General features: G+C 42.1%; 4 protein-coding genes and 1 non-coding gene across 8 annotated transcripts; 3 read left to right on the top strand and 2 right to left on the bottom strand.

The window, feature by feature from the left end:
* The first annotated feature begins 11763 nt into the window (after positions 1-11763).
* si:dkey-165a24.9 (probable G-protein coupled receptor 132) lies at positions 11764-15432 on the top strand. The gene is made up of 4 exons (XM_060924949.1): positions 11764-11848; positions 11966-12072; positions 12205-12787; positions 14207-15432. The coding sequence occupies exons 2-4, from the start codon at positions 12063-12065 to the stop codon at positions 14553-14555; spliced, it is 942 nt and encodes a 313-aa protein (XP_060780932.1). The 5' UTR covers positions 11764-11848; positions 11966-12062; the 3' UTR covers positions 14556-15432.
* Positions 15433-38254: 22822 nt separating this feature from the next.
* Positions 38255-38446, bottom strand: LOC132897626 (U2 spliceosomal RNA). Its single transcript, XR_009656351.1, has one exon. It is a non-coding gene; the product is annotated as a U2 spliceosomal RNA (small nuclear RNA).
* A 5565-nt stretch (positions 38447-44011) lies between these two features.
* On the top strand, positions 44012-73319 carry fxr2 (FMR1 autosomal homolog 2). 3 transcript variants are annotated; one of them, XM_060928157.1, is made up of 18 exons: positions 44013-44369; positions 44523-44717; positions 47418-47470; positions 49568-49661; positions 50058-50129; positions 58211-58359; positions 60244-60337; positions 60439-60555; positions 60902-61072; positions 61540-61618; positions 61952-62106; positions 62236-62322; positions 67200-67419; positions 69199-69378; positions 69594-69794; positions 69882-69980; positions 70200-70294; positions 71545-73319. In XM_060928157.1, exons 2-18 carry the CDS (start codon positions 44667-44669, stop codon positions 71653-71655), a joined length of 2028 nt encoding a protein of 675 aa, XP_060784140.1. In that variant the 5' UTR covers positions 44013-44369; positions 44523-44666; the 3' UTR covers positions 71656-73319. The 3 variants fall into 3 exon arrangements, with proteins under 3 accessions (XP_060784055.1, XP_060784140.1, XP_060784226.1); XM_060928243.1 differs by having other exon boundaries at positions 44014-44369; positions 61952-62061; XM_060928072.1 differs by having other exon boundaries at positions 44012-44369; positions 61952-62322.
* A 19751-nt stretch (positions 73320-93070) lies between these two features.
* Positions 93071-111335, top strand: ponzr6 (plac8 onzin related protein 6). 2 transcript variants are annotated; one of them, XM_060928452.1, is made up of 4 exons: positions 93071-93143; positions 108233-108355; positions 109665-109825; positions 109981-111335. In XM_060928452.1, the coding sequence occupies exons 2-4, from the start codon at positions 108247-108249 to the stop codon at positions 110266-110268; spliced, it is 558 nt and encodes a 185-aa protein (XP_060784435.1). In that variant the 5' UTR covers positions 93071-93143; positions 108233-108246; the 3' UTR covers positions 110269-111335. The 2 variants fall into 2 exon arrangements, with proteins under 2 accessions (XP_060784435.1, XP_060784360.1); XM_060928377.1 differs by lacking the exon at positions 93071-93143 and adding an exon at positions 99035-99144.
* A 19245-nt stretch (positions 111336-130580) lies between these two features.
* tifa (TRAF interacting protein with forkhead associated domain) lies at positions 130581-132289 on the bottom strand. Its single transcript, XM_060924956.1, has 2 exons — positions 132077-132289; positions 130581-131900 (listed from the first exon to the last, which is right to left on the bottom strand). Exon 2 carries the CDS (start codon positions 131858-131860, stop codon positions 131264-131266), a length of 597 nt encoding a protein of 198 aa, XP_060780939.1. The 5' UTR covers positions 131861-131900; positions 132077-132289; the 3' UTR covers positions 130581-131263.
* Between the last annotated feature and the right edge of the window lie 11890 nt (positions 132290-144179).

The raw sequence follows: 144179 nt of genomic DNA on the forward strand, positions 1-144179 counted from the left end.
CCAGATGTGTAAGCTGCTCATGCCACACGCACTAATGCAACCCCATACCATCAGAGATGCAGGCTTCTGAACTGAGCGCTGATAACAACTTGGGTTGTCCTTCTCCTCTTTAGTCCAAATGACACGGCATCCCTGATTTCCATAAAGAACTTCAAATTTTGATTCACCTGACCACAGAACAGTTTTCCACTTTGCCACAGTCCATTTTAAATGAGCCTTGGCCCAGAGAAGACGTCTGCGCTTCTGGATCATGTTTAGATACGGCTTCTTCTTTGAACTATAGCGTTTTAGCTGGCAACGGCGGATGGCACGGTGAATTGTGTTCACAGATAATGTTCTCTGGAAATATTCCTGAGCCCATTTTGTGATGTCCAATACAGAAGCATGCCTGTATGTGATGCAGTGCCATCTAAGGGCCCGAAGATCACGGGCACTCAGTATGGTTTTCCGGCCTTGACCCTGACGCACAGAGATTCTTCCAGGTTCTCTGAATCTTTTGATGATATTATGCACTGTAGATGATGATATGTTCAAACTCTTTGCAATTTTACACTGTCGAACTCCTTTCTGATATTGCTCCACTATTTGTCGGCACAGAATTAGGGGGATTGGTGATCCTCTTCCCATCTTTACTTCTGAGAGCCGCTGCCACTCCAAGATGCTCTTTTTATACCCAGTCATGTTAATGACCTATTGCCAATTGACCTAATGAGTTGCAATTTGGTCCTCCAGCTGTTCCTTTTTTGTACCTTTAACTTTTCCAGCCTCTTTTTGTCTCTGTCCCAACTTTTTTGAGATGTGTTGCTGTCATGAAATTTCAAATGAGCCAATATTTGGCATGAAATTTCAAAATGTCTCACTTTCGACATTTGATATGTTGTCTATGTTCTATTGTGAATACAATATCAGTTTTTGAGATTTGTAAATTATTGCATTTTGTTTTTATTTACAATTTGTTCTATGTCCCAACTTTTTTGGAATCGGGGTTGTAAAAGGGTCAAGACTTCATGGTGCCACAAGAAAGGAAATCCTCCCCATTTTGTACTTCTGCACTGTTTTAACTCAGGCATAGAAATTGACTGATTGATTGATTGATTGATTGATTGATTGATTGATTGATTGATTGATTGATTGATTGATTGATTTTAGCTGCTAAATTCTGACTGATTCAGAAAGAATCTCAAAGATATTTTAAATCATTAGTGAAAACAGAAGATGAGATTTCTCAGTGCAGTTGACTTGGCACATGGCCATTGCTTCATCAACACCATACTATATTCCCATGTACAACTCATTGTTCAGTGACAATATGAATTTCCTGCCCAGGATTGAGAATTTCCTTCGATATATGGTCAGCCTCCACCAGAAGCAATTCATTATCCTCCCCATTTATGATGAATTGCTCTAGAAACACTTTCCACCAGCATTTGATCATCTCACCATGTAGCGTTCAGTTACCCTTCATATCTACACTCTTAGAAGGAATGTGTAGAAAAATTGCACAAATTATGTGCAGCACTCTAGTTTACACATTTTGTGTCAATATGAAATAAACTTGTGTTGGAAGAATTCAGCTTTTTTTTACGCATAGTTAGGTGTAGTTTTAAAACTAACACACCCTGTGAATTTGTTCACAAACTGAGGGTCAGTTTTTTCATGCATGAGCTGCTTGATTTAGCTGAACAGCAGCCAGCCCATAGTCTGATAATGATTTCATTTTCATTTTATTGTATACTGTTGTACATAAAATATCATATTTTATGTTATAATGACTTCATTATGTGAAGCAGTAAAAAAATTCACAGCTCACTGGTCATTGAAAGCCTTTAAATATCCTCTGCGTTTCTCAGAGACGATGTAAACAACACTGATAACGCTAAGCATTTAGAAATTAGTCACTATTTACTTATTACTCGCAGTATAATACACCAGCTCTTTGCAGATAAGATTGAAGACCCCGTTTACAATCCCATGGAAATTGGTGGAATGATAGTAACTCAGGCGAGGGATTTCAGTGTTACATTAACACTCACTCTCTCTATCTTCAGCTTGAATAACATTAGCTTGCTACTTGTTTTTAACAACTATATTCGATGTGCTCTTGAAGCCGGTAAAGGCTGGTTTATGTTGTAGTTACAGTAGTCACGGGCGCCGCCAGGGGGGGAAAGGTTAGAACAATTTTAGGGGCCCAGCACTGCCATGGGGCCCTTTAAGGGGCTGATAATATGCTTTTAATGATTTTAATAAGACTTTTGAAATAACAACAATGCAATATTCCATCTGGTAAAATGAGCTAATTGAACAAGGTTGTCTATTTCTTGAGTTCTTCAACATATTGTCATTTAACCCTCCCCCTTTTGCGAAATGGTACGGTCCAGTTCTGGTAGAAGCGCGATGCGTTAAATCTGTGTGCTGATCAGTGCAACGCTACTTGCTGCTGTGTCGCGGTGCAGCAGCCAGCCAGCCAGCAGTGGAGTGCGTACAGTCTATGATCGCTAAATATGAAGAGTGGCTGTCAAAAACATAAAGAAAGGCAGCTGAAAGCTGAGAGGGACCGGAGAGGCAGGCAACTGGTCACTCAGTTTTTCCCAAAGAAAGGTAGCTAATCGCTCACATGTGTGTTCAAAATATTAGCGAATGGTAAATGAACAGTATGAACGTGGTTGGATTAGCCTATCAAGAGAACACTTTTACAGTTTGTACAGTGACATTTTTTCCATTTTAATAATGGAGGGGCATGGAGGGGCAACCAATAGTCTAACTCTGCTTACGCTCAAATTTCTGTCTAGACACACTTTGCTTTGAAAATATTCCCTTTTTGCAGAACAGTACACACAGCTTTCTACCTAACACATAACAATCCATGGGATTTCCATAGGTATTTTGATGCTGGGTAGAAAACTTTTTCTATGATTTATTAGCAGTCACATCACACATTTCACTACCAGTTGTCCTAGCACAAGAAGGCATGTGGCAAAATCTTGAATTTTCATTTGTGATTGTAAATGCACCAGAATTAGTCACTGACCAGTTTTCATCTTGTCCCTGGTAGGTTAATACCTAAAATGTAATAACAAAGTCACAAACTCAAGGTCCATGGGCTATCAGAAGTCAAATAATGACAATAGTGCAATTGTGACGAGGGTGGGCAAAGTTGGGGGGCCCAAAATTCTAATCTTTCATGGGGCCCAAAATTTCTGGCGGCACCCCTGACAGTAGTAGTTAATTGGTTTTGTTTGGCAAGTGTGTGTTTTGTGCATAGTGTCATGGGGTAATGCTAACTTCTAGTGACTGCGGACGGAGTGTGCGATAAGCGTTATGAGAGTTGTATAACGTCAAAACCGCCATTTTGATGGGAAGAGGATTCACCCCAGTGACAGCTAGAACAAAATACTTGAAGTAAGTTTACTTGAGGGCGGCACGGTGGTGTAGTGGTTAGCGCTGTCGCCTCACAGCAAGAAGGTCCTGGGTTCGAGCCCCGGGGCCGGCGAGGGCCTTTCTGTGTGGAGTTTGCATGTTGTCCGCGTGGGTTTCCTCCGGGTGCTCCGGTTTCCCCCACAGTCCAAAGACATGCAGGTTAGGTTAACTGGTGACTCTAAATTGACCGTAGGTGTGAATGGTTGTCTATGTGTCAGCCCTGTGATGACCTGGCGACTTGTCCAGGGTGTACCCCGCCTTTTGCCCGTAGTCAGCTGGGATAGGCTCCAGCTTGCCTGCGACCCTGTAGAAGGATAAAGCGGCTTGAGATAACGAAGTTTACTTGAAATCATTTCTTATGTACATGCAAAAATGACATCGTCTTCTGCTGTTATTTTTAATAATGGTTTAGTTTGGGTTCTAACAGAACTGTTAGACTGTGTATTTTACTCAATTTTAGCTTTAGATGTTTAGACAATTTGCTAACTTTAATGTCAAAATGGCACAGGCAGCTAATTTACATGGCAGAGAGGTGTTTTTTTTTTTTTTAAATATTGTTGCTCAGCTTGCAAGATGGAAATTTCACTTGTGAGATATTTTATGTAGTTGTGTGCCATTTTTATTGCCATTTAGTTTGTACTTGGTATTATTAAAGAGCCTGGCTAGAACTATAAGTTCTACTAATTATTCACCATCATGAGGCAGGAATATTTTTTTATGCCCCCAGACTGACTTTAGTTGGTGGGGGCATTATGATTTCAGACTATGTCTGTTCATCTGTCCGTCCGTCTGTCTGTCCGGAACAGTTACACAACTTTTTTACATTTAAAATTGACCTACATGCACCAAATTTAATTTTGTGGTCTGTCTGGGGATGACCTAGCGCGAGTTCGAAAGGCGCTGAGATTGACCTATATTTGACCTACTTTTAACTGGGTCAAAATATGAACTCACATAACTTTGTGGGTGTTAATATCAATGCTCAGCCGCCAAATGTAGGATGTAGACTTGCCTTAGCAAGACCTTACTCGAGTTCGAACAGCGGTGAGATTGGCCTATATTTAACCTACTTTTAACTAGGTCAAAGGGCAGGAAATATGAATTTGCATAACTTTTTGGGTGTTAATATCGATGCTCAGCCACCAAATGTGGTACGTAGGTTTGCCTTAGCAAGACCTTACTCGAGTTTGAATGGTGGCGAGATTGACCTATATTTGACCTACTTTTAATCAGGTCAAAGGTCGGGAAATATGAACTCACATAACTTTTTGGGTGTTAATATTGATGCTTAGCCACCAAATGTGATCTGTAGGCTTGCTTTAACAAGCCCTTACTCGACTTTGAACAGCGGCAAGATTGACCTATATTTGACTTACTTTTAACTGGGTAAAAGGTCAGAAAATATGAACTCATAACCTTTTGGGTGTTAATATCGATGCTCAGCCACCAAATGTGGTATGCAGGTTTGCCTTAGCAAGACCTTACTCGAGTTTGAATGGCGGCAAGATTGACCTGCATTTGACTTACTTTTAACTGGGTCAAAGGTCAGAAAATATGAACTCACATAACTTTTTGGGTGTTGATATCGATGCTCACCCACCAAATGCAGGTTTGCCAAGGGAACTCGCATAACTTTTGGGATGTTATTATCCATCCTCACCTACCAAAGGTAATTCAAGTTTCATGCAACTTTAAACTGGGTTGTAGGTTTGAAAATATGAACTTGCATAACTTTTTAGTGCATCATTCTGGATGTGACCTACAAATATTCAGGAAATTTTTCAAAAGCAACAATTAGATTCTCTATCAAACTGCTCAGCCGGGGGCATCTGTGCTCCTTTGGACACATATCTAGTTAGTGTGCTTGCTCAAGCACACAGCAGCCGAAGACTGCTGCTGTGTGCTTGCCATTGTTCTTCTTAAGTTTACTTATTCTGCCTTATTCTGACACATTTTTTGGATCCACTACTCCTCCTAGGGCGTTCGAGATAGAGACACCGTTCCAACTCTGAGATGTCTGGCCCGAAGTGGTGTAGTGTGCTTGTATACAGCTTTTGGATCAATGTGCCCGTTCTCTAGTTCTTGTTGTTTTTCTTTTGTTTTTTTCCCATTGAGAATGAATAGGGCTCATGAATTGAATCGTCCTACTCGGACACGCTCCATCGCAGATGCACCAAACCTCATGTGATACTTCAGGCCAACTCCCCCGACACATACATGCAATCGGTTCTGACCCGCACTCATATTTTTCCTTTCTTTTTGCTCATCCCTTTTTCCTCCATAGGCTTGCATTGATTTTTGGCCCCATTGAAATTGAATGGTGTTTCAGGAGAAAAACTTTCATTCTCCATCAATTTTTTTAACCAAGTGACCAAACTTCAAGAAACTTCACTTGATGCCTCAGGCCAACTCCCTGCACAGATCCATCCCCTCATCTGAGATCTGCACTCGTCTTTTCCTTAGTTTTCACACATCTCTTTTTACCTCTGTAGGCTTCCATTGATTTTTGGCCCCATTCAAATGAATGGAGTTTTGCTCAGTAACACTTCACCACACATCCACCAAACTTCATACGGCACCTCAGGCCAAATCACCCATCACACACAATATCGGTTCTGACCCACACTCGTCTTTGTCTTGCCTTTCATCCATTTTTTCTCCATTTTGCCGCTAATCAGTGGAAGGTTGACTGAGTCATTCCTCCCTTCCCCCATAGGTGATGATGCATTTGGCAAGGATCTGCTCATTTGAGACTTTGACAGCAAATCAACTTCAACTCAATGGCCACTTTATTAGGAATACTTACACACACACACACACGATAGCAATTAGCATATAAGCATTCACGTGTTACCATGCTAGCTGTTAGCATGTTACCCATTATGATATCATGCCTGGGCGGCACGGTGGTGTAGTGGTTAGCGCTGTCGCCTCACAGCAAGAAGGTCCGGGTTCGAGCCCCGGGGCCGGCGAGGGTCTTTCTGTGTGGAGTCTGCATGTTCTCCCCGTGTCCGCGTGGGTTTCCTCTGGGTGCTCCGGTTTCCCCCACAGTCCAAAGACATGCAGGTTAGGTTAACTGGTGACTCTAAATTGACCATAGGTGTGAATGTGAGTGTGAATGGTTGTCTGTGTCTATGTGTCAGCCCTGTGATGACCTGGCGACTTGTCCAGGGTGTACCCCGCCTTTCGCCCGTAGTCAGCTGGGATAGGTTCCAGCTTGCCTGCGACCCTGTAGAAGGATAAAGCGGCTAGAGATAATGAGATGAGATGAGATATCATGCCTGCTGTTAGCTTGCAAGTTGTTAGCATGTTCACCATTAGCATGTTATCATGAGAGCTGTTAACATGTTAGGATTAGCATGGTACTGTAGCATGCAGAGTTCGCATGTTTGCTGTTAGCGAGTTTGCCTGAGCATGTTAGCATGCTAACTGTTAGCATGTTAGCTGTTAGCATGTCACCCTTAGCATGTTAGCATGCTAAAAGTTAACATACTAGCTATTAGCATGTTAGCCTGTTAGCTGTTAGCATGACAGCTGTCAGCATATTAGCCTTAAAGTGTTAGAATTTTAACAAATAGCATGTTGATCATTAGCATGTTAGCATGCTAGCTGTTAGCATGTTATCTATTAGTATGTTATCTATTAGCATGTTAGCATTAACATGTTAACATGCTAGCTGTTAGCATGTTATCTATTAGCATGTTATCTATTAGCATGTTAGCATTAACATGTTAACATGCTAGCTGTTAGCATGTTAGTATGCTGTTAGCATGTTAGTTTGCTAACTGTTAGCATGCTAGTTGTTAGCATGTTGGCATTAGCATGTTGGTATTAGCATGTTGGCATGCTAGCTTTTAGCATGCTAGCATGATAGCTGTTCTGCTACAGCTCAGCAAGTACACTTTGCATTTTCTCTGCGGAAATGCAGTCTAGTTTCTTTTTGCTACCTATCTAACTTTGCTGTATAGCTAACTAAGATGTACTTCATATAGCTGTGGCTAGCTTAAGCCAATTACTTCCCATGATGGCAATCCTTTTAATACAAATAAATGGAAAAAATACAGTTCAGATACAAAATACAGTTCAAATACAGCTGGTGTATGAATGTGTAGCTGCAGCCTCATGTTACTTAACATTAAAAGTAGACGGTCTTTCGATTTCATAAAATTGGTGAAATTTAGTTCTCTCTGAAATTTGGTCATTGTGATATATGTTTATTTCTGTCATATCTTTAAAAAAAAAAACAGACCATTCCATGGCTGGGAAGGTATTTAATTTGAGAGGACTCCTGAGCAAATAATGTGCATGAAATCGCTTGCTTTGCGCAGTCAAGCAGACAGAGGAAGTCCATGTGCACATGCGCATGTTTACCTTCTTCTTCTTTTCCTTTTCTATTGCATTTTCCATCATGTGGCATGCAGTGTTGCATTACTGCCATCTACAGGTTTACCTCCGACTGTGCACTGACAGTTCCATCATTCCGTCGCTAAACGAACAGCTGATCACACCGAGGTGCTCGCTGACTGCCGATATTTATTAGTTTGGTCCTGCGTTTCCTTTCCTTCACAACATAATGTCTTTTCTTCTCACTTTCCGTTACTGTAGTCTGTCTTTCACATTTCATTCGCATCCTCTGTTTTCCTTCCCTGTTTCAAATTTGTATCCCACAAAGCCTTGCGCGAACGGGGAAAGCCCACCACGTCATACATGACGTAGTATCTTGTATTGCGTCATGGTGAAGCAAGAAATAATAGTGGAGTATTTAGGGTCGCGTGGCCCAAAATTCATTAATTGTTCGATTCAAAAAACTAATAAAATTGGAAGTCTGTGATTTGAATTCAGTAGTTTTCAGTCCACAAAACAAAAATAATTGGGTGTCGGGGAAAATTATTTTTATGACCTACACTTGAAAAATGTGAAAGGCAGTCTAACTTTAAATGTATAGGTTTTATGTTTGGGGGAGGAAAGGAAATGAGCTGCAATATCAGCAAATGCTTTGTGTAAAATATTGTTTAAAAAAAGGAAAAAAATTGGCTGCTGCATTACCTGTCTAAATGTTAACATTTTAATAATTTATTATTCAGCAAGTAGACCAATCTGAAGATGATCCTCAGCCAGTGATACCTGGGTCCTTGGATAATTGGATCTACATCAATCCAAAATGCAAAGTTTTGAAATAACTGAAATATAGAAGGTGTGGTTATGTGTCATGTCCATCTCTCATCTCTCTCATTATCTCTAGCTGCTTTATCCTGTTCTACAGGGTTGCAGGCAAGCTGGAGCCTATCCCAGCTGACTACGGGCGAAAGGCGGGGTACACCCTGGATAAGTCGCCAGGTCATCACAGGGCTGACACATAGACACAGACAACCATTCACACTCAGATTCACACCTACGGTCAATTTAGAGTCATCAGTTAACCTAACCTGCATGTCTTTGTGTCATGTTGCCTAATGAAATTGGAAAAAGAAATGTTTTGTCCTGTCAGACATTTCCTTTATTACTGCTGAAATTCTGTGGACTTCTGTTCTGTGAGTTTGTATGGTTATATTCTGCAGTTTGATTTGTGTGAATCTTATTGTGGGTTATTCTGTGGATTTTATTGTGAATACTTCATAATAATAAATGTGTTGAAATTATAAAGTCTCATCTCATCTCATTATCTCTAGCCGCTTTATCCTTCTACAGGGTCGCAGGCAAGCTGGAGCCTATCCCAGCTGACTACGGGCGAAAGGCGGGGCACACCCTGGACAAGTCGCCAGGTCATCACAGGGCTGACACATAGACACAGACAACCATTCACACTCACATTCACACCTACGGTCAATTTAGAGTCACCAGTTAACCTAACCTGCATGTCTTTGGACTGTGGGGGAAACCGGAGCACCCGGAGGAAACCCACGCGGACACGGGGAGAACATGCAAACTCCACACAGAAAGGCCCTCGCCGGCCCCGGGGCTCGAACCCAGGACCTTCTTGCTGTGAGGCGACAGCGCTAACCACTACACCACCGTGCCGCCCGAAATTATAAAGTGTATTATTGTTATTAACTAATTTTGTGCTAAATAACACTTTTCTGTGTAAGGTTTAAGGCATGTTTTTTTTTTTTTTAACACGATGTGTGTAACCAAGAGCAGCACATAATATGTTAATATTACATGTTTACACATCTGAGTGTTAACCTTCCTGACACACACTGTGTTAAAAATTTTTTACACAGTGAATGTGTCAAAATTAGCACAAAAGGCGTCGTCCCAAAACTCACCCACTGACGTGTAGGAAGTTAACAGAGTTTGTGTCAGTTTTAACACTTCCATTCTAAGAGTGTGGTAACATAATATTTAGACGTGTTGGCTATTCATGACAACTTTTTAAAATGGCATGAAGTTTAATTTCAGTTCTTTCTGTCAATTTTTCTTGGACTTTTTCAAGATCAGAACAGGAGATCGCTGATTTGGTTTATTGTGTATTTTGTGTGATTTTTGGTGATCCTACAGTGCCTTGCAAAAGTATTCATCCCCCTTGGTGTTTGTCCTGTTTTGTTGCATTACAAGCTGGTATTAAAATGGATTTTGGGGGGGTTGGCACCATTTGATTTACACAGCATGCCTACCACTTTAAAGGTGCACATTGTTTTTTTTTATTGTGACACAAACAATAATTCAGATGAAAAAAAACAGAAATCTGGAATGTGCATAAGTATCCCCCCCCCCACACACACACACACACAAGTCAATACTTTATAGAGCCACCTTTTGCAACAATTACAGCTGCAAGTCTCTTGGGGTATGTCTCCATTAGCTTAGCACATCTAGCCACTGGGATTTTTGCCCATTCCTCAAGGCAAAACCGCTCCAACTCCTTCAAGTAAGATGGGTTGCGTTGGTGTACAGTACGGGGGGGAATACTTATGCACACTCCAGATTTCTGCTTTTTCATCTCAATTATTGTTTGTGTCACAATAAAAAACAATGTGCACCTTTAAAGTGGTACACATGTTGTGTAAATCAAATGGTGCTAACCCCCAAAAAATCCATTTTAATTCCAGCTTGTAATGCAACAAAACAGGACAAACACCAAGGGGGATAAATACTTTTGCAAGGCACTGTATACAATACTGCTGGCTAAAGGCGGCTATAAGGTGGTCTCATTCCAGCCGCTTCCCCCTGCGAGCAGACGAAATTCCAAGTGGTTAGTGGTGCAAGCGGAATGCAAAAGTGGTCTAAGGAAGGACAACCAGTGAACTGGCAACAGGGTCATGGGTGTTGAAGGCTCACTGATTCACATGAAGCATGAAGGCTAGACCATATGGTCCAATCCCACAGAAGAGCTACTGTAACACAAACTGCTGAAAAAGTTAATGCTGGCTAAAACAGAAAGGTGTCAGCATTACCTTTTTCAGCAGTTTGTGCGACAGTAGCTCTTCTGTGGGATTGGACCATATGGGCTAGCGTTCATGCCCCTTGCAAATCAGTGAGCCTTCGATGCCCATGACCCTATTGCTGGTTCACCAGTTGTTCTTCCATGAACCACTTTTGATAGGTACTCACCAGAAACTGTGACACAAACTGTGTCATTTTGGAGATGCTCAAACCCAGTCATCCAGCCACCACAATTTGGCCCTTGTCAAAGTCGGTCAGATCCTTACACTTGCCCATTTTTCCTGCTTCCAACACATCAACTTCAGGAACTGACTGTTCTCTTGCTGCTTAATATATTCCACCTCTTGCCAAGTGCCACTGTAACAACATCCATCCATCCATTATCCATAACCGCTCATCCTGTGCAGGGTCGCGGGCAAGCTGGAGCCTATCCCAGCTGACTATGGGCGAGAGGTGGGGTACACCCTAGACAAGTCACCAGATCATCGCAGACGGTAACAACATAATCAATGGAATTCACTTCACCTGTCAGTGTTTTTAATTTTATGGCTGATCGGTGTAAGTACATATGACATCAGATACTTTACTTTTATTTGAGTCACCAACTGCTAACATGTAGATCATGTACCTGATTTAAACATTTTTTCTAGAATTTCTAATCAACAATATACTAATCACCAAGCCTGACATACTACACTGCAAGTTTTATCCAAAACTTCATGAACTTTCATATAAGAATGCCAGTGCAAAAGGGGACTGGGTGTCCTGGGGAAATGAAAGTAGAATGAGGGTGTTTCGCTTGTCTCTCAGCAGCCCTTCCGTCAGCATGAACAGTTTGGCCCAACTCCTATCCCTCACCGGTGTTTTTGTTCTGGAGGAGAAATGCCTCAGGATGTGGCTGCTCAAAGGCAGTAGAAGTGGCTTCCTGCTGGGGGAAATGATCAAAAAAAAAATCCGACAAGCCCCTCATGGAGGGATGAATTATGCAGTCTGACTCTCACAGGTCCTAGTACACTGAGCATGATCTCCCATCACAGGCAGATGTAAGGTAAGGAAAAGTCTTTGCTTTTCATAAAAAATGAATGTGTGTTGATTATTGAATGTAACGAGGGTTTTTTTTTTTGCATGTAACACCCTGTCATTGTTTTCCATGGATCAACACCAGCACTGCAACGACAGATGGAGCAGTTAGGGTTTGGCAGTGGGAACAACTAAATGTTCAAACTTTCAAATGTCTTTCACATGGGAAAGTCAAGGAAATCATGTTTATGAGTGAGTAATTTCTGTAATATGGCACTGATGCATAAGAACTAAAATGATATCATCCCCAGTTTTGATATTGGGCACTACCAGACACAGATCGCTCACATTCAAGGCCACCACTTGTCCTGATTCTCTCCACAGACCTGACAAATGGAAGCTGCCATATTCCACTGGAGACAGATCGGGTTGGACTAACATACATCTACAGCCTAGCTTTTTCTCTGGGTCTGCCAGCGAATCTGCTTTCACTGTGGGGACTTTACCAGCTGGGCCGCTCAAGCAGAGGTAGCCCTCAGCTGGTTTATATCCTCAACCTCTTGCTATCAGATTTTCTCCAGTTGATCACCTTGCCTCTGTGGATCCTCTACCTACAGAGAGCTCATCGCTGGCCCTACGGTTCCATCACCTGTCAGTTGGTGGGCTACGTCTTCTATGTAAACGTCTATGCAAGCATCATCTTTCTGTGTCTCATAGCACTGGACCGCTGTCTGGCCATTGTATACCCATTAAGTAGCCGTCGTGTGAGGAAGATGCGGCTGTCTGCATTCTCTGGTATAGTCGTCTGGACTCTTGTATTCCTGTTCTGTCTAACTGGTCTCTACCCATCTGTATTTGAGCCCCAGAAGGGCTTGTGTCTGGAGCAGTATCCTGTCACTCCAAAATATGCTTACTTTAAAATAGCCACAGTGGTACTGGGTTTCCTGATGCCATGTTCTATACTTGGGTAAGTGTGTGTGTGCGTGTGTTGAAGGTGTTGATTAATTCTCTATAACAGCTGTCAGTAGTACCCGCTGTAATTCAAATCACAGGTTAATATTAATGTACTTGCTCTAATATGTTATCATTTCTGTAGTAACAACTCCTTCACTTGTAGTGGACTTGTAGTTAAGCCTCACCTAATCTATGCCTCATGTTAAATGGATTTTCAAAAGTTTAAAAGTGTTGTTATGTAAAAAATGAACATGTATTGGCTCATCATTGATATGTTAACTCGGGATTTATCATTTATGGAAGGAGTCTCCTGGGTCAGTTCTATGTAACAGTCAGTAGGTTTTTTTATCTCAGAAAAGTCTCCAGGATTGATGACATTTGCACCTTCTCGTTATTTTATTTATTTATTTTTAATGGCCGGGTACATACCTGAAATGATATTCACATCATCAATTTTTCTTTGGCTAACCAGACACAAGGTACGCCAGCACACTTGCTGAAGCAGTTGGTGGTTAGGGGCCTTGCTCAAGGGCACTTCACTGAATCAAACCAGCAACCATTTGGTCCCAAAGCTGTTTCTTTAACCATTAGGCCATGGCTTCCCCATGCATTCTAGTATCACTTTAATATTGAAGTTTTTGTATTATTAACATCAAGGGAGCAAACAAAGAAGCTGGTGAAGCTTCTTTTATTAGAAGTGACAACAAGAACAAATTTGTCTCCTAAATAACTAAAACATTTAAAAAAGTATGGTGTGTTGGCAGGTATATATATATAAAATCTCATCATCTCTAGCCGCTTTATCCTGTTCTACAGGGTCGCAGGCAAGCTGGAGCCTATCCCAGCTGACTACGGGCGAAAGGCGGGGTACACCCTGGATAAGTCACCAGGTCATCACAGGGCTGACACGTAGACACAGACAACCATTCACACCTACGGTCAATTTAGAGTCACCAGTTAACCTAACCTGCATGTCTTTGGACTGTGGGGGAAACCAGAGCACCCGGAGGAAACCCACGCAGACACGGGGAGAACATGCAAACTCCGCACAGAAAGGCCCTCGCCGGCCACGGGGCTCGAACCCGGACCTTCTTGCTGTGAGGCGACAGCGCTAACCACTATGCCACCGTGCCACCCATATATATATATATATATATATATATATATATACACTTTTTTTAAATCCTGTGGTATAGGACATACTATTATTGGAAAATACTCAGTGTGCTAGTAATAGTAACTCTGCTTCACAAGAGGCCATGTCACGTCACTCTGTTGTTGATTGCTTTCCTGTAACAGCATGCCATATCACATTTTGTTCATTACAAGCATGTCTGCATCTTTAAAAGAACATAGATTTGCTTCAGTTATTTTGTATATACAGTACCTTGTCAATTGAAACATTCTCCACCTCTCCCTCTCTTTCCGACAGCTGCACTTCTGCCAGAATCGGGGTAACCCTCCGTAACTCTCCCTCCATCTCTGATCATGAGCGCAACAAAATTGTGGGCACCTTAACAGTCATCACCATCATCTTCATCGTGGTCTTCGGGCCCTATCACATGGTGGGAGGTTATAGATTCATATCGCTGCTTCTAACTGAAGATCAATGTACCTTGGAACGCTCTATCTACTTGTACTACAGGATCTGCTACGGACTCACCAGTCTTAATACACTGTTAAATCCCCTCTTCTATATTTTCCTTTGTCAGAACGCTCGTCTTGAGCTCCAGAGATCTCTGCCCTGCCTCCCGTGCCCACATAGGTCTGAGGGGCCATGAATTTTGACCCAGAAGATGTGTGGAGTCTGGAGGCAGACTGGTTTCTTTGTGTAAAAAAAACCAAAAACTTCAGGTTTTTTTTTTTTCCATGAAAAAAAAGATGCTTAAAAGGCTTATTGGGTATTTTTCATTGGTAACCTTTCAGTGCTCTGATTGTATCTGTTGCGTCATTGGATCTGCTGGTATGAGAGTCATGCAAATGATATGTATCATGCAGTTATATAGGTTTCTGTGCCAAGAATTCAGAAGTCAGAAGAAGAAGTCAGAATTCCGCAAAAAAATTTTCCTTGTTTCAGTTTCAGACAGTTCCGAAGAGCGATAGAAGGAAAATGTGCATGTATTTTGTTTACCATAGTGATTTTTTTCAGATTTCTATACATTTCTGCTTTTTAAACTGGACTACCTTTACTAAAGTGATATAAAATTAAAGCATTTTTTCATGATCTTTCTTAAAATCTGGTTACACTTGTGCTGTATTTGTATTGAACATTTGGTGCTGATTAACATTTCATTCATATTACTCATCATCAATTTGGGTCCAGCTTATTCTCATGTGCTAATCCACGAACATTATTCTGAGTTTGTGTATCACAAGACAAATTCAGATTTATCTTCCACTTACATAAGGATCAATCCCTTGAGCTGATTCCCAATATCAGTATTTCATTTACATAAGAATAAAAAAACACATGTAGCTATTAATTTTATCATTGCCCTCTGTCTAGTAATTATCTGTCATTCAAATGATGTTTATTACATGTTAAGGAGAATTGTTCAATACAATTCTGTCCTCATGCTTGAGCTTTTGACCTTTTCATGATTACTTTTCTAATCAGTTTGTTTCCACACAGATCTGTGGTTGGTAGAAGAGAGCAACTGGACTTGCTTGAAAAGTCTTGAAGACGTTTCGCCTCTCGTCCGAAAGGCATCATCAGTTCTGTCTGTCTAATAGGGAGTATCAAGTATTTATCCTCTCATGGATCATAATAGAATCCAAATCAGAATGCTGATGGCTGCATTGAAGGTGGCTGATAGATGTCATAGACACCCACCTCTGTTCAGTGATGGTCGTTCCAGGCTGACAAAATTGAACGATCCTCTCTGGCTAAGATGTCTGCCAGTTTTCTGGAAGTCCTCTCATACTCCCGCACTAGTCGAAGGGAACTCATCCCAAAGTGTGTAGAAACATATCTGTGAAGATACTCAGTCGTCCAGGTACATAGTAATCTGTGGTTGGTAGAAGAGAGCAACTGGACTTGCTTGAAAAGTCTTGAAGCAAGTCCAGTTGCTCTCTTCTACCAACCACAGATTACTATGTACCTGGACGACTGAGTATCTTCACAGATATGTTTCTACACACTTTGGGATGAGTTCCCTTTGACTAGTGCGGGAGTATGAGAGGACTTCCAGAAAACTGGCAGACATCTTAGCCAGAGAGGATCGTTCAATTTTGTCAGCCTGGAACGACCATCACTGAACAGAGGTGGGTGTCTATGACATCTATCAGCCACCTTCAATGCAGCCATCAGCATTCTGATTTGGATTCTATTATGATCCATGAGAGGATAAATACTTGATACTCCCTATTAGACAGACAGAACTGATGATGCCTTTCGGACGAGAGGCGAAACGTCTTCAAGACTTTTCAAGCAAGTCCAGTTGCTCTCTTCTACCAACCACAGATTACTATGTACCTGGACGACTGAGTATCTTCACAGATATGTTTCCACACAGATCAAGCTTCTTCACTTTTTTTTTTATTTGCATGCCGAGAGTCTTAAGTCATTGGGTTCACAAAAAAAAACCTTAAATGCTCTGCATAATTATATTCCGTCTGCTAATATGCTTCACAAAACAGGTTATGAGGTTATGAGATTTCCAGGCATGTTGAAACAGGAAAAAATATAAACAGGCTATGGGTTTTCCAGGCATGTTGGAGCAGGAAAAAATATTAACCTGTCAGACACGTGAGTCTACAAAGCTTGGACTGAAAACGTCAGAGAATATCCAAATGTGCGATCTGACAAAGACAAGGCGTGCCTTTTCCAAATCCAGAGTCTGTTTGCTTCAAGGAATGAAAATGCACTCTCGTTCCATTGCTGTGTGTCATCGTATCAAGATTATTCAAGGGGAGGAAGAATGGATAAAGGAATAATGGATTGCATGTTTTTTTTAAATGACAATAAAAGTACAAAATAATCTCTCTGGCAAGTTTTTTACACCTGTTTGTCTAAAGGCATAGACAGTATAGCATATTTGCATTGTTTTATTGGTTTGCATGACTTTTTAGAACAGCTGGATCCAGCTCTCACTAATAGGGTGCGCAAGGAAGATTTTTTCTTTTTTTTTTTTCTTTTTTTTTTGGGGGGGGGGGGGGGACATATGATATACAGGATGTTTCAAAAAATTTGATCTCCTTTCACAATCTAATAACTTTGCCAATTCTCATTCAACTGACCTCAGATTTTAACAGCATGTGTGGAAACAGGTCACAATTTTATGTTGAATGTTTTTTGTTTTTATCTTTTTAGGAATAGAAATGCCATTCACTGGAAAAGAAAAGGTGTTTTGTGTGTTAGAGTACGCTCAAACACAGTCAAACAAGACTGTGCAGTGTATGTTTATGAGAGAATTCTCTAAAAATACACCAACTACAATGCGGATTTGGACACGGCACAAAAAGTTCAAAGAGGAAGGCTGTCTGTGTGTCTGTGTACATTTGTGAAATCGTTCATGGAATCCACATACCTTTGAATTTCTCATTCAAGTTTTGAGGAAAAAATCTTATATTGCTCAACATTAAGCCTGTTCAGTTTCATTCACCTAGACTATAGAGTTTCTGGGATTTTACAACTCAAATAATCTCAATTTTTTTTTTTTTGAAACACCCTGTATATGACTTTTTTTCTCTCTCTCTTCCCCTTGGGTGGGTGGGTGGGTGGGCCAGCCTTATGATTGGGTGGGCCAGCCCCCCACCCCATAGAGTCGGGACCACGTTTTAGAATTGTTTTCTGTTCTACGAGAAACAAAATTAGAAGGGAATTGGGACAGCTTGAACATCTGCAGCCTATAGAAAGTCAAACGGGATGAAAAAAAATCGAATTTATCAATGCAAGTACATTTGGAATAGAAATGTATCCTTCTTTTTTGTTTGCTTTGTCCTTGGGTTTTGGGTTGTTGTTTTTTTGTGGGGGTTTTTGCATAAAAACACAAATCTGTCCTTCAGATGATTTTTTTCCTTTTACATGTACAACCATTCTGCACCAAAACACACACATTTGTTTCACTATCCCTGTGAGGACCTTCCATTAACATTATTATTATTGCAGTTAATTAATGCTGTGCCGACACCTCATCCTAACCTTAACCTCAGTCATGAAAAGGAAACTTTTTGGCTCATCTATCTATCTATCTATCTATCTATCTATCTATCTATCTATCTATCTATCTATCTATCTATCCATCTATCTATCACGGGCGATTGCTCTAAGACAACGAGGGAGGCTCAGCCTCCTCTAAAAATGACGAACATAGAAAGTCAAACGGGATGAAAAAAAATCTAATTTATCAATGCAAGTACATTTGGAATAGAAATGTATCCTTCTTTTTTGTTTGCTTTGTCCTTGGGTTTTGGGTTGTTGTTTTTTTGTGGGGGTTTTTGCATAAAAACACAAATCTGTCCTTCAGATGATTTTTTTCCTTTTAGATGTACAACCATTCTGCACTAAAACACACACATTTGTTTCACTATCCCTGTGAGGACCTTCCATTGACATAATTATTATTGCAGTTAATTAATGCTGTGCTGACACCTCATCCTAACCTTAACCTCAGTCATGAAAAGGAAACTTTTCGGCTCATCCATCCATCCATCCATCTATCTATCTATCTATCCATCCATCCATCCATCCATCCATCATGGGCGATTGCTCTAAGACAACGAGGGAGGCTCAGCCTCCTCTAAAAATGACGAACATTGAATCATAGAAATATATGTGCTCAACCCAACCACAGTGCGAAATCATTCCGTTATAACTTTCCCCAGTTCGCCTAATGTGTGCGTGAGTTTTTCCCCCTCGTGACAGCGCGATGCAGCCCAGCCTCAGTGGACTTTAATGGCATTTGGGAGCTATGCGCTTTCAATCTCAAAAGGCAAGACGGTTATTGGACAAATACTGAGAAAACACCCACCCACGGAGTCTCACGGACTCCCAGCCTCAGTGGACTTCAATGGCATTTGGGAGCTATGCGCTTTTCAATCTCAAAATGCAAGACGATTATTGGACAAATACTGCGAAAATGCCCGCCTACAGACTCCGAGCCTCACATGGGAGGGACATGGCAGTTTCCGTGAGGAGACTGGTGATTGGTGAAAGCGGCCGGATATTTTCTTTGATTGACAGCTCGTTTCAACTTTCGACAGGCAGCGGTGAATTTCAGTTCAGTCCCATCCAGATTCGCAAGTGCTGTGGTGTATTGTAAGAGATCAGCTTACATTTCGATTTCATTCATTACATACGGTTTCTACCAGCTTTTTTAGTTTGGATATATTTTCATTGTAAATAAAGTGTAAATATAGTGTTGTCAAGTTTGCTATCTTAGTTCCAGAAATTTCGTTTATTTGAGTGACTGAACTTGAACTTGAGGGGGCTAGTCAGCTAGCAAGAAAGCTGCGCACGGATGCCAAGCATTGCTGATTTAATTTTGGCAAAGCCATTTGCCAGTCTTCCTTTCGAGGAAAAAATTAAAATTAAAGAGCAGGGTAGACCAATGCCTCAAACTGACTTGGTGAAAAAGGTAGGGAATAATACTCGTTCCTTTCAGCTCTCCTGGTACGAGAAAGTGAATTGGCTAACAGCAAGTGACCCACATCAACAACAGTAAATAGGCTACTTTAGTAATATGTCATGGATGGACCAAAAATATAGAATCTATTTAAAATGTTTATGCTGAGTATATTATATTGGAATATATATTTTTCTGGATATGAATTAAACACAGCTACAATTTGGAAAACATTTTTAAACAAAAACACAGCCGAGAACATTTCACACTACAGACCTGGATTAAAAGTGAAGGGTTATCAAAATTGTCAATAAAACATTTCTCAGTCAAAATAAGTAAAATATAGGGAAAGTGTCATTGAATGCTGAGGTTCCTGACAAAGAGCTGCTTTCAATAATGATCACTTTTTAAACAACATGCCACAATTTTAAAATATAAAATGTTAAAATATACCCCCCCCCCCCCAAACACCACCATCATGTATATTGGACAGTAGGCTAATGGGCCAAAAGAACCTGTTATTTCACAGTTTGTGATGCTGCCAACAATCAGCCAGATCAGAGGCAAGAGTATGGGCAAAACTGATGTGTTTTTTCTTTTAAAATCTGGAAATATCGTAACCGACCAGCCTCCCCTGTTTGAAAGACTACCAGCCGCCACTGCTATCTATCTATCTATCTATCTATCTATCTATCTATCTATCTATCTATCTATCTATCTATCTATCGTTTAAAAAACACAACAGCAATTTCCTTATGGGGACCATCCAAATGTCCCCACAAGGTTGAAATTGTCAGATTTTACGATCCTTGTGGGGACATTTGGTCCCCAGTAGTATATAAAAACATGTGCATGTGCACACACACACACACACAGGAACTCTTAACCCAACATGACAAAGCAGCTTCTTCTCCTAGTGTTACAACTTAAGAGTAAAAGAGTTAACGTTCTTTACGTCTTCACCTGTTGCATACGTCACTTCATGGAACACCCCTTGATTTCACATAAACATGAAAGGACAACTCAGCCCACACACCACATCCAGGCTATAAATTCTCCAGATGGATGATAAAAGGAGCTCTGTTGCCCTCTGCTGGTTTTAACCAAGATCAAAACACAACTCTTGCAATAAAGAGAGAGGACTCTCAATAAACACTTTGTAGGCTTTGGTGTGTTGATTACAGCTGACATTTGTCTGTTCATCTTGTCCGCACCTGTTTTGACTTTGAGGAACATCAGTGACTGTAAAGCTCATTTTAAATAAGATTAACATCAGAAACCAGTCTCTAATTCAATAAAGCATGGATCAAATAACCTCAAACAGACCTCCCATGTCTGCTGCCTTCAGCTGTTCCCTTGGTCCATTTTTAGCAAATTTATAATACTACCTTAGAAAATCCCACTCGCCATTAATTAAATTGTATTGTCCATAGTTGCATACAATACATGTTAAAAGTGATTTAGTTTTTAATAGATAGGGTGATTTTACAATGACGTGAACATAGAACTAAAAAAAAAAAGCCTTTGTTATTAACAACGATTATCACAACACAATGTGGAGTGGCCTAAGAAAACCCTTCACATGATGAAGCATTTTGTTTCTTCTCATTTACACTAAGTTTATTATGTACTGCAATCTTTTAGCACTCATGATTTTCGATTAGGGCAGCACGGTGGTGTAGTGGTTAGCACTGTCGCCTCACAGCAAGAAGGTCCGGGTTCGAGCCTCGTGGCTGGCGAGGGCCTTTCTGTGTAGAGTTTGCATGTTCTCCCCGTGTCCCCGTGTCCGCGTGGGTTTCCTCCGGGTGCTCCAGTTTCCCCCACAGAACAAAGACATGCAGGTTAGGTTAACTGGTGACTCTAAATTGAGCGTAGGTGTGAATGTGAGTGTGAATGGTTGTCTGTGTCTATGTGTCAGCCCTGTGATGACCTGGCGACTTGTCCAGGGTGTACCCTGCCTTTCACCCGTAGTCAGCTGGGATAGGCTCCAGCTTGCCTGCGACCCTGTAGAACAGGATAAAGTGGCTAGAGATAATGGGATGAGATTTTCGATTAACTTGAGTGACCAGCTTATTGTGTATACCTAAGCAGATAATAAATGCACAAAGGAATGTAAATGAAAACAACATTTCATGATGTGAAGAGTTCTCTAAAATGACACAGAAATATAACAAAAACAAATATTAGTGCAGTGGTATTACCGTATCTGCTGACTCAGCCAGTAACCGCAGTTTTAGGTAAGAAATAAATTTCTGAAAATATTAAGTGGAAATGTAAAAATCCTGTTCATGAGAGAGATTCCTGTTTTTGATGTCATAATGTGTGGAAATTATGAATTAAACTTTATCACAGTATTAAACTTTATCAATTAAACTTTATCAGAGGATGGACATGAAAAATAAGCTTTGCATATGGCTTGCTACTATCCACACTTTCAGATATCCGCATTAGAGTTTGGAAATTATTCTATTCACATTCACTGGATATGAGCAATCGTGCGCTCTGATTGGCTACTCTGCTACTAGGATATCAGCTCATATACCATGAGTAGAGAAAAGCAAAATGGCGGAGCGTGTTGCTGAACCAACTGAGGGTGAAATAAAAACTCTACTCGACCCACCAGCCCAAAAAAGATTACAAAATATGGAATAAAAGTATTTGATGGGAAGAACTTTTTTTTTCAAGAATTATTATTACAGCATTTTTCACAAATTGCTACTGTCATTTCATTGGTTTGTTTATATTTTAAGTGGACAATATTTTGTCGGAGGTTTTGTATAAAGTTTTTATTTCTCGAGTTTGCAAAAAATAAAAGTAAAAATGCTCCGTTTCTCAAAATCCAGTGAATGTGGTTAGGATAAAACAGTTACTCCACTCAATCTTGTCATATATGGCTTATAGCCAGCTCGGCCATCAGCTCATGTACGACTCAATTTCATGGAATAACTGTTAATTATTTTTTTCGCGGTCTGGTTTCCATCAAATCCTGTGCTCTGATTGGCTGGCGAGCAGGTCCGTATCCTACGGTACCCCAGTTACGGACCTCTGGCAACTTGCTCATTCACAACAACAACAAACATAGTAGCAATTTTTGTCATCATTTATCTTTTTTATAAGATTTATTTATAAGATTTTTATCAAAAATCTTATACATTTTTGCCAGCATTTCTCAGCATAATAGCATTAATTTTACAGCATGGATAGTGATAGTGACAGTCTTCACAGTGAAAGCGAGTTTTACTACCCTGAGGAAGAAGAAATAAAAGAAAACATTTCAGGAGAAAGCTAAAAACCTCTAGCTTGCTAACGCCGAGCAAAAACATGGCTGAATCCTAAACAGTGGCAGCTGGTAGTCTTTCAAACAGGGGAGGCTGGTCGGTTACGATATTTCCAGATTTTAAAAGAAAAAAAACACATCAGTTTTGCCCATACTCTTGCCTCTGATCTGGCTGATTGTTGGCAGGGTCACAAACTGTGAAATAACAGGTTCTTTTGGCCCATTAGCCTACTGTCCAATATACATGATGGTGGTGTTGGGGGGGAGGGGTATATTTTAACATTTTATATTTTAAAATTGTGGCATGTTGTTTAAAAATTGACCTCGGCTGTGTTTTTGTTTAAAAATGTTTTCCAAATTGTAGCTGTGTTTAATTCATATCCAGAAAAACATATATTCCAATATAATATACTCAGCATAAACATTTTAAATAGATTCTATATTTTTGGTCCATGCATGACATATTACTAAAGTAGCCTATTTACTGTTGTTGATGTGGGTCACTTGCTGTTAGCCAATTCACTTTCTCGTACCAGGAGAGCTGAAAGGAATGAGTATTATTCCCTACCTTTTTCACCAAGTCAATTTGAGGCGTTGGTCTACCCTCCTCTTTAATTTTAATTTTTTCCTCGAAAGGAAGACTGGCAAATGGCTTCGCCAAAATTAAATCAGCAATGCTTGGCATCCGTGCGCAGCTTTCTTGCTAGCTGACTAGCCCCCTCAAGTTCAAGTTCAGTCATTCAAATAAACGAAATTTCTGGAACTAAGATAGCAAACTTGCAACACTATATTTACACTTTATTTACAATGAAAATATATACAAACTAAAAAAGCTGGTAGAAACCGTATGTAATGAATGAAATGTAAGCCGATCTCTTACAATACACCACAGCACTTGCGAATCCGCATGGGACTGAACTGATATTGCCAGATACTGCTGACGTTATCCAGCCCAAAATATGTTCAAAACCCGCCAAAATGCACTTAAAACCGCCCAATCTGGCAACACTGTACCGCTGCCTGTCTATAGTTGAAACGAGCTGTCAATCAAAGAAAATATCTGGCCGCTTTCACCAATCACCAGTCTCCTCGCGGAAACTGCCATGTCCCTCCCATGTGAGGCTCAGAGTCCGTGGGCAGACATTTTCGCAGTATTTGTCCAATAACCGTCTTGCATTTTGAGATTGAAAAGTGCATAGCTCCCAAATGCCGTTGACGTCCACTGAGGCTGGGAGTCCGTGAGACTCCGTGGGCGGGCATTTTCGCAGTATTTGTCCAATAATCGTCTTGCATTTTGAGATTGACAAGCACATAGCTCCCAATACACTGAGGCTGGGCTGCATCGCGCCGTCATGAGGGGGAAAAACTCACGCACACATTAGGCGAACTGGGGAAAGTAATAAGGGAATGATTTCGCACTGTAGTTGGGTTGAGCACATATATTTCTATGATTCTGGATCTGAAATAGCAATGTTATAAGGTCGGCTATAACATAAGCCTAGCGCAATTCATCCTACATGATGTTTGTCATTTTTAGAGGAGGCTGAGCCTCCCTCGTTGTCTTAGAGCAATTGCCCGTGATCCTGAATGACTCCTATTTGTATAAATAGGGGACTACATAGGTGGCAAAATGTAGTTTTTTTCCTGCCATGGAAGTGCACTTGTATACCAAGGAGGAAGCCATTTGCATTACAGCCGTGAATGAGGATTCAAAATGGCAGCTTGGCTAAGTTTTCCCTTTTGGGCGCTCTCATTTTCTGTTAGAATTTGGTAAAGAAAAAAATAAATATATTATTTACCAGCTTAAGGTCGGACCATATGGTGAAATACCGTGACCTTGGCCTTGAATACTGACCTCGGCCCAGAGGGCCTCGCTCAGTACTTTCAAGACCTTGGTCACGGTATTTCACAATATGGACCTCCCAGCTGGTAAATAACATATATGTATCCCACATGGATATGGTGGTCCCTCTATTAATCTGAACACAAAGTTTTAACATGATGCAAACATCTCATCTCATTATCTTGAGCCGCTTTATCCTGTTCTACCTGGGTCGCAGGCAAGCTGGAGCCTATCCCAGCTGACTATGGGCGAAAGGCGGGATACACCCTGGACAAGTCACCAGGTCATCACAGGGCTGACACATAGACACAGACAACCATTCACACTCACATTATGATGCAAACATGCTTTTGGGAAACTTTCCACTGACATATTGTGGCAATCCATGTGGTCAGTCATGGTGACCAGTATGGCACTAATGACAGGGCAAAGTGTAAAACTCAGCATCCTGAATAAAAGTAGCCTGTCTCTTATTTGGTTAAGTCATTGTGATTGGACTTGCAATCAGTGAGGAAACATTGTGATTGGATAAAATTTCTCAGATGAGTGCCCAAACATCTTCAGAAACTTGGTTAAATTCTAAGATATATTATTAAGGGATGTTCATCATGACCGAGATGGCTAAAATTCTCAATATACATGTCCATCCATCCATCCATCCATCCATTATCTGTAGCCGCTTATCCTGTTCTACAGGGTCGCAGGCAAGCTGGAGCCTATCCCAGCTGACTATGGGCGAGAGGCGGGGTACACCCTGGACAAGTCGCCAGGTTATCGCAGGGCTGACACAGAGACAAACAACCATTCACACTCACACCTACAGTCAATTTAGAGCCACCAATTAGCCTAGCCTGCATGTCTTTGGACTGGGGGAAACCGGAACACCCGGAGGAAACCCACGCAGACACGGGGAGAACATGCAAACTCCACACAGAAAGGCCCTCGTCGGCCGCTGGGCTCGAACCCAGGACCTTCTTGTTGTGAGGCGATAATGCTAACCACTGCACCACCATGCCACCCTCAATATACATGTGTACATATTTATTCAGGACATAGAATCAGCATATATTATCATACTAATGCTGGGAGGGAGGTCAACTATATTTGCCACCATAATCATATTTAAGAGCAAGTTTGTCAGTAAATTACACTGCAAGCCCACTATAATGAACTGTTACTACAAACTTTAGCATAAAATGAACTACAGTGCTGAGCGTAAATGAGTACACCCCCTTTGAAAAGTAACATTTTAAACAATATCTCAATGAACACAAACAATTTCCAAAATGTTGACAAGACAAAGTTTAATATAACATCTGTTTAACTTATAACATGAAAGTAAGGTTAATAATATAAACTTAGATTACACATTTTTTTTCAGTTTTACTCAAATTAGGGTGGTGCAAAAATGAGTACAACAAAAACTGCTACATCTAGTACTTTGTATGGCCTCCATGATTTTTAATGACAGCACCAAGTCTTCTAGGCATGGAATGAACAAGTTGGCGACATTTTGCAACATCAATCTTTTTCCATTCTTCAACAATGACCTCTTTTAGTGACTGGATACTGCAATACATCTGTGAATTCATGATGCCATCAGTGAAATGCAGCTCCCCGACACCAGCAGCACTCATGTAGCCCCACATAAGGACACTGCTACCACTATGTTTCACTGTAGGCACCATACATTTTTCTTTGTATTCTTCACCTTTGCGACGCCATACAGTTTTGAAGCCATCAGTTCCAAAAACATTTATCTTGGTCTCATCACTCCAGAGTATAGAGTCCCAGTAGGCTTTATCTTTATCAGCATGAGCCCTGGCAAACTCTAGGCGGGCTATTTTGTGCCTGGGCTTTAGGAGAGGCTTCTTTCATGGACAGCATCCATGCATGCCATTCCTCTGCAGTGTACGCTGTGTTGTGTCACAGGAAATAGTCACCCCAGTTTGGCTTTCTACTTCTTTAGATAACTGCAGTGAACTTGCATGCTGATTTTCTTCAACCCTTCTCATCAGAAGACGCTCCTGTCGAGGTGTTAACTTCCGTGGATGACCTGGACGTCTCTGTGAGATGGTTGCAGTTCCATCTTTCTTAAATTTTTGGACTAATTTTGCGACAGTATTCTGACTGATAAGTACAGCTTTGCTGATCTTCTTGTAGCCTTCACCTTTGTGGTGGAAAGAAATTATTTTCTTTGGGGAATTCTGAAGAGACAAGTTGAGCATCACTCTCCATCCAGCATCCAGTCACTAAAAGAGGTCGTTGTTGAAGAATGGAAAAAGATCGATGTTGCAAAATGTCGCCGACTTGTTCATTCCGTGCCTAGAAGACTTGGTGCTGTCATTAAAAATCATGGAGGCCATACAAAGTACTAGATGTAGTAGTTTTTGTTGTGGGGTGGACTCATTTTTGCACCATCCTAATTTGAGTAAAACTGAAAAAAATGTGTAATCTAAGTTATATTATTAACCTTACTTTCCCGTTATAAGTTAAACAGATGTTATATTAAACTTTGGTTTGTCAACATTTTGGAAATTGTTTGTGTTCATTGAGATATTGTTTAAAATGTTACTTTTCAAAGGGGGTGCACTCATTTACGCTGAGCACTGTAAGTTCGTGTCCCCCACCTTTAATGACAATGAGTCGGAGTCTTCAAAAAAAAAAATCACTGAGCCATATGTTCCTCTTCCCACCACAGACAAACAAGAAGTAATCAAGTCTGCAGTCCAGTTAACGCTACATGTTAACGCCTGTAGTACGCCCCTGATGTAGGTGGAATACTGAAGCACGGCAAGCAGGAGCTGATGTTCACACACACTTTATTTTCACTAATTTAGTTGCTTTTCAGCTTCACTCACTCACTCACTCACTCACTCACTCACTCACACACACACACACATTCTGGTCGGGAGAGCTCCCTTCTCTTTGCTCTCCCCCTCCTTTTCTATCCTCCACCGTCACTGCAACAAACACACACACAACATTAATCGACAACAGGTGCATTGACTTTGCCACTCATCTTCCCCGGCCCCGCCCTCCATTCACAAACTGATGCTTGGCCACGTCCCCACTGCTACATACCTCCACCGCCCGACTCAGGCCAGGGAGCCTTCTGGCCTGCAGCAGACTCCCCCCCCCCCCCCCGACGGGACAGAAAGTCCACCACCACCATCTGCACCCCCGGCCGATGGACCACCTCAAATTTAAACGGCTGGAGTGTGAGATACCAATTGGTGATCCTCGCATGCAGTGGAGCCACTGGAGGGGCACGTGGTCCAAACAGAGGGTGAAAGGGCGCCCCAGCAGGTAGTATCGGAGGGTGAGGGCCACCCACTTGATGGCCAGGCATTCCTTTTTGATGGTGCTGTACTTATTTTCACTCATCGAGAGCCTGCAACTGATGTACAGCATGGGATGTCCCTCGCCCTCCACCTTCTGGGACAAAATGGCCCCCAGCCCTCTGTTTGATGTATCCGTCTGCAAAATAAAGGGGAGAGAGAAGTCGGGGAGTATAAAAGTGCCCCCCCCACATAGTGCAGCTTTTACCTTTGTGAAAGCCTGTTGGCACTGCTCCATCCACTGGACCAGATCTGGTGCTCCCTTTTTAGTGAGATCAGTCAGTGGGCTGGTGACGTCCGAATAATTACGTATGAACTTACGATAGTAGCCAGCCAGCCCCAGGAACTGTTTCACCCCCTTTTTGGTCTTGGGCCTCAGGCAGGTGTATTGACTTTGACACTCACCTTTCCCAGCCCCGCCCTCCATTCACAAACCGATGCTTGGCCACGCCCCCACTGCCACAGTGCCATGAAACAAAGGCTTAACTAACCTCGCTTGGGTGTCAATCACTAACAATTATCAAGAATGGTGATCACTGACTTCAAAAAATACCTTAAAAGGACTTTATGAGATAAAAGCAGTTTTACTCGAGTCTTTACCTCATAAGCATTGTTGTCATGACTACTTGTAAACATAAGATCTCCGTCTGTCAGAAAATGCAGGTGATGGACAGATGTACTCACTGGAAGAGTTTTATTTAAAAACACACTGGCAAACAGATCCAAATCAGTGATCAAAAATCAGAGTTGAGAAACAGGTAATGGTCAAGCGAGGAACAGACAGGCTATCATAGGCAGAGACAAAAGGCAAAATACAAAACAGAGTCGGAAATAAGAATATCAACACAGAGCTACAAAAGGCTTAGTAACCTGAGACACAAGGTACAAAGAGTATACTTTGCAAAGTCTGTGTGTAGTGAGAGTCCTTATAAGTGCGTGCTGTGATTGTGCTCTCATTTGGAGCAAGTGCATGGTAATTAATCCAATCCTAATGGTGCTGTGCACGTGTTTGTGAGTTGGAGTTTGAGGCGTGCCGGTGTGCATGGCCGGACATGACCCCGTCAAAGACATACTTCATAACCTAGACCATCTAAGCATGGTGAGAAAGCAACAAATTTGTCTAAAGAATATGGTATCCTGAAAAATTGAATTTCAACTTTTAAAGCAAAAGAAAACTGGCGGAGAACCTCACCTGGTCCCTGGTATTCATCTGGCAGAGAACTTCACCTGGTCCCTCAACACCAGCTCCATCATCAAGAAAGCCCAGCAGCATCTCTATTTCCTACAGAGGCTGAGGAAAACCCATCTTCCATCACCCATCCTCACAATATTCTACAGAGGGACTATTGAGAGCATTCTGAGCAGTGGCATCACAGTCTGGTTTGGGAACTGCACCGTCTCGGATTGCAAGACCATACAACGGATAGTGAGGACAGCTGAGAAGATCATCGGCGTTTCTCTTCCCTCTATCATGGACATTTACACCACACGCTGCATCCGGAAAGCCACCAGCGTCGTGGTGGACCCCACACGCCCCTCACACAATTTCTTCCCCCTCCTGCCATCTGTAAAAAGGTACCAAAGCATTCAGGCCCTCACAGCCAGACTCGCAATTTCTTCCCTCATGCCATCAGACTCCTCAACTCTGAGGGAATGGACTGATTCTTATGGACTGTGAACATTCCACTCACACTGCAGTATTTGCACAGTGAACAATATTGCACTATTGCTTACAGTGGTTACAATTTCTCTCTCTCTCTCTCTCTCTCTCACACACACACACACACACACACACACAAGGTTTACATTTATTAATTCCATTTTCATACTCTATGTCAATTCCTCATGCCACCAGACTCTTCAACTCAGACTGATACACACAGACTGTTGAACACACACTCACACTGCAATCTTTGCACAGTGGACAATAATGCACAATTGCTTTACAATGTTTACAATGTCTCTCACACACAAAGTTTCCATTTATTTATTTCCTTTCATATACTACCTTAATATGCACACTCAGTTGCACCCTACGTTGCTTGTGTCTACACTTTGTTTGTGTCGTTTATTGTCCGTTTATTGTCTATTGTGTGTCATTACTGTCTGCAGTGTTGCACTGGTTGCACTCTTGCACTTTATGTTGTACTGTAGATTTGTAGTCCTGTGATGTTCAATGTAGTCTCATGGTCCTGGAGAAAGGTAGTTTCATTTTAACTGTGTACTGTCCCAACTGTATATGGTTTAAATGACAAATAAAAAGACCTTGACCTTGACTTATTTCCTTTAATGAAGAATGACTTAGTTCCTTTATTTTGTAAATATGTAAGTGAATTAAGAGTAAATATAAATTAAACACAATTGGTCTTGTTTTACAGAAGAGTGAGTGTTTGGTAGGGCTGCAACGATTCACCATGGTGCACGAAAAATCGAATTCATACCTGCCGTACCAATCATCGATTCATGAAGCTGTATTTTCAGTTCAATTCTGTAACATTTTTTATTTAAATTTTTACTGATTTGTAGACTCACTTTTACTGTGTAACCATTACACTTACATCGTGAAATCAATGCGAGAAAGCGATGGGCCAGAATAGAGCACAGCTTTGCTTCTAAATAAAACTTGCAATTTGATTGGTTTGGGTCCTTGCTCTTGTCCAAACAGAGTAGCCGACACTTTACATGACAACGCTGTTGCTGGGCACCAAAATGGCTGAAGCCAAGCTTAAAGATCCTTCATCTCATCTTAAATCAAAGTTTGTCTACATTTTGGGTTTCGAGAAGACACGAAGGACATTGCAACGTGCCACACATGTTACAGTGTGCTTGAAAGTTTGCAAACCCTTTAGAATTTTCTATATTTCTACATAAATATGACGTACAACATCATCAGATTTTCACACAAGTACTGAAAGTAGATAAAGAGAACCCAGTTAAACAAATGAGACAAAAATATTATACTTGGTCATTTATTTATTGAGGAAAATGATCCAACATTACATATCTGTGAGTGGCAAAAGTATGTGAACCTTTGCTTTCAGTATCTGATGTGACCCCCTTGTGCAGCAATAACTGCAACTAACGTTTCCGGTAACTGTTGATCAGTCCTGCACACCAGCTTGGAGGAATTTTAGCCCATTCCTCCGTACAGAACAGCTTCAACTCTGGGATGTTGGTGGGTTTCCTCACATGAACTGCTCACTTCAGGTCCTTCCACAACATTTCGATTGGATTAAGGTCAGGACTTTGACTTGGCCATTCCAAAACATTAACTTTATTCTTCTTTAACCATTCTTTGGTCGAACGACTTGTGTGCTTAGGGTCGTTGTCTTGCTGCATGACCCACCTTCTCAAGATTCAGTTCATGGACAGATGTCCTGACATTTTCCCTTAGAATTCACTGGTATAATTCAGAATTCATTGTTCCATCAATGATGGCAAGCTGTCCTGGCCCAGATGCAGCAAACCATGATACTACCACCACCATGTTTCACAGATGGGATAAGGTTCTTATGCTGGAATGCAGTGTTTTCCTTTCTCCAAACATAACACTTCTCATTTAAACCAAAAAGTTCTATTTTGGTCTCATCTGTCCTCAAAACATTTTTCCAATAGCCTTCTGGCTTGTCCACGTGATCCTTAGCAAACTGCAGACAAGCAGCAATGTTCTTTTTGGAGAGCAGTGGCTTTCTCCTTGCAACCGTGCCATACCATTGTTGTTCAGTGTTCTCCTGATGGTGGACTCATGAATATTAACATTAGCCAATGTGACAGAGGCCTTCAGTTGCTTAGAAGTTACTCTGGGGTCCTCTGTGACCTCGCCGACTATTACACGCCTTGCTCTTGGAGTGATCTTTGTTGGTCAACCACTCCTGGGGAGGGTAACAATGGTCTTGAATTTCCTCCATTTGTACACAATCTGTCTGACTGTGGATTGGTGGAGTCCAAACTGATGAGCATCAACAATGCTTTTTCCGAGGTCCTCAGAAATCGCCTTTGTTCGTGCCATGATACACTTCCACAAACATGTGTTGTGAAGATCAGACTTTGATAGATCTCTGTTCTTTAAATAAAACAGGGTGCCCACTCACACCTGATTGTCATCCCATTGATTGAGAACACCTGACTCTAATTTCACCTTCAAATTAACTGCTAATCCTAGAGGTTTACATACTTTTGCCACTCACAGATATGTAATCTCATCTCATTATCTCTAGCCGCTTTATCCTTCTACAGGGTCGCAGGCAAGCTGGAGCCTATCCCAGCTGACTACGGGCGAAAGGTGGGGTACACCCTGGACAAGTCGCCAGGTCATCACAGGGCTGACACATAGACACAGACAACCATTCACACTCACACCTACTCTCAATTTAGAGTCACCAGTTAACCTAACCTGCATGTCTTTGGACTGTGGGGGAAACCGGAGCACCCGGAGGAAACCCACGCGGACACGGGGAGAACATGCAAACTCCACACAGAAAGGCCCTCACCGGCCCTGGGGCTCGAACCCAGGACCTTCTTGCTGTGAGGCGACAGCGCTAACCACTACACCACCGTGCCGCCCGCACAGATATGTAATATTGGATCATTTTCCTCAATAAATAAATGACCAAGTAGAATGTTTTTGTCTCATTTGTTTAACTGGGATCTCTTTATCTACTTTTAGGACTGGTGTGAAAATCTGATGATGTTTTAGGTCATATTTATGCAGAAATATAGTAAATTCTAAAGGGTTCACAAACTTTCAAGCACTACTGTATGTTGATGTGAAGTTTAAGGGAGGGTCAACTACAAGCCTCGCAAATCACAACGTGGATGTACAACCCCAATTCCAAAAAAGTTGGGACACTGTGTAAAACATAAGTAATAACAGAATGTGAAGATTTGAAAGACATGGAAAACCTACATTTCATTGAAAATAGTATAAAGACAATATATCAAATGTTGAAACTGAGAAATGTTGTTGTTTCTTGAAAAAATATATGCTCATTTTGAATTTGAAGTCAGCAACATATTTCAAAAAAGTTGGGACGGAGCAACAAAAGACTGACAAAATTGTATAATGCTTAAAAAAAAACCTAATTTGGTTAACTGGCAACAGGTGAGTAACATGAATGGGTATAAAAAGTGCACCTCAGAGAGACTCAGTCTCTCAGAAGTAAAGATGGGGAGGGGTTCACTGCTCTGTGAAAGACTGCATGGGCAAACAGTGCAGCAATTTAAGAATAACGTTCCTCAATGTAAAATTGCAAAGAATTTGGGGATCACATTATCTGTGGTACATAATATCATTAAAAGGTTGAGAGAATCTGGAGAAATCTCTGTATGCAAGAAACAAGGCTGAAAACTGACATTGGATGACTGTGATCTTCAGGCCCTCAGGTGACACTGTATTAAAAGCAGACATGTCTGTAGTGGAAATCACTGTATGGGCTCAGGAACACTTCAGAAAACCATTGTCTGTGAAAACAGTTCATTACTGCATCCACAAATGCAAGTTAAAACCATATATACACAATGTCCAGAAACACTGCCACCTTCTCTGGGCCCAGGCTCTTTTATGATGGACTGAGGCGAAGTGGAAAGTTGTCCCAAGGTCTGACGAATCAAAATTAGAAATTATTTTTAGAAATCCTAGACATCATGTCCTCCAGGCTAAAGAGGAGAGGGACCATCTGGCTTGTTATCAGTGCACAGTTCCAAAGGCAGCATTTGTGATAGTATGAAGGTGCATTAGTGCACATGACATGGGTAGCTTGTACATCTGGGAAGGTTTCATTAATGCTGAATGATATATACATGTTTCAAAGCAATATGCTGCCATTCAGACAAATTCTTTTTCAGGGAAGGCCTTCCTTCTTTCAGCAAGACAATGCCAAACTGTTTTCTGCACACATTAAAACTGCATGGCTCCATAGTAAAAGAGCCCAGGTGCAAAACTGGCCTGCCTGCCTGCAGTCCAGATCTGTCTCCCATTTAAAACATTTGGCACAATATGAAGTGCAAAATACAACAAAGGAGACCCCAAACTTGAGCAACTGAAACTGTATATCAGGCAAGAATGGGACATTTGTCTTTCAAAACTACAGCAGTTGGTCTCCTCAGTTCCCAAATGTTGACAGAGTGTTGTTAAAAGTAGAGGTGATGCAACACAGTGGTAAACATGCCCCATTCCAATTTTTTTTTAAATGTGTTGCTGGTATTAAATTCAAAATGAGCATATATTTTTCAAAAAACAATAACATTTCTCAGTTCCAACATCTGATATGTTGTCTTTGTACTATTTTCAGTGAAATAAAGGATTTCCATGATTTGTAAATTATCACATTCTGTATTTATTTACAGCTTACACAGCATCCCAATTTTTTTTGGAATTGGGGTTGTAAATGAAGTCAGCCGAATTTAAAACTAAGTGTTACAAAAGTAGTAAAACCAGGTATGCGGGGACAGTTAAAACTGACTGATGTTGTCAACAGACCAAAACTGAATGAAACTAGAAATAAAGCTATTTCAAAGGTGGCTATCTCACCTATGATATGCGGCCATATTCTACTGTACAGAATGATGGGTTTAAAAACCTGATAAATGTCCTTGAGCCAAGATATCACATTCCTAGTCAGACATATTTCAGCAAAACTGTAATACAACCCCAATTCCAAAAAAGTTGGGACAAAGTACAAATTGTAAATAAAAATGGAATGCAATAATTTACAAATCTCAAAAACTGATATTGTATTCACAATAGAACATAGACAACATATCAAATGTCGAAAGTGAGACATTTTGAAATTTCATGCCAAATATTGGCTCATTTGAAATTTCATGACAGCAACACATCTCAAAAAAGTTGGGACAGGGGCAATAAGAGGCTGGAAAAGTTAAAGGTACAAAAAAGGAACAGCTGGAGGACCAAATTGCAACTCATTAGGTCAATTGGCAATAGGTCATTAATATGACTGGGTATAAAAAAGAGCATCTTGGAGTGGCAGCGGCTCTCAGAAGTAAAGATGGGAAGAGGATCACCAATCCCCCTAATTCTGCGCTGACAAATATCAGAAAGGAGCAATATCAGAAAGGAGTTTGACAGTGTAAAATTGCAAAGAGTTTGAACATATCATCATCTACAGTGCATAATATCATCAAAAGATTCAGAGAATCTGGAAGAATCTCTGCGCGTAAGGGTCAAGGCCAGAAAACCATACTGGGTGCCCGTAATCTTTGGGCCCTTAGACGGCACTGCATCACATACAGGCATGCTTCTGTATTGGAAATCACAAAATAGGCTCAGGAATGTTTCCAGAGAACATTATCTGTGAACACAATTCACCGTGCCATCCGCCGTTGCCAGCTAAAACTCGATAGTTCAAAGAAGAAGCCGTATCTAAACATGATCCAGAAGCACAGACGTCTTCTCTGGGCCAAGGCTCATTTAAAATGGACTGTGGCAAAGTGGAAAACTGTTCTGTGGTCAGACGAATCAAAATTTGAAGTTCTTTATGGAAATCAGGGACGCCGTGTCATTCGGACTAAAGAGGAGAAGGACAACTCAAGTTGTTATCAGTGCTCAGTTCAGAAGCCTGCATCTCTGATGGTATGGGGTTGCATTAGTGCGTGTGGCATGGGCAGCTTACACATCTGGAAAGACACCATCAATGCTGAAAGGTATATCCAGGTTCTAGAGCAACATATGCTCCCATCCAGATGACGTCTCTTTCAGGGAAGACCTTGCATTTTCCAACATGACAATGCCAAACCACATATTGCATCAATTACAGCATCATGGCTGCGTAGAAGAAGGGTCCGGGTACTGAACTGGCCAGCCTGCAGTCCAGATCTTTCACCCATAGAAAACATTTGGTGCATCATAAAACGGAAGATACGACAAAAAAGACCTAAGACAGTTGAGCAACTAGAATCCTACATTAGACAAGAATGGGTTAACATTCCTATCGCTAAACTTGAGCAACTTGTCCCCAGACGTTTACAGACTGTTGTAAAGAGAAAAGGGGATGTCTCACAGTGGTAAACATGGCCTTGTCCCAACTTTTTTGAGATGTGTTGTTGTCATGAAATTTAAAATCACCTAATTTTTCTCTTTAAATGATACATTTTCTCAGTTTAAACATTTGATATGTCATCTATGTTCTATTCTGAATAAAATATGGAATTTTGAAACTTCCACATCATTGCATTCCATTTTTATTTACAATTTGTACTTTGTCCCAACTTTTTTGGAATCGGGGTTGTACTAGATATCATGCAGACAGTGAAAGAAAGGGTGAAAAAGCAGGTAGAAATTGCTGACAGTATTTCCATGGCAATGGATTTGTGTACACCTTGAGCTGCTGAAAACTATGTGGCAGTGACAGCCCATTTTGTCAACAATGACTGGCAGGTAGAGAACTACACTCTATAAACAAGGAAGTTCAGCAAAGCACATACAGCCGAGAATTTGGTTAACTATTTTAAAGACACTGTAGATGACTGGAAACTTGTAAGAAATGGGATGGCCCTGCCATAGCAACCTACAATACCAGCAACATTGTCTGTGCAGTGAAGGAGACTGGTTTCGAGCCACACGTTGCCTGTTTCGCCCACACCTTAAACCTGGCCACACAACATGGCCTGAAGGTCAATCAAATGGACAGACTCTTGGGAAGAGTGAGATGTGTGATTACTTTTCTTCATAAGAGTATGTCAGCTACTAGTAGCCTTTCACTGATGCAGAAAAAAATAGATCTTCCAAATCACAAATTGGTCATTGATGTTTCTACCAGATGGAATTCAACATTTGACATGCTAGAGAGGTACGTTGAGCAACAGGCTGTAGTGTTTGCTGCTATAATCAAAGTGAAAAAGAATGTCAAGGATTTGGTGACATTCTTAGACGACGATGTGCATAACATTGAAGAAGTTCTGCAAATACTGAAGCTCCTGAAGACAGTGACCACCATGATGTGTAGCCAAAAACATCCAACTGTTTCTCTCATACATCCCTTGAAAGAGATGTTCCTCAAACATCTTGAGCCCCTGCCAAGCAACTGATCACAGAAGTGAAAAAGGCCATCAGCTCTGACCTAAAGCCAAGGCAAGTGATTATATATAAATAATAAAAAATGTAAATAGTTTAAGTAATTAGTAACTAAAAATATACATCTTTAAAATGAACGCAAAGCCATGTAAATTGTAAAATTCAAACTGCAAATGTAAGTAAAATAACAGAACTAATAAACATGACAAATGAGCAACAACAATTGTAAAAAATTTAATAAAGGATGAAAATTTCACACACTCACAATTATAATATAACATTAAAATTTATCAATAAAATGGCAATTTCTTCATTTCCTGTATCACAGCAAACTATCTTTAACTATAAATTTATATAATAAAGGTGAAAATTACATGAATTGAAAAGCAAAAATAGACAGTTTCAGATTGTTTGTTTGTTTGTTTGTTTGTTTGTTTGTTTGTTTGTTTACTTTCAGGTACACAAAGAAAAATATCCTGAACTTCCTTCTTCAATCTTCAGCACTAGACCCAAGGTTTAAGAGCCTTGCTTACCTGGATGGACCTTCCAGACATGAAGTATACCATTCCCTAACCCAGCAAACAGTGGAATACTATTCACAGTTTAAGAATCAGGTGATTACAAATTATCAATGTATAATATAAAATTACAGAAGGCAGTTATCATGATTGGGATGGCACGGTGGTGTAGTGATTAGCACTGTCGCCTCACAGCAAGAAGTTCCTGGGTTCGAGCCCAGAGGCCGGCGAGGGCCTTTCTGTGCGGAGTTTGCATGTTCTCCCCGTGTCAGCATGGGTTTCCTCCGGGTGTTCCGGTTTCCCCCACAGTCCAAAGACATGCAGGTTAGGCTAATTGGTGGCTCTAAATTGACCGTAGGTGTGAATGTGAATGGTTGTTTGTGTCTATGTGTCAGCCCTGTGATGATCTGGCAACTTGTCCAGGGTGTACCCTGCCTCTCGCCCATAGTCAGCTGGGATAGGCTCCAGCCTGTCCACAACCCTGCACAGGATAAACGGTTACAGAAAATGGATGAATAGGTTATCATGATCTAGAAATTTTAGGAAGTAGTATATTGTTTTAAACCTTTATTTGTCACATGCACACTTCAAGCACAGTGAAATTCATCCCCTGCATTTAACCCATCTGAAGCAGTGAACACACACGCACACACACCCAGAGCAGTGGGCAGCCACACTAGAGTGCCCGGGGAGCAGTCAGGGGTTAAGTAGCTTGCTCAAGGGCACTTCAGCCCAAGGCCGCCCCACGTTAACCTAACTGCATGTCTTTGGACTGTGGCGGAAACCGGAGCACCCGGAGGAAACCCGCGCAGACACGGGGAGAACATGCAAACTCCACACAGAAAGGCCCTCGCCGGCCGCTGGGTTCGAACCGAGAACCTTCTTGCTGTGAGGTGACTGTGCTAACCACTACACCACCGTGCCGCCCAGTACTGCAATACCAGGTTGATGCGTGGAGCAGAAGGAGCAAGCCCCCATATTCCAGCTCCCTGTTCTAAAAATCTGTTTAATATAACGTTCTCGTTTAGAGAACATATCAGATATTAAACTGATAAGAACAGATACTACACAGATAATTGTTATTGATACAAACAATTTAAAGATTTATATATTAATTTTCTAGTATCAAACAACTGTGTCTGTACTTTCACTCTGTGAATTACAAATTATTCCATTATGTTCCTCTGTGAAGACCGAGCCTGATCATGCTGAAGATGGACTGCCAACGCTACCACTGCCTAGTTTGCCCATTGATGCTCTTGTTGCCATGGATGATCAGGAATCACCTGCTAAGATAAAGAAAGAAGAAACAGCAGACTGTTCAAGGTCACAAAAGAAAAACAGTGCCCTGGCTGACCTTTTTGGTGATGTGTTTGTCACTAAGTGTGAGCCAGGTAAGAGCATAAGCCTACAAAGAATATGAAGTTCTGGATCTGGAGTCTGATCCTTTGATGTGGTGGAGAGCAAGGGAAGGCAAATACCCTATCCTCTCAAAGTATGCAAAGCACTGCCTTGGGGTTTCTGCACCTAGTGTTGCAAGTGAGTGAGTTTTCTCAACGGCTGGAGATGTTGTCAGTGCCCAAAGGGCATGTCTTAGGCATGTTGACATGTTAGTTTTCATATCCAAAAATATGATTTATTCCTAATGATTTGCTTGAACTGTTTTAAGTTGGAGTTTCGAGCCAAAGTTATGAAACAGTTTTACATGTTGTCGAGTTACTACTGTTACTTGTACTAGTTTACTGACACTGACAGTTCCGTTTGAACTTTTATGAATATGCAAAAATATTCCTAATGATTTACTTTACCTGTTATCAGTTATAGTTTTGAGCCAAAGTTGCAAAACAGTTTTACATGTTGCTGAATTACTAGTGTACTGATTGAACTGTTATAAATATGCATAAATATTAAATTACTCTCTTTGAAGAGGAAAGTGTTTGTGCGTGAGCATGACTGATACTCACTGCTCTGCGCTCAGGAATTTATCAATTCAAGGTGCCAAAATATCCTTATTTTAACTTATTTTATACGGTATATTTTGTTTTGTTTTAAGCATTTTACACTTACATATCCTGTTCCCTTGTCAGCATTTGGAAAGTTTTTTCTTGTTTCCAGACAAATTTCAATGGGATTTTGTTCATTAAAGTTTAAAATCTGAGGTTTGTTTGTCCTTTATATTTATTTGCAGAATTGAATCGAAATGAATTGAATCAAAGGGTCTGAATTGTGAATCGAATCAAATCAGTGTCTTAGTGAATCGTTGCAGCCCCAGTGTCTGGTGTGACAAGTGGGTCCATTTCAGTATTACGAACTTTTTGGTATCACAAATTATTTGGACGTCCCCAAAGGAGTTCGGTATAGTCGGGTTGCAGTGTACTTGCAAAGTTGCAGATATCTTGCTGATACACGATGACAGGGTCTCACAGCACAGGTTGATCACAGCATAAATGTATTTTATGAATATAATTCAACAGTACAAATATTGGAAAATATGTATTTTATTGGAGACATGGTTTTGGTATTATGTTACCTGTCTCACAGCTCCAAGGTCCCCGGTTTGATCCTGAGCTGGGGCTACTGTCACTATGGAGTAGTGTTCTCATGTGCATGTGGGCTTCCTGTGGGTTCTCCAGTTTCTTCCTGCGGTCCAAAAACATGCCAGTAGATTGCTATGATAAATTGTCCTTAAGAGTGAGTGACAGAATATGTGTGTGTGTCTCCTGTAATGAATTGGCATCCCATTCAGGGTGCATTCCCACCCAGTGTTTCTGGGACACACTCTGGATCCACAGTGACCCTGACCGGGATAAAGTAGTTACTGATGATTAATGAATGAATGAATCATATTTATTTACAAAAGCTATTTTGGTTTACTGTTTCTGACATTTTCAGTCACAGAAGACAAACTAGTTCATCTCATCTCATTATCTCTAGTCACTTTAACCTGTTCTACAGGGTCGCAGGCAAGCTGGAGCCTATCCCAGCTGACTACGGGCGAAAGGCGGGGTACACCCTGGACAAGTCGCCAGGTCATCACAGGGCTAACTAGACACAGACAACTATGCACACTCACACTTACGGTCAATTTAGAGTCATCAGTTAACCTAACCTGCATGTCTTTGGACTGTGGGGGAAACCGGAGCACCCGGAGAAAACCCACGCAGACACGGGGAGAACATGCAAACTCCGCACAGAAAGGCCCTCGCCGGCCATGGGGCTCGAACCCGGACCTTCTTGCTGTGAGGCGACAGCGCTAATCACTACACCACCGTGCCGCCCGACAAACTAGTTAAAATGCTAAAATGTAAAGATGAAAAAATATATGATTTTGTATCATATTGACAGCACTATTTCTAGGTGTATTAAAACTGCAGTTAGATATTATTTATACTTGGTAATGTACTGAGATTTCATAACAAACATATTTAGCTCAAGTGATCAGTCAGCTGATATTTTAGTTTATATATTTCGCACCGGGTGGTGTAGTGGTTAGCGCTGTCGCCTCACAGCAAGAAGGTCCAGGTTCGAGCCCCGCAGCCAGCGAGGGCCTTTCTGTGTGGAGTTTGTATGTTCTCCCCGTGTCCGCGTGGGTTTCCTCCGGGTGCTCCGGTTTCCTCCACAGTCCAAAGACATGCAGGTTAGGCTAATTGGTGGCTCTAAATTGACCATAGGTGTGAATATGAGTGTGAATGGTTGTCTGTGTCTATGTGTCAGCCCTGTGATGACCTGGCGACTTGTCCAGGGTGTACCCCGTCTTTCGGCCATAGTCAGCTGGGATAGGCTCCAGCTTGCCTGCGATCCTGTAGAACAGGACAAAGCGGCTAGAGATAATGAGATGAGATGAGATATTTCGCACCAGATCGGACGGGAAGCTCTTTAACCTCTCCAGACTAAGAGCCAAGTCCAAAGTCCAGCTGAAATGCCTTCGAGCCTTCCTCTTTGCTGACGATGCTGCTGTCACCACCCACTCAGCCGACGACCTTCAGTAACTCATGACCCGGGTCAGCCAGGCCAGCCAAGACTTCGGCTTTACAATCAGCCTGAAGAAGACAGGTCATGGCACAAGATGCAGAATTATCACCGCACATCTGCATCTCAAACCATGAACTGTACATTGTCCATGACTTCGTGTACCTAGGATCTACCATCTCTGACTCCCTCTCTCTCGACACTGAACTCAATAAGCGGATCGGCAAAGCCTCCACCACCATGGCCAGACTGACGAAGAGAGTGTGGACGAACAGTAAGCTGACAGAGCACACCAAGGTTCATGTCTACAGCACTTCTGTTGTGAGCACCCTCCTGTATGGCAGTGAGTCTTGGACCATACGAGCCCGACAGGAACACAAGCTCAACGTCTGCCACATACGCTGTCTTCGACGCATCCTAGACATCAAGTGGCAGGACAAAGTTCCCAACACCACCGTCCTGGAGAGAGCTGGAATTCCTAGTCTGCACAGCCTGCTGAAACAGAGACACATGCGCTGGCTCGGACATGTTGCGCATATGGGCGATGGCCGGATACCAAAAGACCTCCTGTACGGTGAACTGGCAAAGGGAAAACGGCCCATAGGCAGACCCCAGCTGTGATACAACGACATTTGCAAAAGAGACTTGAAGGCCTTGAACATCGACACAAACATCTGGGAAACCTTGGCTTCAAAGCGAACAACCTGGAGACAAGCAGTACACAAAGGACTCTCCAGCTTTGAAGAGACACTTGCCCAGCAGTCCGAAGCCAGGAGACAGAGACAGAAAGCCTCCAACCAGATTGACAGACCATCCTCAGTCTTCATCTGCCAACTGTACCAGAAGGGCTGCCATTCCCGCATCGGACTCATTAGTCACAGTCGACACTGTTCCCAATCCTGATTGACACAGAGTGCAGACCCATCGTCTCCCGAGACTGAAGGATAGCCATCCATTATCTGTAGCCACTTATCCTGTTCGACAGGGTCGCAGGCAAGCTGGAGCCTATCCCAGATGACTATGGGCGAGAGGCGGGGTACAGCCTGGACAAGTCGCCAGATCATCGCAAGGCCAACACATAGACACAAACAACCATTCGCACTCACACCTATGGTCAATTTAGAGCCACCAATTAACCTAACCTGCATGTCTTTGGACTGTGGGGGAAACCGGAGCACCCGGAGGAAATCCACGCAGATACGGAGAGAACATGCAAACTCCACACTGGGCTCGAACTCAGGACCTTCTTACTGTGAGGTGACAGTGCGAACCATTACACCACCGTGCCGCCCATATGAGTTGGGGGTTAGGTGTCTTGCTCAAGGGCACTTCAGGCATTCCTGTTGATCAACGGAATCAAATCAGCAACCTTTTGGTTCCAAAGCTGCTTCTTGAACCATTAGCCCATGGCTTCCCCTTTTATTTCAAATATATATATATATATATGGCGGCACGGTGGTGTAGTGGTTAGCACTGTCGCCTCACAGCAAGAAGGTCCGGGTTCGAGCCCCGTGGCCAGCGAGGACCTTTCTGTGCAGAGTTTGCATGTTCTCCCCGTGTCCGCGTGGGTTTCCTCCAGGTGCTCCGGTTTCCCCCACAGTCCAAAGACATGCAGGTTAGGTTAACTGGTGACTCTAAATTGAGCGTAGGTGTGAATGTGAGTGTGAATGGTTGTCTGTGTCTATGTGTCAGCCCTGTGATGACCTGGCGACTCGTCCAGGGTGTACCCCGCCTTTCACCCGTAGTCAGCTGGGATAGGCTCCAGCTTGCCTGCGACCCTGTAGAACAGGATAAAACGGCTAGAGATAATGAGATAGATAGATAGATAGATAGATAGATAGATAGATAGATAGATAGATAGATAGATAGATAGATAGATAGAGCGGCACGGTGGTATAGTGGTTAGCACTGTCACCTCACAGCAAGAAGGTCCTGGGTTCGAGCTCAGCGGCCGACGGGGCCTTTCTGTGTGGAGTTTGCATGTTCTCCCTGTGTCCGCGTGGGTTTCCTCCAGGTGCTCCGGTTTCCCCTACAGTCCAAAGACATGCAGGTTAGGCTAATTGGTGGCTCTAAATTGACCGTAGGTGTGAATGGTTGTCTGTGTTGGCCCTGTGATGACCTGGTGACTTGTCCAGAGTGTACCCCGCCTTTTGCCCATAGTCAGCTGGGATAGGCTCCAGCTTGCCTGCGACCCTGTAGGACAGGAAAAAAAAAAAAAAAATATATATATATATATATATATATATATATATATATATATATATATATATATAGAGAGAGAGAGAGAGAGAGAGAGAGAGAACTAGGACAGTAGGTGATAGATAGATAGATAGATAGATAGATAGATAGATAGATAGATAGATAGATAGATAGATAGATAGATAGATAGATAGATCGATCGTACTTTGAGAACCACAGCAGTGGGGTAAGTTCTTGTGTAAATACGACACGGACAAACGTGTACACAAATGGTTTTGTGAATCGGTATGGATCGTGAAAATAGTCGGCTAAATTTAGCACAGAGAAACTACAACCAATCACCAGTCCAGGCATTGGATTTGTGTGGACCAGCCTCTCATGTCTCCGCCAATGAGCAGTGCTGTACTTATTGAATGACAGGGCTTCTGTCCAATCGCCTGAGGCGAGTCGGGTTGTGGGCAGAGCTTGCGGTGGTAGGGGTGGGCATTTGGGGGTCATTCACAGTCGCGAATTTTCACTCGGACGGCGCGCGTGCACGGGGAGGACGGGCAACGGGGCTGAGAGGAGTTGCCGGGCGACAGGAGGATTTTTAAGCTAAACTCTACGACGCTTTAAGATTTACGCCATAACTCGCACTGTCGCCTAACATCAGCAGGAAGACTCACTTGCTCTGGTTCTTAACTAGTAGCCCGGCAACCGAAGGAGGAGGTGTTCGTGAGGGCTAATTAGCGACCATTAGCTGTTTGCTAACATCGCCGGAGAGATTAGCCGACAGCCTGCATCCTGACCCGAGCAGCTAGCTGCGTTAGCCGGACCGGTGCGGCTCCTCTGTGACTGTCCAGACCACACAAGTAAGAGCAAACTGATCCACCGACGGCTAGTTATCTCGTGCTAGCGTTACCGTTATTGAGTTAGCTCGAGTGTAGGGTTTATTATACGGGGTGTCTAGGGGGAGCTAACAGGCTAACCGCAGACATCTCTCTTTGCTAACTTACCCTACCCAGCCCCTCTCCCTCCACACCGAAACGCTGGAAATCCGCAAGCGGCCGGAGACGGGCGAAGGGCCGGTGAAGCTGGGGCTGTTAGCTGAACCACACAGTGGAGGAGGACCCGCGGAGAGGCACAGCGGCGGGGACGCAGCGGCCGCCATGGACGGGCTGCCGGTGGAGGTGCGCGGCTCTAACGGGGCCTTCTACAAGGTAACTCCATTCACTGATGCCGAGGTGAAACCTGGGACGAATCGCAACACCGTCGTTTAAACAGCTTGCCAGAAGATCTAGAACGAGCTCGGGGTTTATTTCTACCATCTCTCATGCCCATGACACGAGGCTTGCCATCACTTTTTATAACGGAGGCCTTGATCAACACTCAGCTCGGGCTCCCTGCTAGACCAGATCTCCTCCACACTGACTGGGAAAATGTGGAAATTCAGGAGTAGTAATAATAATGGACCTTGTGTTTAGACCTTCTGACCCAAAGCATCCTTCCAAATAAACATCTCACACATTTTTTGTTTTGGCATGCTATTTAGTGGCTGAGTGTAGAAAGTCTAGAGTCATGTATGTAGTAGGACAGACTTAGACGTCTGTCAAGACATCCTAAGATCTTTCTTTCTGTTCCGAGCCATCAGCTTCATGCTTTTAGAGGTTTGCGCAGCTTTATTTAACAGGGATATTAACAGCATTTTTCTACAGGCTGTCATGGGCACCTTTTGGAACGGCTCGCTCCAAACCGAGCAATATCATTGCAGTCCTACTGATCATATCATCTAATTACTTTTTAATGAGTGGACTGAGTTATTACCTATTGGTGCACGAATTCCTCAACACCACAAACCCTCCTGCCGGTTAAATGTTTTCACGCAGATCCAGTCTGATTAGTCGTGTCAACCAGACTAGGGTGCTTTTTTGTTTTGTTTTTTTTCTTCCTTCCTCCCCTTGCTGTTGTTGTTTTCTTAATTAAGCAGCTACTTGCCTCGGTTGTATAAACCCCAGTGATCTACCCATATGTTTCATAAGTCATCATCTCATTCATTGTTTTTGTTTCCAGTTCAGGGATTGTGAAAGCATAGTGTGTGTGTGTGTAATATTGCGGATCGTTGCTTTCCTCGCAGGTTTATTATTCGCAGTAGTAGTATTGGTGTTGCACACGTTCTATAATGAGGGGTGACATTAGTTGTCTGAAAGTTTGGTTCTGAGGGATAAGAGCAGGTGGAAAAGGAACAGGTGATCTCAGCCCTGACACTCAACACTCTCTCCCACCCCACGGCTGCTCGGCGCAGTCGCTGCCCATTGGTTTAGCAGAATCCAGATCTGCCCTGTCAGCATAACTTTACCTTAAATCAGAAGTTCGTTTAACACTACAACGGTCGCTGTGCGCAGTCACGTTTTCACTCATATATTTTTTTTTTTTTCTGCCACTCCATTTTATTCCTAAAATAATACTACTACTTGCTCGATCCTTTTAGTAATATTTGAATCACTTTCTTATTCTGGGCTCTGGTTTTTTTTTTTTTTTTTTGCTTTCCAGTTTCAAATTGCTTGCCAAAAATTTCCAAAAGTACTTATAGTTGTATTGTTTGCTGACATCTGTGAAGTCTTAAAGCAAAGAAATTAAATTTGCCCATCGTTCCCTCTATTCGAAAGTTTTTATTCAGGCTTTGCAGTACGAGGAGGACATTACTGGGTCAGTCAGATGTGTTGAGTTTGCCACAGCGTAGCTGAAGATTGAAATCAAGTGCACACTTGCTTGGGTCTCCTTCACTTTTGATATCAGAGTTACATAATGGCTACCTCTGTGGTTTCAAGATCTGCACGGAGATCTGATTACAGTTGAGTTCCTGATGCTGCTAAGACATTTGCCAAGGGTTTACTTACTGTGTTGAAAATGATAGCCTCCTGACTAGTTTGTGCTCCATCATATTAAAGTAGATGGCCAGTGCCTCAATGACCCTTCTAATGCAGACCGCAATGATGCTCTGAGAACAGTCAGGCCAAAAGGGGATTGGCTACGTTCTGACGTGGAAGAATGGCGAACGCAAGTGACACGTTGGACGTCGGAACTTCTCAGGGATGTGTCCTGACGTCCAATGGCTTCGTAACATACCGAGTTACACAACGTTTTCGTTTTGTCTTAGAAATTTCAGTGATGTATCTCCAAACTGATTTTGAATGCCAAGTAAGTTGGTGCCATATGGGGACATCCAACTGACTAGTCACAGTCGGTTCAGATCGAAGTACAGGAAGCTTTTGAGACTTGATGTCTGCACATAACTGCACTACATCATATCAGAACATGAAACCAGGGAACGGTTTCCAGGGAAGGTGTCTCTCCAAGCAGGTGGGATACCAGAGGTCTTGATTTACATTCTTTATCTCTCCCATTCCTTGCAGCCCCATATTAGGCAGCGCCATCATTCAGCGTACACTGTGGGTTAGAGGTGTGTCTTGATAAAACAGAGTTGTGGCATGATGAATGACGAACACGTTTTGAGAAGGGGGTCTTGCTCTCCATGACGGAGTGTGCTTTTTCGTAATGTGCATTTTGCTTTCCCTGCTGTGATGTGTGCCAGACCACCACTTCCCACAAACTTTTATCACGTACTCTGTGTGTGTTCATCCGTATATGAAACCTGGTCTGACTGTCAAGGGATCCTGAAAGGGCTCTTATGCCCCTCAAGACCAGAGATGTCAGGAATATATGAATATCGAGAGAGAGAATCTTGTGCATGCTTTCTTCTGCTTCATTGTAAACTGGCTGTGCCAACATCAAGAAACGCTTTATGGCAGGTTTTTTTTTTCCCCCCCATTACAAGGAATGCTTGTTTTTTATTGCAGCTTTACCAGAGTATAGTATCTGCTTGGAACTTATCATGCTCTGTTTCCTCTGTGTCTTTTCAGGCATTCATCAAAGATGTCCATGAAGACTCCCTCACGATAGTTTTTGAGAACAAGTAAGTTTATAACTTCTAATTGTCTAATAGGTTTGAGTGTAACACTTGTGGATGACCTCTGACCTCTACACCAATCTACACAGCAGGCTAAATTGACTATTGATGAAACAATGCTCTTTTTGCACCCACCTGAACTTAAACAACACATCGAGCATAACATTCGTGCGTCTGAAGTTTTGCCGGTCGTTAGTGCTGTCTGTTTCTCTTTAATCTAACTTTGCCTGTGTAAATCCCCTGTTTTTTTTTTTCTTTTTCCCCGTCTCTCTTTCTCTCAGCACCTGTGCTAGCCTGTCTCTCTGTGTCGCGCTCAATCTTCCATATCCCAAACCCCTGCCCCTGTATCTCTCTTTGTGTCTGCTCTTTAATTTATTTTCCCGCTCCTTCACTTCCGTTTGAGCTTTCATGGTGTTGATTTGAACCATTCTCAGTCAGCAAGTTGACCAGTATACTACCTGGGCCATATTTTATCCATATCGTACAGATCCAGCACAGCGAGGTTCGTTCTGTCTCTGTCTGCCCTGATGAGGGTGAGACAGAAATAACCCTTTGAGATATGTGAACTCGGGTGGGGGTTGATGACGTCCCTGCCATTCTTGGCCTGGCTACTTTTGCCTGCCGTCAACTACAAATGACTGCCATCAGTAACCGTTGACCTGTGCTCGTGCATAAATGCTTCTGTCTCTGCTAATTCTGTATTTTAATTTGTGCTCCATTCTGGCAAGTGGTTAAGGGTGAAATAAAAGCAGATATCGGCGTACCCCTCGTCTCATGTTTTTGCCGAGTTTAAGAATGACTCACCATACAGATTAAGATTTGTGTGTGAGTGAGAGATGGAGAGAACAAGAGAGGGAAGGGTGGTGCCTTGGTGGCAATCTTTCTCATACTGTCCCGTGTTTGCGCCAAACCAGTCTGATACAGACAGCAGGTTTGCGTGTAAGGAAATGCATGAAGTTTACTAGGATCATATGAAAATGGCTCGAGGATTTTCAATCACTTTTACAAAGCAGTTCACCTACAGTTGATCAGGAATTAAGTGCGATCTCGACCAGAGCCAAGAGACTGACATGACCGTTGACTGGAAACTCCATGTGCAATTACCAGAAAGTTATGCGCGTGAACCGAAGCCAATATATTCACAGGAAAATGAATGAATGTTTATGGCGTCTCGTACTGACACTTTTTAAAGTGGCAACACTTTAGCACGTTAATGTGACAATCGGAGGAAGAAAATCTCAGCTTAAAAAAAAAAAGAGAGAATTTCTGGAAGTTGTTCGCCACTTGTGATGAGATGGAAAATTCTTCATCACATTAATAATCTGGTATTGGATTGCACTGATAAACATGCTCAAGTATTAAAAACAATTGTATCAAATATCCTGTGATGTGGGATTTATTTAACAATTATTCACTGACGGTGAAGTGAACAGCAGCATCACGGATATTCACAGAGCCTGAGGCGGATAATTGTTTTAGTCCAAGTACACAGGTGATTTTGATTAAAAAAATTTTAACTCGTATTCAAAACAATCTTTTTTTTTTTTTAATTAATTTCAAACTTCAAAAGCAGCACGCAAATGTAATAATGGCACAGACTTGTCACTTATCTATGCTGAGTCACGCAAAATACTTTTTGTTTTGAAATCAATAAAATAAATCACAATTCCACCTTACCTTTGAATAGTTTTAGACCAAACTTCGTAGCATCTTTAGTGCTTTTCGGAACAGCATTTTCTTTCATGGCCTGTAATTCTTACGCCGTCGCTTAGTGACGAAGTGATTGGTCGCCGTTTTTCCGAGTTGACTATCGAGAAATAGTCAGAATTTCTTGAACACACGATTTCCTATAATCACCTCTGTATTTATACTAAAACGTTATATGAAATGTGAATGTGTGCAGCCTGCTAGGATACCTTTTTAAATGCTCCAGTGTGTCAGTCATGCTTGAACCCAAGGAGATTAATAAAGTGCTTGGCTTAAATTTTGTTCCCAGCTAAGAATTAAAGGCGGAGATGTGTTTCAGTTTAAGATATTAATGGATATGTATGCATATGATGGGGGTGTGTGTTTTTTTTTTTTTTTTTTTCTCTTTAATAATAGCTGGCAACCAGAGAGACAGCTGCCATTCAGCGACGTGAGGTTGCCGCCCCCACCCGACTACCACAAGGACATCGGTGAGGGAGAGGAAGTAGAGGTAGGGCTGCTGTTACCTTAGACGACAACTCCTCCAGATCACAACTTTACACACCTTTGTTAACCATTACAGTGTGTAAGATCACCTTGCCAGCTCCCTTTGTTCTCAACATGACAGCTGTTGGGGGCTATTCGAAAGCGTGGCTGGCATTTCGAAAATGCGAAACCACATGAACACCTACTGCTCTTGATTTAACCAGAGTGTATCTGCATTTTATATATACGTTTTAGTGATAATTTTTTTTTTGGATTTAAATGTCCGAGTCTTTTCTCCACAGAGTCACCAGACTCGATCTTCTTCGTCACTGATATGTTTGTTTTTTCACTTTGTGCTTAATAAAAACACCCACGCACTCCACCCATACATGCTCACCAGTTTTGTCTGTCTGTGTGTCAGGTGTACTCGCGAGCAAATGAACAGGAGCCCTGCGGCTGGTGGCTGGCGAGGGTGAGGATGATGAAGGGCGAGGTGAGTCTTTGAGACTGGTGGTTCACCGTGTGTGTGTGAGAAGGAATTCTCCTTCGCTGTTCAGCTGCAGTAGCCAAATGCAGCTCTTGATCTTATCATAAGCAGCATGAAATACAGGAGGGTTCATACACCTCTCCCATTCATCTCCACTTCTATTTTTTCCAAGTACTGTATAATCCATATCGCATACTATAGCGGAGTGCATCGGTGAGCTCAGAGGAGAAGACTGAGCATGTGATTGCGGCTTATGGAGGCATTTAAATGATTACTTGGAAAAGCACAGGACGGAGATGCTCGTTCTTGATAGCGTATAGTGTAAATTTAAATGTGAGTTAATACTTCGCTGACTTTTTTTTTTCCCCCCTTCCCCTCATGTCTTTTTACATGCAGTTTTCTGTCAGAACTCAGACTGTGCAAGTGTTTCTTCTACTTTAATCATTCTCATCTGTGATTAGTGTTTGTTTTAACTCTTTACCCCCTAAAGCAGTTGCTATAGTCACCCTTGTATATGTATATACTGTTCACCCTTAGAACATATTTGCAAGAAAAAAAGTCTAAAGACAAGGGTTTAGACAAAGGTGTCATATGTCGTCATTATGGGATATACATGGGGTCGTCATTAAGGGATAGAGTTAAATATGAAAAATGCAATTCAATATATAACTTGGACACTATAACATGGATTTTCATTTGTCATTTCAACCATATACATTTGGTACAGTACACAGTTAAAGCGAAACAACGTTTCTCCAGGACCGTGGTGCTACATTAAACATCACAGGACTACAATACGAGACAAAGTGCAAGAGTGCAACACTGCAGACAATAAACGACACCACCAACATAAGCAGCGGAGTTGAGTGTGCATATTGAGGTAGTATGTGAAAAGGGAATAAGTAAATGTAAACCTCGTTGTGTGAGAAACATTGTGAAGCAATAGTGCATTATTGTCCACTGTGCAAAGACTACAGTGTGAGTGGTGCGCTCAACAGTCTGTGAGAATCCGTCCATTCCCTTAGAGTTGAGGAGTCTGATGGCATGAGGGAAGAAACTGTTCGTCTGGCCATGAGGGCCTGAATGCTTCGGTACCTTTTTCCAGATGGCAGGAGGGGAAAGAAATTGCGTGTGGGGTCGACTACGATACTGGTGGCTTTCCGGATGCAGCGTGTGGTGTAAATGTCTGTGATGGAGGGAAGAGAAACTCCGATCTTCTCAGCTGTCCTCACTATCCGTTGTATGGTCTTGCAATCCGAGACGGTGCAGTTCCCAAACCAGACCATGATGCCACTGCTCAGAATGCTCTCAATAGTCCCTCTGTAGAATATTGTGAGGATGGGTGATGGAAGATGGGTTTTCCTCAGCCTCTGTAGGAAGTAGAGGCGCTGCTGGGCTTTCTTGACTATGGAGCTGGTGTTGAGGGACCAGGTGAGGTTCTCCGCCAGATGAACACGAAGGAATTCGGTGCTCTTGACGTTCTCCACGAGTGAGCCATCAATGTACAGTGGAAAGTGGTCACTCCGTGTTCTTCTGAAGTCAACAACCATCTCTTTTGTTTTGTCCACATTCAGAGACGGGTTGTTGACTCTGCACCAGTCCAACAGCCGTCGCACCTCCTCTGGAGTTTAACTCCTCGTTCCCACCGATGAGACCTACCACAGTCATGTCATCAGCAAACTTGATGTGATTTGAACTGTGAGTTGCTGCATAATTTTAACAAAGAATGCTGGGGATATATACAAATTAACTCCAAACTTCAATGCGTCTAATGAGGCAAGAGGAAGCTGACGAGCCTCTGTGTTTCCATCTTTGAAAATGCAATCGTGTTTTTGAGAATACCTGCTATCACTACAAGATTGAAGGCTTGTAAATTTTACTCTCGGCCAATTAAAAGTGAGATGTTTGAGCTGCACTCTGGACTCTGCTTATACTGGAAGAGTTTAACACGAGGCGAAGAAAATGATTATACTCCGTGCTGCCCGAATCTTCCTGTCCTCCATTACAGAGAAAGCCGTAATCATAAAAATCCAGCCAAGTTAACATGTTAAGATCCTGGGACTAGACAAATTTAACCTGCTTGTAAACCTTTAAGCTTCAACTAAGCAACATTAATGTATGTGAAATGAATTGTTTCTGTGGTGCTTCTATCGGTTTTGTTCAAGTTAATCTCGATGAATGGGTGAGAATGTGAGCCCCCAGAATGTTGGCTAATAAAACGGGTGAATAAAAAGTTGTTAATAATGAGTTATTACGAAGTCTATCCCATTTTATGTTCAATAAATCTCATCTCATTATCTCTAACCGCTTTATCCTGTTCTACAGGGTCGCAGGCAAGCTGGAGCCTATCCCAGCTGACTTATGGGTGAAAGGCGGGGTACACCCTGGACAAGTCGCCAGGTCATCACAGGGCTGACACATAGACACAGACAACCATTCACACTCACATTCACACCTACGGTCAATTTAGAGTCACCAGTTAGCCTAACCTGCATGTCTTTGGACTGTGGGGGAAACCGGAGCACCCGGAGGAAACCCACGCGGACACGGGGAGAACATGCAAACTCCACACAGAAAGGCCCTCGCCAGCCACGGGGCTCGAACCCGGACCTTCTTGCTGTGAGTCGACAGCGCTAACCACTACACCACCGTGCTGCCTGTTCAATAAATATTACTCCTTTTTTATCTTGACTAATGTTATAAGCTAGTCTAACTGGAATTAAGCATCCCTGATGCTTTGTAATTGAGTTCTCGTAACGATTGTATTGTTTATTGCAGTAATTACAGAGGCGGTGATAACATAGTTCAAATATAAAGATTGATTAGTTCGACAAGCTAAACCCTGAGTCATGGCCAGCACACAATCCTGCTTTGTCTTAAACTTGAACCCTGGCATTCAGGCTCATGTGCATGGTTGAGCTCTGCTTTTGTACCCTCAGACCTGGAATGTGAATATTGATGGAGCCATTTCAAACCCCTTAGGAGCACATATTGGCCTAATAGCACAGATACATAGTGCTTGACCCAGTTACCCATAAATGTGCCTCCAAGATGTGACTTCATCTATAACAGTTGAATTATGTAGACCGGGTCTGTACTGGAGCAATTTTGACCTTGTATCATTCAAAGTATGCAATACTTCGATTGGTTTAAGGCTTTAAGTTGTTACAGTTGACCCTAATGTTCAACCAGACTTGAGCAGATTGTGTGCTTTATTTGAAGATGATGTCCACTCCATGTTTGGCCGCTTGGTTGAGAATACAACGCTGTTCTAATCTATTACATTGAAAGCTCTCTCTGTGTGGCATGGATGCAGTGGTGCATGCGATCATGCTGGCAAAGTGGTTGATTTTGTGTGTGCTGCTGCAGCAGCACCCTGGTAAAAATACCTGCATAGAGCAAAACACTTGGCTTCCTTCACAACTGCTCTTGCATCCCATTACTAGCACCTTGGTTAGCTCTCTTCCACACACACACACACACACACACACGTAGGCTGTCTGATTCAGTTAAGACAGCACATTGGGTCATGTAGTGCAGCAGTAAACGATCTTCTGGTTTAATATGAAGCCCAAGCCGCTGTTGCAGTCTCATCCACTCCATCTCCAGCACAGTAGGATATCATCACACTTAAGCCTCGGTGACAACCGGCCGTACGTGCTCCTACGGCCGATCTACGTGCAAGAAACGCACGGAGGGCGTGCGTGTGACGTGCTGATTTTCGAGCCGCAGACCGGCTGCAGAGGTTCTGTGTCATGTCAAACTCTACAGGCGCTTACGTTTTTTTCAGGTTGCAAGACAAACTTGCGGCCAACCTGCGTCTTTCTCCACGAACAAAAAAAACCACAGCGATTTGGGAAACGCCAAAAATCACACGGCCAAAAAAATCGTACGTCCGGTTGTGACCTAGGCTTTAGAGATGTGGTGTGTGTTCACGCTTCTGGGCGGCAGGTCCTTCAGTTCCACAGCCCCCAAGCTCTGGAATTCCCTTCCTTAACCCCTCTGTGACTGCTCTTCTCTTCCTTTCTTCAAATCTTATCTCAAAACCTTTTTATTTCATGAACATTTCTCCACCAGTGCATAAACTCGCCACTCTTTAGCAACTTTTTTTTGTTTGTTTGTTTTTTTTCTCTGACTTATCTCAAGCGACCTTGAGTTTGAGAAAGGCGCTATATAAATGTAACTTATTACCGGTACTTTTTTTTATTCTCCCTCTGTTTAAAAAAATTGTGATTAGGGTAAATGGGTCTGGTCCTCGATCAGAGCATGAAATTTCCTCTGGGATCAATAAATTCTGTCGAACTTGCTGCACCTATTCCTAAAGATCCTTTAAAGCTGCTTTGTGATCTTTTGTCAAAAGTGCTATTCGATTAAAATTGAGTTGAAGTTAATAAATGAATCATTTGGTTAGAGAAATGCTTGGTGGAATGAAACCACTCCCATTGATGGTCTGAATTCACTCACTGCACATGGTGTGGTTGTACATTTATCAACCTAATCGATGCCTGACCCAAAGACTGGTGACCAATTTTTTTTTTTTTGGTTCTCCCTCTGAGCTTAATACACAGCAATGCCGTCTTTGAACTTCTTTAACTAGAGGTTAACTGAGAGAAAGGGTGGTGTTAGTGTATGACTTGTCCTTTGTCTGTTTCAGAAGAATTATTTTTCATTAACAGTTTAAGTTGCAGTTCTTTTTAATGCTTATACTTTTTTTTTTTTTTCTGTCCACTGAAATTTGCTGTACATCAATGTCTGTGTATTTTTACTTTTTACTAGAACCATTTTTATCCCAAAGGGGGATTATGTCATGGCAATGTCCATCCTGGGAAGGATACTCACCTTCTGAAATCAACTCCTCTCATAACTTTTTTTTCGAAGAATTTCACGAAACTTGACAGGATTTTGTTATATGTCGGTAATGTGCATATTGCAATTTCATTCAATTTGGTCGCATTTTACCAGAGTTATGGCCCTTGATTACCAGACTTGTACTTTTGACAATTTCATGAGGGTGTATTAAGCACTTACAGCATAGATATAGTTGCCAGCGGGGGATATTGTGCTCTCAGAGCACTCTTGGGTTTTTGTAAAATTATTTCATGTACCGTAGTTGTATAATCCTGATTCCAAAAAAGGTTAGGAGGATGTGTAAAACAGAATGCAATCACTTTTGCAGGGTTCTGTTTTTTTTTGTTTTGTTTTTATTTACCTATATTCAGTTGAAAAGTTGGGACAGGGGCATGTTTACCACCATTTTTAATTTGCGTTTTACATTGTGTCCCAACTTTTTTTTTTTTGGAATTAGGGTCATAATCTGTGAGGTACAGTGGAGGAAATAATTATTTGATCCCTTGCTGATTTTGTAAGTTTGTCCACCGACAAAGAAATGAGCATTCTATAATTTTAATGGTAGGTTTATTTTAACTGTGAGGGACAAAACATCAAAAAGAAAATCCAGAAAATAACTTCATATAAAAGATATAAACTGATTTGCATTTCTTTGAGTGAAATAAGTATTTGAACCCTCTAGCAAACAAGACTTAGTATTTGGTGGCAAAACCCTTGTTGGCAAGCACAGCGGTCAGATGTTTCTTGTAGTTGATGACCAGGTTTGTGCACATGTCAGGAGGAATTTTGGTCCACTCCTCTTTGCAGATCATCTCTAGATCATTAAGGTTTTGAGGCTGTCACTTCGCAACTCGGAGCTTCAGCTCCCTCCATAGGTTTTCTATGGGATTAAGGTCCGGAGACTGGCTAGGCCACTCCATGACCTTAATGTGCTTCTTCTTGAGCCACTCCTTTGTTGCCTTGGCTGTGTGTTTTGGGTCATTGTCGTGCTGGAAGACCCATCCACGACCCATTTTCAGTGTCCTGGCAGAGGGAAGGAGGTTGTCACTCAGGATTTTACGGTACATGGCCGCGTCCATTCTTCCGTTGATGCGGTGAAGTAGTCCTGTGCCCTTAGCAGAGAAACACCCCCAAAGCATAATGTTTCCACCTCCATGCTTGATAGTGGGGATGGTGTTCTTCAGGTCATAGTCAGCATTTTTCTTCCTCCAAACACGCCAAGTTGAGTTAATGCCAAAGAGCTTGATTTTGGTCTCATCTGACCACAGCACCTTCTTCCGATCACTCTCAGGATCATTCAGGTGTTCATTGGCAAACTTCAGACGGGCCTGCACATGTGCCTTCTTGAGCAGGGGGACCTTGCGGGCACTGCAGGATTTTAATCCATTACGGCGTAATGTGTTCCCAATGGTTTTCTTGGTGACTGTGGTCCCAGCTGTCTTAAGATCATTAACAAGCTCCTCCCGTGTAGTTCTAGGCTGATCTCTCACCTTTCTCGTGATCATTGATACCCCACGAGGTGAGATCTTGCGTGGGGCCCCAGACCAGGGTCGATTGGTCATTTTGTATTTCTTCCATTTTTGAACTACTGCACCAACAGTTGTCTCCTTCTCACCCAGCTTCTTGCTTATGGTTTTGTAGCCCAGTCCAGCCTTGTGCAGCTCTACAATCTTGTCCCTGACATCCTTAGACAGCACTTTGGTCTTGCCCATGTTGGAGAAGTTGGAGTCTGATTGATTGATTGATTGATTGATTGATTCTGTGGACAGGTGTCTTTTATACAGGTGTCAGTTTAAAGACAGCTGCAGGGATGGGAATTTTCCGCGGAATTCCGCGGATTTTATCAACCCAGGGGTCATTTTTGTGAATCGTCTAAATCCGAGGAGAAAATATTTAGGGGGGGTTAGATATGTGTTGACCCGGTCAACCATCGGGAACAAGGCTCTGTTTACATCGGCAGTTCAGAGCGTACACTGTATTTGATTGGCCGTTGAGAGAGAAATATCGCGATTTGACCAATGGTAAACGAGCATAGATGGGGAAAGGCCAAAATGTCACATGTAAGCTTCGTTCTGATTGGTTCTTCGCATTTCGCTTTCTTACTCATTCAACATGGTGCTCCACGAGGCCGGAGATTGAGGATGTAACAGCGAATAAGAGCTTCAAAATGGTGAAAATTATCGCAAAAGAAAACGAATCGCTTATTCAGGTGATAGATAAAGACGTGAAGAATAAATTCCGTTGGGACTGGTTAGAGAGAACTGTAACTTTGAAGATAAAAATCGGCAAAACCACTGAAGACGTAGTTGAGAAATTGTCCGATTTCATTGGAAAATGTGATGCTCCTGGCAAAGCCCAATGTATCTACTGCAATGACATTATTAATTATGGCTCTCGCGGGTGCATTGCTTTGATTGAACATGCTTCAAAAGGGAAGAAAGGGAGCTGAGAGAACTGTTCAACAGGGAAATTGTGTTTCTGTTGAGAAGTTCACTGCAAAAGAGGTAACTGCATTCTTTAATAAAGTAACTGAAACATTTACAGGATTATGTCAAATATTCTGTCTTTGTGTTTAATTTATATTCATCATTCCTTTCATTCTAGCATGAAGTTAAAAATTCTTTTTAGCTGAGCATTATTGAGACTTTGTTTATTAGTGTCCAAAACTCAAGCTTCTTTGGACTGAAAATATTATTCAACTGAGCAATCTGAGACCATTTCTAGTGGTCTAAAATGTATAAAACTCATTAGCTTCCGGGGGCCCCGACCAGGCTCCGCCCTGGACCTGGCTGGGGGCCAATGGCCCCCAGACCCCTGATTAAATTTTCAGCTGAAAATACAATTTCTCATTCTCATCCCTGCAGCTGTCTTTAATGCAGGTAACGAGTTGATTAGGAGTGTCTAACTGGTCTGTGGGAGCCAGAACTCTTAATGGTTGGTAGGGGATCAAAAACTTTTATTTCACTTAACGAAATGCAAATCAATGTATATATTTTATAAAATGTGATTTTTCTGGATTTTCTTTTTGATATTCTATCTCTCACTGTTAAAATAAACCTGCCCTTAAAATTATAGACTGTTCATATCTTTGCCAGTGGGCAAACTTACAAAATCAGCAAGGGATCAAATAATTATTTCCTCCACTGTATTAATTATATAGACACATTATTGATATGTATCTAAATAAAAATGTAGACTCTTTGTTGGAAATTCTCATTATTTGGATTTTTTGTTTTCAGTTCTATGTGATTGAGTACGCCGCGTGTGACGCCACATACAATGAAATCGTCACGTCAGAAAGAATCCGGCCTGTCAATCCCAACAGCCCTTCCACTCGCAGCTCCTTCTACAAAATCACCATTGCTGTGCCCGAGGACCTCAGAGAAATGTGAGTGTGATGCCTTCATATACATGTGGGCGGTCACAACAAATGTGACTCTTCAAATACTCTTCATAATATTTATGTACAGAGGTGCTTGAAAGATTGTGAACCCTTCAAAATGTTCTGTACTTGGGCATAAATGACCTAAAACATCAGATTTTTCACACAAGTCCCAAAAGTAGATCGAGCCCAGTTAAATTCATGAGACACACACATTAAATATGGTCATTTATTTATTGAGGAAAATGATCCAATGTTGCGTTTCCATGAGCGCCAAAAGTATGTGAACCTTTGCTTTCAGTATCTGGTGTGACCCCCTTGTGCAGCAATAACTGCAACTAAATGTTTCCGGTAACTGTTGATCAGTCCTGCACACCGGCTTGGAGGAATTTTAGCCCGTTCTTCTGTATGGAACAGCTTCAACTCTGGGATGTTGGTGGGTTTCCTCACATGAACTGCTCACACATTTCTATTGGATTAAGGTCAGCACTTTGACTTGGCCATTCCAAAAGGTTTACTTTATTCTTCTTTAACCATTCAACATGACTTGAATGACTTCTGTACTTGGAGTTGGTTGTCTTGTTGCATTGGCCCACTTTCTCTTGATTCAGTTCAAACAGATGTCTTGACATTTTCCTTTAGAATTTGCTGGAATAATTCAGAATTCATTGCTCCAAATGATGGCAAGCCATCCTGGCCAAGACGCAACAAAGCGGTTCCAAACCATGATCCTACCACCACCATGTTTTACAAATGGGATGAGGCGAGAGTAGGGTTTTCCTTTCTCCAAACATAATGCTCCTCATTTAAACCCGAGTGTTAGATTTTGGTCTCATCCTTCCACAAAATTTTTTCCAGTAGCCTTCTGACTCGTCCATGCGATCTTTAGCCAACTGTAGATGGATAGCAGTGTTCTTTTTGGAGAGTAGCAGCTTTCTCCTTGCAACACTGCTGTGCACACTGTTGTTCTCCTGATGACTCATGAACATTTAACGTGAGCCAATGTGAGGGAGGCCTTTAGTTGCTGAGAAGTTACCCTGGGTTCCTTTGTGACCTCGCGGACTATGACGCGCCTTGCTCTTGGAGAGGGATCTTTGTTGGTTTGCTACTTTTGAGGTGAGTAACAGTGATCTTGAATCTCCTCCATCTCTCTGATGCTGGTTTGGTGGAGTCCAAACCCTTTAGAGATGAGGATCAATAGCTCTTTCTGAGGTCCTCAGGAATCTCCTGTGTTCATGAAATGATACACTTCCACAAACGCGTGTTGTGAAGATCAGACTTTGATAGATCCCTGTTCTTTAAATAAAACAGGGTGCCCACTCGCACCTGATTGTCATCCCATTGGTTGAAAACACCGGACTCTAATTTCACCTTCAAATTAACCACTCATCCTAGAGGTTCACATACTTTTGCCACTCACGGATATGTAATATTGAATCATTGCTCTCAATAAACAACCATGGGGTTTTTTGTTTGTTCTCCCCCCCCCCCCCATTTGTTTAATTTGGTTCTCTTGATCTGCTTTTCGGACTTGTGCTAAAATGTTTTTGTAGAAATATAGAACACCTCTGTAAAGGGTTTACAAACTTTCAAGCACCCTGATATTTTTGAGGTAAAAAAAAATATGCATTTGAAATAAGGATTGCATGTTACAGTGTCAAGTGCCTCATAAGAATGTTGAAAGCTTTTGACTAAATGATTTTCGCCAAAAAGAGTTTGATAGCTCTAATACACAGGCAGGCTCACAAGACATGTATGTGGTGTTGGGTAATGATAATGGGGAAGAGAGGAGGAGGAGGGTAGAAGGAGATTGACTTAACTGTAATGTGGGTTTGTTTTTTTTGTTTTTTTTCTCCCTCTTTTTGAAACTTCTTGACTTAAATCTGGCAGCTGTTTAAGTGACAACATCCACAAAGACTTCAGGAAAGCAATCGGAGCCAACTGCGTCTTCTACAGCACTTCGACACATGAACTGATTGTACTGGTCAGTGCATTTCTTTTTCTGGTTCTCTCCATTATTCTTTCCTTGTAGTAATTTCTTTACCTGGGTGCACAGTAATGAAACTTGAAATACTCTTTCCACAGTCCACGAACGATTCCACAGTGAAGCGTGCCTCCCTTCTGAGTGACATGCACTTCCGCAGCATTCGCACTAAGCTCATGCTCATGTCCCGCAATGAGGAGGCCACCAAACACCTGGAGGTGCATGTCCACGCATGCGTATTTATTCAAACATCAACGTTTTGTTCAAATTCTCAAGTTTTCCCCCGCAGGGTTTTTTATTATGATGCCTTTATTTATTCCCATGGAGTCGGTGACTAATTTGATTTCTTATCGATAGAGAGCACAATTCAACTCCTGAAGGATGACATTTTTAGTTAAAGATGAGCTGTTGGAGCAGGGAAATAAGGCAGCAAATGTCAGTGCACAGAGAAACTAAATTTAGTAAATGCACTGCAGGGATCATAGCTTATGCTGTCTGATTAAACAAGAACATAAGCAGAAGCTAATGTCCATTCTTTTCCGCCACTGTGTGTGTGTGCTTCAGACGAGTAAACAGCTGGCATCAGCCTATCAGGAGGAGGTACGGGTACGTGAGGACCTGATGGGTTTGGCCATCGGCTCCCACGGCGCCAACATCCAGCAGGCCCGCAAGGTTCCTGGGGTTACCGCCATTGAACTTGAGGAGGAGAGCTGCACTTTCAGGATCTACGGAGAGGTGTGGGTTTTTGTTTTTTTGGGGTTTTTTTTGAGTAAATGGAACAGGCATTATGTTGGAAGTTTTTTTTTTTTTTTTTTTTTTAAGGGAACGCATGATACAGCACTTTTTAAACCAGTTGTTGCTCAGACTTTAATGTGGTATAACGTACAGTGCCTAAAGCTGTGCTGTAAACAGGGATTGATCAAACGATGCTGGTCCTCTCGCAATTTTTCAAGCCGGGGATATTCAAGTTAAATGTTGTAATAAAATGAACATACCTAATGAAAATGTACGACTTAACTGCTAAACGCAGTTTTAGTGAAAACCAAGCAAGTGCTAATTCACCTCTTTTTGCTCCTTTTTCTCTGAAAGAATTGTCATGCTTGGAGAATTCTGAATACCCCAGAATAAGTATATTCTCAAGATGCGTTCTATAACTGAACATGCTGTCTCCCTTTCTCTCCTCGGCTCTCTTGCTGTGTCAGACCCCAGAAGCTGTAAAACAGGCTAGAGTATATCTGGAGTTTAAAGAAGACTCCTTCCAGGTACCCAGGAATCTTGTCGGTGAGTTTACTTTGTGAAATACAGAGGTCCTTTAGCTGAATTCATCTTGAATTGGAGAAAAGTTGGTCTTAAGAATAGGTTAGGAGTGATCTTATCAAGTGACTCGGTCACCAGAGACCGGTTCAATCGAGTTATTTTGCTGAGATTTTTAAGCTCATGTTCTCACTGGGTTGAGATGGTTCTTGACGGGTAGCTGTTGAGTCTTCCGTCTCTGGCTTTTCTCTCGTAGCCATAATTAGGGCATTCCAATGCTGGCTCGATAAAATCGTACCTGTAGTTAGTAGTGTAAAATATTGATGTATTTTAAATCTCTGTCTTTCCCTCACCATCCAGGCAAAGTTATTGGGAAAAGTGGCAAAATCATCCAAGAAATTGTCGACAAGTCCGGTGTGGTGCGTGTTCGGATCGAAGGGGACAACGATAAAAAGCTGCCCAGAGAGGAGGCAAGTCTGAAGACGCACCATCAATGCATCTCGCACCCTGCCTCAGTAATTCTGACAAACTTGCAGCCACAGCTACATTCTGTAGACCAGATGTTATGTTGGGTTTATTTATTATTTTATTTGTGTTTATGTATTGTAACTTACTATGCAAGTCTTTTGTGTTCCACTCTTCAGGGTATGGTTCCCTTCATCTTTGTAGGAACCAAAGAAAACATCAGTAATGCCCAGGCTTTGCTGGAGTACCATGTGGCCTACCTGCAGGTGAGCCAACTGCTGAGGATGGCACGTGTGTGTGTGTGTTTTGACTTAATGCAGCTCAGTCATCACCTCGTTTGGTACAAAGTACATTTGTTTTTTGTTTGTTTTGTTTTTAGTCTGACAAAACTGCTGCTTGAGCTTTTTCGCAGCGAGTTGCGCTCTACAGACTGCGCAAACCTGGTCATCTTGTCAATGAACGAGTTTGAATCTTGATTGGTTAGCTGCAACTATAATAAATGCTTATAGATTTTGTTCCAAGTGTGATAATGTTTTAATAGTATTGTACACCCAGTCAGTAGGTTACAATTTCTTTATGGAATCATAAACGGGTATCTTAATTAAATGGTTGAACAATCCAGAATGAAATCGATGAATTGAACAGGTGATGCTGTTTTGAAAAACTGAGTAAGGGAAAATGTGAATTTTATTTATTTATTTTTAATGCTGTGGGTGGGTTTTCTCTCTCTCTCTCTATTGAATATTTTTGTTTTCAGCATTTTTAAATATCTGCATGAAAATGTAGTCTGTGCTGGCAGCCACACAGTAAGCAAAGAAACTAATCAAATTAACGGCTCTTTTTTTCATCACCTCTGACTGCAAGCACATAAGCTTGCCGGTAGGCAAGGCACAGTTGAATTTGAATGCACTTTAACTGGAAAATGCTTCAAGTAAGGTTTGTGGCCGTTTTTTGTTTTTTAAATCCAAGTTCAACAGCCAGCTGAGAGATGACGGGTCAGTGTTCAAATTATGTAGACGTACAGTTTTGATTTTCTGCAGAAACGCCAGGCGACCATGTTAAGCTCATGGCAATGCTGGAGATGGCGGCTCATTCTTGACTGGTCACCTGACGTACTCCCTCTTGGAAAGCTGCTGATCACACTTCTCTTTTAACCACCACCAGCTAAAGATAGCAATTAGGGCCGTGCCAAGGGGTGCACTTTAGGGGATGAGGGTATGCTGGTAGATGGATTACAAGCTCCAGGGCCCTGTTCGTCCCAGAATAGCCCCTCGCTGTACTACCCTTCAGCTGTTGTTCAACGGCACAGCTGTCACACAGTGCAGTGACATCCTTTCTCACACGTTTCCCTATACTATAACTGCTGTCTTTGTAGTTTATCTTTTACTTACAGTGGTGCTTGAAAGTTTGTGAACCCTTTAGAATTTTCTATATTTCTGCATAAATATGATCTAAAACGTCATAACATTTTCACACAAGTCCTGAAAGTAGATAAAGAGAACCCAGTTAAAAAAATGAGACAAAAATATTATACTTGGTAATTTATTGAGGAAAATGATCCAATATTACATATCTGTGAGTGGCAAAAGTATGTGAACCTTTGCTTTCAGTATCTAGTGTGACCCCCTTGTGCAGCAATAACTGCAACTAAATGTTTCCGGTAACTGTTGATCAGTCCTGCGCACCGGCTTGGAGGAATTTTAGCCCATTCCTCCGTACAGAACAGCTTCAACTCTGGGATGTTGGTGGGTTTCCTCACATGAACTGCTCGCTTCAGGTCCTTCCACAACATTTCGATTGGATTAAGGTCAGGACTTTGACTTGGCCATTCCAAAACATTAACTTTATTCTTCTTTAAGCATTCTTTGGTCGAACGACTTGTGTGCTTAGGGTCGTTGTCTTGCTGCATGACCCACCTTCTCTTGAGATTCAGTTCATGGACAGATGTCCTGACATTTTCCTTTAGAATTCACTGGTATAATTCAGAATTCATTGTTCCATCAATGATGGCAAGCCGTCCTGGCCCAGGTGCAGCAAAACAGCCCCAAACCATCATACGACCACCACCATGTTTCACAGATGAGATAAGGTTCTTATGCTGGAATGCAGTGTTTTCCTTTCTCCAAACATAACGCTTCTCATTTAAACCAAAAAGTTCTATTTTGGTCTCATCCGTCCTCAAAACATTTTTCCAATAGCCTTCTGGCTTGTCCATGTGATCCTTAGCAAACTGAAGACAAGCAGCAATGTTCTTTTTGGAGAGCAGTGGCTTTCTCCTCACAACCCTGCTATGCACATCATTGTTGTTCAGTGTTCTCCTGATGGTGGACTCATGAACATTGGCTAATGTGAGAGAGGCCTTCAGTTGCTTAGAAGTTACCCGGGGGTCCTTTGTGACCTCGCCGACTATTACACGCCTTGCTCTTGGAGTGATCTTTGTTGGTCGACCACTCCTGGGCAGGGCTCTACACTTTCTTTTTTTTTTTCAGGAGCACACGTGCTCCTAAGTTAAAAATTTTAGGAGCACAGGGAAAAAAATGGGGGCACAAGTAGGTTTTCATTTTAAAGGTTTATTGCAGCGCAAACCTTAGACACACCAACACATAAAACGCAAAGTTCAATTGAGAATGAATGAATGAACAAACAAATGAATAATGAATAACTGAATGAATGAACAAACAGTAGCTAAACAGAGAGCAGAGCTCAGCAGAGCTAACATCATCATCAAGGACAGCTCCCACCCTGGCTCTGAGTTCTTTGACTTGCTGCCCTCAGGCAGGCGTTACAGGTGCATCAAAGCAAGGACCAACAGACTCAGTTTTTTTCCCACAGGCCATAACCACCTTGAACAATTAGCCTTTTTCACATTACGTCACTTGCAGGGGAACTCGTATCCGTTTTCAGCCTTTTGAATGGAAGAAGAGGTATACGGCGGCAACATATGTTAACAAAACTGTCATTCACAGATAAGATTGATAATAATATTGCACATTGTTTATCATTACGTATTGTTAGCGACCATTCCAGTCACCTATCTGCCTTGTTTTGGAAAGGAAGTTTACTGACTTTCTATGGTTGCTACTTGTTCGCCAGCAGATTAGCATGCCGCCTCTTCTTCCATTCAAAAGGCTGAAAACGGATGTGAGGTTCTACTGCAAGTGACGTAATGTGAAAAAGGCTCGTTACATGCACTGACTGATGCCACTTCTGGCAGGTGCAACAATGCACCAACAAGGACCTAAAAGGACAATATTCTCACACTTACCTGATACAGTGCAATACTTATTACAGTGCAACCTCACAGAGCAACTTTTTAGTTTTTATAGCTTTTGTATATTTTATATTTCTACACTTTTACATCCATACCCAATACAATGCAATACCAAATACAGTGCAATATCCTGAGTTTTGTAGCTGAACTGAGTTTCTATAACTAATGTGCAATTAACATCTGCAACTCAACACGCCCAGCTGTGTATATATATATAATTTGTTTTTCTGCTGTGTTGTGACATGCACCATTTGTATATACTGTATATCATTTGTTTTTCTGCTGTGTTGTATATTCCCATCTAAATGTTTGCACTGGGGTGTGTGCTTTCCATCTCATTATATAATTTTCCCGCACCTTCTCCCGTCGTTCTAGCTTTCTTCACTACACTTTCTTCCTCGTCCGTTCTTTTATTCTTGTTTCCACCATCATTGCTTTTAAAAAACGCCGTTATTCTTTGCATAGCGAATATTTCTCAGCTCGGTCCGAACCAGCTCTGTTATCTCTCAGTTGAATGATCTGATGAATCCCTAAAAAGCACTTTTCCCACCTCATGCCACACCCACAACATACAACCGTGGGAAAGAGGGGCAATCGCAGAAAGATGAGTAGAAAACGGGAAATGTTACGGGGATATTTGTGATAGTAGGCTATTGTAGCATCAGCACAAAAGCACCAGACTCAACTTGAACTTTAAAATGCTGAAATCTCATGTCCCGGTAAAACGCACTAGCATGGCAGAACGGCAAAAAAAAATTTAACTTTTTCACTCCATCTCCCCCTGGCTACCGTGGGAACCACCGCAGTGCAAGACGGGGGCAATGCACGCAACTACAGACAGGGAGCAAGGCGCAGGCAGAACACACACAACACTGAACACATACACAACAATACAGGCCGTTACTCATTACACTATATTAGGTAGGTTATCCAGCGCTGGATTTACATACTTTGCAGTTTAACGTTTGATACATTTTAGAATGTTAAACTCGTCGCGTCTGTGCTCAGTGCTTTCCTAAATTGTCGGCCGCAAGAAGCCCTCGCACGAATGCGCGTTTTTTTTTTTTTTTTTTCTCTCGTCGTTCGCATGCCGAAAAATTTGCTCGCAAATGCGAGTGAAATGTGCGCACTGTAGAGCCCTGCTCCTGGGAAGGGTAACAATGGTCTTGAATTTCCTCCATTTGTACACAATCTGTCTGACTGTGGATTGGTGGAGTCCAAACTCTTTAGAGATGGTTTTGTAACCTTTTCCAGCCTGATGAGCATCAACAACGCTTTTTCTGAGGGCCTCAGAAATCTCCTTTGTTCGTGCCATGATACACTTCCACAAACACGTGTTGTGAAGATCAGACTTTGATAGATCCCTGTTCTTTAAATAAAACAGGGTGCCCACTCACACCTGATTGTCATCCCATTGATTGAAAACACCTGACTCTAATTTCACCTTCAAATTAACTCCTAGAGGTTCACATACTTTTGCCACTCACAGATATGTAATATTGGATCATTTTCCTCAATAAATAAATGACCAAGTATTATTTTGTCTCATTTGTTTAACTGGGTTCTCTTTATCTACCTTTAGGACTTGTGTGAAAATCTGATGATGTTTTAGGTCATATTTATGCAGAAATATAGAACATTCTAAAGGGTTCACAAACTTTCAAGCACCACTGTAAACATGCCATTCTGCATGTCGGTTATGTCTACTCCTACCTGTTTCAGGTTAAAGAGAATATCTCTTTGCTTGTTTAATTAACTAGCAAACACTATACATATATAGGTACAGGTAATCTTACCAACTAAGCTTTTTGTGTATTTCAGGGACTTTAATATTACACTTAATCAAGCCCACTCAATTTTCTCATTGGTTAGGAGGTGGAACAGTTGCGTCTGGAGCGGCTGCAGATTGATGAGCAGCTCCGCCAGATCGGTGTTGGTTACCGTACAGCACCAAGCCGCACCAGTGTACCTGGAGCCAGTGATCGTGAAAGGGGATACCAGACCGACGAGAGCAGCAACTCTCTGCAGGCCTCCCGCACGTACGGCGGACGAGGCCGCGGGCGCAAATCCAACAACGCGTACTCTGGTTATGGTGAGCCAGCTGTACACTACCTTCCACGATTGCTTTGTACAGCTTGAAATGTCAGTTTTTTAAAAAAAAAATCTGAATTTGCTTGGAAATTCATCACGTTTGTATGCATAATGGATATTTCCAGTGCAAATATCCTAAAATGGTGCATGTTGAACAGCACAATTGCACATTTTTAAAATAAATTTTTTCCCCTCTTCCCCTGTATCATATTTTTGAAAATTCACAAAGCCCAATCAGGAGTTGGCTTACTTTGTCTACAAAAACCTGATTGTTCTGGTACCTGGATTGTATCCAGAAAAGATGTTCACATGCATTTAAAGATGTAACAGATTATTGTATAACTCGCACAACGCAAATCAGCTCAACGCTTAAGATAAGAAACTGTGTCATGCAGCTTGTTCTATTCTGTGCCAAAGGTGGCGCAATGATTTTTTTTTTTAATCCATTATATACTGATGTAAATACAACGGGTGCATCATGTGTCTACAAACTCCTGATTTTGTGCCCTCTGATTTAAATCAGTTGGTGCATTTACCATCTGGCTAAATCATGGCCTTTGTAATTCCCTGAATACTGCATTTGGCCCAGTGTATGGTCAGCATGAAGCCAATTTCATAAAACCGGGGAAATTTAGTTCCCTCTGAAATTTGGTTATTGTGATGTGTTTATTTCTGTAATATCTTTAAAAAAAAAAAAAAACAGGCCATTCTGTGGCTGGGAAGTTATTTAATTTGAAGGGATTCCTGAGCAAATAATGTGCATGAAATCACTCGCTTCGCACAGTCAAGCAGACAGAGGAAGTCAGTGCGCGCAGGTGCAGGTTTACCTTTCGGTTGCTTCTTTTGGGTTTTACAGCAGCTGGCATCCATAGTGTTTCATTACTGCCGTCTACAGGTTTACCTTTAAGCGTGCGCTGACAGTTCCATCATTCTGTCACTAAACGAACAGCTGATCACACCAAGGTGCTCACTGACCACCGATATTTATTAGTTTGGTCCTGCGTTTCCTTTCCTTCTCAACATAACGTCTTTTCTTCTCGCTTTCCGTTACTGTAGTCGGTCTTTCACGTTTCATTTTCCTTCCCTGTTTCAAATTTGTATCCCACAATGCCTTGCGCAAATAGGGAAAGCCCACCACGTGATGCATGACTTTAGGGCCATGTGGCCCTTAATTCATTAATTGTTCTATTTTTTTTTTTTAAATAATAATAAAATTGAGGGCGGCACGGTGGTGTAGTGGTTAGCGCTGTCGCCTCACAGCAAGAAGGTCCTGGGTTCGAGCCCCGGGGCCGGCGAGGGCCTTTCTGTGCGGAGTTTGCATGTTCTCCCCGTGTCCGCGTGGGTTTCCTCCGGGTGCTCCGGTTTCCCCCACAGTCCAAAGACATGCAGGTTAGGTTAACTGGTGACTCTAAATTGACCGTAGGTGTGAATGTGAGTGTGAATGGTTGTCTGTGTCTATGTGTCAGCCCTGTGATGACCTGGCGACTTGTCCAGGGTGTACCCCGCCTTTCGCCCGTAGTCAGCTGGGATAGGCTCCAGCTTGCCTGCGACCCTGTAGAACAGGATAAAGCGGCTAGAGATAATGAGATGAGATGAGATAATAAAATTGGAAGTCTGTTTTGAATTCAGTAGCTTTTGGTCCACTAAACAGAAATATATAACTTTATTTTATTTATTTATTTATTCATTTATTTTTAATTGACCTAAATCTGAAAGTCAGTCTACCTTTTAAGGTTTGTTTGGATAAACCAGATGACTTCTGGTGTTTTGCCCTGGACAGGAACAAACTCTGAGCTGTCCAACGCGTCTGAGTCGGAGGATCTGGCTGAGCGGGATCCGAGGCCCCGGGGAGTGGGAGGTGACGAGAGGGGCTCCCGGAGAGGAGGCCGCGGCCGAGGATCCAGCACAGGCAGAGGCCGTGGAGGCCCAGCATCACGCAGCTCCAACACAATCAGCTCAGGTACCCGAACTCGTACAGCTTGTATAATGGATGAAGTTAGCTGAGAACTGTCGTTGTATCTGTGGTTTTGGGAGCAGTTGTGTTTTGATTTGCTGTTCACAACAGAGTTGAGATTTTATTTATATATATATTTTTGTGTGTGTGTGTGTGTGTGTGTGTGTGTGTGTGTGTATAAACCTGTGTATGTCTAACCTCGCTCGCTCTCCTCATATCAGTGCTCAAGGATCCTGACAGTAATCCCTACTCTCTGCTGGAGGGTGAGGGTGATCTGGGCGGAGACACAGATGCCAGCGAGAGCATGGGTGGCAATGACCGCCGTAGACGTTCTCGCCGTCGCCGTAATGACCAGGAGCCCAGTGTGATTGATGCTGCCAATGAGTCCGATGGCCAGGCAGCTACTAGCGAGAACGGACTGGGTAAGATAAAACCTCGGCATACTCTAGAGCGCGCCGTTCGAATACGACGGTTCCCTTAAATCATGCAGCTCTTGCGTTGCTTTTCAGAAGATGAAAGCAAACCCCAGAGGCGCAACAGAAGCCGCCGTCGCCGTAATCGTGCCACCCGACCCGAGGGGGGCTCTGCCAGCCGTGACAGACAGCCAGGTGAGAGAAATGTTTTACAATAATAAATAAAACACCATGTTAAAGAGTCATTTGTAATTCAGACAGTGCTGACATTTTAGACACACTGTTTCAGCTGCAGTGTGACTTTGCAGTCTCAACGTAATTGGGCTTAGAAACATAGTCTTTCTGCACATAAGGGGACCTGTCAAATCACCGCCTACCTGAGGGGTGTGTGTGTTTGTTTTTTGTCATTTGCAGTTACCGTGGCCGACTTCATCTCTCGAGCAGAATCTCAGAGCCGACAGAACCTTCCAGTGAAGAAAGAAGAAATGCAGCTTGCCTCCCACCCTAAGGTGCATAATGCCTGAGAGCGTAGTTTTAATGCTGTTGGTTTGGCTCAGAGTAACTGCTGCTCGGAATAAGATTGCTGTCGTTCCATTTCTTTCTTTGTCATAAATTAACATTTTATTTGGGGATTTTAATTAGGAGGAAGGGGACGGAAAACATTGAATTATGTTCGTCGTTTCTGTAGCTGATGTACAAGAATGCAGATTATTACACACAGAGGACCCTTTTTTTTTTTTTTTTGATGGAATAAAAATGTTCTATTCCCTTCTAGCAGGTTTCATTCCTTTTGGTTTGACAGCATGCGATATTGTTAGCATATCACTTAAGGCCTCTGCATGCTCTTGCGACAAGGCTTTCACAGATAGCTTTTCGCAGACAGTTGTAATTTATCGTTGAGCGGGGAGTAATAGGCGTGTGCGATGTTATTCACCGGCACAACGCAAGGGGGCGCGAAGTCGCTAGGAGTAGTTGGTGGGTGTGGTTAGTGGAGTGTTTATCCTTCGGTTACTTATAATGACTAGAACTGGAGTCGTATAGATGTACGTACTTCCTCACTTCGTCAATCAACCGCTCTTCGTGCTGCTCCATCTTCGCTCGTGTTTTTAAAAATGCCGGTCGTGAAAACAAAAACCGGGAAAGTAGGGAAGCGGAAGTGCGTGTACAGCGGGTAGAGTGGACCAATCAGAGCCCTCTTGTCTGCGGCGCTGTCTGCGAGGCTTCTGCGGTGGTCACAGTTTTTGGGAGGTGCGCGCAGAGCGTCTGCGAAGGTGGGGGGGCTACGCAGACACTGTCTGCGACACCGTCTGCGAGGACTGGGTTGTCAGCATAAATTGGCCTTTATCCTACATGTATTATATCACTTTACCCGGTGGAGGATGAGCGTTGAATATGGTTTACGATCTTGCATGGCTGTCAAGACAACATGATGTCACACGTCAGAGACGTAAAACTCCCGTGCTAATGAGCGACTGTGACAATTTCTAGACAGACATGGCTGCCAGGTTCACTTTGTTAAATACAGAAGATTTTGAAAGACAAAGACACATTGAACACCTGAAAGGAATGTGCATGTATAACATTGGCTGGCTTTTTTTCATGGTATATCAGATATATTCCGTTCTTTGACTCGTTCAGTATCGTGCTAGCTGAATGGAATATATATCTGATATGCCAGCCAGTATTATTTTTAAATAGAAGTCCTAAATATATTTAATATGGACATTAGACCAATCAACTTGTTTGGTTTCCTCAACAGGAGAATGGGACTAGTGTGAAGAAGGAAGAGCATACTCCGTCCAATCGTTCCCCTAGCAATGGCGTGGCATCATCTGGGGAGGCTCTGACCCTGGTGAACGGTGTTTCCTAAATGGAAAACGCACGACGTCAGCTCACCACTCAAGACCATTGTCTCGAGCAAGACACTACAGCAATCTGTCCCTGCTTGCATTTACGTAAACCTTTAAACAGACGAGTGAAAATCGACTAAAAATCTTGAATTCATATGAGATTGAGGAGAAAAAGATATTTAAAAAAAAAAAAAAGACAAACGCATCTACTTAAACACTTTAACAGTGTATGTTTATCCTATCTATCAGTACTTAGTGCTTATGTAAGAGAAGCTTGCCAAAAAAGAGCTGGTGGATATGCTTCGAAAATCTGACGTAACCGAACACAGGACGTGACTATATGTTTTTATTTTTGGAGAAACGGTTTTCTTTTTGTTTGTCACTGTCGTCGTCGTTTTGTTTGTTTTTCTTCACTGGTGTGGGATTGGTCACATTCCCAAACAGATGCATCTCTGAAACAGTGTTAGAGGCGAGGGGAGGAGCTAGCCAAGAGATTTGGGGGGGGAATGTGGGCGGAGCCTCGTGTGACTGGCAGTTGAGGCTAAGGTACTCTACGGTTGTGTGTGGGGGGGAGGGGGGAGAAAAGACATTGTGCCTTGAATTTGAAAAAAAAAAAAACTTGAGCATTTTTGTTTTTTGTTCGTGGAACAACAAATACTGTTTCGTATGCTTTTTTTTTTTTTTTTCTTCCTTCAAGTAAAGGAGAATCCAGTTGAGAAAATAATGGCAGGGTTATGTTAGGAGAGGGAAGACATGATGATAATTTGATACTAATGCCAAACAAGAAGATCGGAATGTTGATCTGTGGTAGGAGTCATGATCTGGACAACATTTTTGTGTGTGTGCGTGCGTGCGCGTGTAGTTAGTATGCAACCATAGACGTAAATTGGGAGAAGTGTTGCATGGTCTCGGAGCCGACTCTGTCGAGAGGGATGAAGGGATGCAGCCACGTTAGTTAAAGGATGGGTGTTCACCTCTGAGCTCTGCATTATTGAGGCAAACAGACATGGCTGCATCAGGAACAGCCTCACATACAGACATACAGTTAGAAACCTGCCAGACCCAGATTTTACCCAGAACCGCTATCCGGACATGCATCAGTGCCTCTGACCCCCCGGCCAAAAACCACCGCTGTTTCTGAGAGAGGGAGTGTGGGATGTGATTGCGTGGGGAAAGTGTTAAAGATGTTGCAGCTTTGACCCCACAATAGATGATGTGGTTTATACACACTGTGCCTGCTGAATGCTTTTAAAGGTGACGTCTCCTCTGTGGTGCCCCCTACTGGATGGTCTTGGGTTTTACAAAACCTAGTGACCAAGAAGGCATGTTGTGTAGGGAATAGCACAGCCTCAGAAAAGTTGAGAGCCACACGCGCACACTCATGATGGTGTATATGAATATACTATACACTCCAATGTTATCACTACACAGTTTAGACTTCCTGGGTTTCTGGTCAAGGAAGTTTAAACCAGAGTTTTAATCCACGTGCCTCGGAGGCCAGGCGAGCGTGGTGTTTAAACAGAACAGGATGTCTGTCGCGTTCCTGATTGTCGCAGTCAAAAAGATGCAACCAGGGGATCCATGTCCCCCTTTGGCTCATGTTACTGTCATCTTGGTTTTTGCTCTCAAACTTTTTTTGGTTGTAATTTTCACATCATAAAGAATAAAATGGAAGTGAAATAAACTTTCTGGAATAAGTGTTTTGTTTTACTGTTATTTATGTAAAGATCACTTAGATTATTTTTGCTCATTGAGATTTGAAATGGGACAAAATAGCCACTCAAATACAGCTCTGATTCTTAAAAAAAAAAAATCTCTATAGCTTTTTAACACTGGCTGTCCTGTTTGAATGGTTCCTTATACAGTGGTGCTTGAAAGTTTGTGAACCCTTTAGAATTTTCTATATTTCTGCATAAATATGACCTAAAACAACGTCAGATTTTCACACAAGTCCTAAAAGTAGATAAAGAGAACCCAGTTAAACAAATGAGACAAAAATATTATACTTGGTCATTTATTTATCGATGAAAATGATCCAATATTACATATCTGTGAGTGGCAAAAGTATGTGAACCTTTGCTTTCAGTATCTGGTGTGACCCCCTTGTGCAGCAATAACTGCAACTAAAGGTTTGCGGTAACTGTTGATCAGTCCTGCACACCGGCTTGGAGGAATTTTAGCCCATTCCTCCGTACAGAACAGCTTCAACTCTGGGATGTTGTTGGGTTTCCTCACATGAACTGCTCGCTTCAGGTCCTTCCACAACATTTCGATTGGATTAAGGTCAGGACTTTGACTTGGTCATTCCAAAATATTAACTTTATTCTTCTTTAACCATTCTTTGGTAGAACGACTTGTGTGCTTAGGGTCGTCTTGCTGCCTGTCCCACCTTCTCTTGAGATTCAGTTCATGGACAGATGTCCTGACATTTTCCTTTAGAATTTGCTGGTATAATTCAGAATTCATTGATCCATCAATGATGGCAAGCCGTCCTGGCCCAGATGCAGCAAAACGGGCCCAAACCATGATACTACCACCACCACGTTTCACAGATGGGATAAGGTTCTTATGCTGGAATGCAGTGTTTTCCTTTCTCCAAACATAACGCTTCTCATCTCATTATCTCTAGCCGCTTTATCCTGTTCTACAGGGTCGCAGGCAAGCTGGAGCCTATCCTAGCTGACCACGGGCGAGAGGCGGGGTACACCCTGGACAAGTCGCCAGGTCATCACAGGGCTGACACATAGACACAGACAACCATTCACACTCACATTCACACCTACGGTCAATTTAGAGTCACCAGTTAACCTAACCTGCATGTCTTTGGACTGTGGGGGAAACTGGAGCACCCGGAGGAAACCCACGCGGACACGGGGAGAACACGCAAACTCCACACAGAAGGCCCTCAGCGGCCACGGGGCTCGAACCCGGACCTTCTTGCTGTGAGGTGACAGTGCTAACCACTACACCACTGTGCTGCCCATAACGCTTCTCATTTAAACCAAAAAGTTCTATTTTGGTCTCATCCATCCACAAAACATTTTTCCAATAGCCTTCTGGCTTGTTCGTGTGATCTTTAGCTAACTGCAGATGAGCAGCAATGTTCCTTTTGGAGAGCAGTGGCTTTCTCCTTGCAACATTGCCATGCACACCATTGTTCAGTGTTCTCCTGATGGTGGACTCATGAACATTAGCCGAATATGAGAGAGGCCTTCAGTTGCTTAGAAGTTACCCTGGGGTCCTTTGTGACCTTGCCGATTATTACACGCCTTGCTCTTGGAGTGATCTTTGTTGGTCAACCACTCCTGGGGAGGGTAACAGTGGTCTTGAATTTCCTCCATTTGTACACAATCTGTCTGACTGAGGTTCACATACTTTTGCCACTCACAGATATGTAATACTGGATCATTTTCCTCAATAAATAAATGACCAAGTATAATATTTTTGTCTCATTTGTTTAACTGGGTTCTCTTTATCTACTTTTCAGACTTGTGTGAAAATCTGATGACGTTTTAGGTCATTTATGCAGAAATATAAAATTCTAAAGGGTTCACAAACTTTCAAGCACCACTGTATATTTGCTTCAAAATCTCATTTTATTTCAGGACAGTTGACTGCACCGTAGATCACTCATTAAATTATGCAAAATTTAACAGTCATCCTGCAAACCACACTTGAAATTTATAAGGGTTTAAGATCAATACTGTAGATAGGCAATGGGTGCCGCTTGGAGCAATTGTGCGATTGGGATTTAGTTTTTGCCTCATTATGAAATGAAAAGGCAAGAACAGGGTTATGGGCACTCCTGACAGAATTTGCTTACTTGTATCGACTGGCGATGAGGATGATTGATTGATTTTTTTTTTAAAGTAATTTCAGTTCTGTAGAGATTGTCTGTCTGTTCTGCTAAACATGTTGAAACATCTACAACATGCCAAGCTAAACTGAAAGAGTAGGAATCCTTGGATCATTTGAATGCCCCTAGTTTACCTGCTCTTTTGTTTTTGCCTGACTTCTCTGTGAACTCATTTTAGAGAAATTTTCATTTGTCTACTCTCCTCTACTGGTCGGATAAGGAATCTCCCTTTTTTTAAATTATTTATTTGACTTTCAGGCCTGCTACAGATTTTTGATTCCCCCAACAGAACGCTAGATGTCCACAGTCAGCATGGAGGTGCCAGCAATTCAAAGTTCCCAGCTGCAGTTTGGTCTTAGGGGAGTAAAAGTTACTGATCACACTGGTGTTCAGTCATGACTCCCCTCTAATGGAAACCATCTCAGTGGTTTTTAAAGTGGGCTTGCCAGGAAAATCAGTCTATAACCTAATTTATGGTTTATTTAATAAAAGGCTGAATTTCTGAAATCAAGCAACTTAAATTTTACTTTTGTGCTTACAAAGGAAATGGTTCATTTGCTTTTTTTTGGCAAAAAATAAATGATGACTTCACCTCTATAAACCCTTCTTTAAGAGTTGAAAAGTTTGCGTATATGAGGCAAAGGTTATTGGTCTTATCTGAGATGGCGAGGAGTTTGCATACAGGCAGGAAGTTTTATGGTTGGAGCACTGTATACTCTATATAAATTCAAGACCTGAATAAAAGTCTGGTTCAGCTCTGCAACCAGTAGTGAGGTGAAGAGAATGCAATGTAGCGGAGAAGCTCATAGAGAGAGCTAGGAAACAAGCAAAATAAATAAGGAAAGATAATTATTGACTTCTTACACCCAGGCTTTAGTCCTTCCATTATCTGTAGCCGCTTATCCTGTGCAGGGTCGCGGTCAAGCTGGAGCCTATCCCAGCTGACTACGGGCGAAAGGCGGGGTACACCCTGGACAAGTCGCCAGGTCATCACAGGGCTGACACATAGACACAGACAACCATTCACACTCACATTCACACCTACGGTCAATTTAGAGTCACCAGTTAACCTAACCTGCATGTCTTTGGACTGTGGGGGAAACCGGAGCACCCAGAGGAAACCCACATGGACAACATGCAAACTCTACACAGAAAGGCCCTCGCCGGCCACAGGGCTCGAACCCGGACCTTCTTGCTGTGAGGCGACAGCGCTAACCACTACACCACCATACCGCCCCAGCTTTAGTCCTGTGTGTATTAAACTTTCAGACTTATGGACACACAACTTCTGCATAAACATAATGACTGTCGCTGACAGCCAGGGTGCGATTTGTCAAAAAAACAGAAGGGGGGATGATTTTTTTTCTTTTTTTAATTCAAATGAATATTAGATTTTTTAACTTGCCTAAATTGGGCCACAATATTACTTAGGGTTGTATCTGCAGCAACGTTTTACTTTTAATTTTCACCATATTGACTGCGATGCTATACGAAAAAAAAAATGCAAAAAGTAGGCAGGCCCTTTTTCAGGTCCGTGTTTTAATCTATCCCAACGTGGCAAAACATTTTCATCTGAACTTCAATCAAACACTCAAAAATTATTTCCTCAACAGGCTAGCACAACGTGATGTCAACACTCAGGAACAGGTTTGACAAACTAGACTAAGTAAACAGTCTGCTCTGGTGACGAATTTGTGGTGGCTTTTTCGGTTTTCCTGTCGAGGCATTGTCTGCAGCATTTTGGCCCTCTTTTACCCACATTTATGCAAATTTGTGCGCAGGAAAGGAGGCAACCCCTGGACCGTTAACACCAATGAACAGTAGGCTATTCAACGTGGAGACGTGCGTTCTGTTTCTTTCGTCCGTAAGGATGTGGTTCATCGCACTAAACCCACGCTCGCACTCAGCAGTTGACACAGGGAGCGTGGAGACCGTGGTGAGCACTTTTTTCAAAGTCTCCCGAGTTACATTTCAATTCGTGAAATTCTTTGAGGAGTGTGGGCATATTTGTGCCTGCCATAGCAAGGGTTTTATGAATTGTCAGAAGTTTGTCGTCCCCATATAGCATCCGTTCATCTTCATCGGAGGGCCAGTTTGACGGATTCAGCGCTGCCACAGCAGAAAAAATTCCCTTGTCATCGAGCCTGCTCTGAATGTTGTCTGCCAAGGAGATGAAAAAACGCTCACGAAAGGTCTCTGCCTTTTGTCGTTCTCCATCACTTGGCTGAGACACATTAACCCCCTTGAATGTTTGCATACTGCCCAATTCCTCCTTCAGACATCTTATATTCACTCCATCGACCTTCCTCATAGACCTCAATGTCCGCACGGCAACGTCCACCTCAGTATTGGCAGTGACAGCTATGGCATCTCTTCTCTGAAGAAAGAGGGACAAGGCCTGAAGAGTTTCGAGTGCGTCTTTCACTAATGCCATCTCCACCACAAAAAGCCACTGTATCACCTTAGAATGAATTTCCTGACGTTTGGCCCTATCTTTGGAGGATCGTGATTTGTCTTCGGCCAGTGCTGCAAAGAGTTTGACCAGGGCTTGGTAGCTTTCCCAAAGGGCCGTCACAGATGTGCACGATGAGGATAGCCAGCGCACGGCAAATACCTGTCCTATCCTGCGAGCTTGCATCTCCAAATTGGAGGCGGCAAGCTCTAGGTCTCGCATATTCTTTGGACTTTGAGAGAAAAAGGTGTACAGGGAGTCAGTGAACGTCTGAAAATGACTTGCATCTGTTATTTGTTTTACAGTGTCATGAACAGTTCAAGTTTGTGACTCATGCAGTGAATGACGATCAGGTTAGGGTTAATCTCCTCACGTAGGAGTGTGGCGACCCCTCTGTATCGGCCCAACATAGCGCCGGCCCCATCTGTCGCAAAACCAATTAGTCTGGAGCGCAACATGTCTTTTGAGATGCCCTGCTTCTCAAGGCACTGTAGCAGACTGTTACATATCGCTGATCCAGTGCACGACTGTAATTCAGCAGGTTGAAAGAAAAAATTGCAACACTCCCTTTCAAAGGGAATTCTGATGTAAGTGATCAGACATGTTTTATTTGAAATGGTTGTGCTCTCATCAATGAGAATGCTGAACTTGGGTGAGTTTTTAATAAAGTCCACTAGAAGCACTGACATTTTCTCTGCAATAAACACCAGCATATTCCGGCATGCCTTGTCAGAATGCAGCGTGTTGCCAAGGTTAACACCGTTGAGTTGTTGTAGTTCGACCAGGTGTGGCTGCATTTTGAACGAGAGGTCAGTGTAGCAGATCATGCACTGCAAAAAATGGCCTTTCAAAAATCTCTAGCCGCTTTATCCTGTTCTACAGGGTCGCAGGCAAGCTGGAGCCTATCCCAGCTGACTACGGGTGAAAGGCGGGGTACACCCTGAACAAGTCGCCAGGTCATCACATGGCTGACACATAGACACAGACAACCATTCACACTCACATTCACATCTACGGTCAATTTAGAGTCACCAGTTAACCTAACCTGCATGTCTTTGGACTGTGGGGGAAACCGGAGCACCCGGAGGAAACCCACGCGGACACGGGGAGAACATGCAAACTCCACACAGAAAGGCCCTCGCCGGCCACGGGGCTCGAACCCGGACCTTCTTGCTGTGAGGCGACAGCGCTAACCACCATACTGCCCCAGCTTTAGTCCTGTGTGTATTAAACTTTCAGACTTATGGACATACAACTTCTACATAAACATAATGACTGTCGCTGACAGCCAGGGTGCGATTTGTCAAAAAAACAGAAGGGGGGATGATTTTTTTTTCTTTTTTTATTTCAAATGAATATTAGATTTTTTAACTTGCCTAAATTGGGCCACAATATTACTTAGGGTTGTATCTGCAGCAACGTTTTACTTTTAATTTTCACCATATTGACTGCGATGCTATACGGAAAAAAAAAATGCAAAAAGTAGGCAGGCCCTTTTTCAGGTCCGTGTTTTAATCTATCCCAACGTGGCAAAACATTTTCATCTGAACTTCAATCAAACACTCAAAAATTATTTCCTCAATAGGCTAGCACAACGTGATGTCAACACTCAGGAACAGGTTTGACAAACTAGACTAAGCAAACAGTCTGCTCTGGTGACGAATTTGTGGTGGCTTTTTCGGTTTTCCTGTCGAGGCATTGTCTGCAGCATTTTGGCCCTCTTTTACCCACATTTATGCAAATTTGTGCGCAGGAAAGGAGGCAACCCCTGGACCGTTAACACCAATGAACAGTAGGCTATTCAACGTGGAGACGTGCGTTCTGTTTCTTTCGTCCGTAAGGATGTGGTTCATCGCACTAAACCCACGCTCGCACTCAGCAGTTGACACAGGGAGCGTGGAGACCGTGGTGAGCACTTTTTTCAAAGTCTCCTGAGTTACATTTCAATTCGTGAAATTCTTTGAGGAGTGTGGGCATATTTGTGCCTGCTATAGCAAGGGTTTTATGAATTGTCAGAAGTTTGTCGTCCCCATATAGCATCCGTTCATCTTCATCGGAGGGCCAGTTTGACGGGTTCAGCGCTGCCGCTGCAGAAAAAATTCCCTCGTCATTGAGCCTGCTCTGAATGTTGTCTGCCAAGGAGATGAAAAAACGCTCACGAAAGGTCTCTGCCTTTTGTCGTTCTCCGTCACTTAGCTGAGACACATTAACCCCCTTGAATGTTTGCATACTGCCCAATTCCTCCTTCAGACATCTTATATTCACTCCATCGACCTTCCTCATAGACCTCACTGTCCGTACGGCAACATCCACCTCAGTATTGGCAGTGACAGCTATGGCATCTCTTCTCTGAAGAAAGAGGGACAAGGCCTGAAGAGTTTCGAGTGCGTCTTTCACTAATGCCATCTCCACCACAAAAAGCCACTGTATCACCTTAGAATGAATTTCCTGACGTTTGGCCCTATCTTTGGAGGATCGTGATTTGTCTTCGGCCAGTGCTGCAAAGAGTTTGACCAGGGCTTGGTAGCTTTCCCAAAGGGCCGTCACAGATGTGCACGATGAGGATAGCCAGCGCACGTCAAATACCCGTCCTATCCTGCGAGCTTGCATCTCCAAATTGGAGGCGGCAAGCTCTAGGTCTCGCATATTCTTTGGACTTTGAGAGAAAAAGGTGTACAGGGAGTCAGTGAACGTCTGAAAATGACTTGCATCTGTTATTTGTTTTACAGTGTCATGAACAGTTCAAGTTTGTGACTCATGCAGTGAATGACGATCAGGTTAGGGTTAATCTCCTCACGTAGGAGTGTGGCGACCCCTCTGTATCGGCCCAACATAGCGCCGGCCCCATCTGTCGCAAAACCAATTAGTCTGGAGCGCAACATGTCTTTTGAGATGCCCTGCTTCTCAAGGCACTGTAGCAGACTGTTACATATCGCTGATCCAGTGCACGACTGTAATTCAGCAGGTTGAAAGAAAAAATTGCAACACTCCCTTTCAAAGGGAATTCTGATGTAAGTGATCAGACATGTTTTATTTGAAATGGTTGTGCTCTCATCAATGAGAATGCTGAACTTGGGTGAGTTTTTAATAAAGTCCACTAGAAGCACTGACATTTTCTCTGCAATAAACACCAGCATATTCCGGCATGCCTTGTCAGAATGCAGCGTGTTGCCAAGGTTAACACCGTTGAGTTGTTGTAGTTCGACCAGGTGTGGCTGCATTTTGAACGAGAGGTCAGTGTAGCAGATCATGCACTGCAAAAAATGGCCTTTCAAAAATCTCTAGCCGCTTTATCCTGTTCTACAGGGTCGCAGGCAAGCTGGAGCCTATCCCAGCTGACTACGGGTGAAAGGCGGGGTACACCCTGAACAAGTCGCCAGGTCATCACATGGCTGACACATAGACACAGACAACCATTCACACTCACATTCACATCTACGGTCAATTTAGAGTCACCAGTTAACCTAACCTGCATGTCTTTGGACTGTGGGGGAACCGGAGCACCCGGAGGAAACCCACGCGGACACGGGGAGAACATGCAAACTCCACACAGAAAGGCCCTCGCTGGCCACGGGGCTCGAACCCGGACCTTCTTGCTGTGAGGCGACAGTGCTAACCACTACACCACTGTGCCGCCCCTTTCAAAAATAAGAAATAAAAGATTAAAACAAAGCATATTTGCTTGAATCAGGTGAAAAAAATCTGCCAATGGAACTAGTCAAATTTGACTTGGGAAGATTTCTTAAAGTAAGATGAAAAATCTAACCTGTTTTTAGATGAAATAATTCCAAAATAAGATTGGGGAACTTATTATGTGAGATCTGATTAACTCAAAATAATCAAAATAGTTATTATAACAAGATCGTACCTCTTACATTTAGCCATTCAAGTCATTTTTATTTATTTCATTTTAAGGGTATTTCACTTAAATTCATGACAAAGTCTTAGCAGTAAAAACTGAATTTAAGATAAATATACTAATATTAGGATTGTTAAATTCTACAACTAAGCATTGCTAGCTTAAAAGATTCTCCTTTTGTGACCTGTAATTAGTAAAATACTCTAGATATGAGACCAGAGACTATCTTGAATCAAGTTGACGACACGTGTAGCATTGCGACAAGTTTATTTTTTTCCCATTTCAACATTCAAACATTAAAACATCTCTTAAGAATCCACTTCCCCAGGAACTCAGGCACCAAAAAAAAAAGTCTATGCATTTTGACTTACAGTGCTTACACAACGCCAAAGCAACAGTGCATTTTGGGGGCACTGACTATTCATGTGTACGAGGGGTTTACAAGATCAGGCACAAAAAAAACCCAAACAAAAAAAAAAAACACTGAACTTAACTCACAGCATTCCAAAAAGACCTCACTAAAACGCCCTCCACTCACTCATAGCCTTTTTGAAGGCACTTGTCTGGTCTAGAGTATATGTCTTGAAATGTATGAATTGTAATGAAAGATTCAAAGATTTCAGTAAAGTTCATTAATTCCCAAAACAAGCATACTTTGGTTTTTTTTCTTGAAACAAGATGAACCGGGGCGGCACGGTGGTATAGTGGTTAGCGCTGTCGCCTCACAGCAAGAAGGTCCTGGGTTCGAGCCCCGGGGCCGGCGAGGGCCTTTCTGTGTGGAGTTTGCATGTTCTCCCCGTGTCCGCGTGGGTTTCCTCCGGGTGCTCCGGTTTCCCCCACAGTCCAAAGACATGCAGGTTAGGTTAACTGGTGACTCTAAATTGACCGTAGGTGTGAATGTGAGTGTGGATGGTTGTCTGTGTCTATGTGTCAGCCCTGTGATGACCTGGCGACTTGTCCAGGGTGTACCCCGCCTTTCGCCCGTAGTCAGCTGGGATAGGCTCCAGCTTGCCTGCGACCCTGTAGAACAGGATAAAGCGGTTAGAGATAATGAGATGAGATGAGAAGATGAACCGCATTTGACAAATGTCCAAAATGTACTTACTTGTTTTAAAAAAAAACTTGTTTTATTTTCAAAGGTGCTCCAAATAAGACTTTAAGACATTTTGTCTATACAAGATTTTCAAGATGGACTGTCTAAAAACTAGCCTTGCTAGCTAAATGAGGTTTTGCTTGTTGGGCAATGATGTCTTATAATAAGGGTGGCTAGATGTTTTGACTTGAAAATAGACAAATAAACTTCCTAAGATTTTTATTTTTTGCAGTGTATAAGCTGTGCGAAAGCAGTACTCTGTAGTTTTTAAACACTGTTCATGATGCTTTCGCCACAGAGCTGCACTGTTCTCAGCTGCCTTCTCAATTGCGGTCTCTTGTCTTTTTTGTAAAATTTCAATGCATTTGATGTGGCTCTGACACTTTCCGTGCTTGCTAATCTTGTCATTTAATTTCTTTGCGGTTTTGGCTTTTATGCCATTAATGAAGGCAGAGTCGATATGAAGTCTGTCCTGTGTATGCAGCCCTAAATCTTTTACGTTGGAACAAGGTTGGCACTTGACTGACCCGTCTGTGCTGACAGCAAGCCACTCACGACCCTCTCTCCATTTAGCAAAGCGCGCCGACTCAAGGCACCCTCCTACCACGTGTCTCAGATGAGTCGCTAGCAAGTAGGTCTACCTCGGAGTTTCTTTCTTCATCGTGAGGCTGGGAGTCGACCTGTCCATGAGCGCTAACCTGCATCGCAACATCATTTCTTGCGCTATCACTCTCAGATGTTAATCTAGTTGTTTTATTTGCGGGCCCTGTAAAATATGACGATATGCTGCTCTGAATGCGTTTCATTTTCTCGGCCCTGTTTTCACTACCGCTCTTGGCCAAGTTCCTATGCTAAAATGTTAGTGTTTATATTGTGTCCGGTGACGTTCAGAAACATTAAGTGTAGATGCGCCATCTGTCAGTAGCCTACTCTGATGTATGGGCTGCATGTTTGAAGATCGTTAGATTTTAAGTAGCATCAGTTAAGTTGCATTCATCGCTATCAAGGGGGGATAGTCCGTGTCCCCACCGGAGATAAAAATAATTTAGCAGAGGTAGGGATAGGAAAACCAGAAGGAGAGAAATCCCTCCCATCCCCCCCTACAAATCGCACCCTGCTGACAGCATTGTTTTGTGCTCAAGATGCAATGTTTATCTGTGGAGCATCATCTGCTTTGCAATGTTCTTTTTCTATCCATGGCGTAATAGTTATGTATAGTTAATACTTAAGTATCAAGTTGTCTTCATATGGACTCTTTTATAGAACGCATGAAAAAAATGACAGCCTCTTAAAAAAAACTTTTTGCAACTCTGGAAAGTTTCTTTTCTAAATCTTTGACTGGTAGACAGAATCCTATATCATAAAAATATGGGCATTTCTATCTATGTTTTTAAGCATATAAAATATGACGTCAAAAATGGGCCTTGAAAACGAGGCTAGAATTGATTTTGATGCACTGGTCATAAAGTTTACAATCATTGTTAACACCACGAAAGGGTTTCAAGTGGAACTGGTACATCATGTGAAAGATCATATGACTAGCAATGATCTAAAACTGAAATGTAATCTGTATATACTGGGTATTTTCTTCTATAGAATTGAAATTTATTTACTCTTTTTGAGAGTAATGACGGGCGGCACGGTGGTGTAGTGGTTAGCGCTGTCGCCTCACAGCAAGAAGGTCCGGGTTCGAGCCCCATGGCCGGCGAGGGCCTTTCTGTGCGGAGTTTGCATGTTCTCCCCGTGTCCACGTGGGTTTCCTCCGGGTGCTTCGGTTTCCTCCACAGTCCAAAGACATGCAGGTTAGGTTAACTGGTGACTCTAAATTGAGCGTGGGTGTGAATGGTTGTCTGTGTCTATGTGTCAGCCCTGTGATGACCTGGTGACTTGTCCAGGGTGTACCCCGCCTTTCGCCCGTAGTCAGCTGGGATAGGCTCCAGCTTGCCTGCGACCCTGTAGAACAGGATAAAGCAGCTAGAGATAATGAGATGAGATGAGAGTAATGACCTTTCCTAGCATTCAGAAGTTAAGGCTATGTTTTTAAGCATATAAAATATGAGATCAAAATCAGACAAGAAAGAAAGCACAACTTTATTCATCACACACTTGTGAAATTTCCTCTCTGCATTTAACCCATCTGAAGCAGTGAGCACACGCATGCACGCACACACACATACCCAGAGCAGTGGGCAACCATGCTAACAGCACCCAGGGTGCAGTTGGGAGTTAGGTGCCTCGCACAAGTGCACCTCAGCCCAAGGCCGTCCCATATTAACCTAACCGCATGTCTTTGGACTGTGGGGCAAACCGGAGCACCCGGAGGAAACCCACGCAGACACGGGGAGAACATGCAAACTCCGCACAGAAAGGCCTCCACCGGCCACTGGGCTCCAACCCAGAACCTTCTTGCTGTGAAGCGACCGTGCTAACCACTACACCACCGTGCTGCCCAAATGAGGGTAAAAGATTTTTTATGGCTTTGCTCTTCACAGGGACACCTAGAATTGACTTTGATGCACTGGTCATAACGTTTACAACCATTGTTAACACCACAAAAGGGTTTCAGATGGAATTGGTACATCATGTGAAAGACTATGTGACCTAGCAATGATCTAAAACTGGAATGTAATCCGTATATACTGGGTATTTCTTCTATAGAGTTGTAATTTATTTACGCTTTTTGAAAGTAATGACCATTCCTAACATTAAAAAGTTGATTATTGGTAGAACTAGTGCATCACGTAACACATCTAGTTATAGACTATTGAAATATCAGTTCTTATTTATTTTTACACAGATAACACTGATCTGATTCTGTTTACCCACGCCACCTTTAACTCCTCCATTTTATGTTACATTGGTGCATATGTTGGTTGTAGATTTGTTGCAGCTACAAAGTCTAGTGCACACGAGTTTTTGACTTGCAACATTTGCATCACTGTGTTGTACAATCAGTCTTGTAATTGCAGAAGGTCATTAAGGCATGCCTTGGGAATTGGATCTATTGCCATTAGATATCAGCACCAGGCAGTCGTCTTTGATTATCCATCCCGACTCTTCTGCTTTGGGTAAGACTGGCCTTGCAAAGCAAGCTTGATGCCATGTCATAGCTCATTATGTGCTCTCATTACATGATGCTTCAAAGCATTGCTGGTAGGTGGAAGTTTGTCTGAGGATGTGGCTTTAGCAATTAAGATAAAGTGAGCCATATCAGTTGACTCTACTTCTGCATTCTCAGAAAATAAAGTTCATTATTGTGCCTTTATGGGTGCATTGGCTTGTCACTGGGGCAGTACTCTCGAAGGTACTTATTTGCAGAGGTGGACAGTAACAAAGTGCATTTACTTGAGTACTGTACTTAAGTACACTTTTTGAGTATCCGTACTTTACTTGAGTATTTTTTTTTTGGAAACTTATGACTTTTGAAAGACAAATATCATACTTTTCACTCCACTACATTTCTATCAAGGTCCTTGTTACTCGTTACTATGGAGCAGCTTTGAAAGTGGATTTTTTTCTTTTCTTTTCTAAAACGTGATCGTTTTTTTTTTTTTTTTGTAGGTGACACTGAGACAGCCGATCAGTAATCACTAGGGTCACGTCACATCCATGGACTGTATACAATCAAGATCAGTGATTTTTATGCAGCATTATTTAACACAATCAGTTGATGGCAAAATGGAATGCACACACCCATGGCTATAGCTAGAACCCATATTTCAGTTTTCTGAAAGGATAAAAGGTTTGTTTCATTTTAAATGTTTGCTTTGTTTGCCTAAAACGGAGCACATCACGGCCTACAAAAACTCGCCGTCCAACCTGCGGAAGCATACTGAGGTATGTAAACATTTTATTCCAAGAGAAAGCTTGTAATGAAGTTGTCTGTGCTTTTAGAGCTAGCGATAACGCTGCAATAGCTGTGCAGTCTGGTTAGTCAAATGACTTTCTATGGATTTTCCCACCAAGTTGCCATCACCTTGTCCACGGCTAACGTTAACACAAAGCTAGTTAACTTGGACACTGTTAGTTAGCATGTAAAAACCGAGTTAAGCTAAGATGAAGAATGTTAACTTATCTGAAGTCCTTTCAGAAATAGGTTTTAGCATAATCTTACCAAATAAACAGAATGTAGAAATCTTTCTTTTCTAGCAGCATTAGCTACCCAATATGATTTTGAGTTGAAAAGCGTTTGCTAGCATATCAGGTGGAGCTTCACTGACTAGCTAGCTTAACGTTAAACCACCATGATGCACAACATGCGTTCATTTCATAAATCCAGTCGGTTGCTTCAGAGGCATTAGGTTTTATAAGCGTTGTGGCAATAATACAACAATGCATTGACAGAAAATATACTTAAAGTGCCATTCCACCATTGGATGTATTCTTTGGCATAAAATACAATATATTTTATGACAACATGACTAGACAGAGAAATCTTTTAGCTTCAAAATGATATATCAAACATAATATTTTGACAACGACAAGTATATTAATTTTGCGACCAAAGTCACCTACCCTTTTAATTTCCGCGCGGTAGTGAAACGTGATGTCATCGGCAGGTTCCCCTTCTTGTGTACCACGTGTCAGTCTATTTTTAGACCAGGAAACCCCCAAAGTGAGAGAGTCATTTCTCCTCGTATATGGGGGCCAAAAAAATTGCGAAAAATTTTGAGTTAATCTTTCAGTTAGCTAGATTTATTGGTATTAGCTAGATTTATTGGTATTATTTTTATCGCGTTCTATCCGCCATTGCTGATAATATGTGCCACGTCACACGTCACGTGGTACACAAGAAGGGGAACCTGCCGATGACATCATGTGCGGAAATTAAAAGGGTAGGTGACTTTGGTCGCAAAATTAATATACTTGTCGTTGTCAAAAAATTATGTTTGATATATCATTTTGAAGCTAAAAGATTTCTCTATCTAGTGATACCATTTATATATGTTGTCAAAATATATTGTATTTTATGCCAAAGAATACATCCAATGGTGGAATGGCACTTCAAGTATTTTTAAAAGCATGTACTTCAGTACTTTAACTTAAGTAAAAATTTGACTGGACAACTTTCACTTGTATCGGCGTAACATTTGACCAGCGGGATCTGTACTTTGACTTAAGTAATGAAGTTGAGTACTTTGTCCACCTCTGCTTATTTGTACCCTTTATGTACTGCTTGGGAGCATACTATATGTACCCTTTTGGCCCTCAAAAGGTACATGTTGTTCCCTTGAGGTCCAATCATGAGCCCGAGGGGTACATTAGTGTAGGTTGTACCTTGGGGGACAGAAATGCACTCCTACTGTACCCTTGTTTCTGACAGTGTGTCTTGTTGATCTTACACACATATCTCTCTGCACATTTTAGTTAATCAATTCCCAGCTCTCCCTCGTCCAGAGGAAGGAGTTCAAAGTGTTCTTGAAATGTTTTCCATGCAGTCTTTTTTTTTTTTTGAATGATCACACAAGTAGGAGGTGTACACAAGCATCACTTCCAGTGACTGCATGGAATTGCAACAAATCATGTTCTGAATGTGGAGGAAGATTGATAAACACCTCTTCTAAGGTGTACTTCGGTTTCTTGGGGGCTCCAGCTCAATGCCATATGTTTGAGGTAATGTGTTATTTGTGAGCCAAAAGAAGGAGTAGAACATTTGTATCTCATGCCGATATAAGAACATTATCAACCTTCCCATTTAGATGTATGGCACATAAAACAAATAGTGTCTGCTTCTTTGTGAGTAGATCGCAGTGCCTCTACATCTATTGTGCTATGAGAACACTGTACTTCATCATCAAACCCACCAGAAGCAATAGCAGTTTTCTGTGGAAGTGCTTGTGCAATCATTTCCAGAGCAAGAAATCAAGCTAAGTCAACTTTATCGCTGAGTGCAAGGAAGTTTAACTAGTTAGCAGACAATGGGATGTCTCTTCCTTCAATCGCTCTTCAAATAGAACGTGTGTGCTTTGATTGTCATGCTCTTGTACAAGCTTTGATGGACATCATCTTATACCTATCAAATAAAAACAGTGACTCTTTCAAAGACAGACCCTGCCTTGGTGTCAACGGCACTAAAACAAAACTGTCAGAAAAATCACCGAATGTTTTTTAACTTGAAAACGACTGCCGCTACCTGTTTCTCTTGCCAAGATGAACCATACGTTGAGAACTGGAAATAAGCTAACGTTAGCCAAGGTTGTCACAGTAAAAGTGGACAGTCCAAGCTCTCTGACTCTCAAAGGATGGTCAGCATTGGTTATAGAGGGTTTTGCATTAGGCAAGCCACAAAAAATAAAAACATTTGGTGATTTATCTGACAGTTTTGTTAGTGCCGTTGTTTCCAAGGCAAGGTCTGTCTTTTGAAAGAGTCGATGTTTTATTTCATCAGTATGGGAAGATGTCCATCAAAGCTTGTACAAGAGTACGACGTTCAAAGAATCCCCATTATGACTCTAATTCAGCGTTTCTCAACCTTTTTTCAGTCACAGCACCCTTCAGAAGTATGCAAATTCTCAAGGCACCCCCATATAAAATATATGCAGTCACGCTGACCATACGCTGACCCCGGCAGTGACGTTGTGACATGGGAAAGGGGGCCGTGAGACAAATTTTGATGATGCATGAGACGGCGATGATCTGCATTAGTGCAACTATCGTTTTTTGGAATTTTAATTCATTTTATTTATTTCAATGTTAGAAGATATAATTTTTTAACGGCACCCCTAACGAAGCCAGACGGCACCCCGGTTGAGAAAGGCTGCTCAAATTGACGATTGCTGCTATTATCATCTCTATTCCTGTATAATTGCCAACACAACTTGACACTTTTGACTTGGTTATTGTTTGTCTGGTTTTGTCACTGTTTTTTTGTAGCTGTTTAAATAAGAAGGATATAAAATTTCTACTTTTCAACATCTGCAGTGCTAACCTGGTTGACTGGGGTCTTGCAAAGCCATAAAGGAACAGATGTGAATGCTAATGATGAGGAACAGTGCACAAGCCCTCTCTTTGGCCACTCAGAATGGCGATGAGACTCTGGCACACCTACCTTGGGAGCGACGAACATCAGCCAGCAAGGCAGACACACGGGTGTACAGCGACCCATGTGGCATGTTAGCATAGGAGTGAGGGGCATCCTGCATGTGCTTCTGATTCGGGGCATTGCATCAAGCAGCCTGGTGCGGCCATTCCGCTATCCCTGAGCCACTGACTAAGCAGGCAGATGACTGGTGCTGAAGCATGCTGTTGATATCCATGGATGCACAGCTCAAGGTGACATTACCTTTCACCTATCAGCTTGGGGGGGTTCATACTGGCAAGTGTGTGTTATATTAATAATGTTGTCTATTCCCTTATCTTTGTTTTGTTTTTTTTAATGTTTGATGTCTATAAGCATAATGAGCACTTAACAACCAAGTCAAAGGCCTTGTATACACTAGAACACAGTTTCCCAGCCCGAGTCCTGCCCACTTCAGTAGTTTCTCTGTTTCCATTCCATCCATCCATCAACCATAACTGCTTCTCCTGTGCAGGATCGTGGGCAAGCTGGAGCCTATCCTGGCTGACTATGGGCGAGAGGCAAGGTACACCCTGGACAAGTCACCAGATCATCACAGGGTTGACACATAGAGAATGTGCCTGAAAAAGATTTTGTCTGGATGGCAGCATATTGTTCTGAAACGTGGATATATCATTGAGCATTAATGATGCCTTCCCAGATGTCCAAGCTACCCATATCATGTGCACTAATGCACCCTCATACCATAACAGATGCTGGTTTTTGAACTGTGCACTGATAACAAGCCACATGGTCCCTCTCCTCTTTAGCCTGGAGGACGTGGTGTCCATGATTTCTAAAAATAATTTCTACTTTTGATTTGTCAGACTTCGGGACAATTTTCCACTTTGCCTCAGTCCATTGTAAAAGAGCTCGGGCCCAGAGAAGGTGGTGGTGTTTCTGGATATTGTTTATATCTGGTTTTAACTTGCATTTGTGGACGCAGTAATGAACTGTTTTCACAGACGATGGTTTTCTGAAGTGTTCCTGAACCCATACAGTGATTTCCACTACAGACACGTGTCTGCTTTTAATGCAGTGCCTCCTGAGGGCCTGAAGATCACAGGCATCTAATGTCAGTTTTCAGCCTTGTCTCTTGCATACAGAGATTTCCCCAGATTCTCTGAATCTTTTAATGATATTATGTACCATAGATGATGTGATCCTCAAATTCTTTGCAGTTTTACATTGAGGAACGTTATTCTTATATTGTTGCACTGTTTGCCCACACAGTCTTTCACAGAGCAGTGAACCCCTCCCCATCTTTACTTATGAGAGACTCTGCCTCTCTGGGATGCTCTTTTTTTTTTCCCCAATCATGTTACTGACCTGTTGACAATTAACCAAATAAGGTTTTTTTTTGCATGACAACTTTCTCAGTCTTTTGTTGCCTCTGTCCCAACTTTTTCTGAAACATGTTGCTGACATCAAATTCAAAATGAGCATATATTTTGAAAAAAAAAACCAATAAAATTTATCAGTTTCAACATTTGATATGGTGTCTTTGGACTATGATTTGCAAATTATCGCATTGTTTGTTTTTATTTGCATTTTGCACAGCATCCCAAATGTGTGTGTGTGTGTGTGTGTGTGTGTGTGTGTGTGTGTGTGTGTGTGTAGACAGACAGACAGACAGACAGACAGACAGGCAGGCAGGCAGGCAGGCAGGCAGATAGATAGATAGATAGATAGATAGATAGATAGATAGATAGATAGATAGATAGATAGATAGATAATGGGTGGCACAGTGGTGTAGTGGTTAGCACTGTTGCCTCACAGCAAGAAGGTCCTGGGTTCGAGCCCCGTGGCCGGCGAGGGCCTTTCTGTGTGGAGTTTGCATGTTCTCCCTGTGTCTGCATGGGTTTCCTCCGGGTGCTCTGGTTTCCCCCACAGTCCAAAGACATGCAGGTTAGGCTAAATGATGGCTCTAAATTGACCGTAGGTGAGTGTGGATGGTTGTTTGTCTCTCTGTGGCAGCTCTGTAATGATCTGGCGACTTGTCCAGGGTGTACCCCGCCTTTTGCCCGTAGTCAGCTAGGATAGGCTCCAGCTTGCCTGCAACCCTGTAGTCACATGCACACTTCAAGCACAGTGAAATTCATCCTCTGCATTTAACCCATCTGAAGCAGTAAACACACGCACACCCAGAGCAGTGGGCAGCCACACCAGAGCGCCCAGGTACCTTGCTCAAGGCCACCCCACATCATGTGGGGGAAACCGGAGCACCTGAAGGACACCCACAGGGAAAATATGCAAACTCCACACAGAAAGGGCCTCGCCGGCCGCTGGACTTGAACCCGGAACCTTCTTGCTGTGAGGCAACCGTGCTAACCACTACACCACTGTGCTGCCTGGAAAATAAAGAAAGATAAAGAGAAAAATAAAGCGGCTAGAGATAATGAGATGAGATGAGAATATATTTTTTCACTGTGACTATCCAAGAGGGCGGCACGGTGGTGTAGTGGTTAGCGCTGTCGCCTCACAGCAAGAAGGTTCGGGTTTGAACCCCGTGGCCGGCGAGGGCCTTTCTGTGTGGAGTTTGCATGTTCTCCCCGTGTCCGCGTGGGTTTCCTCCGGGTGCTCCGGTTTCCCCCACAGTCCAAAGACATGCAGGTTAGGTTAACTGGTGACTCTAAATTGACCGTGAGTGTGAATGGTTGTCTGTGTCTATGTGTCAGCCCTGTGATGACCTGGCGACTTGTCCAGGGTGTACCCCGCCTTTCGCCCGTAGTCAGCTGGGATAGGCTCCAGCTTGCCTGCGACCCTGTAGAACAGGATAAAGTGGCTACAGATAATGAGATGTGTGTGTGTGTGTGTGTGTGTGCATAAGTTATTTATTTCTGAGATAATGTGCTTACAAGATAAAAAGAAAACATATCCCCATTCGGGGCTCCATAAATCTTAACATAATAGCTTTTTTTGTTGTTGTTTTGTTTTTTTTTCCCCAAGAGCAGGGTTTAGAGGAGGTTTTGAGAGAGGATAGAAGTGTGAAATCAAAACAGTTCATTGCTGCAGTGCACATGGAGACGTTTTGCATAACAGCAGAGCGAAATTTTTGGAAGTGACGCATGAAGATCATCACAGGGGAATAAATTCAAACAGCACAGAGAGGCTGAACTGTGAAACACACACACACACACACACTCACTCTCTCTCTCTCTCTCTCTCCTGCTCCTGGAGGATCCGGACTGGTAAGAAAACGAAACTTATGCTGTTTCTTTTCTCTGTCACACGTCGCAACTTTTTACCTTTGTCATGGCTGAGTGCACGCATCAGTAAAATCCAATAAAACTAGATACAGATGTTAAACATAAACGAAACCCAGCTGTATTTTTTTTCTTCCTGGAACGAGAGCCACAGTTATCCACTTTATAGCTGTCTGAAGTAACTCATTTAGCAAAAATCAGCAAGTTTCAAAGAATCGCTTTCACACAGTTTTTTTTAACTTTTTGTTTGTTTGTTTGTTTTACAACCCCGATTCCAAAAAAGTTGGGACAAAGTACAAATTGTAAATAAAAACGGAATGCAATGATGTGGAAGTTTCAAAATTCTATATTTTATTCAGAATAGAACATAGATGACATATCAAATGTTTAAACTGAGAAAATGTATCATTTAAAGAGAAAAATTAGGTGATTTTAAGTTTCATGACAACAACACATCTCAAAAAAGTTGGGACAAGGCCATGTTTCCCACTGTGAGACATCCCCTTTTCTCTTTACAACAGTCTGCAAACGTCTGGGGACTGAGGAGACAAGTTGCTCAAGTTTAGGGATAGGAATGTTAACACATTCTTGTCTAATGTAGGATTCTAGTTGCTCAACTGTCTTGGGTCTTTTTTGTCGTATCTTCCGTTTGATGATGCGCCAAATGTTTTCTATGGGTGAAAGATCTGGACTGCAGGCTGGCCAGTTCAGTACCCGGACCCTTCTTCTACGCAGCCATGATGCTGTAATTGATGCAGTATGTGGTTTGGCATTGTCATGTTGGAAAATGCAAGGTCTTCCCTGAAAGAGACGTCGTCTGGATGGGAGCACATGTTGCTCTAGAACCTGGATATACCTTTCAGCATTGATGGTGTCTTTCCAGATGTGTAAGCTGCCCATGCCACACGCACTAATGCGACCCCATACCATCAGAGATGCAGGCTTCTGAACTGAGCGCTGATAACAACTTGGGTCGTCCTTCTCCTCTTTAGTCCGAATGACACGGCGTCCCTGATTTCCATAAAGAACTTCAAATTTTGATTCGTCTGACCACAGAACAGTTTTCCACTTTGCCACAGTCCATTTTAAATGAGGCTTGGCCCAGAGAAGACATCTGCGCTTCTGGATCATGTTTAGATACGGCTTCTTCTTTGAACTATGGAGTTTTAGCTGGCAACGGCGGATGGCACGGTGAATTGTGTTCACAGATAATGTTCTCTGGAAATATTCCTGAGCCCATTTTGTGATTTCCAATACAGAAGCATGCCTGTATGTGATGCAGTGCCGTCTAAGGGCCCGAAGATCATGGGCACCCAGTATGGTTTTCCGGCCTTGACCCTTACGCACAGAGATTCTTCCAGATTCTCTGAATCTTTTGATGATATTAGGCACTGTAGATTATGATATGTTCAACCTCTTTGCAATTTTACACTGTCGAACTCCTTTCTGATATTGCTCCACTATTTGCCAGCACAGAATTAGGGGGATTGGTGATCCTCTTCCCATCTTTACTTCTGAGAGCCGCTGCCACTCCAAGATGCTCTTTTTATACCCAGTCATGTTAATGATCTATTGCCAATTGACCTAATGAGTTGCAATTTGGTCCTCCAGCTGTTCCTTTTTTGTACCTTTAACTTTTCCAGCCTCTTATTGCCCCTGTCCCAACTTTTTTGGAATCAGGGTTGTAGATGTTAGACAAAGTTAAAGCATGGAAATAATTACTTCATTGCAAATTATGAAAGAACTCCAGTCTTGAATGATGACAACCTCTTTCCAGTTTAATATCTTTAACTCTTGATTGATTGATTGATTGATTGATTGATTGATTGATTGATTGATTGATTGATTGGTTGGTTGGTTGGTTGATTGATTGATTGATTGATTGAAAGGTTCCCCAGAGGAAGCTTAAAGGTTCTGTCTGGACTCCTACAACAGTGTGTTTTCCTGTCAGAGAAAGGTACCCAGGAGAACTCTTTCTGAAGCCCGAAAGAACCTTGTACTTTTCCATGCACCAGGGTCACCAGGGTGCGACCCTCAGGAGTAAACCTTTGGTACCTTTACTGTGTGTATTCCATGGTCATGTGAATACAGTGTGTATTTAAAAATGATTTCAGGTACATAATTGGACCAAAAGGACTACTCCTGTACCTTGAATTAGCATTCTGAGTCATACATTAAAGGTACAGGACACAACATTTTCAAGGAAACACACACGGCTAAAGCTACAAAAGATGTACCCTTGAGGGTCGCACCCCAGCAACAAGGAAAGCTAAGCATCTACTGTATTGTTTTTAAGAGATTATTAACTGGGTAAATGTGTGGTACAGGGTCTAAATTATTGCTAATTATTTATATTCTTACATAGAACCAGTCAGGTATTTAAACTGTAACTACTCCTGGTATTCTCTTTGAAAAATGAATTTGTTATGAGTGGGTAATTAATGGTTCTTACAGTGGTGCTTGAAAGTTTGTGAACCCTTTAGAATTTTCTATATTTCTGCATAAATATGACCTGAAACATCATCAGAGTTTCACACAAGTCCTAAAAGTAGATAAAGAGAACCCAGTTAAACAAATGAGACAAAAATATTATACTTGGTCATTTATTTATTGAGGAAAATGATCCAATATTACATATCTGTGAGTGTCAAAAGTATGTGAACCTCTAGGATTAGCAGTTAATTTAAAGGTGAAATTAGAGTCAGGTGTTTTCAATCAATGGGATGACAATCAGGTGTGAGTGGGCACCCTGTTTTACTGTGGGTGGTAAAAGAGAGCAACTGGACTTGCTTGAAGATTCTTGAAGACGTTTCACCTCTCATCCGAAAGGCTTCTTCAGTTCTGTCTGACTGGTAGGGAGCATCAGGTATTTATCCTCTCATGGATGAAAAGCTCATCTAAGGTGTCATTGAGGTGGCGTTTACATTAGACCATATCCGTCTCGTTTTCGTCGCGGATGCACTGTCCGTGCACATTAAAACGCCGGGAAACGACTTCACACGCGGAACAACTTGAATCCGCCAGGGCCCACGTATTCAACCCAGTTCGTATCTGATCCGATGCTGTGTAAACATTGAGGAACAAGGAAACGCTGTGCTGAGCTCTAGCTGACGTCGTCATTGGACAACGTCACTGTGACATCCACCTTCCTGATTCGCTGGCGTTGGGATCACACACACAGCGGCTCAGTCCCGAATCACTGCTCGTGTGCTTCACTCGCGCGCTCTGTGAGCTGCGCAGGGCCGGAGTGCGCACCCTCCAGAGGGCACTCGCTGTTCAGGGTGGAGTGATTTGTAGCGCAGGAGGAAGCGCTGAGCCGCACTGAGGTTTATTTACACATTTCAACTTATTTACCTCCTTCAGGCGCTTAAACTCAGTGAGAACATGAACATCACAGCCAGGTGTGTTTATCTGCTGGAGAAGGTGTTCGCTTGCCATCCTTCCACTTGCAAGTGGTGAGTGACTTGCGCATGCCCGATATGCACTGGGATCATGTGACGTGCCGTCTAATTAGTCATGTGATTAGCGTATCCATGTATTGGCATTGCTGTGTGCATGCGAATCGTGTATTGGCGTTGCTGTGTGCACGCGAATCGTTTTAAAAACGTTAATCTGATGATCCGCTGATACGGTCTAATCCACCTCAGTCATCCTGTTGGTGTGGGTCACTGGGGGCTGGTTGTGAACGGCCTCGAGAGTCGTTAGGATGATCAATGGATTGCCCGTTAGGGTGATCAATGGAATGCTGATTCTCTTCAAGAATCTTCAAGCAAGTCCAGTTGCTCTCTTTTACCACCCACAGTTTATCATGACCTGGATGACTGAGAATCTTCACAGGCACCCTGTTTTATTTAAAGAACAGGGATCTATCAAAGTCTGATCTTCACAACATATGTTTGTGGAAGTGTATCATGGCACAAACAAAGGAGATTTCTGAGGACCTCAGAAAAAGCGTTGTTGATGCTCATCAGGCTGGAAAAGGTTACAAAACCATCTCGAAAGAGTTTGGACTCCACCAATCCACAGTCAGACAGATTGTGTACAAATGGAGGAAATTCAAGACCATTGTTACCCTCCCTAGGAGTGGTCGACCAACAAAGATCACTCCAAGAGCAAGGCGTGTAATAGCCGGCGAGGTCACAAAGGACCTCAGGATAACTTCTAAGCAACTGAAGGCCTCTCTCACATTGGCTAATGTTAATGTTCATGAGTCCACCATCAGGAGAACACTGAACAACAATGGTGTGCATGGCAGGGTTGCAAGGAGAAAGCCAATGCTCTCCAAAAAGAATATTGCTGCTCGTCCGCAGTTTGCTAAAGATCACGTGAACAATTCAGAAGGCTATTGGAAAAATGTTTTTTGGACAGATGAGACCAAAATAGAACTTTTTTGGTTTAAATGAGAAGCGTTATGTTTGGAGAAAGGAAAACACTACATTCCAGCATAAGAACCTTATCCCATCTGTGAAACATGGTGGTGGTAGTATCATGGTTTGGGCCTGTTTTGCTGCATCTGGGCCAGGACGGCTTGCCATCATTGATGGATCAATGAATTCTGAATTATACCAGCAAATTCTAAAGGAAAATGTCAGGACATCTGTCCATGAACTGAATCTCAAGAGAAGGTGGGTCAGGCAGCAAGACAACGACCCGAAGCACACAAGTCGTTCTACCAAAGAATGCTTAAAGAAGAATAAAGTGAATGTTTTGGAATGGCCAAGTCAAAGTCCTGACCTTAATCCAATCGAAATGTTGTGGAAGGACCTGAAGCGAGCAGTTCATGTGAGGAAACCCACCAACATCCCGGAGTTGAAGCTGTTCTGTACGGAGGAATGGGCTAAAATTCCTCCAAGCCGGTGTGCAGGACTGATCAACAGTTACCGCAAATGTTTAGTTGCAGTTATTGCTGTACAAGGGAGTCACACCAGATATTGAAAGCAAAGGTTCACATACTTTTGCCACTCACAGATATGTAATATTGGATCATTTTCCTCAATAAATAAATGACCAAGTATAATATTTTTGCCTCATTTGTTTAACTGGGTTCTCTTTATCTACTTTTAGGACTTGTGTGAAAATCTGATGATGTTTTAGGTCATATTTATGCAGAAATATTGAAAATTCTAAAGGGTTCACAAACTTTCAAGCACCACTGTAGCACCCAGAACAGTTCTGCGAACACTTTCTGATCAAGACTACTAACTAACCTAAAAGTAGGCCAGATTTTATTTTTGCTGTTTCGTCAGTTTGCCTGTACAAGGCATGGTTCTGTTGTCACCTGTTGAAAGTACCTCGTGGTGTACCTGTGCGCCCACACTTTAGTGCGCTCAGATTTCCGGCCACAACCCCTGCACATTTTGTTTTGCTCAGATTAAGTTCTGCAAGTCTGACTGATTTATAAATATCCGTACAATGTTCAGGAAACTGTGGTTAATGTAGCAACAGACTATTTTTCTTCTCTTTTTGTCACGTCAGTGGCAGACATTGCGTTATCTTTCTAAATGTTATTTATCTGGCCATAAAAGTATTGTACTTCTTCCCACTTCTTTTTCAAACAATGTGCGGTGTATTGTAATGTCTTAGCTCTTTATGTTATTTTATTTATTCTTTTTTTGTCACTTTTTTTCATTTTCTTTCTTTTGTATGTACAAATAGTTACATACATTTTTATACATGTTCGAAATAAATAAAGCGTCCATCTTAAAGTTAAAACTCCTTATTTCAGTTTGGATTTGAGTTTTGTGTTTATGCAAGTACAACATTTATGGTTGACCTCATTAAGGACAATTTATACGACATCATTGAAAATGTCTTTCATTTGCCTTTACTGTGATATATTGCTGCCAAAACAAATAGCAGTTTTTGAGAAGGCTGCATGGGTGTGTCTTTGTCGTTCACTGCACTTGTCCTCAGCCCTGTGAATATTACACATACACACACAGTACACCTACTTTTTGCCTTCACATCTCACATCCAACTCCAGCAGGTACGCTGTGTATTTTTTTTTTTCTGCTGTATCTATTAGTAGTATACAACTGATTACTGAAATGTGATTATTTTGTTGTTTTTTTCCTGGCTTATCTGATTTAATGCTATAATTCTGACAGGAAGTATGTTCTTATGGTTGAATTGTAGTGCTGTAGTTAAACATGTTCAAAATCATAGTCATGGATTTGTCATGAATATTTCACTGTCCAGTTTATATTCTTGGTTTTTAAGATGGAATGTTTTCATATGTTTTAACAAACTGGTATACATTCAGAATTTCAATTTTGGAGTCGATTTGTCGAGTCAAGTCCTGACCTTTGCTTTGTAGATTGGGGTTTTGCACAGACACGCGGTTTCTATTCTTCTATAAAACTTGAACGAGATTTTAGAAATCTCTGACTGTAATATGATGCTCGGCACAAGCAAAGAACTTGTCCTTCCTGATCAGGATCATAATGGATGCCTAAATAAATGGGTGAACAGATGAACATCGTTCAGTAATAACATGCCTGTATAAATGAATGTGCCATGCAACATATCATTTTTATTATTTTTTTAAAAAATTTTAATTTAACCATCATTTAACCAGGCAGGTCACTAAGAACAAGCTTCTTATTTACAGTGGCAGTCTGGAAAAAGGCAAAGCCTTTTGAGGAAAAGGGAAATAAGAAAATGGGGCTTGTAAGTAAGCTATAAAAATGCTTTAGAAAACGAAAGGAGCAGACAGAAAGAGGAAAGTGTATGGGTTTGAGTGAAAGAGGGTTTAATTTGCCTGTGGTTCATGAATACATGTTTGCAAGTGAAATGTTGGGGGCATAATGGAAAGAAATACTCAGGTGCCTTTGTGTCCCAGGTTCCTCTTAGCAATGACTACAGGGGAAGATGAATTGTTTTTCTTTAGTACTGCTATATTCTGGGGAAGAACTGATCCTACCAGATGGACTTTCACACACTTTGCAGTTGGTGTGAACAATGAGATCGGGTGTCCAAAAAAATTGATGCCAAGACTCACTCACAAAGTCAGATTTACTGTCTAAAACTGAGGCTACTAAGTCTATGAAGTCGGTTCTGTTTTTGCTATTTGTTTCAAACACATGAGGCATTCATTTAAAAAGTTGTAGAATGTATGAAATCCAAATCACATCATGTCTCATATAGAAAGACAGGCTTTCTGTTCACTGAACATGTTGAAACAGGAGACGAAAATGTCTGAGGGTGCATATGAAAGTGTGACAAGATGTGGTTCTGGGCTTTTTTAACCACAACAGCTAGTGAAGGGGAAATTAAACTCTCTCTCATCAATAGTTTTCATGACACTGGTTTGTAAAATGTATAAAAATATGAATATCCAGTGGTGCTTGAAAGTTTGTGAACCTTTTAGAATGTTCTACACTACCATTCAAAAGTTTGGGGTCACCCAGACAATTTTGTGTTTTCCATGAAAAGTCACACTTTTATTTGCCACCATAAGTTGTAAAATGAATAGAAAATATAGTCAAGACATTTTTCTGGCCATTTTGAGCATTTAATCGACCCCACAAATGTGATGCTCCAGAAACTCAATCTGCTCAAAGGAAGGTCAGTTTTATAGCTTCTCTAAAGAGCTCAACTGTTTTCAGCTGTGCTAACATGATTGTACAAGGGTTTTCTAATCATCCATTAGCCTTCTGAGGCAATGAGCAAACACATTGTACCATTAGAACACTGGAGTGAGAGTTGCTGGAAATGGGCCTCTATACACCTATATTGCACCAAAAAACAGACATTTGCAGCTAGAATAGTCATTTACCACATTAGCAATGTATAGAGTGTATTTCTGAGTAGTTTAAAGTGATCTTCATTGAAAAGAACAGTGCTTTTCTTTCAGAAATAAGGAAATTTCAAAGTGACCCCAAACTTTTGAACGGTAGTGTATATTTCTGCATAAATATGACCTACAACATCATCAGATTTTCACACAAGTCCTAAAAGTAGATAAAGAGAACCCAGTTAAACAAAGGAGACAAAAATATTATACTTGGTCATTTATTTATTGAGGAAAATGATCCAATATTACATATCTGTGAGTGGCAAAAGTATGTGAACCTTTGCTTTCAGTATCTGGTGTGACCCCCTTGTGCAGCAATAACTGCAACTAAATGTTTGCGGTAACTGTTGATCAGTCCTGCACACCGGCTTGGAGGAATTTTAGCCCATTCCTCCGTACAGAACAGCTTCAACTCTGGGATGTTGGTGGGTTTCCTCACATGAACTCACATAAACGAACTTTATTCTTCTTTAACCATTCTTTGGTAGAACGACTTGTGTGCTTCGGGTCGTTGTCTTGCTGCATGACCCACCTTCTCTTGAGATTCAGTTCATGGACAGATGTCTTGACATTTTCCAGTCCCCCCAGGATTCTGCGGGCCTTTTTTGTGATTGTTGCGGGCTAAAATGTCTGATGTTGCGGGGGGGTTTCCAAAAAATTGTGATGAAAGTTGCGGTGTTTTTTTGTTGCGATTACATTGCGGGAGGAAGTGAAAGTTGCGAGAAATTGTTGCGATTTTCTCTTTTTGTGATTAAAATTGAGTGATATGTTAAATATTAAGTTATTACTGAAAAACTATTGATTAAAAAAACAAAGACACTGAGAAATGGTCCTATAAACAACTTTACCAATATAAAAGATTACCAGGACTACAAAAATGCAGAAAAATAGGCTTTACTTATCCAAATGTACCTGTTGGTTCAAAAGTTAAAGTGCATAGAACCTCACAGCACAACATGAAGTTACAACTTTCATGTAAGAAAAAAAACTATTAACACTAGTACTGTGTGCAGGCAGTCTCTCCTGAAGACTAAATTAAACAATAATTATAAACTAATATAATAAATGGCTCAGGCTTCATAGAAGAAAAAAAACAATTTGAACAGAATCTCACAGTATGATGCTGAAGCTGCCTAAACAATGGAAAATAAAAGACCATTTTGGCAAAAATGTTGGCATCCATTAATTTCTTGTATTAAGTAAAAAAAAATAATGTAAAGTGCACACAGTCCTTCACTGTAAACATAACACACTTTCAGTAACAGAATTTAAGCCTACATAAACACTGACTCACACATGCTGCTTCTCTTGAACGGAAACACGGAAGTAAGCAGTGTTGCCAGATACTGCTGACATTTTCCAGCCCAAAATATGTTCAACACCTGCCAAAATGCACTTGAAACCGCCCAATCTGGCAACACTGGAAGTTAGGCAGAAGGTAGTTTGTCGATGTCACCTCAAGACGACGCCAACGATTGGTCAAATTTGCGGGAAAGTTGCGGTGATTGGATATAATTGCAACACCGCCCTGAATTCGCGGGGATTGGTTGAATTTGCGTTGAAGTTGCAAATTGCAACATCGCGAAATCCTGGAGGGTCTGATTTTCCTTTAGAATTCGCTGGTATAATTCAGAATTCATTGTTCCATCAATGATGGCAAGCCGTCCTGGCCCAGATGCAGCAAAACAGCCCCAAACCATGATACTACCACCACCATGTTTCACAGATGGGATAAGGTTCTTCTGCTGGAATGCAGTGTTTTCATTTCTCCAAACATAACACTTCTCATTTAAACCAAAAAGTTCTATTTTGGTCTCATCCATCCACAAAACATTTTTCCAATAGCCTTCTGGCTTGTCCATGTGATCTTCAGCAAACTGCAAACAAGCAGCAATGTTCTTTTTGGAGAGCAGTGGCTTTCTCCTTGCAACCCTGCCATGCACACCATTGTTGTTCAGTGTTCTCCTGATGGTGGACTCATGACCATTAACATTAGCCAAATATGAGAGAGGCCTTCTGCTACTTAGAAGTTACTCTGGGGTCTTTTGTGACCTCGCTGACTATTACATGCCTTGCTCTTGGAGTGATCTTTGGTCAACCACTCCTGGGGAGGGTAACAACGGTCTTGAATTTCCTCCATTTGTACACGATCTTTCTGACTGTGGAATGGTGGAGTCCAAACTCTTTCGAGATGGTTTTGTAACCTTTTCCAGCTTGATGAGCATCAACAACACTTTTTCTGAGGTCCTCAGAAATCTCCTTTGTTCGTGCCATGATACACTTCCACAAACATGTGTTGTGAAGATCAGACTTTGATAGATCCCTGTTCTTGAAATAAAACAGGGTGCCCACTCACACCTGATTGTCATCCCATTGATTGAAAACACCTGACTCTAATTTCACCTTCAAATTAACTGCTAATCCTAGAGGTTCACATACTTTTGCCACTCACAGATATGTAATATTGGATCAATTTCCTCAATAAATAAATGACCAAGTATAATATTTTTGTCTCATTTGTTTAACTGGGTTCTCTTTATCTACTTTTAGGACTTGTGTGAAACTCTGATGATGTTTTAGGTCAAATTTATGCAGAAATAATAGAACATTCTAAAGGGTTCACAAACTTTCAAGCACCACTGTATCTCGCCAAAAAAAAGTTATATATTCTTGGCACAGCATGTCTTCATGGAGCTCGCTTTGTGCACAGGGGCATCTGTTCGTAGAAATTTAGGCCTCTTAGGTCTCTTGAGAGTATACAAAGGCTTTCTATACAATTGTGTGCTTCCAGCTTTCTGGCAACAGTTTTAAAGAACACAATGCTACAGCTCACCTGGTCTACAACCTCCCTCGTTCTTCCCATGTCACCCCTCTGCTTGCTGACCTGCACTGGCTACCTATCGCAGCTCATGTCAAATTTAAGATATTGGTGCTAGCTTACCAAGCTCTCAAGGGGTTAGCGCTAGTGTACCTCCAGAGTCTGATCCACCCCTACACGCCAACCAGATCTCTACGCTCCCCTACTACTGGTTGCCTGGCCCCTCCTCCTCTCTGCTCCTACCCAGCCCGCTCAAGACTGCTGTCTATTCTGATTCCCGTTGGTGGAATGACCTTCCCTTTGAGGTCAGAACTGAAGACTCATCTCTTCAGGCTGCACCTCTCCCCTGCTTCCCTGCCTACCGTGTAACTGCATATCAGTCTAGACCAGCCCAGGCTGTGTACTGTCTAGCCTGGGATTAGCCGTTTGAGTTCTCTATTTAGTTGTTTGTTTCCTTGGCTGTTTGAGTATTGACACTTCAACAGACTATCACACAAAGTATTATTCTGTCACTTGTTCAGTTGGCACTCGAACTTTCTTGTCTAGAAGTTCAGCACTTTGTGTACTTGACTTTTTCACTCGTTGTACATCACTCGGGATAAGCGCATCCGCTAAATGCTATGTAATGTAACATATGAGCGTGATGGTCAGGTGTCCACAAATGTTTGGCCACAGACTGTGTAAAATTTAAAAGACAGAAAATGCTCTCAGAATAGAATTGTCACACCAGTGATACGTGTAACACCGGTGACCAATCGCAGCACAACTGTTGAAACACATGACCAAAATAGCAACGTCAGCAGTGTTACAGACCTGTAATGTGATCCCAGTGCTCATGACAGCAGTGACTTCTTTTCAAAATGGCTGACACAAATGAAAATGCTATCTTGATGCAATGTTAATGTCATTTTAAAAGTAAATGTAAGGTACTAAAAAAGTGTAACCCAACTGACAGATAGATGTTGGCATGTAAAGTACCAAATAACAGAGACATAACCCATAACCAATGCTTTATTACCACCAGTATCCATCCATCCATCCATCTTCTGTAGCCGCTTATCCTGTCCTACAGGGTCACAGGCAAGCTGGAGCCTATCCCAGCTGACTATGGGCGAGAGGCGGGGTACTGGACAAGTCGCCAGGTCATCGCAGGGCTACCACCAGTTTCCATCTTAGCAGAAAACCTTAATCCAAAAGCGTAGCCCAAATGTAGCTGATCGGCCAAAACATTTGATGTTAGATGTTTGCTTCTTTAGTTTGTCACCAGAGCTTTGATCCTAACAAATAAGGGAAGCAAATATTTGCTAATGTTACCTTTGTGTCAATATGCTGCATACATTTATATCTACAGGTTGCATAGTGCTAAACCTGTTAGCTTTGTTTGCATGCCATTTCAGGGCAAAACTAATGAATGAACATGATGATCAATCAATAGCATATTCGCTGAAGGGGAATATTGTATATGCACAGCTCCAAAACTCAAACTTGGAGCTCGGGTTACTGTTGCTCTCATGGCTTTCTGTGGCTTAGAGTTTAAGGCTTTGGCCTAGTGATCGGAAGGTTGTCAGTTCCAGAACCAAGCTGCTATGGTTGGATCCTTAAGTAAGATGTGAAATGCTCACCTGCTCAGTTGTACAGTACTGTGCAAAAGTCTAAGGCACCTGATTTTTTAATATTTGTTAATACAAACTTTATGTATTTCTATTTTATGACTTCTACATTATCGAGTCAGTACAAAAACATTTTAGAGTCCAAATGTTCGTTTTCCAGCACAAAATTAAATGCTACATGAAAAAAAGTTTGTATCTGAGCAGCATATTACATAAGAGAGCACTTTTTAGATTCATAAAGAAAACATAATGAACGTTGCTGAATTTTGGTGCAAAATGAAGAAGCGAGTGTGAGAGTCCGAGTGTCCAGAAGAACTGTGGCTGCTTCTGTAAGATGCTCAGTAAAACCTACAGCTCAGTTCCTTATAAAACTGCACTCATTATACCTGAGACTACTATTTTTTTTTTAACGCAAAGGGTCGTCTCACACCAAATACTGACTTTGTTTCATTTATTATGGCTTACTGCTGTTTATAGTATTTTTTTAATGTTGAAACATTTCATTTCATTATTTTCAAGCCATTTTTGGTCTACAGCATTTCTTTACATGTGCCTAAGACTTTTGTACACGACTGTAAGTCTCAATTGTAGGTTGCTTTGAATGAAAGTATCAGCCAAATGAGTTTCACGTGTTCTCCATGTGTTTGTGTGCTTTCCTCTGAGGTCTCTGGGTTCCTACCAGCTTGTGAAAACAAGTAGGTGGTTTGGCTACATTAACCCTCATCCTACCATGCTATTTTGCACCTTAATTTTACCATGTGGGGTCCGTTTGGACCCCAATACTTTTCTTTAAAATTAAAGCTTATAAAGACAAAATCACCAGATAAGTTTTGTTCAGAACATCTTGTATTAATAACAGCAATACACTAAAGGGCCCAAGGCATAAAGAACACACTTAACCTTCATCCTACCAGCCAATTTTACATACACAAACTACCAGGCGGGGTCCGTATGGACCCCAGGAGGGAATACCTTGAAATCAATGCAGTAAGAACCAATTCAATGCAGCAAACAGACATAACTTTATTGAAGAACAAAATCCACTATGGCTGAATATCAATGATGTATTATAAATGCAATAACATTGCAATAATATTGCAATAACTAGCATACATGTAGCAAATTATAGCGCCACAAAAAAATTGGCATTATATACATGATTTTTGCAGCTCATGCAGCTGTAAAACATTCTGGATTACAACTTAGGTCTTTTCTTACAGAATTTAAAACAAAAAAGTAATTGTAAAATAATTTAGGGCTTTTGTTTTGCAGCCTGTGCTTATTGCAGCAGTGGGGTCCACACGGACCCCAAGAAGGAATGCCTTGGTAGTTTCATTATGGAACATAAAAGAAATAAAAGAAGTTAACTTTCAGTGTGCTATTCAATTATAAAATGAAAGACAGATAAACTTTACTCTGGGGTCCGGTTGGACCCCAGTAACAAATTAATTATACCTTCACAATGCAAAAAACTGATCTTCCGGTGCTTTAGTGTTTTAATTAAGACATAAATTCCGACAAATTCATAAAACAGTGAGGCAGTATGTCACATATTTTTAAAATGGCAAACAAACATATAGGTGCGGGGTCCAGATGGACCCCACTTGGTAGGATGAAGGTTAAATTGCCTGTCGGTGTGTAAACATGTACTGGATGCCCTGTGATGAACTGGCAGATACTCTATATTCCCACTTCACATACTCACTGATCCTGGGATAGACTCTGGATCCACCACCACCCGGATTAGGTTAACGCAGTTACTGAAGATGATTGAATGATATGAATTGTTAAAAACCATGACAAATTATGAATCAAACCAGATGTTTCAATCTTTTCATGCTGTGCAGGCGGCACAGTGATATAGTAGTTAGCACTGTTGCCTCACAGCAAGAAGGTTCTGGGTTCGAGCCCAGCAGCTGATGGGGCCATTCTCTGTGGAGTTTGCATGTTCTCCCCGTGTCTGTGTGGGTTTCCTCTGGGTGCTCCAGTTTCCCCCACAGTCCAAAGACATGCAGTTAGGTTAACATGGGGCAGCCATGGCCTGAGGTTGGGCTGAAGTGCCCTTAAGCAAGGCACCTAACCCACAACTGCTCCCCGGGTGCTGTAGCATAGCTGCCCACTCCTCTGTGTGTGTGTGTGTGTGTGTGTGTGTGTGTGTGTGTGTGTGTGTGTGTGTGTGTGTGTTCACTGCTTCAGATGGGTAAAATATAGAGGAGGAATTTCACTTTGTGTGCTTGAGTGTATGGGGGATGAATAAAGATTTCTTCTTGTGGAACTAACTAACTGCCATATTCTTGATTCCTTTGCAAACTGTAACTTGACTTGCTTGAATGTTACTGACAAATTTCCAAACTGATATAGAAAATTTGGGGTGGCGCCTCACAGCAAGAAGATCATGGGTTCGAGCCCAGTGGCCGGCGAGGGCCTTTCTGTGCGGTGTTTGCATGTTCTCCCCGTGTCTGTGTGGGTTTCCTCTGGGTGCACCGGTTTCCCCCACAGTCCAAAGACATGCAGGTTAGGCTAATTGGTGGCTCTAAATTGACCGTAGGTGTGAATGTGAGTGTGAATGGTTGTTTGTCTCTGTGTCAGCCCTGCGATAACCTGGCGACTTGTCCAGGGTGTACCCCGCCTCTCACCCATAGTCAGCTGGGATAGGCTCCAGCTTGCCTGTGACCTTGTAGAACATGGTAAGTGGCTATGGATGGATGGATGGATGGATGGATGGATGGATGGATGGATGGATATAGAAAATTGCTTACTTATTTTATTGTAAGACCAGGATTGTGATGATTGTCAAAGCCATTATGCTGGCAGCTATGTTTATGATCTGTGTGTGTGTGTTTTCTTTAAGGTTGCGTTGCTATAATGGCTAATACTACAATCACCGTGCAGCCAGGGGTCACTATGCCAGCTCATGCCAAAGTTAACACATGGAGCACTGGCTTGTGTGACTGCTGTGAGGACATGAGCACCTGTAAGTATATGGTGTGATTGAGAGAAAGAGTGGGGTTTTTTTACACTTCTATTATTTATATGCTGTATTTATGCGTAACGCAGCATGGTGGCTGGCTTCATGTGTCTCGGTGGAAGCCTCTACCAGCCTTCACCCTCCCACTTGGAAGCTGTCATGTGATCGAGTTAGCCAGTGAGAGATAATGGAGAAACAAGTTTTTAAAAAAAACTATTCAGCTGGCCAAACAATTTGAATACTCAAGTATTTGTTAATTATGTGGTTATTTATATAATTATTTCTTCTTTTCATATTCAGAAGCTTTGGCTTTACTCTCTGATGCCATGTATAACTTAGTCAATGAAATAATAGTTTCTCCATTCTTTGTAGTCTAATATATGTTCAAATTGTGAGCCATTTGCAATTCAACCAACCACAGATAACATGGAACGAGATCGTCAATGAGGGCGTAGCTCACTCCGGCCCTGTCTAGTCCAGAAGGAACGATCTAAAGTGGGCCACTTTGCGCAAAAATGTTGCAAGCTATATACACTATATATAAACTATATATAGAAGCTATATACACCGTAGGGATACCGACCTATTTGCCAGAAATAATCCAAAATGGTGAGGAATTGACCAAGAAGAAGGGATTTTTGTTGAACTGCTCATGAAGGCTTAATTAGCCCATAAATTCATTAATAGTTGTAATTCATCAAATCTGGGTAGAAGTTATATGCGCCCTAGGTACCCCTACCTTCATGCCAGAAAGAATCAAAATCGGTGAAGAATTGAGGGAGAAGAAGCGATTTGTGTAGAAACTGCTCGTTAGGGTTTTATTACTCCATATCTTCATTATTAATTGCAATTATGCAAATTTGGGTAGACGCTATATGCACCTCAGGCAGACCTACCTTCCTGCCAAAAAGAATAAAAATCAGTGAAGAATTGAGAGAGAAGAAGCAATTTTTGTGTAATGTGGATGACGGACAACACAAGATGGGATAAGCTCATCACCTGTCGGCCAGATGAGCTAAAAATATGACCTAGATGTGTTATAAATGTGGCCCTTTCTAATGGCAACTATCTGTTAAAGGCTTTTGATATGTGTCCCTGAATTATAGTACAGAAATTATTCTGTTTAAAATATTTTACACCAAATCAAATTGCTTAAAAAGCCATTGACGCGCAGAACAGAAAACAAAAAGGTAACATTTTGGAGGACTGAACGCAAACATGCAGTATGAACTACCTACAACCCTTATTTTTCCTTTTTTTTAAATCTCCTTTTATTTTTATTCACACAAAATGTTGCGTTTATGTGTCTGCACAGGCTGTTTTGGTTTCTGGTGCCCCTGGTGTTTGATGTGCACGACAGCCCAAGAGTTCGGAGAATGCCTTTGCCTCCCTCTGCTGGATCTTTGCTTCGGAAGCCTCATACCTCCTGCCACCTATGCTGTAAGAAGTGCCATGAGAGAGAGATACCGTATCCAGGTATGTGCTGTTCTGAGCTGCACTCTGACTAGACTGCAGAATTAAAGTTAGCTCCAAATCCATATGTACCAAAATACAAATATGCAAAAAAAAATCTTACAGATTTGGACACTTGTCGGATTGATGTTATCTGCTGTGGACTTGTCTCCTGTCAGGGCACAATGTGTGATGACTGTTGTGTGGCGACCTGCTGTGGAATCTGTGCATGGTGTCAAATGGCCAGAGAGCTGAAGTTTCGCAGGCAGCCGCAAGTGTTTGTGAACCAGTCGGTGAACCTGTCCTACCCAACACCAGTAATCACCTCTTACCAGCCGATTGTGAATCAGTCCTACCAGCCACCCCCTATTAATCCAGACTACCAGCCACTGCAGCCAAACAACCCTCCTGTGTACGCCCAGCCTTCCAAGTCAGCTGAAAGTCATGGACCGTATCCGGCTGTATAAACCACATATAATCTACAAAGTTCTATAATGTCACAGTCTCTTTTATGTATACTCTCTTTTTATGTATTTTTATAATTTCAATTACACTTCAGTATGTACGTTTGAAAGAATCAATATTCCCTTGGCAGTCCCTTGGTATAGAGTAAGATCTCTGCTTGCTATGTTCGTATGTCAAGGTCGATGTGATCTTGAGTGACTATACAGTCCAATGCGTGACTTGCATCTCTTTAGGCACACAGAACAGATGAAATCATCATTTGTGTCGCTTGATGTAGACAACTGACGTTGCTTTCTAGCTGCTCATAGCTGCTCCTGATGATCTCTCCTTTGTTGTGCAAAGTTCTGAGCACCTTTGTGAACCGTGGATCTCCAGACAGATCTGTCGATAGCGTTGTCTTTCTACGTATCAGGATTGATACTACATTGTTTCATGTTGTGCTTCAGATTGTCTTTGAAGCACTTTCGCTGTCCACCTTGAAATCATTTGCCAGTCTTGAGCTCTGAAAACAAGATCTGCTTCGGTAGACGATCATTGCTCATGCGCACCACATGGCCTGCCCAACGCAATTTACTTTTGATGATTATAGCTTCTATGCTGGTTGTTTTAGCATCATCTATTGTAAGACATGGTTGTTAGTGCGTCTGTAAATCCATTTCACGTTGAGGATCTTTCACAGGTATCTTTGATGGTATTGCTCGAGGCTCTTTATATGACGATTGTAAGTTGCCCAGGTCTCAGATCCAGTGAGGAATATTATTGCTTTGAAGACCTTGATCTTGGTTCTCGTGAAAAGGTCTTTATTGTCAAAAACTCTAGTTCTGAGATGACCAAATGCTGCACTTGCTGCGTTGAGTCTGTACTGGATTTCGTTATCTACATCTGCTTTTGAAGAGAGGCAACTACCGAGATAGGTAAAGTGGTCAACATTTGCTCGCGGTTCTCCGCTGATGGAGATTCAGGGAGGCTCCTTTGAAATAATCAATATTACCCAGTGTACAAAGTCTATATTTGTGTGAAAACCTTTTTTTTCCTTGGAGACATCAATAAAACATTATACTTTACAATATTTTATGAAGTACTGTCTTTTTTTATTCTTTAATTATATCAGCTCACTTATTCAAATCATTGCAGACTTTAGCACAAATACTTTTAAAATCTAGTGTTTAGGTGACACGGTGGTGTAGTGGTTAGTACTGTTGCCTCAGCAAGAGGTTCCTGGGTTCGAGCCCAGTGGTCAACAAGGGAGTTGTGAGGAGTTTGCATGCTCTCCCCGTGTCTGTGTGGGTTTCCTCCGGGTGCTCCAGTTTCCCCCACAGTCCATTCACAGTGTGAATGGTTGTTTGTCTCTATGCGTCAGCCCTGCGATGACCTGGTGACTTGTCCAGGGTGTACCCCGCCTTTCACCCATAGTCAGCTGGGATAGGCTCCAGCTTGCTCATGACCCTGTACAGGATAAGCGGCTACAGATAATGGATGGATAGAGCTAGTCTACATTTTTTTCTGACATAGCAATATCTTGTAAAAATAACAGCCATAACAACATTCAAAAACTTCAATGTAGCATAGATTAGTGACGAGTGAGTAAAAGAAGCACATGTTCTTCCCACAATAGAATTTCCAGCTCATTACTCATATACACTGAGCGTGTATCAAATCACCAGGGCAGTGTTGGGAAACAATGTGGATTTGCTGTGTGTTTGATTATGCCCCTGAGGCTTTTTGCTGTGGTGTTGAATTCCTGGTGATTCATGCTGTCTTAGCTTTGCAGGATTGTATTTCCCAGTTATCTGGACTGTTGTATCTCGGTGGGTTACTACTCTAGATTACCATGCTATGAAGGATGCACAGGGGACATGTCTGAAGGGTAGAACTGCAATTGTTTTATTGGTATCAACAAAGTGCATGTAGACCACATATACATCCATACGTCATTGTCGGTACAGCACCAACTAGTGGTGTGGGTATGTAACGGCGCAAACATCACATCTCCTCCCCACTTAATGTTGTTCCCTCATGCAGCATGAATGCAATTTTGTTTTCTTTTTTTTTCCCCGAATGAACTTCAAAATCTCATAAACTAATCTTGAGGTAGGGAGTACACTGTCCCCAACCCCTGAGTCAGTCAAGGGATTATTCTGCCCTTGTTCTTGAGACATGACTCTTTAGGCTAAGACTGAGCAAACTTGAACTTGGCAGTCTTTTGTTCAAAATGTCCCAACAGAAACTCGTACTCTGTCATACTGTATGCCTTAAGGGCTGTAACAAACAGGTGGTTTAACGATACAAGATGGATATCACTTACCAGTTTCTCGGGGTGGTGTGTTGGTGACTTCAGATGTTACCTGAGGTGACGACACACTCACTGGCTCAGGAAATGTATCAATAGCAGGTTCTGGAACAGTGTCCTCTGGCGCAGGCAGATCTGCAGGGACGAGGGATGACTCTGTGTGTTCAATGCGTGGAGTCTCCCACTTGGCATGCCGGGCCAACATCTGGTCAGCATGGCGCCTCCAGTGTTCCGATGCTCTGATGTTGACTGTGTATGACACAGGACCGGTTTCAGAGGATACCATGCCAGGTGTCCACTTCTCTCCTCCTCTCCCATAATTACGAACAAGCACTTTGTCACCCACCTTGAATGACCTGGCTTTCGCATGTGTCTCTCAATGAGCACCTCCTGTGCTTTCTCCACTTCTACTGCTATACTTGGCTTCAGCGGGTCGAGTCAAGATCGTAATATGCGATGCATGAAAAGCATAGTTGGTGATTTCTTAGTAGTGGAGTGCAGTGTGTTACAATACATCAATAAGAACGCATCCCAGTGGCGTGCACAGATAGACACGAGGTGGTGCTCAAGCACCTGCCCCTCTGCCCTCTGTCCAAAAAAGTGCCCTTTTGAATTTTTTTTTTTACAGTTTACTGAGGCCAATGTCGACATGATCTTTTAGAAAAGCCGCGGAATTAAAAGCGTGTGTGAAAATAATGTCCCGATGTGTGTCCCCTCCGCACACACACCGGACCTCTGTCTCTCTTGCTCTGTCACGTGAACAAGCGTGCAGTGCATTCAATGTGAGGTTGCAGCAGCATAGCGTCCTTGAAGCCACGGCCTTGTCGTAGCGCAGACAACACATCGGGCAGTCAGTCAGCTCTTCCCCTGCCCCACCAGCCAGGTAACACATGAATCGAGTGAAAATGTATTGTTTTCCCTCTAAGCCCAAGCTGTAATTATTTTGTCATGAAGTAGCCCGTCGCATACAGAAACAACTGCACATAAGTATTATATTTTTTGCTAGACCATTTTCAGATTTAGGAAAACAAAACTTTCTTTTTCTATTTTGTTCAACTAGAGATTCCTGGCAAAGTCAAAAAGCCTTGATGTAATAAATTAACATTAAGTGGTTGTTTTACACCTTTAAAAACTAAAACGGGTCAGTGGTGACCCGAACACAAGAGGAGGATTAAATCTCAGACTTTTATAATAAGGTGTTCCACATGCGCAAAAAAGTGCCCTTTTTTCCCCCCAGAGCACTTGCCCCCCAAAATGTCTGTGCACGCCACTGACGCATCCAGTCTGTGTTGAATTGAAGCTGTTCCTGTGGAGTGCTTCAGTGAATGCTTGAAAGTTTGCACAAAACATTCTACAAGGCCATTTGCGGCTGGGTGGAATGGTGCAGAGTGTATGTGCTTCACTCCATTGCTTTTCATGAAAGTCTCAAACTCACTGGATGTGAACTGGGGGCCATTATCACTTACTAAGACTTCTGGGAGCCCATAGCGACTGAAAAGCCCTCGTAGCACTTGAATGATCTTTGAGGTCATAGTGGAGCTCATGAGGTGCACTTCGGGCCATTTAGAATGAGCATCCACGACTACCATGAACAAATGGCCTTGGAAAGGACCTGCAAAATCGACATGGATCCTCTGCCATGGAGCTACAGGCCATGTCCACGGATGGAGGGGAGACGGTCCTGATGCTTTCTGGGTGAGTTGGCAGGATTGGCATGTCTTTGACACTTGCTCAATTTGTGCATCAATTCCTGGGCACCACATATAACTACGGGCGACTGCCTTCATTCTGACAACACCAGGGTGTCCGGTGTGCAGCTCAGACAGCACTCTGTGTCTCAACTTTGGAGAGATGATAACACGAATCACAGCAAGAAGGTCCGGGTTCGAGCCCCGTGGCTGGCGAGGGCCTTTCTGTGCGGAGTTTGCATGTTCTCCCCGTGTCCGCGTGGGTTTCCTCCGGGTGCTCCGGTTTCCCCCACAGTCCAAAGACATGCAGGTTAGGTTAACTGGTGACTCTAAATTGACCGTAGGTGTGAATGTGAGTGTGAATGGTTGTCTGTGTCTATGTGTCAGCCCTGTGATGACCTGGCGACTTGTCCAGGGTGTACCCCGCCTCTCGCCCATAGTCAGCTGGGATAGGCTCCAGCTTGCCTGCGACCCTGTAGAACAGGATAAAGCGGCTAGAGATAATGAGATGAGATGAGATAACACGAATACCCCACATAAGGCACCCTTGTTGGACAGTCAGTTCATCCTTCCTACTGATGAATGGGGCCAATGCACTGTCCACACCCTGGACCCTTGGAAAATGACCTGTGGACACCATCTCCAGTACCAGAGCGAGAACAGGATCCATCCTACTCTCTTTGCAGATCTCTTTGCAGCTCACAGGTAAGGCTTCCAGGTGTTTGATGTGAAAACTGTCCACAGCACTGATTTTCTCTGCTGATGGTGTGGGCAGTGGCAGGTGTGATAGCCCATCAGCATTGCCGTGACATGCTGCTTCTCTGTACTGTATGATGACTGATGTATCCGAATCCAGCCATGTCTTGCTTTTAGCAATCATCCTCCTTTGCTAGGCATGCTCAATAGCATTTGCTAGCCACTCTTCCACCCGTGGCAAATCTTCACTTTTCCACCTCCACTCACAGTCAATACCGTGGCAGGTAAACTAAAGTTTTCCTCATCACCAATTAATGTTATATCTTGGTGGGTTACTACTCTAGATTACCATGCTATGAAGGATGCACAGGGGACATGTCTGAAGGGTTAGAACTGCAGTCATTTTATTGGTATCAATTAAGTGCATGTAGACCATATATACATCCATACATCATTGTCGGCACAGTGCCAACTAGTGGTGTGGGTATGTAATGGTGCAAACATCACATGGACCTTCCAGGAACTTTCATAACAATAATGTCAGCTGATATCTCCACACTATCCAATAGACTGGTACCATGGTAATTATTTATCACGAGCATATGAGGGCCTTCAAGTGAGCAGGTTAAGAACTCTTTAGAGAGATAGATTTATTAAGGTAAAATTACATGCAAGTAGGACAATATACAACTGAACTAAATATATGAAACTAAAACCAAGGATAGCACAACAAAGTGTAAAACACATTTCCATTGTGGTCCTAAGAAAAGTTTCAGGATGGTGCTATGTTGACTATTATTGGAGTCCTTTGCATAGATTCACAGAACTGCTAGAACAGGAAAAACAAACCACACTGAACTTCCACTTGATGGTAGACATAAACAAAGACAAGATAACGTGCTGATAGAAAGCATACCAGGACTTGCAAACACATTTCTTCATTCACAGCAAACATCTATATTCATAAATACATTATTTGGATTTTGGTGGATTTTTTTATACAATACTGTGTCTGTTATCTACGTATTGTTTCTTGTATTTTGTGTTTCTGTTTTCTTGTCTCTTGTATGTCATGACTCATCCTGCATGTTGAGTGGAGGATTGCAGGTGCTTACAATGGCCATCCTTCGGTCACTGGTTCGTCTCCGGCTCAAAAGATGTGTTTGCTTCAACAGAGCATGCGAAGTTATTTGGGCAGCATGGTGGTATAGTGGTTAGCATTGTCACCTCACAGCAAAAAGGTTCTGGGTTCAAGCCCAGTGGCCACAGGGGGCCTTTTTGTGTGGAGTTTGCATGTTCTCCCTGTGTCTGCTTGGGTTTCCTCTGGGTGTTCCAGTTTCCCCCACAGTCCAAAGACATGCAGTTAAGTTAACATGGGGCAGCCATGGCCTGAGGTTGGGCTGAAGTGCCCTTAGGCAAGGGCACCTAACCCACAACTGCTCCCCGGGTGCCGTAGCATAGCTGCCCACTGCTCTGGGTATGGGTGTGTGCTCATTGCTCACTTGTGTGTGCATGTGTGTATTCACTGCTTCAGATGGGTTAAATGCAGAGGATGAATTTCACTGTGTGCTTAAGTCTGTGCTTGAGTGTACATGTGACAAATAAAGGCTTGGCTTCTTCTTCTATGTTTCCTCTTGTTTATTCCCTGTACAGCACTTTGTGACACTTGTCTGTGAAAAGCGCTTTATAAATAAACTTTACTTACTTACTGCAACAGACTGGTGTCCCATCCACTCTGTGCTCCTGCCAGTTTTCCCAGGCTCCAAAGCTACTTTGATCTTGTCGAGGATAAAGCACTTACTGATGAAAAATGAATGAATGATAAATATATCTACCTTAAAATTTTATTGTAGTTTATTTGAAGATGGGGACCTCATGCACATACAAACTGCTAAGAAATTATTAGAAACATAATTTAAATATTTTAGCCATTTATTATTTCCATTACATTTCAGTTGACATGATTTCGAGTCAGTGGGTAACATTGTCATCTCTCAGCGAAAAGGTTCTAGGTTCAAGTCCCATGGCAGACTGGGGCTTTTCTGTGTGAAGTTTGCATGGGGATGAGGACATCCCCATATGGGTTTCATCTGGGTGCCCAAGTTTCCTCCCATAGTCCAAAGACATGCAGAGTAGATCAACTGGCTACTCTAAATTGCCCATAGGTGTGAGTGTAAATGGGTGTGAGTGTAAATGGTTGTTTGTCTGTGTGTTAGCCCTGCGATGGATTGGTGACCTGCCCAGAGTGAACCCCACCTCACACCTAAAGTCAGCTGGGATTGATGCCAACTTCCCCCACAACCCTCATGGATCAGCGGAAAAGACAATGGATGGATGGGTGCAGGGGTTAAATTGGGCCGGGGCTGTCCGGGGCTGAGCCCCGGCACATAAGCTCGGAGCGGATGGCATATGATCACGCACACATCAAAAGCAACAAACCCTTTTCACGATTTTCAGTTCTGAATAATTAAATATCGTTTTATTAATCAATAAACCCATGACTTTTATGAGATAGATCATAGTTTTCCTGATAACAAGACGACCTGTCAAAGCTATTTAGAACAGAACTTGCGATCAGAGATTCTGGTTTCTGGAACACTGCGTGGGTTGCCAATTCCGCTTTTTATAAGCGACTTTGGGGTTTCTTTTTTTGTGAGCTCGCTTTAAAAAAAAATCAGAAGTCGTGGTTTGCGGGTTTTTGGGCTTGTGTTTCAGCGTTGTGACTTGTTTATAATTTTCTCCGTACACCGTCTCCCCTTTTACCTGCATACGATCCTATTATTAGTGTAATTATTATTGTTATTATTATGTATTCAATTATTTATTTGGCATGTGGTGCTTTTTGTATTGTCTAGAACATACATAAGATGAGCATATTATAGCAGCAAAATAGAAGCACAATCATTTGAATGCAGCAAAAGTTTTGCTGCATTCAAATGATTGTGCTTCTATTTTGCTGCTATAATATGCTCATCTTATGTATGTTCTAGACAATACAAAAAGCACCACATGCCAAATAAATAATTGAATACATAATAATAACAATAATAATAAATGCTTCCAATGTTATAGTGTTGTTTGTATTTGGTTGCATTCACTGCATGAATATATTTGATTGACAATTTGACTGACAGTGTTTTGGCATATTTAACATTTATCCTCCAAAATAAATCAACTGTTTTGGTTTAAGATTGTGCAAGCCTTCAAATTTTCTCACTGAACATTTCTCCTTCACATTTTTCACCTGTAGGCATGTGACAAGATTTAACATGATATTGCTCAACCTACCTCTGTAAAGTCAGCTAACAACTTATTAAAATGCACCAGAATTCAACAAATAACATGTATGATAATAAAAAACTTCTGGGGGAGGACCCCCAGACCCCCCACTAATCACTTCCTTCAAACCAATATACAACAACCTGTACAATCTGTTACATTGGCCAACCAATCTACATTCAAACTGCCATAATGTGTAGGGGGGCACTACAAGACACACATAGGCCTACAACACACAGATAAGGTGTATATCTCTGTGCAATATGATATGGTTATCAAATTAGAGGGTTATTTTCCAAAAAGTATATTGGGGCAGGGCGGCGGGGGCAGGGGCGGGTACGAGGCAGAGCCCCCCCACATAACCAATCCCAATTTAACCCCTGGATGGGTGGATGGATAGATCACAGACTCCCTGGTTATGCTAGATACAGACCCCTGGGGTCCTCAGACCCTACTCTGAGAACCATGGCTCTAGGACATGTTAGAATATCATTCTATATTTTATAAAGACTTCCAGAACATTGGCATCGTCTAGAGCTCTACTGACCATCTGGAATGATCCAAAATTGTTCACATTTATACATTCTTGCAGTTTCTTATTGGTTGTTTAAGTACTGTGGTTAGGACTATAAATTATGACTCATACATTGTCTATATATTTAAAAATGTGTAAAAATAAATAAATTATATGGAATAAAAACCATGTGAAAATTAATTATTTATGCACTACATGTGGAAAATAACATGCCTAAGTGTAGAAGTATCTTAAACCTATGTGTGTGTGTAAACTTTCCTTTAAGTTTCAGCTTTGCAACCATACTCCACCTGGAACCCAAAGACTCATGGTTTCCCGCACGCTGCCCAGTGGGTCATGTGATTATATACATGTGAAGTTCTTGTGCCTTCCTAGTCCATGGAGTAGCACATGTTAACAGAACCTCATACTGCACTGCACTGACACACCAGAAGAAACAGAAAAGTGTAGGGTATGGCTGAGTAGCAGGCCAGAGGTTGAAGCGTTTAGACTGTGCATGCCAAGCAAAGTTTCAGCTTTATCAAAAACATGAAGCCAGGTATGAAATATTGAGCTCTTTTAGACCTTAATGCGGTTCTTCTGTCTTGATAACTGCTCCTGCTCAGCTTTCCTTACTGTCCATCTGATCTAACTGGGTGTACATTTACCCTTTATCCAACAATGGCAGTCACAATGATAGCAGAGCTCCTTGCATGTGCAAAGCGTCATACTTAAGAAAATATGGTAATGCATCGACCTGATTTTTGATGGCTTTGACCGTATGGTGAACAACAAACATGTACCACCACAGGGAACCTGATCGTAAGTGCAAGCTAATGCATATCATAAACACTTAACCACTGGACAACAAAATTTGTATCTTTATTTGCATAAGATAGATCGGAGTTTATCCAGCACTTATTTTTAATTTACTTTTTAAAAAAATAACATGGGATTATTTACCAACACATTTTATGGAACATATTTGTGGCAGTCTCATACAAAACTAATTAAAACAGTTTTATGAGTCCAATAACTTGTTGGACAATTGACAGTCTCTGTCATAAAAGGACGAGAGACGGATGTAAGTGCAGGAAGAGTTTTATTGAAAGCACGCTAGCAAACATATCCAAAACGGAGATACAGTAAAAGCAGAGTCGAATAACAGGCAGTGGTCAAATGAGGCACAGACAGGATATCAGAGGTAATGCAATACTCACAGTCCAAAAACACAAACAGGGTCAAAACCAGAAAAGCAATACAAAATACAAGGCTTTCAGAAAGTCTGTGTGTTACTGAGAGTCCTTATATGTATGTGCTGTGATTGCGCTCTAATCAGGAACAGGTGCATGGAAATTAGTCCTAATCAGGGTGCGATTTGTAGGGGAGGATGGAAGGGATTTCTCTCCTTCTGGTTTTCCTATCCCTACCTCTGCTAAATTATTTTTATCTCCGGTGGGGACATGGACTATCCCCCCTTGGTAGCGATGAATGCAACTTAACTGATGCTACTTAAAATCAGCACATTGACGTGCGCTGGCTATCCTCATAGTGCACATCTGTGACGGCCCTTTGGGAAAGCTACCCAGCCCTGGTCAAACTCTTTGCAGCACTGGCCGAAGACAAATCACGATCCTCCAAAGATAGGGCCAAATGTCAGGAAATTAATTCTAAGATGATACAGTGGCTTTTTGTGGTGGAGATGGCGTTAGTGAAAGACACACTCGAAACTCTTCAGGCCTTGTCCCTCTTTCTTCAGAGAAGAGATGCCACAGCTGTCACTGCCAATACTGAGGTGGACGTTGCCGTACGGACAGTGAGGTCTATGAGGAAGGTCGATGGAGTGAATATAAGATGTCTGAAGGAGGAATTGGGCAGTATGCAAACATTCAAGGGGGTTAATGTGTCTCAGCCAAGTGACGGAGAACGACAAAAGGCAGAGACCTTTCGTGAGCATTTTTTCATCTCCTTGGCAGACAACATTCAGAGCAGGCTCGATGACGAGGGAATTTTTTCTGTGGCGGCAGCACTGAACCCGTCAAACTGGCCCTCCGATGAAGATGAACGGATGCTATATGGGGACGACAAACTTCTGACAATTCATAAAACCCTTGCTATAGCAGGCACAAATATGCCCACACTCCTCAAAGAATTTCACGAATTGAAATGTAACTCAGGAGACTTTGAAAAAAGTGCTCACCACGGTCTCCACGCTCCCTGTGTCAACTGCTGAGTGCGAGCGTGAGTTTAGTGCGATGAACCACATCCTCACGGACGAAAGAAACAGAATGCACGTCTCCACGTTGAATAGCCTACTGTTCATTGGTGTTAACGGTCCAGAGGTTGCCTCCTTTCCTGCGCACAAATTTGCAGAAATGTGGATAAAAGAGGGCCAAAATGCTGCAGACAATGCCTCGACAGGAAAACCGAAAAAGCCACCACAAATTCATCACCAGAGCAGACTGTTTGCTTAGTCTAGTTTGTCAAACCTGTTCCTGAGTGTTGACATCACGTTGTGCTAGCCTATTGAGGAAATTATTTTTGAGTGTTTGATTGAAGTTCAGATGAAAATGTTTTGCCACGGGCGGCATGGTGGTGTAGTGGTTAGTGCTGTCGCCTCACAGCAAGAAGGTCCGGGTTCGAGCCCCGTGGCTGGCGAGGGCCTTTCTGTGCAGAGTTTGCATGTTCTCCCCGTGTCCGCGTGGGTTTCCTCCAGGTGCTCTGGTTTCCCCCACAGTCCAAAGACATGCAGGTTAGGTTAACTGGTGACTCTAAATTGACCGTAGGTGTGAATGTGAGTGTGAATGGTTGTCTGTGTCTATGTGTCAGCCCTGTGATGACCTGGCGACTTGTCCAGGGTGTACCCCGCCTTTCACCCGTAGTCAGCTGGGATAGGCTCCAGCTTGCCTGTGACCCTGTAGAACAAGATAAAGTGGCTAGAGATAATGAGATGAGAGATGTTTTGCCACATTAGGATAGATTAATCCAAGGGCCTGCCTACTTTTTGAGGGTTTTTTTTCCGTATAGCATCGCAGTCAACATGGTGAAAATTAAAAGTAAAATGTTGCTGCAGATACAATCCTAAGTAATATTGTGGGCCTATTTAGGCAAGTTAAAACATCTAATGTTCATTTGAATAAAAAAAAATCATCCCCCCTTCTGGTTTTTTGACAAATCGCACCCTGGTCCTAATGGCACTGCAGCTATGTCCTCTGAGCTCCAACACACGTGGACGTGACAGATATAACAAGACAACTGCTTGACATATCAAGTTTAATATTTGATGGTAACTATACAGTAATGATGTAAACTGAAAGCACTGGTTCACTGCTGTCCACCAGGCACCCAGCAGAGTCACACCATAATAAATGTTGTGGTGTTCTTTCTGGCGCATGTCATGCGGTATCAAAGAAAGAAATATATGCAACTGTGATGCATATCTCATTATTGGTATCACCATCACAAGACAATGCAGCAAATTATTGATGCAAAATACACTACACAATTCGATGGCTCATTTATCTATCTATCTATCTATCTATCTATCTATCTATCTATCTATCTATCTATTGTCAGCGCCCTGTAGGCCAACTGGCCTGTCAGTTGCCAGCCTCTTATGAGGCTTACGATACTACCATGGTCCTCGGGGCCTCACCCCACTAGGACAAGAAACTGTGTCACCTTGCAGAGGTATGGTAGCTTGTTCCCACCTGGTGACTGCCCGGGTCCAGTGCATGGTGGACCTGTAACCTTCAGGGAGCTTACGTCACCAGGAAGATACTAATCAGCAGTTCTGCCACTGTGAGGGGTGACCATCCTCCACTGAGTGTGTCCCCAGGTGGTGTAATGGGGAACGGCCATGCTATAGCGTCGCACGTTATGGTGTGGCAAATAAGCAGTTGCGAACCAACTGGCAGTATCACTATTAGAGAAAAGGCGGGGCAGATGCTGCCAACACCTTCATTAAATTCCTTTGTATCTGATTGACGGTGATACCTGGCAAGTCGGAACCACCACAAAAACTCCTTTCAGCCTGCTGCGCATAACAGTGCATAGGTAGACTCTGACAAACCGGAGCTCTGGCATGATGCTTCAGCACCTGCTCCTGCCTGTATTCACGGTCTCACCTGCGCCACTGGGTCACAGGCTTGGGTGTAGAGATGGTGGGACTGTGCGACCCCCTCCCACCCTAATCTTTTTAGTGTGCAGGTTTTCACGAGTAACATTTTCATAAAGATCCAAGATATAGTAGTGAACATCATAGTCGACATCGATGGACAACCCAAAGCAACAAGTATCAAGGCTATCGTGAGCACACTTCGGTGGGGTTTACATTAGCCCGTGTCAGCGGATCATCAGATTAACGTTTTTAAAAACGATTAGCGTGCACACAACAACACCAATACACGATTCGCGTGCACACAGCAACGCCAATACACAGACACGCTAATCACATGACTAATTCGGCACGTAAGTTGAAATGTGTCAGTGCGGCTCATCGCTTCCTCCTCAGAGGCTGCGCTCCAAATCACTCTGCCCTGAACAGCGAGTGCTCTCTGGAGGGTGCGCACTCCGGCCCTGCGCAGCTCACAGAGCGCGCGAGTGAAGCGCACGAGCAATGATTCGGGACTGAGCCGCTGTGTGTGTGATCTCAGTGCATGTCGGGCATGCGCGTCACTTACCACTTGCAAGTGGAAGGATGGCAAGCCTAAAGACAATCATAACTATACAATGGGCAGTATTTGCATCAGTATTTGCAGTATTTTCATACTTTTATACTTTTTAATGAAAGGTGATACAAGGCGTCCGCGCCGTTTTTCAGCAGTCGCGTCACATGACCAACGCCAGCGAATCAGGAAGGTGGATGTCACAGTGACGTTGTCCAATGACAACGCCAGCTAGAGCTCAGCACAGCGTATCCGGGTATTCTCAATGTTTGCACAGCACCGGACCAGACACGATCTGGATTGAATACGTGGACCCTGGCGGATTCCCGTTTCCCGGCGTTTCCAGGCGTTTTAATGTAAACGGACAGTGCATCCGCGAAGAAAACGAGAAAGATACGGTCTTATGTAAACTTGGCCTTCATCTACTGCCAGCTTGCTAGGCCTGTTACAGCTTCCCCAGACAAACAACAGTTCACACACACATTCACACCTATGGGCAATTTAGAGTTGCCAGTTAACCTAACTGCATGTCTTTAGGGGAAACTGGAATACCTGGAGGAAACCCACGCAGGCACAGGGAGAACACGCAAACTCCACATACAAAGGCCCCCTTATATATATATATATCACACACACACACACACACACACACACACACACTCACCGACCACTTTAATAGGAACTTGATTTTGATTCTGTGTAAGATTCCTGTTCTTGGCTGGCAGGAGTGGTCTTCTGCTGTTGCATGCTGAGATGCTTTTCTGTTCTTCATGGTTGTAACGAGTTGCTATGAGTTGTTATATCCTTCCTGGCAGCTCAAACCAATCTGGCCATTTTCCTCTGACCTCTCTTGACAAGGCGTTTCCAAGCACAAAACTGTTGCTCACTCAATGTTTTTTGTTTTTTGCGCCATTATATATAAACTCTCGAGACTGTTGTGTGTGAAAACCCCAGGAGATCAGCAGTTTCTGAAATACTCAAACCAGTCCATCTGGCACCAACCAACACCCATGCCACAGTGAAAGTCACAGAGATCACAATTTTTCCCATTCTGATGTTTGAAGTGAACTTTGCCTGAAGATCTTGATTTGTATCTGCACAATTTTATGCTTTGTGCTTTAGACACAGGTACAGAAGTGCTGTCGACCAAAAATGGTGAATGTGTGTGTATAATGCCTGTTAATGGCTTAAAAATAATGAAATGAAATGTTTCAACATTCAAAAAAATACTATAAACAGCAGTAAACTATAATAAATGAAACAAAGTCAATATTTAGTGTGAGACGACCCTTTGAAATAAATGGTAGTCTCAGGTACAGTGAGTGCAGTTTTATAAGGAAATGAGCTGTAGGTTTTACTGAGCATCTTACAGAACCAGCCACAGTTCTTCTGGACACTTTAACTGTCACTTCTTCATTTTGCACCAAAACCCATCAGCCTTCATTATGTTTTCTTTTTTCATCTGAAAAGGGCTCTCTTATGTAATATGCTGTTCAGATACAAACTTTTTTTTTGTGCTGGAAAACGAACGTTTGGACTCTAAAGTGTTTTTGTACTGACTTGATAATGTAGAAGTCATCAACTAGAAATCTATAACAAAGTTTGTATGAAAAAAAAATAGGGTGCTTAAAGTGCCATTCCACCATTGGATGTATTTTTTTGGCATAAAATACAATATATTTTATGACAACATGACTAGACAGAGAAATCTTTTAGCTTCAAAATGATATATCAAACATAATTTTTTGACAACGACAAGTATATTAATTTTGCGACCAAAGTCACCTACCCTTTTAATTTCCGTGCGGTAGTGAAACGTGATGTCATCGGCAGGTTCCCCTTCTTGTGTACCACGTCACGTGTGACGTGGCACAGATTATCAGCAATGGCGGATAGAACGCGATTGTCAGCTTCGGAAAAGAAGCGAAGGAAAATAGCAAGTGATGCCCAAAGGAGACGGTCGATGGTGAATATCAGCACAGCAATCGACAAGTGGAAATCGCGTTCTATCCGCCATTGCTGATAATCTGTGCCACGTCACACGTGACGTGGTACACAAGAAGGGGAACCTGCCGATGACATCACGTTTCACTACCGCGCGGAAATTAAAAGGGTAGGTGACTTTGGTCGCAAAATTAATATACTTGTCGTTGTCAAAAAATTATGTTTGATATATCATTTTGAAGCTAAAAGATTTCTCTGTCTAGTCATGTTGTCATAAAATATATTGTATTTTATGCCAAAGAATACATCCAATGGTGGAATGGCACTTTAAGACTTTTGCCCAGTACTATATATATTGTAATTTATGATATAGTTTCTCACCAAATTCATTTCTGTTCCTGAAACATTTGTTAGCTTTAGTTTCAGTAACCCTGGTGTTTCAGTAACCCTGGTGTTAACTGCTGTGACAAAAACTGATGTCACTCAGAGAAATACAGTAAATTTCCTGTGATTCACCTTCAGCATGAGCACAACTCTTTTAGCTTGGAATAAACCCTCATATTAATTGACTTTAAGAAAGAAGGACAGGGAAGATAACAAATGTCTAGACGCTGTCATATTCACCTTTAGGACTGCTATATACTGGCAGTAAAAGTGTGTATTCTGGGAAGTCCAAACTCACAGCGGGAAAACAGTTACTGTTTAATCATAGTTCAAAATGTTCAGCTGTGAAGCTTTCTCATCAGTCTCCACCTATACTGATAAGATGTCTTTCATGTAGTTTTATGGTTGAGGTTATGTACTTCTTGTAAACCTGCTAGACCTGTTTGTTTGTTTGTTTGTTTTTTCCTGTGGGGAATTGGGGTTGATCCTGCGCTCAGGTCTGTATGGAGTTTCGCATGTTCTCCCCTTGGGTCTCCTGCAGGTTCTTAGGTCTCTTCCCACCTCCAAAAATATTTCAGTCAGTGAATTGGTGACTCTAAATTGCCCCTATGTGTGAATGATCGGGTGAATATGTGTGTATAATGCTTGTTAATGATCCCATCCAGGGTGTATTCCCTACCCAGTGTTCCAGGTTGGATCCAATGTGTCCCTGACCAGGATAAAGCACTGACTGAATATAAATAAGCACTGACTGAATATATAAGCACTCACTGCTTAGGGGGAAGCTGGAGGGAGCTGGTGTCGACTGCCACCTGGCTGCATGGATCATTGACTACCTCATTAACAGACCGCAGTGCGTGAGGCTCTGCGACTGTGTGTCTGATGTGGTAGTCTGCAGCACGGGGGCTCCACAGGGTACAGTGTTCTCTCCTTTCCTCTTTACACTTTACACATCTAACTTCAGCTACAACACGGACAGCTGCCACCTCCAGAAGTTCTCAGATGATACAGCCATCATTGGACGTGTGTCAGAGGGGGATGATCTGGAGTACAGAGAGGTCATCACCAACTTTGTCGCCTGGTGTGAACTGAACCACCTGCGCATCAACGCCAGCAAGACAAAGGAGGTGGTGATCGATTTCAGAAGGACGGTTCCTCAAATTGCACCAGTGAACATCCAGGGTTTGGACATTGAGATCGTGGAGGAGTACAAATACCTGGGTGTTCACCTCAACAACAAACTGGACTGGACTAACAACACAGATGTCCTGTACAAGAAGGGCCAAAGTCGTCTCCACCTCTTGAGAAGACTGAGGTCTTTTGGTGTGTGCAGGACACTGCTTAGGACTTTTTATGACTCTGTGGTAGCATCAGCGATTTTCTACGCTGTGGTCTGCTGGGGCTGTGGAAATTCAGAGAGGGACAGGAAGAAACTTAATAAACTGGTCAGAAGGGCTGGCTCAGTCTTGGACTGTCCTCTGGACTCCATTGAGGTGGTGGGTGAGAGGAGGATGTTAGCCAAGCTGACCTCAATCATGGATTTTCCATCCAAGATGGCGCCACAAACGGCTGCCATGGAACTTTGCTCTCTCGTACTTTCTATGTTTTTGTGTAATTGTTGTGTTAATTCTTCTCCATGTTTCACGGAATGCTGCGCTGAGGGGTTTTTTTAATGCCTACACATTCTGGTCCTGATAGGAGCGAAATGTGTGGGTGTTTTTTCCTCTCATCTCTCATCTCTCATTTCTCAGCCTCTCCCTTCCTGACAAGCCTCTCTCCTGCTTTGCTTCTGCGGACTCATCTTGTCTGAGAGACCCTTCCTGCACTGTTCTCCGAATCGAAATTATGGATTTGATCAACTGGTCACTTCACACAATTGACACAATCTTCTCGACGAGAAGTCTGGGTTCGGGGGAACCTGCCTGTCCTGCCGGAACGTTTGCAGCCGGATACACCATGGATGCCTTGGAGAAGTGGCGTGTGGTGTGCTTGGCGATTCTTTCCGTGGAGGACATTGAGGATATTTACCTATTCGGAACCATGATCACAGGATTTTTGCTGATTGCACTTGGCATTGCCCTGGTGTATCGAGGAAATCAGTTAACGGTGGCAGCTGTTCAAAGCCCCACAAAGCTGCCCGACATGATTGAGGCGGTGGGCAGAGCTGTCGGCACTCAGACTGTGGCTGTTCAGAACTTGAGTCGCAACATTGATAACATCATGGAGAAGTTGATGGCTTTGCAAAGAGAAATGGATCATTTTGGTGGCCAGAATGGACAAGCGGGTTAAGCGAAAAAGGACAAGTCTACCCATCTTAAGTCTAAACAAATTCCAATCTTATCTTGGCTCTCCCAGCCAGCACTGCCTTCAAGGCCGTCGCTGTAAAAACGCGATTCTCCCCCTGGAGTTCACTGCAGTGAGACTCTCTGTGTGTGTGTGGTTTTTTTTTTTCCTATACTTTCTTTCTGTCTGTACTATGAAAGCTAAGTCGAACCAGAGTCAAATTCCTCGTGTGTGTAACATACCTGGCAATAAAGTGCTTCTGATTCTGATAACCCCTCTCACCCCCTACATGAGGCTGTGGGGGCTTTAAGCAGCTCGTTTAGTAGTAGACTGCTACACCCACGGTGTAAGGAGAGATACCACAGGTCATTCATACCTACTGCTGTCAGACTGTATAACACCCACAACTTGTAACGTAGCACCAATAACCTGTTTGTCGTTATATTTGCACTACTTCACCACTACTACCTCTGCCATCTCTCATCTATGCAATTATTATGTGCAATTAATATAGGCCCTAAACTATTTTTATGCATACTTATATATATATATATAAAATTTCTGTATATATGTGTGTATATATACAGAGTCTACCTGTAATGTGCAATTTTTCCGAGCCTCTCAATAAGGCAATTTTTCTATACTTTTTCATGGTAGATAATGCAAATAGTAGGGATGTCCCGATCAGGTTTTTTGCCCTCCGATCCGATACCAAACATTTGATTTTGAGTATCTGCCGATACCGAGTCCCGATCCGATACTTCTTATAATCCATAAAAAATAAAGACGAGGAAAGAAACGGATCCAGGATGTTCCCCATTTTTTATTTAACACCTTATTTTAACGGGCGGCACGGTGGTGTAGTGGTTAGCGCTGTCGCCTCACAGCAAGAAGGTCCTGGGTTCGAGCCCCGGGGCCAGCAAGGGCCTTTCTGTGTGGAGTTTGCATGTTCTCCCCGTGTCCGCGTGGGTTTCCTCCGGGTGCTCCAGTTTCCCCCACAGTCCAAAGACATGCAGGTTAGGTTAACTGGTGACTCTAAATTGACCGTAGGTGTGAATGTGAGTGTGAATGGTTGTCTGTGTCTATGTGTCAGCCCTGTGATGACCTGGCGACTTGTCCAGGGTGTACCCCGCCTCTCGCCAATAGTCAGCTGGGATAGGCTCCAGCTTGCCTGCGACCCTGTAGAACAGGATAAAGCGGCTAGAGATGATGAGATGAGATCTTATTTTAACATCCAACAACTCTGTTAGCAAACAGAGCACTTACGTGAGGCAGTTTGAACAATAAATAACAAATTAAAAAAAATAACCTTAAAATACCTGGCAGGAATGTAAACAAATAAAAAAAAAAATAAAGTGCCACAGTGCCAGTAATTTGCTTTTAAGAACGCATCTCACAGTGGTGTACAGTAATTTCAATTAAGGAAATGAACGTTTTTCTTGATGAAAACAAGCATTTCTACCCTTTCAGGTTTGAGCCCGTTTCTTTTGTCATCCAACGAAAAAAAAAATGATCTCATGCTTTGCTTTCCGCTTCGAACTGCTTCCGTGTTCAACTTTGCCGGCAACAGGCAGCCAATAACCAATAGCGTCTCCGCTACAAAGTGATGTCATGCCGCACGCGTTGATGTTGCTGTGTTGAGACAAGAGGTCTGGTCTCACTCTGTGCCAACGCATAGCTATTGATGTGTTAAAAATGAGAATATATTATATAGATATATATCCGATCCCTGATCGGGAGGCAATGCCCGATTCCGATCGAGTCTGAAACCATGTGATCGGGCCCGATTTCCGATCACGTGATCGGATCGGGACATCCCTAGCAAATAGCCCTTTGTATTTAATCCTTCGTTTGTCTAATTTTTATTTCAGTTTTATTTGTTATCTGTTTGACATTTTCTTGCTACCGTAACACGTGAATTTCCCCGATGTGGGATGAATAAAGTGAATCTAATCTAATCTAATCTAATCTAATCTAATCTAATGATAATATAGCATTACCTCTTTTAAATGTACAGAAAACCAAACAATCAAATATGATTTTTATTTTTTGCCTTTTCATTGGTTTAGCAGCTGGTTCTGGACCTACAAAGTACAGTATCAAAGGAGATTTCAGAGAGCTTAATTTAACTCAACCAGATAGTCGTCTCACTTTTGCACTGCATCACTTCTTATGACTGGGTAGCTGACTAAGGGCTTCCTCTTTTGGGGAACTGAGAAACAGTGTCTGCTTTTATGTTGTTTACACAGTGCGATTGCTAGTTAATGGTAAGACAAGAGTCTTGAAGACGAAGATGTGACCTTATGTTTACTTCAAATACAATTCAAGCCTATTATAATTCAGTGTAATCTGAACCAAAAGGATGTTCTGAATACATGAAATATTTGAGAAAACATTGTTCATCCTTCCTTTCACAGTAATTCATACAGTGTGCTGACTAGCATGACTGTAGAATATGAACAATTTATTTCATATTTCATTTTTTGAATACTATTACAAGCCACATCTGTTCTTCTGCCTTGACTTGTTAACAAATGGTTCCTTTCTTGCTAAAAGAAACTCCAGCAAGTTTACAAAACTGCTTTTATTTGTTTAAATCAGGATTAATGATTCAGGGTTGTTGTTTTTTTCTTTAAAAAAGGTGATAATAACAATCTTAAAAAAAGTCTTACCTATTTCACATTTTGTTCAAAAGAAGGCTCACTATCCTATACTTTAGCATGGCCTGTGTAACACTACATTCTGTATGTACATACGAAATAAATGCATGGTAGTTAATCAGTATATGATACAGTTACATTATTTTAGATAAATAATAATGTGCTATTAACTGTTTATGACAGAGAGAGAGAGAGAGAGAGAGAGAGAAAGCGAAGCTCAACATCTGGCTCAGTAATATTTAGTAAAAAATATAGTAAACTACAGTACAAGTCAGAAATGCTACTCAAAGTACTGTTCAATTATTTGTGAACTATTTCCAGAAAGTATTTCAGTAACGTAATCAAAAGATTGAGTTAGGGCACAATAATAATAATAATAATAATAATAATAATAATAATAATAATAATAATAATAATAAAGCATGGTAAAAATGACAGAACAGAGCCTCTACAGAAGTCTGTAACTGAAAATGTGCCTTTCTTCGCACACAATAAAATAAGAACGTGTCATATGCTGAATCAGCAGCCTCGTCCCCATCCTTACACTTAAAATAACCCCAGAATGTCTCCTAGCAAACTCATCTTTGGAACCCTAAAAAGGTTCTCCCGGCTGCAACTTGTACTGGTTCTCGTCAATTTCTAATGGCTCATGACTCCTGGGTGCTCCATTCTGATAGTTAATGACACCTGTATCCATCACTGGTGTCCTGCATGGCAAATCTATTCCCATTTCCCTTGAAGGGGAAACATTCAGCTTTTCAAACAAAACTTCAAAACTGTCCTGTGCCTCACCAGGCTCCTGCCAAATCAGCAGCTCATACTTGCCAAATCTGAGCAGGGCCTTTTCCTCCAGATCAGCCCGCTCCAGATGGCCCAGTTCAGACCCGTTTACCAGAATCTTGCCTTTCTGGCTCATGTTCTGCACAGTGAAGCGTAGGTCTGGGCTACCAACCTTGCGATACGCCTGGATAGAGAGCTGTTTTCGGGAGACATGGCTGTCGTTCAGCACAAATGAGCACGACTGTCCATCTCGGCCCAGCCTAATCGGATCTTCTGCGTTGATCTTGTAAGATTGGTTCATGCGCAGAAGGTTGTACAGAGGATGCATGGACTGGTCTGGATGATACAGCTGAACATGGAGACAGGTGAGGCTTTCCTCCGTTACCATTGTCTGAGACACAGCAAGCATTGTTCTGGGTGATGTCAAAGACTTCTCTTCAGAATGATACCTACAAGACAGAAATCAGAGTAAAGCAAACTGTAAGCATGCTTGACAAGCTAAAAACAGCGTAGTAGGTGTCAAGGTACATTTGCAAAAGACTAGTTATGAATTGTTTATCACTATACATACAAATTAAATGCATAAAAACTGCTGTTTTGCTTCTATTGTTGTGGATCAGCCTACCTTTTCACGATTTTAAACACTTCCTGTTTGTGTCCTTTCTGATTTGTAATGAAACCACACTCTGTGCACAACACTGCTCATCTTCAAACTAAGGGTGCTCTGCTACTGTTTGTAGTGAAACACACACACTCACACACACACGTGGGGCGGGAACGGAAGGCGATTACGTCATCTCCTCCAGGAAAACTGCTTCATGTGACATGGAAAGTCCAGTATTACACAACAGCCTACTGTTTTAATACTTTCGATTTGAAATAGGCTACTTGATCATAAAATTTATTCCAGACATGTGACACTTGCAATCATGGATTTAAAATATTGTAAAGTTGGGGTTTTTTTAATGACACTATAATAAATCGGACATGCACAGAAAAATTAAAGATGGTCACGTGACAGTTGCTTCTCCTTGAATTCGTGATAGAAATTTCGGACCTTTTCAATGATTCGGATCATTTGGCTTCAGTTCACCAAAAAGAACCGACTCTTTCATCTTCCAAAAGATTCACTGGCGGTTTTTCCCCTCTAAAACGCGATTTAACAATAATTTTAATGGTTTTAATGAAATGCAACACAAAATAAGCTTATGTTATTCTGTTATTTAGAGTACAGAGCAAGACTTTAGGAAATAACTGTAACTATTGGCTGGTTATGCAAAGAAAAACTATCACTGGTTAAAATCTCCAAACATGTTCTCTTCAGAAGGGAAAAACCGGAAATGAACCTTTCGGAAGATGAATGATTCGGATCATTTGGCTCAGTTTACCAAAAAGAACCGACTCTTTCATCTTCCAAAAGGTTCATTTCCGGTTTTTCCCTTCTGAAGAGAACATGTTTGGAGATTTTAACCAGTGATAGTTTTTCTTTGCATAACCAGCCAATAGTTGCAGTTATTTCCTAAAATTGTACTCTGTACTTTTAAATAACATAATAACATTAGCTTATGATGTGTTGCATTTTCATTAAAACCATTAAAATTATTATTAAAGCAGATACACAGAGCCTTTATTTTTAAATAAATTTCTGAGTGGATAGCATTTCCATCCTTGGCTCTTGTATGCTGCATAAATGGGAATTAAATCTCTCTCTATATATATTTTTTTATTCTTTTGTATATTTAGAGTTAAAATCAACCGCAAAGTTGGCATTGGAGCTGCCCCGCTGAGCCAGCCAGCCATGAGTGCGTGACGTCACAGCAGGAACCGGTTTTAAGGCCGAGGCCTTTGACGGCTATAGACCAAAGTCATATAAATAAACATTTATGGTGAAAATAAGAAATACCATGAGCGGCACGGTGGTGTAGTGGTTAGCGCTGTCACCTCACAGCAAGAAGGTCCGGGTTCGAGCCCCGTGGCTGGCGAGGGCCTTTCTGTGTGGAGTTTGCATGTTCTCCCTGTGTCCGCGTGGGTTTCCTCCAGGTGCTCCGGTTTCCCTCACAGTCCAAAGACATGCAGGTTAGGTTAACTGGTGACTCTAACTTGACCGTAGGTGTGAATGTGAGTGTGAATGGTTGTCTGTGTCTACCAGTATGTGTCAGCCCTGTGATGACCTGGCGACTTGTCCAGGGTGTACCCTGCCTCTCACCCAGCTGGGATAGGCTCCTGCGACTCTGTAGAACAGGATAAAGTGGCTAGAGATAATGAGATGAGATGAGGTGTTATAACTTATGCAACATACATGTACATGCATGCATTTTCACTGATAAAACGTAAAAGGCTAATTAAATAATCAGATGAACTGACACAATCACATTCTGAAGCAAATTAAATAATCTTATACCGGTAACTTAAACACACAATACAAGTTACATGTATTCATCTAAATGCAGGTAAACAACGTGTTGTTTTTGTTGTTTTGTATCCAAATGAGAGTCGGAGCTTACCCGTCTGTGTTTTCGCTTCTCGAAGGCCGACCTTGTTTTGAAACAATCTGACTTTCAGTTGTTCGTTCAGTTCTCCGTTCATTTGCTTATTCCACATAAGGGCAAGATGGCAGCAATATCCAGTGGAGAAATCAGACGGCTGGTCACTTATTCTCCATTTTCTCCATACTGAGTACTCCGCCATTACTGCTCAGCTCAGGCAATTACTAAAACACGGGATGGGACGGGACATCACCGGTTTTAGCAACAATCGCGGGGAGGTCACTGCCCGAGCGATAATATGTCACGTCCCGTTCTGTCCTGGGTTTTACCAACAACCCTCGGCTCACACTCTGGAAGAACTGGTGCAACTGAACTCACTTTCCTTTTTTAAAAAATCAATAAAATAAATACTTTCCTTTTCTTGTAGTTTTCCTTTAATTGTTGGTTCCACACCCTCTTTCAATACGGGCTTATAGCCAACACTCCTCAACAGATCAGAGGTCTCATATGAATCTTCAGTAAAATGTGCAGAGCAGAGGAGAGACCACTTCTTAGGCGCCCAATGTGCCCATGAACTTCTCTCAAAATGCTGCCAAATCTTTGCAGTTTGAACATTCTTGGGCCATAAATGCAATGTAAATCCACCTTCTGTCGTGTTGCTGCACCGGCCAGCAACACATCTACATGGCATGGCGATAAATTAGCTCAAAATGGAGGATCAGAGTTGCAGTCAGTTCTGTGTTTTAGTATAGCGGAAATGGCGATGAGACCGATAGACTTCCTGCTGTGATGTCATGGACGACAAGATCATTCTCTCAGACCGCTACCTATATGAATCACTTTAATCATAAAAATTACTAAATTAGATTTATTGTTAACGCTTAAAACTATTCCTGTGCCATTCTTGAGGTCTCAAGGCATTTATAAACGAAAATGAGGACATGGCTTTGCTTTAAATGCTTTAAATCTGTAAGGTACTGTGGATGTGTAGGAGTTCCTGCTGATGTTATTGTGTCTGTCTGAACTTCATTTGGTTCTCCGAGTTCACATCAAAGTTCATGAATGACCCATCTCTGGAGCGCATTTATCGTCATTGTTGTCATTGCTGAACCCGATCCGGGCTTGAGACGACACATGTTTGGTTGACTTGGCCAGAATTGCAGCAGTAAGGTGGCCAGTTCCTTTTTGGACACTCACACAGACATTCACACCTATGGGCAATTTAGAGTAACCGGTTAACCTACAGTTAGGTCCATAAATATTTGGACAGAGACAACATTTTTCTAATTTTGGTTCTGTACATTACCACAATGAATTTTGAACAAAACAATTCAGATGAAGTTGAAGTTCAGACTTTCAGCTTTAATTCAGTGGGTTGAACAAAATGATTGCATAAAAATGTGAGGAACTAAAGCATTTTTTAAACACAATCCCTTCATTTCAGAGGCTCAAAAGTAATTGGCCAAATTAAATAATTGTAAATAAAATGTTCATTTCTAATACTTGGTTGAAAACCCTTTGTTGGCAATGACTGCCTGAAGTCTTGAACTCATGGACATTACCAGACGCTGTGTTTCTTCCTTTTAAATGCTCTGCCAGGCCTTTACTGCAGCAGTTTTCATTTGCTGTTTGTTTGTGGGCCTTTCTGTCTGAAGTTTAGTCTTTAACAAGTGAAATGCATGCTCATTTGGGTTGAGATCAGGTGACTGACTTGGCCATTCAAGAATATTCCACTTCTTTGCTTTAATAAACACCTGGGTTGCTTTGGCTTTATGTTTTGGGTCATTGTCCATCTGTATTATGAAACGCCGACCAATCAGTTTGGCTGCATTTGGCTGGATTTGAGCACACAGTATGTCTCTGAATACCTCAGAATTCATCCGGCTGCTTCTGTCCTGTGTCACATCATCAATAAACACTAGTGACCCAGTGCCACTGGCAGCCATGCATGCCCAAGTCATCACACTGCCTCCGCCATGTTTTACAGATGATGTGGTATGCTTTGGATCATGAGCTGTACCACGCCTTTGCCATACTTTTTTCTTGCCATCATTGTGGTAGAGGTTGATCTTGGTTTCATGTGTCCAAAGAATGTTCTTCCAGAACTGTGCTGGCTTTTTAGATGCTTTTTTAGCAAAGTCCAATCTAGCCTTTTTATTCTTGAGGCTTATGAGTGGCTTGCACTGTGCAGTGAACCCTCTGTATTTACTTTCACACAGTCTTCTCTTTATGGTAGATTTGGATATTGATACGCCTACCTCCTGGAGAGTGTTGTTCACTTGGTTGGCTGTTGTGAAGGGGTTTCTCTTTACCATGGAAATTATTCTGCGATCATCAACCATTGTTGTCATCTGTGGGCGTCCAGGTCTTTTTGCATTGATGAGTTCACCAGTGCTTTCTTTCTTTCTCAGGATGTACCAAACTGTAGATTTTGCCACTCCTAATATTGTAGCAATTTCTCAGATGGGTTTTTAATGTTTTCGCAGCTTAAGGATGGCTTGTTTCACCTGCATGGAGAGCTCCTTTGACTGCATGTTTTCTTCACAGCAAAATCTTCCAAATGCAAGCACCACACCTCAAATCAACTCCAGGCCTTTTATCTGCTTAAGTGAGAATGACATAACGAAGGAATTGCCCACACCTGCCCATGAAATAGCCTTTGAGTCAATTGTCAAATTACTTTTGGTCCCTTTAAAAATGGGGTGGCACATGTTAAGGAGCTGAAACTCCTAAACCCTTCATCCAATTTTAATGTGGATACCCTCAAATGAAAGCTGAAAGTCTGGACTTTATGTCCATGTCCATTATATAACTACAACTTGAATATGTTTCACTAAACAGGTAAAAAAAGAAAATTTGTGTCAGTGTCCAAATATATATGGACCTAACTGTAACTGCATCTCTTTGGACTGTGGGGGAAACCGGAGCACCCGGAGGAAACCCACACAGACATGGAGAGAACATGCAAACTCCACACAGAAAGGCCCCCGTCGGCCACTGGGCTCCAATCCAGAACCTTCTTGCTATGAGGCGGCAGTGCTAACCACTTCACCACCATGCCACCCTGGCGCACATTTCTAGCTCTTCTCAAAACAATACAGCAGTATTTGTGATTTTGTCTACTTCATTTCTGTGACTTTAACATATTTTGATCAGAAAATACCTCAACGATGAAAGGCCTGAATATATCCTAGGCATGTGAAAGTGAAGTGCACATGTGCAGAAATATTTGCTAGAAAGTTCCAATAGATAAGGCAACTTGTTCAGAACAGTGTTCAATACAAGGATTAAAGGTTAAACACTTTAATCTTAACCATTTCTTCAAGTTCACATACCGCCATAGACACAGAAATAGCCACAACTCTGTCTTTGAGACGATGTTCCTAATTCAGTGCTCTTTTTAACATTCTTTTGTGGATTTGCCCTCCATTACGCTTTGGGGGAAATCCCCAATACCATCTTGAAGGCTCTTACATTGGTTTCTTATAAACAGCAAGTTTTCTCAGTATTGGTGCTGGAGTAACATTGCTCTGCACGTTTCCTCTTCTAACTCAGGGTTTCTCAACTTTTTTTTCAGCCATGGGCCCTTTTAGACTAAAAGTTTTAGATAAAAAATACTTTGCTTTATAAACTTTATCAAACTTTAGATATAATGGACATTAGGATATAATGTTGGCAGCACGGTGGTGTAGTGGTTAGCGCTGTCGTCTCACAGCAAGAAGGTCCAGGTTTGAGCCCTGTGGCTGGCGAGGGCCTTTCTGTGCGGAATTTGCATGTTCTCCCCGTGTCCGCGTGGGTTTCCTCCGGGTGCTCCGGTTTCCCCCACAGTCCAAAGACATGCAGGTTAGGTTAACTGGTGACTCTAAATTGAGCGTAGGTGTGAATGTGAGTGTGAATGGTTGTCTGTGTCTATGTGTCAGCCCTGTGATGACCTGGCAACTTGTCCAGGGTGTACCCCGCCTTTCGCCCGTAGTCAGCTGGGATAGGCTCCAGCTTGCCTGCGACCCTGTAGAACAGGATAAAGCAGCTAGAGATAATGAGATGAGATGAGATATAATGTTAAAATTATAATTGTTATTCGAGGTTGTTGTCGTGGTGTAGTGGTTGTTGCCCCATAGCAAGGAAGTTCTGAGTTCAAACCTTGTAGCTGACTGGGACATTTCTGTGCAGAGTTTGTATGTTTTCCCAGTGCCTGTGGGGGTTTCCTCTGGGTGCTCCACTTTCCTCCTACAGTCTAAGGACATACTTGCCAACACCCAGAGAATGAAAAGCAGTAGGTCAGATTGCACGACACAGTCACACTCTTCTAGGGAAAATTTCCAATAAAATGATGCATTCTCCTACATTCTGAGTGCCATATTTGAAGAAAATTGATTGGGAAATTGGACTGACATACTTCACAAAATGCATGCTTCTCACCTTGCCTCGATGCATTGATGCTGGATGATCCAATGACCAAGTTGCCTTGAACTTGTTGTCGTAGCGATTGTTTTTCTTTGGAGAATTCATTATTCATGATCACCAGAGCATTTTTTTACAAACACTTGCGCAGTGTGTTGTAGTATGTGAGCTCATTGGTGATTGTCTAGAACCATAACGAGAGCTACTGGAAAGGCGTGATAGAAATATACAGTTTAAATTCAACATCATTATCACACCATTCCACTGGCTCTCAGCTTCACTTAATATGATTATTTGACACTATGTATCCCCTGTGCTGAAAACAGCTGAAGCGAGGTCAGAAGAGCGAATCCAACAGTGTTCACTGATTATTTTGTAATGTGGTAGTTTTTAGTACTAAAAGTGGTAGGCAGTATTCACCTGTCAAAAGCGGTAGACTACCGTGTGAATCGGTATGGTTGGCAAGTATGTAAAGACATGCGAATTAAATCCACTGGCTACTCTAAATTGTTATTAGAGATCATGTAGTGGGTTGTATCAACTGAATATGACATATAATTTACAAGACACCAAGTCCATTTTGTTGTGAAAACCCAAGATGAGATGAGCTAGTTAGTTAGCAACATTTACAGTGAGGCAGTATGAACATTCATATTATGTAAGTGTCAGTAGTTCCATCACAGTATCACTGGATTATCCTTTACGTCGCAACCAATCACAACACATTCATCTCATGGTTCCAATTCCCACTGGAGCCATGGCAGAAGATTATCATTAATGTTACTAGGTCTCGAAGGTATAGATTAATGCTTCGACTTTAATGTTTTGCTCCCATTCCCACACGACACCATTATAGCTAAACGGTTTTCAGTGTGAATGGGGTATACAACCCTGTTTCCAAAAAAGGTGAGACGCTGTGTAAAATGTAAAGGTAAATAAAAACAGAATGCGATGATCTGCAAATCATGGAGATTCTATATTTCATTGAAAATAGTACAAAGACAGCATATCAAATGTTGAAACTGAGAAATTGTGTTGTTTTTTGAAAAATATATTCTGAGTTCGAATTTAATGCCAGCAGCACATTTCATAAAACTTGTGACAGGTCCATATTTAGCACTGTGTTGGATCACTAATTCTTTTAACAACACTCTGTCGGCATTTGGGAACTGAAGAGACCAGCTGCTGTGGTTTTGAAAGTGAAAAGGGGAAGCCATGGCCTAAAGGTTAAAGAAACAGTTTTGGGATCAAAAGGTCACTGGTTTGATTTCCTGGACCAGCAAGAATGGCTGAAGTGCCCTTGAGCAAGGCACCTAACCCCCAACTGCTCCCTGGGTGCTATAGCAGAGCTACCCATTGTATGGGTTAAATTTAAAAATAATTTCACCCTGCTCGAATGTAGATGTGATAAATAAAGGCTTAAAAAATGTTCCAGTCTTGCCTAATATAGGATTTCATTTACTCAGCAGTTCAAGGTCTCCTTTGTCTCATTTATTTATTTATACATTTTTTTCATAATGCACCAAATGTTTTACCCCCTGGCTGTACTTCACCACACTTTATGAACTGTAGGTCTAACTCACCTAGTTCAGCCAAGTTCAGGATGATTAACTGTGAATTATGAACAAGAAAACTCCTTTTTAAATGAGCTATTTCTGTTTGAACTACTTGAGTATGGCTCGGCTCAATAAATTACCTATAATCCTCCGTGTTGTTGCTGTTTTCACCACCAAGCAAAACTATATTTGGAGGCAAGAATACATAATGTCATGTCCTCATCAATTTTTTTCATAAAATTCTGCCTTACAAGTTGACTGTTTTTTGAAGGCAGTATACACTGTTCTTCATATCCCACAATGCAGTGTGTAAGCCAACCTGTACAAAACTAGTGACAGAAAACACCAGGGATTTTTTATTTAAGATTTTATTCTAGTGAGAAATGACTGGTGTAGAATATTAGCTCCATTTCCCTGATTCATGCTTTATTTTATCTTATCTAATGGACTTGAAGATTAGTTATCATTAACGTATGCCTGTAACCTGGCCTGTCTTGAAGCACATTCTTACAATTATGTTCATAGTATCGAAGCATTGTCTTCATCAGCCAACTGGCTTATGATAGAGCACAGGTTACAAGGCAGCTACCTTCGACTTTTGATACACATAAGGTTTCACAATTCCCAAAGAGGCAAGTTGGTTGTCATTTATGCTGCTGTCGATCTTTGCCGCATGTTAAGTCATGATTAAAAGTGCTCATCAGGACGTGATTTTATTTGTTCTCCTGTAAATGATTGTGACATTTTTAAGGATTAATGAGGACAAAAGACTTTCCATAAAACAAGAGGTGTTACCTGATAAACCATACACATCTTTAACCTACTTTGGCAGCATAGTTGTGCAGTTAGCACTGCCACCTTACAGCAAGTAGGTTCTGGGTTCGAACCTGCTGATCAGCTGGAGCCCTTGGAGTTTGCATGTTCTTCTCGTGCCTTGGTGTGAATGGCTGTCTGTTTCCTCAAGGTGTAATACGCCTCTCTCCCAATGTTAGTTGGGATCGCCTCTCCCAGTGGATAAGTGGTATAGAAAATGGACAGATGGAAGGCCTACTTTTCAGCATTTCCTCTTCACTGATTTGTAGTTTATAAACTTTAATTGAATTCATTTATTTAATACCAGATATATTTTTTTAATGTAAGCGATTCAAGGGTCTGATGGAGCCATCAAACTAGATGAAAAGCAACCCTTGGCACAAGGCACAGGGCTATCACATCACAAATAAGCAATAATGACTAATTAATTTGACAACAACAACAACATTATTTAATAAAGTCCAAAAAATATGCATTAGTAGCTGTCTTAAATGCATCCATGTTTGGAGCAGTGGGAAATGCAGATGCTGGTAAAGAGTTCCACGTCCTACTTGTTCTAGGAATATAAGAAGAGAGATGGAGCTTGGCCCACCTTACGGGGGTCATCAATGTTTAAAAGGCAGAGAGCTTTTCTCTGCAGCCTATCTAATAACTTTAGTGCCATGGTACCTGCTCCACTCCATATTGGAGAAGCATACTCCATGAGAGGTTGAACATAGGCCTTGTAAATGGTGATGTGAGCTTGTAGGGGAAGTAAATTTCTTGTACGACCCAAGATGTATATTCTCTTTGCCATTTTTTGGCGATGCCTAAAATGTTCTGAGTCCATGATAGGGTGTTGGTGATGGTGACACAGAGCAGGGTTATGCTCTGCACATACAGGCTAAAGCCCCCTTATATTCTTTTCCTTGGAGTACAACCCCGATTCCAAAAAAGTTGGGACAAAGTACAAATTGTAAATAAAAACAGAATGCAATAATTTACAAATCTCAAAAACTGATATTGTATTCACAATAGAACATAGACAACATATCAAATGTCGAAAGTGAGACATTTTGAAATTTCATGCCAAATATTGGCTCATTTGAAATTTCATGACAGCAACACATCTCAAAAAAGTTGGGACAGGGGCAATAAGAGGCTGGAAAAGTTAAAGGTACAAAAAAGGAACAGCTGGAGGACCAAATTGCAACTCATGAGGTCAATTGGCAATAGATCATTAACATGACTGGGTATAAAAAGAGCATCTTGGAGTGGCAGCGGCTCTCAGAAGTAAAGATGGGAAGAGGATCACCAATCCCCCTAATTCTGCGCCGACAAATAATGGATCAATATCAGAAAGGAGTTTGACAGTGTAAAATTGCAAAGAGTTTGAACATATCATCATCTACAGGGCATAATATCATCAAAAGATTCAGAGAATCTGGAAGAATCTCTGTGCGTAAGGGTCAAGGCCGGAAAACCATACTGGGTGCCCGTGATCTTCGGACCCTTAGACGGCACTGCATCACATACAGGCCTGCTTCTGTATTGGAAATCACAAAATGGGCTCAGGAATATTTCCAGAGAACATTATCTGTGAACACAATTCACCGTGCCATCCTCCGTTGCCAGCTAAAACTTTATAGTTCAAAGAAGAAGCCGTATCTAAACATGATCCAGAAGCGCAGACGTCTTCTCTGGGCCGAGGCTCATTTAAAATGGACTGTGACAAAGTGGAAAACTATTCTGTGGTCAGACGAATCAAAATTTGAAGTTCTTTATGGAAATCAGGGACGCCGTGTCATTCGGACTAAAGAGGAGAAGGACGACCCAAGTTGTTATCAGCACTCAGTTCAGAAGCCTGCATCTCTGATGGTATGGGGTTGCATTAGTGCGTGTGGCATGGGCAGCTTACACATCTGGAAAGACACCATCAATGCTGAAAGGTATATCCAGTTTCTAGAGCAACATATGCTCCCATCCAGACGACGTCTCTTTCAGGGAAGACCTTGCATTTTCCAACATGACAATGCCAAACCACATACTGCATCAATTACAGCATCATGGCTGCGTAGAAGAAGGGTCCGGGTACTGAACTGGCCAGCCTGCAGTCCAGATCTTTCACCCATAGAAAACATTTGGCGCATCATCAAACGGAAGATACGACAAAAAAGACCTAAGACAGTTGAGCAACGAGAATCCTACATTAGACAAGAATGGGTTAACATTCCTATCCCTAAACTTGAACAACTTGTCTCCTCAGTCCTCAGACGTTTACAGACTGTTGTAAAGAGAAAAGGGGATGTCTCACAGTGGTAAACATGGCCTTGTCCCAACTTTTTTTGAGATGTATTGTTGTCATGAAATTTAAAATCACCTAATTTTTCTCTTTAAATGATAGATTTTCTCAGTTTAAACATTTGATATGTCATCTATGTTCTATTCTGAATAAAATATGGAATTTTGAAACTTCCACATCATTGCATTCCGTTTTTATTTACAATTTGTACTTTGTCCCTACTTTTTTGGAATCGGGGTTGTACATAGAAGTAAAGTAGAAATAATTAGTTTCATGTATTGCACATACATCTATTTAATTTGTATGTATGTATGTATGTATGTATGTATGTATGTATGTATGTATGTGATGTCTACAAAACAGTGCAATTCCAAAAATACTGCACACATTTAAATTTAATCAATTTCTTTCCTTTTTTCTTTCTTTTTTTTTGTAATCCAGTATTACGCCTTGAAAAAAAATGCTTCCTGTGTTGTCTGAGTGCATATCATTGCATTATCTTACTGTATCAAGTCCTTCAGTCACCTAGAACAAAGTGTATCGATTAGTTATTATCTTACCAGGTGTTGTGTGTTGTAATAAAAATTTCAAATAGTGCAAAGGGCACCAAGTACTCAAGCTGAGAACCCTTGTCATCAGAAATTATCTACATACTGTAGAATAGAGAATAAAAAAAACCTTCTGTAAAATTTACCCCGTCTGTGACTAAAGTTTTAATTTTCTGAATCATATCCTAATGTTCTCCACACTCTTCAAAAAAGAGCCCTTTGTTGTTGTTGTTGTTGTTGTTTTAAAATATATAGTCAATGGCTTGTTGCTTACTGAAAGTATCATAATTGGAACCCTTGATGAAAAATAAATACTATGCTGTACATTTCTACACAGAACCTTTCAGGATTCCCCAGTGTACACCTGATAAAATTTTGTATTATTGTATTTTTTAAGGGTTCTACGTTTCTTTCCCCCAAGATTTTCCCCTAAGACTGTACTCCTGTATTTTTATAATATAAAATAGGAATAACAACAAAAAATAAGATCGGATGTCAGCTATAGAATTTATATTTGTGTGATTTAAAGTGGCTCTAGGGATGGCAGATAAGGTGCGTGTCCCTTTTTTCTCTCAAGAAAAAGCATTGGAGGAGATAAAGGCCTCTTTAAAACAGCCAAGCATACACTATATGTATATAACGG

Source organism: Neoarius graeffei, chromosome 1 (genome assembly GCF_027579695.1).
Source record: "Neoarius graeffei isolate fNeoGra1 chromosome 1, fNeoGra1.pri, whole genome shotgun sequence".
Taxonomy (NCBI): domain Eukaryota; kingdom Metazoa; phylum Chordata; class Actinopteri; order Siluriformes; family Ariidae; genus Neoarius; species Neoarius graeffei.

Bases quoted from the DNA above. Each gene is read 5' to 3' on its own strand.
- si:dkey-165a24.9 (XM_060924949.1), top strand. The intron at 12,788-14,206 runs GTAAGTGTGTGT...TCTTTCCGACAG, and splicing joins ATGCCATGTTCTATACTTGG to CTGCACTTCTGCCAGAATCG.
- fxr2 (XM_060928072.1), top strand. From the start codon at position 44,667: ATGGACGGGCTGCCGGTGGAGGTGCGCGGCTCTAACGGGGCCTTCTAC. The intron at 60,338-60,438 runs GTCAGTGCATTT...CTCTTTCCACAG, and splicing joins CACATGAACTGATTGTACTG to TCCACGAACGATTCCACAGT. The intron at 61,073-61,539 runs GTGTGGGTTTTT...TTGCTGTGTCAG, and splicing joins CTTTCAGGATCTACGGAGAG to ACCCCAGAAGCTGTAAAACA.
- ponzr6 (XM_060928452.1), top strand. From the start codon at position 108,247: ATGGCTAATACTACAATCACCGTGCAGCCAGGGGTCACTATGCCAGCT. The intron at 108,356-109,664 runs GTAAGTATATGG...GTGTCTGCACAG, and splicing joins CTGTGAGGACATGAGCACCT to GCTGTTTTGGTTTCTGGTGC. The intron at 109,826-109,980 runs GTATGTGCTGTT...GTCTCCTGTCAG, and splicing joins GAGAGAGATACCGTATCCAG to GGCACAATGTGTGATGACTG.
- tifa (XM_060924956.1), bottom strand. From the start codon at position 131,860: ATGCTTGCTGTGTCTCAGACAATGGTAACGGAGGAAAGCCTCACCTGT.